At 37.1% G+C, this 124,890-nt stretch overlaps 6 protein-coding genes and 1 non-coding gene across 7 annotated transcripts; 3 read left to right on the plus strand and 4 right to left on the minus strand.

Annotated features, from left to right (window-relative positions):
- Window positions 1–5,631: 5,631 nt before the first annotated feature.
- On the minus strand, window positions 5,632–12,353 carry LOC145595333 (ribulose-phosphate 3-epimerase, cytoplasmic isoform-like). The gene is made up of 8 exons (XM_081651724.1): window positions 12,054–12,353; window positions 10,690–10,694; window positions 9,832–9,894; window positions 9,624–9,730; window positions 9,437–9,534; window positions 9,234–9,326; window positions 9,111–9,152; window positions 5,632–6,201 (listed from the first exon to the last, which is right to left on the minus strand). The coding sequence occupies exons 1-8, from the start codon at window positions 12,168–12,170 to the stop codon at window positions 6,052–6,054; spliced, it is 675 nt and encodes a 224-aa protein (XP_081507850.1). The 5' UTR covers window positions 12,171–12,353; the 3' UTR covers window positions 5,632–6,051.
- Window positions 12,354–48,704: 36,351 nt separating this feature from the next.
- LOC145596333 (small nucleolar RNA R71) lies at window positions 48,705–48,811 on the plus strand. Its single transcript, XR_014103178.1, has one exon. It is a non-coding gene; the product is annotated as a small nucleolar RNA R71 (small nucleolar RNA).
- A 12,166-nt stretch (window positions 48,812–60,977) lies between these two features.
- LOC145594292 (uncharacterized) lies at window positions 60,978–65,092 on the minus strand. The gene is made up of 2 exons (XM_081650627.1): window positions 61,901–65,092; window positions 60,978–61,859 (listed from the first exon to the last, which is right to left on the minus strand). Exons 1-2 carry the CDS (start codon window positions 65,090–65,092, stop codon window positions 60,978–60,980), a joined length of 4,074 nt encoding a protein of 1,357 aa, XP_081506753.1.
- A 3,774-nt stretch (window positions 65,093–68,866) lies between these two features.
- Window positions 68,867–88,374, plus strand: LOC145594293 (uncharacterized). The gene is made up of 5 exons (XM_081650628.1): window positions 68,867–69,443; window positions 76,501–77,024; window positions 80,090–80,337; window positions 86,545–86,611; window positions 88,126–88,374. The coding sequence occupies exons 1-5, from the start codon at window positions 68,867–68,869 to the stop codon at window positions 88,372–88,374; spliced, it is 1,665 nt and encodes a 554-aa protein (XP_081506754.1).
- A 1,269-nt stretch (window positions 88,375–89,643) lies between these two features.
- Window positions 89,644–93,127, minus strand: LOC145595335 (uncharacterized). Its single transcript, XM_081651726.1, has 3 exons — window positions 92,931–93,127; window positions 92,646–92,723; window positions 89,644–91,599 (listed from the first exon to the last, which is right to left on the minus strand). Exon 3 carries the CDS (start codon window positions 91,561–91,563, stop codon window positions 89,836–89,838), a length of 1,728 nt encoding a protein of 575 aa, XP_081507852.1. The 5' UTR covers window positions 91,564–91,599; window positions 92,646–92,723; window positions 92,931–93,127; the 3' UTR covers window positions 89,644–89,835.
- A 15,136-nt stretch (window positions 93,128–108,263) lies between these two features.
- LOC145593605 (uncharacterized) lies at window positions 108,264–114,534 on the minus strand. The gene is made up of 6 exons (XM_081649880.1): window positions 114,081–114,534; window positions 113,023–113,172; window positions 112,291–112,549; window positions 111,975–112,193; window positions 111,745–111,887; window positions 108,264–108,696 (listed from the first exon to the last, which is right to left on the minus strand). Exons 1-6 carry the CDS (start codon window positions 114,375–114,377, stop codon window positions 108,397–108,399), a joined length of 1,368 nt encoding a protein of 455 aa, XP_081506006.1. The 5' UTR covers window positions 114,378–114,534; the 3' UTR covers window positions 108,264–108,396.
- Window positions 114,535–116,211: 1,677 nt separating this feature from the next.
- Window positions 116,212–117,673, plus strand: LOC145594294 (protein FAR1-RELATED SEQUENCE 5-like). The gene is made up of 2 exons (XM_081650630.1): window positions 116,212–116,639; window positions 116,788–117,673. Exons 1-2 carry the CDS (start codon window positions 116,212–116,214, stop codon window positions 117,671–117,673), a joined length of 1,314 nt encoding a protein of 437 aa, XP_081506756.1.
- The last annotated feature ends 7,217 nt before the right edge of the window (window positions 117,674–124,890 follow it).

Below are 124,890 nucleotides of genomic sequence, written 5' to 3' on the forward strand. Positions count from 1 at the left end.
GGGTATAAAGAGGAGTACAACCTTTTTTTGTAGTGAAAATGGAACACTCCATTTCTTACTCAAATTTGCAAGTTAGGAATGCATAAAGACTTTAGCATTCAATAACATTTTATTTTATCTTTTACTTTAAAAGGCAGTATAAAGAGGAAATATTAATTATTGTGTTATGTGGCATATCGCATATGGGTGAATTATGATGACATGTGTCATATAGGTGATTGTGGTTTCGCTTTTTAAATACTAAGTATAGATATAGATTGTATAATTTAGGGCCTGTTCAAATTTACTAAACTAAGCTGAACTGAACTGAACTGATTGGAGCTGAACTGAACTGAATTGAATTGAATTGAGCTGAAATGAGTATTTTATGAGAGAGTGAAATTAAGAGCTGAACTGAACTGATTGGAGCTGAACTGAACTGAACTGAAGTTAAGTAAATATGAACAGGCCCTTAATCTGGTTTGATGGTCTAATTTAACATATACGATAATATTATAAGAAAAAATATATCAAATGGGGTCATTATTAGATTAGTATAATGTGTATTTTATGTAATTTTTTGAAAATTTTTACTTTTGTTACCACTTAAACACCCCTATTTCATTTTATTTTTATTTTTTTTTTTGGTAATTTCATTTTTTTTTTGCTACCCATTTAAAATTTTATTTTATTTTGCTACCTCCAAAATTTACAACATATAACTTTTGCTGCCACTTAACAGAAACCGTTTGGGTTCCGTTATATGGGGTCCATTATCTCATTAAATAATGATTTAATGTATTAAAAATAATTTAATAATTTTTTTAAAAAAAAAAGAAAAATTAAAAAAAATGGAAATTTTGTCAGAAAAAACCATTTATAACAACTATTTTGTTGGGAAAAACCTTATAAAAATTTTTTGGTAAGGAGAAACCAGATTGTAAAATATTTTTGTTGAAGATAACCTGATATCTCTAGTCACTCAATTAATCACTAATTTACCCTTAATTATTCTAATTAGTCATAACTTTCACTAATTATTTAATAATTAGATTGATTTATAATTTAAAAAAAAAAAAAAACACCCTTACCACCACCAGTCAACCACCCTCTCCTTCTCCCCTCCCATGGCAGCACCCCCTCCCGGCCTCCCCCATCCCAAGCCACCGCCTGGAACCCCTCACCCCCTCCGAACCGACCCCCTCCCTTTCCCCTTCACCCTCGCCAACCACACCCTCCTCCAGAACCCAATTCACCATTTTTCTAATTACTCTTTCACTTTATGTCTCTCCTCTTCTTCCCCAATTCACCATTTTCTCTCTCCTCTTCTTCCCCAATTCAATGTTGTTCAATTGTTGAAGCTGTTGTCACGATTATGTTCATCTCATTTTCTCTCTCCTTCACTTCTTCCTATCTTCCTTCCGTTATTGCATTCGGCGGCACTTTTCCGGCAGATTTTCTCTCTCCTCCGGTTGGAGTTGGGGTGGTTTCTGGGTTGTGGTTATGGAAGAAGGTGGTATTGGTGGGTGGTTTTTCGGATGAGGGTGGTTGGTGAGGGTAAAGGGTAAAGGGGGGAGGGAGGGGTCAGTTCGACAGGGGTGAGGGATTTCAGGTGGCGGCTGGGGATGGTGGAGGCTGGGAAGGAGAGGTTGCTTGTAATACCCCTCATGATTGCTTTAAAGAAGTTTGATATACTACTCATATCAACAAGATGCATCTTCCTTTTAGGAAGCTCATATGCTAAGAATACTCCATAGTTAAGCGTGCTTGGCTGGGAGTAGTCTTGGGATGGGTGACCTCCTGGGAAGTTTTCCCGGGGTGCGCATGAGGGAGGACAAAATGCGCCGGAAAGGACTTGTGTTGGTCTGTGGAAAATTTTTAAAAGGTTTTTTCAAAATAGTTGTTATAAATGGTTTTTTCTGACAAAATTTCCTAAAAAAATTGAAAAAATTAAAAGTTATTGCCTCATTGTCTGCCACCCCTCCTTATGCCGGCTGCTGGCGACCAAACGATCCCCCAACGCACCGACGGCCCCGCCCCCCTCCCTTTCTCCCGCCCACGCTGCCCATCTCCCTCCCCTTTCCCACTTTTGGCTGCCTCCACTTCTACTCCCACCTCGACACCACCCTTTCCCCCTTCCCCCAAACGGCCCTAAATAGTTTTAGGGTCCAATTTTTTTCCTCTCTCCTCAAATCATACAACAACAGCTATAGCTTCGGAAGTACTCGTGGTGGCGGTGTTGGAGGCGACCGCGATGGTCATGGCGGCTTCGATGTTCGCGGTGGTGGTTTCGGTGTACCTCTAAAAGTCGTCGGCATTCCTTCTATCTTTCTTTGTAATTACTTGATTTTTGCGTGAGGTGGCAAGGGAGAATTGATTGAGCGGACTGCTATGAAAGGTGGTGTTGTTCGGTGGCGGTTTGAGGTGTTGTGAACGGCGGTGGTTGGGGCCGCTATTGTTGGCTGTGTGAAGTTGGGGGTGTTGCTGTGCGTGGTTAATTGAGATGTTGTAGAAGGAGGGAGGTGGCCACCGTGATAGGGGAAAGGGAGGGGGTGGGGTTGCTTGCGCCGGGGGATCATTTGCCCGCTGGCAGCCGGCACGGGAAGGGAGATGGGGAGGGGTGGCTGCCAGTGAGGCAGCGGTAGGGATGGTGGTCGATTGTGGGTTGTTGTTGCTTGGGTGCTGTTGTTGGTGGTTGATTGTTGGTGTGAGCAGGGAGCAAGGATGTTGGAAGGAGGGAGGGGTTGCTAGAAAATGATTGGGCCTACTAACAGAAATAGTATCCAATTCTGTTAAGTGGTAACAAAACATATGTTTTTGGTTTTTTATGATAGTAAAATGAAATAAAATTTTAGATGGGTAGTAAAAGTGAAATAGGGGTTTTTGAGTGGTACAAAAACTGAAAATTTCTAATCACAAAACAAAAGATATATAGTGATAAAAAAAACTACACAAAAGGCCCCGTTTACTGCACCTTATATTTGTTGAACTGAAATTATATTTAGTGAGCTGAAATTATTTTTGATGAATTTAAATTATTTTTATTGAACTAAAATTAATTATACCAAACTGAAATTATTTTTGCTGAACTAAAATTCTTTTTACCTGATTTGCAATTATATTTTTTTCTTTAAGTTTACTGATTTTTTACCGAACTTAAATTTTTTTTACTGAACTAAAATTATTTTTGCTGAACTAAAATTATTTTTATTAAACTGAACTTATTTTTACTGACTTAAAATTATTTTTTACTAGACATTATTTTTCTTAAGGTGAAGTGAACAGGGCCTAAAAAGATAAACCGACCTGAACTTATTTTTTATGATCTGACTTGAACTTATTTTTTCTGAAATAAGTAAAAATAAGTTGAACTAAACACTCCATAAATAAATTACATTGAACTTAAATTAGTTTTACATATTAGGATATTTTGACTTTTACCATAAGATTTAAAGTGAATATTTTTTTTACCACCAAAACTTCTAAAAATTTTATTTACCACCAAAAAATTTTGTAAAAATTAACTTTCATCATCTATTATCAAGAGAAACGTTAGATTTAATGGTTTAGAAAAACTTTATTTGATTTTCGTGCCAAAAACATTATCATTAGAGGATTTTGGGGTTATTTTAGCTCTTAGATCCCAATTTGAAGTCAGAATCAACAAAAAATTATAGAAAATATCTCGTTTTGCGTGTGTCATGCAATCTGAGCTATTTTCTAGTAGGCAAAACAAGGCATTTGTTATAATGTTTTGTCAATATTGACCTCGGATCCAAAGGGACAAAATAACCTCCAAAACCTCTAAAGAGCATGTTTTTGGCACGAAAATTAAAAAACTAGGTTAGGTCCCATATCATGCACGGTAATTTTCAATATTCATTATTAAAATATCATTATAATTAGCTTTTAATAAACAAAAAAAAAATTCTAAAAATATAGTTGACAAATTTTAATCAAAATGAAATACTACCAAAGATATGTTAGATATAAAATGATAGAGAAAATTATCAAAATTATATTAAGAATTTTTTTATAGCTACGTAATTTTATGTTAACACACACTAAGGACACACCAGAAGATGACAAGTGTCATTTCTAGTGTATCTTCAAGTATATAATCATTGGTTGATATTTTGTTATATTTAATGGTTATTTTTACGTTAAGTGGTGAAGAACAATTGTTAGATTTTTATTTGTGGTAAAATAAAACTTTTAGAAGTTTTGGTTATGAAAAACAATTACATTTTTTTTTTCTTTGTGGTTAAATTCAATATATCCTACAGATTATTACTTATAAGTATTTGTCTTTCTAATTGTTGATTAAATTAAAATTTATCTTTTAGAAATTGATATTATTTATTATATTTTAATTGAAATGAAATTAATTTTATTTTGAATATGATTATTTTAAGGTAAAGAAAACACAAATGAGGTGATTGCCTAAATGCGTGCCCTTGATGATAGGGTGTGTAAGATAGAAACTCGGGATGATATGTATCAGATACAACGAAGTAGGCAAGATTGGCTCACTAATGGGATAAGAACACCACTTTTTCACCATAATAAAGCCAAACAAAGAAGGGAGAGAAATAACATTAGTTGTATCAAAGACTTTGTGGGGAATGAATACAAGGATGAGGATTAAATTTCTGAAATTTTTGTAGCACACTTTCAAGAATTGTTTTCCACATGGAAGCAAATTTAACCAGGATCAATCATTGGTAAAGTTGAGGTTGTAACCTAACTTCTAACAAGCCGTATGATGAGCTAGTTGCTTCGAAGCACCCTACGATGGCCCCTAACCTGATTGTATGTCTACATTTTTTCAAATATTTTATAAGATTGTTGGCAATGATGTGATTGAGAAGATTTTGGGTATTCTTTATAACGATGATGATATTGGCTCTATTAATCAGACTCATGTTGTCCTAATTCCGAAGAAAAAATTATGCAAGTGTCCTAAAGATTTTGGATAGTCTTTATAACGATCAAATTTGTGCATAATATTATGAGATGTATTATGACTGCTTCGTTTAATGTTCTTGTGAATGGGCAACCTTCTCGGAAGTTTATGCCTAGTAGGGGCTTAAAACAAGGGGATCCACTATCCACTTTTCTTTTTACTAGTAGGGCCTAGTATGATTCACGTGATTTGATGTGGTTTAGTGGTAACTAATTTTGTAACACCCCCAAAATTCGAGTCTTTTAAAATAATAAGAGTAACCTTTTTAGCTTTTAAAATCCAACCATCGAACCTTGAGAGTGTTACTGCTACACTTATTTTTCGTAGAAAATAAATACAAGCAAAATGAAATAATATTTAGTAAGCTAAGTGGTCTAAGTGGTGGCAAAATAAAAAAAATAAAAAAATAGTCATTACATCAAAACTGCAAATTATTTTGAAAACAATAGTTAAAAAGAAATAATTAAATTCAGAAATAAACTAAATTGTCTTAGTTATGTGATTATTCTAACGTCTCCTCACACGTAACCGAGTACCCTCTTACCAACCTGCAAAATAAATCAGAGACAAGAAAAGAGAAAAACTCCTAAAGATAAACTGAGTAATTCCAACTCCATCCCGTAAAATAAATAATTTTAGTTCGAAAACATTTTATACACAAAATAATCTCAATGACAATATAATACTCAACCAAAATCAACTTGTCACATAATACTTTATTTTAGTTAAGAAAAGGAAAGAGAACACCAGTAAGCCGGGATCAATCCCTGTCACCACCTACTTTACAGAGGGTCGCGCGTAACCTCAAATGGCCATGAAATAAACAGAATGTTCCTAAAAGGGTAATCCACAAATACGAGAGAGAAGCCTAGAAATAAAGCTCAAGCTACCACCTCGTAACCCAATCATACTTGAAAATACACATACATTTTGTAAGATATACAACCACTACATAGTATTGGCAATGTACAAAATTTATGTAGTCTCAAGTTTAATTTTCACGACTCACTTATGTCAATCCGAAAAGAAGTTTCAACTACGTAGTAAAATTATTCATTTATCTGGCTAGGCCTTAATGCCTTAGCATAATTGTTTCCAGATTTCACCTATTGCTGAGCTTCCTCCACGCTCTTTCTCAACAACTTGATAACTTGGGCAGGTTCTGGGGCTCCAAACACTGAACTCCCAGCAACAATACAATTTGCTCCAGCTGAAGCCGCAGCATCGATAGTAGATGGACCCAAACCACCATCAACCTGTACAAGGCAATAAAAAGGTTTTAGCAAGGCATCGTGAATCTATGATAACTAATCCACAACGAGATTATTGATAAGCAAATCAAATCATTAGCATATCGCTCTGTCCCATGACAACTATCTAAAAGGTATAGCAAAATTCGTAAGATATTTCATATTTTTCAGGTGATGTAAGTTTCATTAATTTGCCAAATAAAATAATATATAAATCAATCAAAGCCTTAATCCCATAAGCGAGATTGGCTACATGAACCAAAATTGATTATTCCATATAGTCATCCAACAAAAATCTTCTTCCTCCATCTCTTATGATCATATATATATATATACACCATTCTCATGCAAATCCGCATGCTTCATATCCTTCCTAATTCCTTCCAAAAGCCTTTGGTAGTTTTAAATTTTACAAATTGATTTCTAAGCCTTGGACTAGATGATAGAAATTCTCCCTCATCATCGTCCTCTCTAAAACATGATCTTCATACACAAATAAGTGAAAGGAGAGAAAATTAGAAAGGAATTGGAGTAAACAGTGTACAGTAAACATAAATAATAAAAACAATGAGATCAAGTTGAAAATAGAACCACTTGAGATTAGCATTCCCATGTCCCATCTACTTCAACAAAACATATTAAATTTGTGCCTTAGACCATAACTATCGCTGAATTCCCCCTTCATCATACAAGCCGTTCATGCTAGGAAAGTATATTCTCAAGTCTCAACAAGCTTCAATCTTGTCTCTAATTTCTTTTAGTTTAATCTCCTCTTCTCAGATTTGCCACCACATTCAACATAACTATCGCAAGTCAACCCATCTGTGATATGTTCACTACTAAGAGCAACTTCAATGGCAAGCCAATTGTCAAATTAGCTTGTCATGCCACATAAGCTTTCAAGCTAATTATGTTTGTAGCTAGTTTCATCCCCAATGGCTAGCTATTAGCTTACTATTTAAATTATCAATTTATTATTTTTATCTTAATTACTAATTGACTTTTAACATTTTCTTTTTGGCAAGTTTTTTTCAAGCAAATTAGCTTGGCAAAGCTAATTTGCTTGATTAAGCTAATTACATATTTTTGCTCCAATGGTCAAGCTAGTAGCTAGGGACTATTTAAAATTGCAAGCAAGTCCCTAGCTACAACCATTGGAGCTGCTCTAACAGCACTAAATCTAAACTTGTCATCTCAACAGACCCATTCCAACCAATTTTAGCTCAAAAATGAATACCTCTCTAAGAACTTTTTACATATCAAAACATAAAGGAACTTAATCAACCAATCCTCAATATTTCTTACAAAATACTACACCCATATCATCAAAACATTAACACACTCATTTTCTTAACAAATCTTAAAGGCAAAGAATTTTGGGACTAGTACTAGTCATACACCATAATAGTATTTTGCATACAAATGATTACTCTTGTCATCCCATGTTTTTTCTGCTAACTTTCCTTTCAATGATAGATATTTTTGGACAGGGAGCATTAAAAGAAATCGGGTTCATGAAAATTACTTCCCTTTCAGAGCTTACTTTCTACAGCTGGCGCAATATCACCAGGGCTATTGAGGGCATTGAACCTGCTCCACACACCTATTGCCAACATAAAAGTCAGTTCAATGAACTGGTTCTTTTTCCCCCAAAAATTTCCCTTCGCTCGTTAGTGATTGCTCACTGAACTACAACGTTCAAGCGTATGTTTCCTAGACTCAGATTTGGGTGTCGTGTCCGATAATCCATAATTTATAAAATTCATATAAGCCACTATATATTTGAGTGTCATATCGTGTCGAAGGGTTGGAGGATCCGACACACGACCTGCAGAAGGGTGTCGGAGTAACATAGGTTCAACCCTACTTGCATGTACGGTGAGACCCCCATCTCTTAACTTTAATAGTTGTTGAATTCAAATTGGAATTACCACCTAAGCTAATAAAGTAATAATACCATCAAATTGAGTAGCTGTAACTGGGAAAAATGAATCCACCACCCCTTAAAATTATTCCATTCTATCGTTGATCAAACCAAACTGATTGACAGACTCTGAGGTATGTTCATGGTTACCTTACCTGACCTTCAATTATCCTTTTAGTTTCCACTCTTACTTTATGCAACGTACAATTTTTTGTTTTCAAAGTCATGCAAGTTCAGTACACCCGACAGCCTTTGAATTAATTGTCAAGATGTGTACACACTGTAGGGCTATTGTCAAGTTAGTATTATGTCCTTACTGTCAAGTTTAGTATACCCTACAGCCCGAGGTCTGTTGATCATGCCAGGACAGGCTTTTGGTACACACACAATAATGACCAAAAAGGGATAACAGCAAAATTTCATCTACCTATTACTCGCACAATTTACATCTATCTAATACTCCAAACGTCCAAAGCACCTTTCATAAGAAGGATAACAGATTAAGAGACAAAAGGGTCCCTAAAAACAATCCAAATCAATCTGAAGATCCAAAACAATTGTATTTACCAGGTTAACTTTACTATTAGAGAATACATTGACACTACCAGGAACTTAACAGTCCATCAATTTTCAATGCATGATTACCCTTGGTTTTTATATTATGATACAAAAGAGATCATTAAGCACCATAAATCTTTCCCATCAGTCCCAACAAAAATAGTTCTTTGTGAACATCCAAAAAGCTTGGCCATCTTATCATTATCATCGGCATTACCCCAAGGTAACATCAACATCGTTTTCTTAATCTCTTTGTTCTGTTACAATTTTTTTATGGATAAATCTTTTTTTTTTTTTTTTGTAAGACTACCCAGATCCAGTATCATCAGTCATTTCATTAGGAACATGAGATGTAACAATTATATACTTGATCACTAGGTCACTCATCCAATCGTACAAACTGTCATCAGATAGAACTAGCGTGAAATGGTACCTCAATATCAAGGGACGGATACTTCCTCCTCAATGCACAAACCTAGATATCCAAACAACAAATGTAAATATAGGCTACCAAAAGTTTTCATGAAAAAATCAAAATTAACAATTTGGTCATTACCTTATCCATTGTTTCTAACATGAATTTCTGCCCACCAAATCCAGGCTCCACAGTCATAACAAGGACCATTTCAACTGGATTATTTCCTTCCAACTACAGTGCAAAGTACAAAACGATCAAAATTATATCCTTCCAGTCTTCCACCCAGCAATACTGTAAACTAGAACATATTTATAAAAGTAACTTCACCACAAAAGATATACCAGAGGGTAAACTTCTTCAATGGGTGTCCCAGGCTTCAGCGCAACACCAGGTTTCATCCCTTTTGACTTTATCTTTTCAACAAGTTCTTGCCAGTTGTCTACAAAATCAACAATAGGCATCACTGCAAGCGTCCACATATGATAATAATTAAGGAAAGCAAGTGCAGTTCAGGCGTCCAGTAAGCACCTTTAGAGACCTCAACATGAAACGTAAAGCCAGAAGCACCAGCTTTTCCTAATGGCTCCACATAATCCAGTGGATTTGTGACCATAAGATGACAGTCTAGATATGCCCTATAGACAAGTCATAAAAAATATATAAACTTTCTTGTAAACATCAGTAGCTCTAATCCAGGTTTTATAATGTAAATGAAACAGAGAATTTAGAGCATTACTGAGTGTGTTTTCTTAGACTCTCGATAACTGGAGCACCAATTGTGAGATTTGGGACAAAGTGCCTTCAAAAGACAAAGAAATATAAATGTAGAGATGAATCGACATCAAAGGGTACACTAGTATATAAACAAAAGAAAAACTTTGATGAGGCTAAAATTGAACTAACAATGCATGGAGTACTTAAACTAAAAAATTGAAAAATCATAAATAAATAATATCAGTAGTTCAACAGCAATTACTGAAGAAGAAACAGCAGCTAAAATAGACAAAAATACAAAGAATCAAAACAATTTAACCCTAAACCACAGAATCTTCTAGAACAACCTATAGAGCATTTCATAACTCCTATGCTTTATGGATAAATTAAGCAGGTGAGGTGCATATCATCTTACATCGCACAAAGTCAACAAATAGCAAAATAATTATTGATTTGTTCTTAACACTCTGAAACCATTACAAATCCCTGATTTTCCTGCTCAATATTTGACAAGTAGCTTACATAAGGCAACTCGATATGGAGATGGCACAGCTAGGCTTAATGGACATCTTATTATACATGGAGAATTCAATGCTTATTATAAACTAATTAAAAGACAAACAAAATAACCACATCAACACAAAAAAAATACAGAGTAGTCGGATGAAAAATTGCTTGTTTTTCCATACTGCACAGGTTTTTTTTCCCTCCGGGTAATATAAAATCGATTATACCGTCAAAGTATAAAATAATAATACCCTAAATACCCCGCCACCTGACAAGACCACAGGAACTTCAAAAAAGGCAATAGATAATGTCGTAATGATACAGTACAGCAATCCAATAGAGGTTTAGTCAGTAGTCTGAGAAGTTCACATACCCATCCTGTAAAGAAAAATAAATAAATCCGTCAGCTAAATTTCAAAAGGTTTTCAAGGGAAGCAGTTCATGACCAAAATCCTATAGCGGCAATGGGAAGCTGATATCCGCTTCAATAAAACAATTGCAGTGCACTAATTACTAATCCACGCACAGTTTTAGATAAGAGAAACTTTATCAATGAGACATGAACAACCACATAATGATTGAAAAGCTGGAGAGAGATCAAATCAGACTTGGGTGATGCTTCATCTGATATAAGATGACCCATCATCCATGTCAATAGAATCACTCACACATAGATTTTGTTATAAGAGAATATAAAATTTAAAAGCTATAACCCACCCCTCTCTAAGATCTACTAATGCCTACAGCCTACCCCTCACTCTCCACTTGACTTTCATTTACACCCCTTCCCCTCTAGATGAATTTCATAATTTGAAGTAAATAAAGAAACACAATCTATTTATTGACAAATTCTCGTTGTTAAAGTTTCATTTTCCTTCAAAAGGCAAGTTCTTGGTCTGACCCTTCCACCCAATCTCGTACTAAAGTATTTTTTATGAACAAAGAACCCGAAAACATGAAAGAGTACCTAACACTACCACTTTCATTTCATTTTCCTTGAAAAGGCAAGTTCTTGATCTGACCCTTCCACCCAATCTCTTACTAAAGTACTTTTTAAGAACAAAGAACCAGAAAACATGAAACCAAACACTACCACACTACCACTACCACAACTATTTTTTGAAAGTCGATAATTCTCCAAATCCTCAATTTAATACTACGGAGTACTAATTAAGCTGCTCTACCCAGTCAAAAAATGGAGAACGGATTTCCCCACCCACCATACACAAATAAACAACAACACAAGCGCGCGCGCACACAACTGAATTGAATTCATAATTCCATCTCTATTCATCTCTATCAGCTAAGCAAAAGCCTCTGAAGCAAGAAAAAAAACATGTTGGCACCTTCATAAGTTTATATCTATTAACATGTCATAATTTAACTAATGCCCCATTAAACATGCTAAAGTGACCAGAAAAAAAAAATCACAAAATTCAAGCATTGTACAAATTAACACAAGAATCATAATTAAAGCGGAATTCAGCCAACTTGGTAGTAAATTCTGATTAACCAAAGGAAACAAAAATCAAAATAGTAGAATACTTCATCCAATTCATAAATCATAATAACCAAAATTTGCAATAACTATTTAAGTAGTATAATAAAACATCAAAGAAACAGATTTTGTTAGAATCGGATCGATGTGTAATTATTCTGAAACGGAGAGAGTATGAAAAATCTACTACAAGTGCAAAAAACACTGAAAAATCAAAATTAAGCAATGAAATTCCATACCATAATATCCATATGAAGCCAATCAGCGCCAAAATCAAGCATACGTTGAGCTTCAGAAGCCAAATTGGCGAAATCTGAGGATAGCATTGATGGCGCAATTTTAGGGAGGACACCCATGATTTTTGGGTTACTTTGCTACACTTGATTTCTGGGAAGATCAAAGATTAATAGATTTATAAAGAAGACTATAAAAATTGAGAGTTTTCAGAATTGGTTCACCAAACTCAGACAATTGCTGGGATTCTGGAGTTCCTTTCACGCATGAAATGGAGGAAAGGGGGGTTGGTGTGAGGAGTAGTGATATACCACGAGTAATCTTAAGCATAGCTCCTATGTGCAAAGTTTGCATATAGGAGGGTAGGGTGGTAAATTACGATGGCTTAGTCAGCTGATGATAGCTTCTGGGTTTTTTTTTTTACTTGATGACATGTCAGTGTCCCATTTTAATTTTGGAGGAACTACGTTTGAAGGGTTGTGAGACAAAATAAAATGTCTCACAACATAAAATAATATAGCAAATGTACTAGGAAGAGGGGGAAAGGAAGAGAGAGATAGAGAGTGTTTTGGGTGTTTTTGTCCCTTGGGAGAGTTACAACTCGAAAACTGGTCCTGCTGGCTTCTGTACCTGCAAAATCAACGAAGACACCGGTTGGGTGGTGCTCCGCCTCCAACGCTCAAGTTAGTAACTTGAAGGAGAGTAAAAAGCGCGGAAATTAAGGTGGGGATCTGCTTGGATTCCAAGCTCAGGAGTTCTCTGATGAGAGAGAAAGTAGGGTGTAATAAATGATTGTGAATTTCTCCATGTCCCCCATTTTGGGGGAATATCTTCCTATTTATAGGGTCCTTGGGAAAAGTGCCCCTTCCTAGGTTATTTTAACCTAGGACTGATGGGCTGCGCCGCCAAATAGCGGATTTTTGGGGAATTGGGTCCTTGAAGGCCGCAATTCTAAGGGAGTATCTGGAGAGGCCACGTGTCAGCCGGGGATTAGTCAAGGGTGACCTGCCAGCCTCTGACACGCGGCACCTCCTCATTGGTCCACTTGTCATGGGTGAAAATACCCCAAATATTTGCCCCTCACAGGTGGCACGTGGCAGGCCACGTGGTGCCTGTGACACGTGTCAACCCATGAAGGGTGAACAGTGAAAACGGCTATTTTTTGACAGTGATGACGGGGATTCGTGCCGTTTCACCCCCTATAAATAGGGATTTACCCCCCCTCTCTCCTCTTCACTTTTACAAATCTTGACTTTTCTAGAGAGAGAAAGAGAGTTTTTTAGAGAGAGGCGCTCTGATCCCGGTTGCGTTTAAGCCAACTCAAGATTTCCGTGTGCTCTTTCGAAGTCACCCGGTCACCGGTTGCTTTTGCTGCTTTCAGATTTTCAGAACCCAAAGCAAGGTAGCTATCCGTTTCCTTCTTTAAGTTTCCTTCTTTTTCTTTTTTTTAAGCCTGTATACATCGAATTCCGGCTGTATACATTAATTTTTCAAAAATAAAATGAACTCTCCATTTGCACACACGGCACTGCCTAGGACGCTCAGCCGGTCACCAGGGACGGCTGAGTCTAGAACCGGGGGTGCCTTGTCTGGAGTTTCTGGAGTGCTTTGCTCATCTCCGGCTTCTTCCCTCTCTGTGTCTGTGCAGGACACAATGGCTAGAACTAAGCAGACGGCTACCAAGCCCAGCAGGCGGCGCACTAGGGAAGTGCCCGCAAGTGAAGTTGTGAGGGAGGAAGACTATGAGGCGGCTGAGCAAAGTAACTCAGTTGAGGACACCCCGTCTACTTCCAGCAACAGCGACTCAAGGGGAGACGGTGAGGAAACCGCCTCCTCTTCAGACCAAAATAACTCAGCTGAAGAAGCGGCTGAGGAGCAGGAAGGATCCGGGGCGGAGGGAGAGAACCTTGCTGAGGCTTATCGCCAAACAGCAAAGAAAGAAGCAAACCCGGATCCTGCTAAGACCCGGATGAAGCCTAGGGACATGGCCCTTCTTGAAAGTGGCTTTGAGGCTTTCAAACAACAACACCCCTTTGGGGAAGACTGGGACATCATTGTCCCTCCGGATGATGCTGTTTTAGCCTGGGGGGATGACATTGAAAATGCAGACAATTACTTTGTCTGCTATGAGGCGGTAATGGAAGCCGGCCTCCGCTTTCCCCTTCACAGAGGCATCCGGAAGATCCTGAAGGGATATGACTTGGGAGTGTGGCAATTAACGCCTAACTCTTGGGTCAATCTCCTGAGCTATATCGCCGCCTGCGAGCTCCAGGACATTGAGCTCAGCTTCACCGCCTTCGCCCATATGCACTACCTCAAGAGTGCCCCAGGCGGATATGGAGCGTGGTACACTATATCCACGCTCCCGGAATATTTGATGACCTTGGACAAAGTGTCCAAGTGGGGAGGTTGGAAAGATAAATGGTACTTGGTCTCCTCCCCTCAAGTGAGGATAAACAAGATTCTCTGGTGCTACAACAAGGAGCCGGCTTTGGTGGGCCAGAAGTGCGTACGCCCAGCCCTTACTGTCAAAGCCCGGGAGCAAATAATAGAGCCGGAGTTTTTCAAGACAACAATTGAGCCCTTGGGGGATGGGACTCACATAGTTGTTCCAAGAAACTGGATCCCCCACCCGGATTTCTTTGCGGATGAGAGATTCTTGTCCGCCTGCGGGTTGAGCCTTATGTTTCCAAAGGGTAGATACACTCACCCACCCGGCGGTCTTCCGTCTGCAATTTAAATTTCATTGCTTTGGACTTGCTCTTGTTCTAACACTTTTATGTTTTTCTGCAGAGGAAGCAAGGAAAATGGTCGATCCGGCTAAGACCCTCAAAAATCTGCGGCTCAGCTCCGCAAGGAAACCATCTTGGCCAAGAAGGCCAACATTGAGGCCAAGGAGGCCAAAAAAGGAGGGGTAAGATAACTCCAACTTTCCTTGAAATTTTCCAAGTTCTTCTGATTCCGGATGACTTATGTTTTCCTTGTGTTTTTGCAGGCTTCAACTGGCATTCTTCCCCGTTCTATGACAAAGGTCTTGAAAAGACCTGGGGATGAGAACCTTCAAAAACCGGCTGCTAAAACCGGGAGGAAGACCACCTCAACGTCCTCTGGCGTTAACGCCAAAGGTTTTCCTACAACCGGGGGTAAGGGCCCCGAAGCCATGGCAACTCTGAGTGAAAACTCAGAGAAGTCAAGGAAAAAGCCGGATGCTCATGAAGCATCGAAGGATGGCGAGCCATCCAAGGCTGCAGGTGGTGCTGCAGCCGCAGGAGAGGAGCCGGCGAGGGTCGACTCCAAAGGTAAGATTGAAATTCCTTGGCCGCTTGACTTTATGCGCGTCAAGACTATGACTGACCCTTCCGGGGGTTCTGTGAGTAGCCGGCAAAGAATGAATGCCAAATATGCTGCTAGCCTCTCACCAAGTCCTTCTTATGCTGCAGATGCTACTTCTGCCCCGGACCTGGCGGGGTTTGGCAAACGGATGGTGAGAACTCTCACCCAGTCGGAGAAGAACTCCATACCCAACCGCCACGAGGTCGACTTCGACCAGATTCTGGGGCAGCTGGCGGAGGTAAGTGAAACTTGCCCCTTATCTTTTTCATTTCTTTTCGTTTCATTTTTTCTTTCAATTTTGCTAAGTGTTTAGTTTCCCGGATGACCTTGCTCAGGTTATGGTCCGGGTGGATGGGCTCCGGTTGCCTTTCCGGAAGAAGCAGGAAGAGGTAACTGATGCCAAGAGAAGGGCTCAAGCCAATCTCAACTCTGCTGAATATGCCTATATAAATTTTGATGTTGAGATTAAAGCCCTCGAGTTGAAACAGGAGGAGCTGGTCAGGACTTTGACGGCTGCTAATGATGAAGCCAACAACAAGATCAGCGACTTGGAGCTTCAGCTGAAAACTGCCGGCTCCAACCTCAAGGCCTTGGAGGGGGATGATCAAGAGAACACTGCCCTAAGGGCAGACAAGTCCCGGCTGACTGCTGAGCTTGCCACTCTAAAGGGCAAGCATGCTGAGGAGCTCGAAGCTGAGCAGGCCCGGCTCATCAAAGAGAATGAGCGGGACAATGAGATCCGCCTCCGATACGCTTGGGGGCTTCTCTATCCTGAGGTAGACTTTGAAGTCTACAAGCTGAGGTAAAACTACGCCACTGAGGTGTACGATGCCAAGGTTCTCCAGGATCCTGCTCCGGCTCGCTTCAAGGAATGGGCCCTGGAAAACGGAGCTGAGGTTTCGGACACAGAGGAGCCGGAACTGGACGAGATTATAAAGGAAGTGAACAAGGACAGCCAGCCCGAAGAGGCTATGGTTCCGGATGAAGTTCCTTCAACGACTCCAGCCCAGCCGGAACAGCCAGAAGCGTAGCTCCCCTCCTTCTCTGCAGCAGTATGCCAACCTTTTGCTTTTCCGGCCTGTGCGCCGAGTAATTATGTAACTTTTATTTTTTCTTTGTCTCTGTATTCCGGATATGGATCCGGTTAACAATTATTCCTGGCCTTGAGCCAGTTTATTTAATGGAGTACACCGACCCAGTCGGTTTTCTTATACTCGCATAATTTTTCAATTTTTTAATTTTTTCACTTTTGCATATATACTCAATATATATACTTGTGGATTTGCCTATCTTATGAAAAGCATGCGGCAGATTCGAATCCGGCTGTCCTTGCCCCTGGGCGGCTGTGTGGTTGGTTTAATCTAAGAAAGGATTGATTGCCTTGGAAACTTCTCATATTGTTAAAGAGTATGGGATGTTTGTAAGGCAATCAATCACAATAGTGATTGCCCCAAACCAAGTACACAGCCGGACAAATGACAGACATACAACCTCTGCCCCAGTCGGTATCAAACCGCCTGGGTATTCTTTATAGCCATTACGCAAAAAAGGGTTTGCCCTAAAAGTGCGCAACTTGGAGAAAATTTAACTAAGTAAAAACTTATGATGGTACTCCGGCTGATACTGGTAGGCAGCCGGAGCATTTACAATCAAATATTACTTAGTAGAAATAACACGGTCAGACAGCTATGAGTTGGTTGTTTTAACCACTCAATCTTTGCCGCCTGCATGGGTATGTAGAACAAGCAAGGGGTGTCGCCGGACGCCTATATCCATATTGGAATAGACGAATTTGTGAAAATGGACAACCATCTGGCCCTTGGCCTCAGGTCTTGTTGTAGACCGGCTGATAGCCACTAAACGGTTTTGTGCTTAGCTTAAGAATCCGGCTGTTAGCCTCTTGTCTTTATGGACTTTGATTTCATATACTAAGTATCAAACTTAGTTTTTATCTGGCCATTGGCCTCAAGTTATTCACATATTAAATTTGCTACTGAGCTTTTCAACATTAGTATGGGTAAGCCCAGACGGGTAAAAAAGACAATAAATGAAACAGAAGCATTTCTCATTAATACTTCTTGTTACAAAAATTTCACAATACTCAGAAGTAGTACTTTTTTAAGTTGTCTACATTCCAAGTTCTAGGCAGGCGTCTACCGTCTAGGGTTTCCAGGCGGTATTTTCCATCCCTAACTTCTTCATAGATCCGGTAGGGGCCTTCCCAATTAGGAGTTAGCTTTCCAAGCTCATTGGCCCTACCGGTTGCCTCCATTTTCCGTAACACGGAATCGTCCACTTTCAAAGGACGTTTGTGCACTCTTTTGTTGTAGGCTCGCGTCATTCTCAAACGGTATATCTCATGTCGTAGGGCAGCATTGCCCCTGCGTTCCGGGAGGGAGTCCAATGCCAGCCGCGTGGCCTCCCAATTTGCCTCTTCATCATAGAGCATCACTCTGAGCGTAGGCTCATAGTGTTCAATGGGTAAAACGGCTTCAGCCCCGTATACCATGAGAAACGGGGTTTCTCCAGTTGACCCCTTGGCAGTTGTCTGGATGGCCCAAAGAACATGAATTAACTCTCCAGCCCAAAGACCACCGGCTCTTTCAATTTTCTTTTTAATGCCGTCTGGGATGAGTTTGTTGAGTGCCTCAACCTGACCATTTGCTTGAGGACGGCCGACTGAGGCAAAGTAACTTGAGATACCCTGATCTCCTAACCAAATCTTGAGCTGAGGCGTCTCAAACCGAGGGCCGTTGTCAAATACCATAGACATAAGTACCCCAAACCGGGTGATAATATTCTTCCATATGAAAGAGATGACATCCTTTGTCTTGATATTCTTGACTGCCTCTGCCTCCACCCATTTGGTGAAGTAATCCACAACCACCAAAATATAGCGCTTCCCGCCTGGAGCAAGCGTATAAGGACCCAATATGTCCATGCCCCACTTAGAAAACGGGACTGGGCTGTGGATTGCCGTCAGATCAGTAGCCGGTCGATGTATTAGCTTGCCAAACCTCTGGCATTTATCACATTTCTTCACAAATTCCTTGGCGTCTGCCTCAAGGGTAGGCCAAAAATAATGCCGCCTGGCTCTGACGGGTAGGGACTTGCCACCTATGTGGGAGGCGCAAAATCCCGCATGCAGCTCTTCGAGTACCTCTTTCCCCTTTTCTGGGGTAACACATTTCAACAAGGGCTTGAGAAATCCAGCCTTGAAGAGTTCTCCGTTCCTCAACTCGAAGTTGGCTGCTCTCTTTTTCATGACGGCTGCTTCCTGAGGTGAATCAGGGAGCGTGCCGTCTGCAAGATACGCCCGGATGCCATCCATCCAAGTAGAACTTCGATCCAGTATTCCAATGGGCTCTTCATAAATACTTCTTTTTTCAAGAACTTCCCAAAAGACTGACCGAGGCGTATCATGGCAGGCGGATGATGCCAATTTTGACAGTGCATCAGCCGGGTGGTTATCTGACCGGGGCACTTGATTCAATCTGAATTCCTCAAGGGTCTCGGCCTCATCTTTGACAGCCTGAAGATATTTGATCATTGCCGGATGGGTCGCTTCATAAGTGCCCTCATACTGGCTAACAACCAACTGAGAATCAGAATGAGCGTCAATCTTTGTTGCCCCTGCTGCCTTATACATGCGGATTCCGGCTAGCAGGGCTTCATACTCCGCCTCGTTATTCGAGGCCTGAAACTTGAACCGTAGTGCATACTCATATCTATCTCCTTCTGGAGATTCACAAACAATGCCTGCACCACAACCGTTCTTTGTAGAGCTCCCATCTACATACACCTTCCAAACCTGATCAACATTATCCCGGAGGACCGGACGGGTCATTTCAACAATGAAGTCGGCAAACGCCTGACCTTTCACTGCTTTCCTTGGTTCGTAAGAGATTTCAAGACTTTGCATTTCAATAGCCCATTTCAACATTCTGCCGGATGACTCCAGAGTGGACATTGGCCGCTTGAGAGGCTGGTCGGTGTAGATTACCACCGGATGTGCCAGAAAGTATGGCTTCAACTTTTTGAAGGCCATATATAGAGCAAGACCAAATTTTTCCACCATGGGGTACCGGAGTTCAACATTTTTTAACACATGGCTTATGAAATATACCGGGAGCTGCGTACCGTCTCGTTCAGCAAGGAGAACGGCACTGAGAGCATGGTCTGAGACGGCTAGGTACATGTACAACTTCTCTCTTGGCAAAGGACTAACAAGCCTTGGCAAAGAGTGCAAGTGTTCTTTCAATTTTTGGAATGCCGCCTCAGCATCATCCCCCCATTCAAATCTAGTCTTCTTCCTGATTGCTTGGAAGAAGTAAAGGCATTTGTCACCTGATCGGTTGAGGAACCTCCCCAAGGCGGCCAGGCAACCGGTGAGTCTCTAAACTTCCTTGACAGTGCGGGGTGACTTCATGTCAATTACCGCCTGTATCTTCTCAAGGTTAGCCTCTATCCCTCTTTGATCAATCAGGAATCCGAGAAACTTCCCAGACTCAACACCAAAGACGCATTTCTTAGGATTTAACATAACCTTATGCCGCCTGAGTGTGGTGAAGGTTTCTCGGAGATCAGCAAGGTGATCCGCCTGCTGCTTGGATTTGACTATCATGTCATCAATGTTCACCTCTACATTCCTCCCAATTTGATTAATGAAGACTGTATTAATCATCCGTTGGAATGTAGCCGGCGCATTCTTCAAGCCAAACGGCATCACAGTATAACAGAATAACCCCTGATCAGTGACGAAGGCCGTCTTTTCTTGATCTCTTTTCCACAGAGGTATCTGATGGAAGCCGGAATATGCATCCATAAAACTCATCAAGGCATGGCCGACTGTTGAATCGACCAGGCTGTCAATTTTTGGAAGTGGATAACTATCCTTTGGGCATGCCTTGTTGAGATCTGTGTAATCTACACACATCCGCCAAGCACCATTCGACTTCTTTACAAGCACAACGTTTGCCACCGGGCATCTAACAACTTTTTTACTTCGGCAGCTGCCGCCTGACTTCTTTCCTCACCGTGGTTTCTCTTCTTTTGCCGGATGGGCTTCATTTTGGGATCCACGGCGAGCTTGTGGACAGCGAGATCCGGGCTGATGCCTGGCATCTCTTCCACTTCAAAGGCAAACACATCTTTGAATTCTTTCAGCAGAAGGTGCAAGTCTGCACCCAGAACAGCATTAGCAACCGTCCCAACCTTAACAGTTCGCTCTGGACGGCTGTCGTCCAGAACAAGATCAATACTTTCACCAGCCGGTTGGGGACGGAGCTCCTCTGACCGTTCACCGGTCAGTGATTGCTATTTCATTTCTTTCTTCACCACCACCAGCTCTGCAGCTTTTCTCTTTTTTCCGGCTGCTGGTGGAGGTGAAGGAGCATCCTTGACGTTGTCAAGGTCTATTGGTTCCTTCCCTTGGCCTTCTGCGGCCACAGTATCTTTGACGGCTGAGAGGTAACACTCCCTGGCCGTCTTCTGATCCACGTTCAGGGAACCAACAGAACCATCACCCCTTTCATACTTGATGAGCATGAGAGAAGGGATGATTACAGCCTTGGCTTCGTTGAGGGTTGGCCTCCCAAGAATGATGTTGTAGGCAGTCAACTCCTCAACGACCAAGAATCTGACGACAATATGTCGTCCTTGGCCCTTCTCACCCAGCCGGATGGGTAAGTCAATTCTTCCGGCTGGATAGACCATCCCACCCCCAAAACCAACCAAAGGGTGGGTGACCGGATGCATGCTGCTGGAGTTGTATTTCAGCTTCTGCAAGCACCGGAGGCTGATGATGTCTGACGAGCTGCCGGTGTCAATAAGGATGCGCCCAACTAACTGGTTGGCGACCTTGCATTCAATAACAACCGGGTCGTCATGCGGGCGGCGGACGCTGCCCCTGTCCTTCTCAGTAATGAGGACATCCGGAAAAGTGGAGCTGACAGACGCCTGCTCCTCATCATCCTTATCCATCTTTCGAAGATGGCTTTTTGTGCCCCGGATGGTAGGGCCACCACAAGAAAATCCGCCTGCTATGGTGAAGACCGGATCCCTGTCGGTTTCCGAACTACTAGCAGGCTGGGGGGTAGCCTTAGAGGACTGACCCTTGTTCTTCTTCTTTGTCCCGGCTGGGGACTTAGAAATATAGGACTTCAGATGCCCTTTGTCAGCCAGACGGTCCAACGTCCGCTGTAAACTGAAGCAATCGTTGGTGTCATGGCCAACCTCCTCATGGAATTGGCAATATTTGTTTTTGTTCCGAGACTGGACGGAACTTTTCATTGGATTCGGCTTCTCAATGGACAACCGGTCCTTTACCTCCATGAGGATGGAGTTACAATCTTTGTTAAACTCGTACCGGGGAACGTACGGTTTAAACTCTTTCTTCTTCTTCTTCTGGGACGGCTGCTCAGAATCACTGACCGCCCACACTTCTTTTCTTTTCTTGCTCTCTTCTTTTTTCTTCGCCGGCTGAGCAGACCGGCTCTCTTTTTGCTTGTCAGACTTCTTGGAGTCTGACTGGCTACCAGGCGTACAGAGGTCGGTTGATTGTATATAGCTTTCCGCCTCCCTCAGGGCCGCCTGTAGCGTAAATGCCCCTTTTCTGACAAGGTCGAACTTAAAAGTCGACCCATCTCTCAGACCTTTGAAAAAGTCTGTGAATGCTACCTCATCAGACAGCCCCTGGATCTGAATTCTGACCAGTTTGAACCGTCTGACATATGAGCGTAACCCTTCTCTCTCTCCCTGCTTAATGGTGCTTAAGTCTAAACTTGTTTTCTTAGCAGGGATGTTCATTGAGAAGTTGGTGGCAAACAAGAAGGCTAGCTTCTTGAAGCAGTCAACAGATCCGGCTGGCAAGTTGCCAAACCATTGCTGGGCAATGCCCTTCAATGTAGCCGGAAAACAACGGCACCAGGTGGCATCGTCCCAACCTTGTAAACATATTAGGTTGGTGTATGCCATCAGGTGATCTTCAGGGTTGGTGGTGCCGTCATAAGCACCAACCAAAATGTTTTTAACCTTGGCCGGCTGAGCCGCCTCGGTTATATTGGCTGCAAAGGCAGACGACTGTTCGCCTAGCCTCATCAGCCGGAGCTGCCAGTCCAATGGCTGGACATTAGTATATGCCGCCTGACCTCCGAATGGAGGTGGCTGCATGAACTGGAGGCCATATTGCCCATACTGCGCCTGGGGTGCGTATGTCATAGACCCTATCATCAGCTGAGGTTCGGTGTTGACGGATTTTTCGCCTGTCCGACTCTCATGCAAGGACATAGAGTTCCTTGCAGAAGCTTCCTTGAAGCTGTCTGGAAAGCTTGAGGTAGAAGCTGACTCAGACTGCTGCTGCCTCCTTCGATTGATGACTTCTCTAGCATCGAAGGTGGACGTCTTTTTAGCCTCCGGCTGGGGTCGCCGGGGCATCAGAATCTTAGACCAGTCAAGTGTTGCGGCTGCCTTGTCCTTTGGATGGGGAGTTGGCTGCCTGTCCTTGACCGGCTTCTTCTTCTTCCCATCATTGGGAGTCTTTTTAGCCGGCTGACTCTTGGAAGAGCCTGCCTTATTGTTGATCATCTTCTTGATTTCACCCTTGAAGGAGTTCATGAATTTCATGAGCTCGTTCCGGGTGACTGGAGCTTCTCCTCTGGTCTTCCGGGTTTCCTTGTCTGACCTCCCAGTGGGCCGGCTGCTTGGGCCCGCCTGATCCAGATTTCGTTCCAGCTGGTCTCTGGAACGGATGGATTTAGAGTTGAGAGAACCATCTCTAGTCATATAGGTCTCCACATCATTGTCTTCTTCTTCTTCCTTCTCCTCTGTGAATACCTCTGGCTGAGGCTCAGGTGGAGGTTGAGGGATTTCAAACCCTACCGGCTGAATAACCGGTTGCAGGTCTTCCGGGTTACCCGTCTGAGTACCCGGACGTAGAGAGGTAGAATTGAGAATTGGTACAGAATTTTGAACCATCTTGAGGTACTCTCCCCACAGACGGCGCCAAATGTTTTGGGTGTTTTTGTCCCTTGGGAGAGTTACAACTCGAAGACTGGTCCTGCTGGCTTCTGTACCTGCAAAATCAACGAAGACACCGGTTGGGTGGTGCTCCGCCTCCAACGCTCAAGTTAGTAACTTGAAGGAGAGTAAAAAGCGCGGAAATTAAGGTGGGGATCTGCTTGGATTCCAAGCTCAGGAGTTCTCTGATGAGAGAGAAAGTAGGGTGTAATAAATGATTGTGAATTTCTCCATGTCCCCCATTTTGGGGGAATATCTCCCTATTTATAGGGTCCTTGGGAAAAGTGCCCCTTCCTAGGTTATTTTAACCTAGGACTGATGGGCTGCGCCGCCAAATAGCGGATTTTTGGGGAATTGGGCCCTTGAAGGCCGCAATTCTAAGGGAGTATCTGGAGAGGCCACGTGTCAGCTGGGGATTGGTCAAGGGTGACCTGCCAGCCTCTGACACGTGGCACCTCCTCATTGGTCCACTTGTCATGGGTGAAAATACCCCAAACAGAGAGAGTGAAAAAAGGGTGAGGTAGGGCCCACCTTTGGAGTTAGAAATGATTTCACGTGCAAAAACGACAAAAAAATTGGGACCGCAACTACTGAAAGTATATTTTGTACTACTGAGGATTTTTTTAAGTACCACTAAAACCGCATTGAGTATCACTGGGAGTGTATAATGTACCACTTAGATGTAATGGTATTATTTGACAGCCTAATTAGATATTTGAACCTTTTTTTTAAATACCACTAAAGCTATATTTTTGTACCACTGAGAGTGTATTTTGTACCACTGAATCTAAAATGACAAAATTTAAATCCCGCATGAAATGACCAACTTACCCCTATGAGACACTTTTAAATCTCTCTCAACCCTCCGTTTATATAACCTCTTAATTTTGAAATGTAACGGAGTTGTTTGTTAAGTGAAATGAAAAGGCTTTTCATTTGTTCGAGGGAAAATTTAATTGCTTCTCTCTCTCTCTCTCCTCCATTTGAGTCAAGCGCATCGTCTTCATTCCTCGTTCTTCCAAGCTTCTCTCCTTTTCCAGCTGCTTCATTGGTTTGTTGGCTAACGCTATCCGTGGTGCCATTTTCGTTCGTTCGCCTTTGTTGAGTAGTTGTTCGCTAAGTTTGAAGGTAAGGTTTTAATTCTTTAATTTTATTGTGTGTTCACTGGGCTATGGATTTATGGTATGATGTTGCAATGATGATGTGTTGTTGGTTTATTTTAGACTTGGCAATCCTAACCCAGACCCGATGACCCGACCCATGACCTGAAATCGACCCGAAACCAGTGACCCGAAATTGACCCAAACCCGAATCAACCCGACTCGAAGTGGAACTGATCCGACCTTGACCCGAAACCCGAAACGACCCGACCCGAGATAACCCGAGACCCAAAATAACCCGACTCGAAGTTGACTCGAGACCGAAGTTGACCAAACCTTTAAATTGAATTAATTAACCCAAATAGCCTCGAAACCCAAAGTGATCCGAACCAAAATTATCTAATGCCTGAAATGACCAGAATCTATTTAAGCTAAAGACTTGACCTTAGCAAACCGAAATCAAATTGACTTAATTTTTTTATTAATCTGTAATGTGTAACCCAATGCATCACCCAAAGTTGACCCGAAAATTGACCCAACCCGAATATTGACCGAACCCGAACTAACCCGACCCAAACTTGACCCGACCCGAACTCAACCCGAAGTGTTGACCCGATACCCGACCCGACCCGATTATCAGTCGACCCGAAATCAACCCGAAACCCGAAATGACCCGAACTTGACCCGATAACCTTTTGACCCAAACTTGACCCGACCCGAAATGACCCGATCCATACCTGACCCGAATGACCCATTTGTCAGGTCTAGTTTATTTGCATGCTTTAAGTTAAATTTGTTAACAAAGCTAAATTTAGAGAACCTGTTTGCGCCAAATAGGTAACCTTAAGATTGAATTAGGGTACTTTCGTATGGAATTATGGGTTGGTTTTATGATTTTGATTTGTTGTTGCTTATGTTGTTGCTCAATTTCGCTGAATTGTTTGAAATCGGTAAATTAGGGTTTGTGTGCGCGCAATTGAATTAAGAAATTTTCATAATTTATTTTCTTGTGTGAATAGTATGATGTTAGGGGGTTACTGTTGTTTGGTTAAATTATTTGAAAAAAAAACTGTTAAAAAATGAATGTGGTCTGTAGACACCCATTTGTGTCTCCCCAAAACCAAACCCAGTGATGAATTCCTTTCACGTCGAACCATTATCAAATTAGGTGAAAGTGGTTGAAAGTCAAGTGTTGCGGTTTAGTTTTGATTAAAATTCTCTTCTCTCTGTTTTTGAAAATGACTTTTTTTATTTGAAAATAGCCAAACCAGTTTAGTTTGGTTAATAATTAAGGTCCAATAATAGTGTTGATGGATGGGGCTCGAAAAGACTTTTCCAACGATATATTATAAGCCCAATTCCGATGAATAATGAGGAAGTTATGACCAAAATACTAAACTGGGCCTGGTTGATTATTTAAATACGGCACAATGATCTAGAGGAGGGCCCAATGTTAATTATTATTCCTAAAATTATTAGGATTAATTATAGTTTTCTAGAAGTTTCTAGAAAGTTCTTTTTAATTCTAATATTATTAGATTTAATAATTAATTATTTTAAAATAGACTTTTATTTGGAGTAAAATATCATTTTATATCTTAAAAATACGTATTTTATCTTCTGTACGGATTCCGTAGATCAAGTTGATTAAAGATCGGATTCCGCGTGAAGAAAACGCGCTAATACAGGTTGTCGCCAAACGACAAGTCTGTCGCCGCGCGACAGACCCTGTCGCCTCGCGACAGATATTGTCGCGTCGTGACAGAGTCGATTCCTGGCGACAGCGTGTAGTTTTATTCCTTATCAAATTCTATGATTTTCCGGACTATTTTCATTATAAATAGGGTCCGAATTCCTGTTTTCAGTAACAATCAACTTCCATCAACTCTCATCATCAATTCTAACTATCAATAACCATCAATTCTCTCTATTCTCTCTCTAAGCAATATAGCTTATTCTTTCTCCCTCTTTCTAAACTAGTTTTTACAAACAATATTCCGCATTCACAAGACTTAGAGTCACCTAGCCAAGTTCGAAGTTGCCTTCGCCCTAGACGTGCAAGGTTGATAATTTCTGAGGGTTTGGTCCAAAACTAGTCAAAACTTTATTTAATTTGTTATTGCTTGATCACACCTTTTATGATTGTTAAAGGGAATTCGTACTTGAAATCACGCTTAATAAGATAATTATTAATTTGGTTTAGGCTAATGTGATTTTAATTCAAGTGATCGCCAATAATAGTTTTATTTGTGCATTAATTTCAACCAACATAGATAAACAGGGTAGGTTCAATATAATGTTTGTATGTTATTCGAAAAGCGCACATGAATACGAGCAGAACAAAGTAGAGGCCTATTTTATAGGGCGGGTCCTTTCTTTTGTAGATTGGATTCGTACCCTCATCCCCGGACCCTGTTTGGTTCAAGACCTTATGGAGTAGTTGATGGTCCTTTTGGATTGTCTTTTGGGTTTACAAGTTCCTAAAACTTGTTGGCGACTCTTTTTGCTCTTTTTCTTTCCCTTTGGAACGCCACCGTACTTTAGTGTATGATCACAGTGGGGTTCAAGTTTGGGGTCATAATGCTTGAAATATTCCCCACAGTTTTTGGCGACTCCACTGGGGAGGATTTCTATTTATATTCCTGAAATTTATTTAATTTTGGCAATTATTTAGAATGAGCGGATGAGACTCGAAAAATTCTAAGTATTTCATGTGCGCGATTTGATTAACATTATTGTCATATGCATTAAAAGGTCCTCATGGGAGCACCCCATGAGTCAATCCATAGGAATTTTACACGTAGGAAATTTGAGAAATATCTTTCATGACTAGAATCGAAAAGATGATGCGAAATCTGAAAAATTCGAAGAACACAGAAACTTGCCAAGGCATGTAGGAACTAGCGTCTAGAAAACAGGGCTTGTCGCCCGTAAAAAGTTTCTGTCGCCTGGCGACAGGAGCTTTTTTGCGGCGACAGTCCCTGTAGTCTGGCGCCAAGTTCTTCCAATACCGAGCCAGGGGTCTGCCTTCTTGCTTTGACCATTTCTAGCATTGTTGGCTCGATTTTGCTTATTGATTGAGTCCTTTTCTCACTTTTCTGAACCCATATGTGTTCTACATATGGAAATAACCCTCCGGGGGTTCCTGCTTCACCTGCCCAATGGAATATCCCACTATCATGTGCAAAGTTCAGATTTGGGTACGTGCAAAGTTTGTGAATCCACCAAACCATGGAGTCGAGTTCGATTTCATCACGAACTCGCGGAATCCTGTCCATTCGCTCCAACCCTCCCGGTAGGCTTGTGTGCAATGCATATGGATTCATAACCATGGACCTTTTTGACTTAACCCATATCCTCGAACTTTAGAGAACTAGAGCCATGGTTAGGTTGCAAACTCATTGCATCATATTGTGACTATGTGAACTACTTGTGCATCCTTGCTTGTACATATTATATATGTGTTAACCGTTTGTTTGACTTGTGGTTAAGATTAAATAAACTAACCAATGATTAAAGGACCTTGTTTAATTAATTAATTAATTTGAAATAATGAAAAAGCCTAAAATCGAGTCATAGTTCCATTAAGTCAACCCGGATTTTTATTCCCGTATACTGCACATGCGTCAACTTGTTTTGGTCATAACCAAAGTTCTAGGAAGAACCACGAGTCGTACAACCTATGGATCTGTAGCCCCGAGTTTTATCTTTAATTTGGCGTTGGTTTCGTCCCAATCAGAGTCACAGATTAAAAGTTATGACTAAAATACTACAGCCTGTCCAGTTTAGTGCACATACGTGAAGTCTTAATTTAGTCTTTGCTCGAGTCTAGTCACATAGTCTAGCCACATGGTCATGACACAAGTCTTAACATGTTACCTAAACTCACTAGCACACACTATGTATATGTCATCATGACCATGTCTTAGGTTCATGCATGAGTCGTCTTTCCGTCATTTGAGTTGGGGGGGGGGGGGGTCCATTCTATTCCTAATTCTTCCATCTTCTTCCTACTCTCCACATACTTTCTTCCATATTTCTCCATCTCCATCATCTTCCCACTTACTACATTCTTTACCCATGCATATTATTCCTCTCACTCCTCCATAATCTTTTCCCATCTATTACATGTTGAATAAAGCTTGAGTCAAAATAATTGGTATAAAACTTATCCCTAATTTCCCTTTCTACAGTACTTGGTCAAGGAGGGAAGGGCGTTTAATCAAGGACAACACTTTTGTTCAAGTTTTACTTTTTGACAAACCAATCGGTAGGAAAAGGAAAGCTAAGAAGGCAATGGCTAGTCAAGAAGAACTTAATGAGGTCAAGGGACAGGTAGCCAACTTGGCTGAGATGTTACAAAACTTATCGCTGCAAATAAGTAATCCTGAAAAACAGAAACAAATGGACCTAATCCAGGAAAGCTTGGGCAAGCTGTCCGACGACTTCAGATTCCAAGAGATTAGCTCACAAGGGGTCTCGGTGGATAAGGACCTTCTCCCACAGAAGTTCAATTCCAATGACATCCCTAAATTTAAGGCTATGGATAACCCTTATTTTCATTTAAGAGCTTTTGAAACTATAATGAACATTAAGGGGATAGATAGAAAAACATTTCACTCTGTATTTTCATTATCTTTAGAAGCTGTATGTCAACAGTGGTACTTTTCACTTGATAAAGAAAAGACCTCTAGTTGGGAGTCTATTGTAAGTGCTTTCATTGAAAGATATAAATGCAATGTTCAAATTGAAACTGATCATAGAGAGCTTGAAATTCTAAAGCAAAAAGAGAATGAAAGTTTCACTTCCTTCTTTAATAAATGGAAGGAAACCACTGCAAAAATGGTTGAAGTACCTAGTGAAAAAAAGTCTGTCAAGATGTTCATCAAGAACCTTCAAGAAAAATATGCAAAGCACTTAAAATACCAACACAACTTGAATACTTTCCAGGCTGTGTATAATATAGGTATTGACATTGAAGATGACCTTTTGAAAGATAATAGTGCAAGAGGAAAGAAGAACGACCATCCCTCTTCTTCCTCTCCCATTAACGAAGTACATGCTACGAACACCTCTAAGCAGCGAATCCAAAGGTCAAAAAGAGTGTTCACTCCACTCGGTATGAGTTATGAAACAGCTTTCAAAAAACTACACCACAAAGGACTGGTCATGCCCATAGGACCTATCAAAGATCCAATTCCCGAAGCCAGGCCACCTAAGTGGAATCCTAGTAAACACTGCAAATATCATCAAGGAAAGGGTCACGACACTGAGGAGTGTTGGAAACTCAAAGAAGCTATTCAGGACTTGATTGATGAAAATAAAACTTTCGAGATTCTAGCCATCACAGAAGATCAAACATCCTTCGATCCTTCACTCCTTGTCACACCTGTAGGTGAGCCCATGATCGATATGACTTGTATAACTTCTATTGATGAAGTAGCCATGATTGAAGAAGACGAAGGGGCTCTCCTAGATAATATCGAGGAAAATTTGTCAAGTCTAAAAGAAGACGTTCGAAAACTACAAGAGGCCATTGCCATGCTCTTGAATGTGGTAGAAGGATTAGCAAGTCGGATAATGGTTATCGAACAAAATTCTCACCAAGGATTCAATGAAGAATTCAATGCTCCTAAGCCACGGGCAAAACGGACCATGGAAAACCTCATTAATTCAAATCACATTCATACTCCTCTTACCAACAGGAAGGCCAAAAATAGTACCAATAATAACAGTGGCTGGAAAGGAAAGAAGAACGACAATCCTTCTTCTTCCAAAACTACCCATTCAAATAACGTTAGCACATTTGACTTGGATGAGATCCTTGCCATGAACAAACGAGGACAAATGAGAAACATCACACCTATTGGTATAAGTTATGACACCGCATTTGATCGCTTACATGCAAAAGGTCTTATAACTCCCATTGGACCGTTTGGGGATCCACCTGTCGAAAGGAGGACGGCTAGCTGGAATCCCAATGCATATTGCAAGTATCACCAGGGCAGGGGTCATACTATTGAGAGCTGTTGGAAGCTAAAGGAGGCCATCCAATATTTGATTGACAATAACAAGTTCCTTATACCTCCAGTCAACGAGAAGTTTGAGTGACAAGAGGTGAGCTTCAACGACAAGATTTCGTGACCTCTTTTTTTCTACTTTTTTTATTCTTTTCCCCAATAAGTCTAGCATAGGTACCTTTCATTTTCCCCTAGTTTTTACTTTGTAGGACTTTCATTTACTTTTTTCCTTTTAATAAAATGAGCATTTTATTTTCTTGAATGTGATCATTGCATTGTCCAAAAAAAAAAAAAAAAAAAAAAACGCCGAATTAAGCACAAGGTATACCAATGATTTGAGGCACCCCTTGTAGCCATGTCATATAATCTTCACCCTTCAAATATATAATCCTTTTCTTGATAAACCACTTTGAGCCTCGTCTAACGATAGACCTTTCATTTTTTCAACCCTTATCTACTAACCTTGGGATGGGATGGTGTGTAACTTATGCAAGTTCCAAATATGAAAGCTTGAGTGATTTCAAAAAAAAAAAAAAAAAAAAAAAAAGCAAAAATGAATAAAAGTGTACAAAAGGGCAAGTGTTCCAATGTCTTGGATATAAAAATATCTTTGATAAGAACATGTCTCAGATTGCGTCTCTTATCGAGTGCTCGGTACCGTGCCTGAGAAACATGAATGCCAAGTGAGTGATAGACCGCATGATCGGGATTGCCCACACTTATAAAAATAAAAAAAATGCAAAAGCAAAATAAATAGAAGAGCAAAAAAAAAAGAAAGAGCTCAAAAATGAGAAAACTCAAGCATAAAAAATACAAAGATTCAAAAGCAAGGTTGCACACCTTGGGGGCTTATCTAGGGTCTTGAGCCTTTATCCCCTTCTTCTTTAACCTTTAGCCTAACCACGTTACAACCCTTAAAAGACCTTTTTGAGGTATACACACACTTGTGCGAGGTTCGGCTAGAGCTACGTTTGGCCTGATTCCTAACGGGTACGTAGGCAACCTCACATTGAGGTGCGGCCATAATAAAAATGCATTCATTTTCACATTCACACACTTACATCATGATCATATCAAGGGATTTCCAATGCTCATCCCTATTCACTTAGAGCTAGACTTGGGGGCTTGATCCTTACATCATTAGCCTACCTAGCCTAAGAGTCGTCATTATTTGACTCTTATCAAATAATACTTTTCCACACCGTTAGCCTTTGCAGCCTAACCTTAGTGTCACTTTCACACACATCACAGATACATGACCAAATAGACTTCCAATTAGGAACCCCTTGTCATGAAATCTTAGCATAATGTTGAAGCATGCTTTGTCATATCAACATCACTCATCACTTATAATCATCATTGTATCAAAGTATGAAGTGCTTAGCCTCCGTGCCTAAGTTACCTAAATACTTTCATAATCAAGTCAACTAAGATAGCTTAGGATGGGTTACTCCTTATACCTTGAGGAATAATATCAGATTCATATACTTGATCAATCTCATTCAACATGCACCATCAAACACTTCGATTCTTTTTCGCGTCTTTCTTTTTCGGGAGAAAGTCGGTACCCTCCACAAAAATGACGGAAAATTTTTGCTTTTTTTGCATTTTCAAGTCGCACCATACACGAGTCATGTACATTGAGTCATGTCGTGTCAATTCACCTTGAGTTAACCTCAAGTCAATCATTCACCTTAGGTCAACCCTAAGAAACACATCAAGCCTTAGGTCAACCCTAAGAAAAACACCAGCAAAGTCTTTTGGAAATTCTTTTGATTTTTACAGAATACAACCATTCAGCAAAGTTCCTGTTCGCAGCCAACCGAACGATCGCAACAAACATTCAAGTATCAAAGCTCTTTTGTTCAGAGACGCGTGGACATATCATCAAGCTCTTTTGTTCAGAGACGCGTGGACATATCATCAAAGCTATTTTGTTTAGAGACGCGTGGACATATCATCAAGCTCTTTTGTTCAGAGACGCGTGGACATATCATCAAAGCTCTTTTGTTCAGAGACGCGTGGACATATCATCAAAGCTCTTTTGTTCAGAGACGCGTGGACATATCATCAAGATCTTTTGTTCAGAGACGCGCGGACATATCATCAAAGCTCTTTTGTTCAGAGACACGTGGACATATCATCAAAGCTCTTTTGTTCAGAGACGCGTGGACATATCATCAAGCTCTTTTGTTCAGAGACGCGCGGACATATCATCAAAGCTCTTTTGTTCAAAGACGCGTGGGCATTCTATCAAGCTCTATGGTTCAGAGACGCGTGGACATCTCATTATATCAAGCTCTATTGTTCAGAGACGAGTGAACAATCCTCAAGAAAGCTCCATTGTTCAGAGACGAGTGAACAATCCTCAAAAAAGACTCCATTGTTCAGAGACGAGTGAACATCAGCAACAGCAAGATGGCGTTCTCTAGCTTGTAGAAGGTCGTCAAAATGAAGCAACAGCAAAATGGTTACGCTCAGAGACGTGTGCTCGATGGTGCAAGATACACGTTTCTTAACTCTTTTATCTGTTTAACTAACATTGTTTGCAGGTATCAGCGTTATAAGAATGATTTGGAATCGCAGAACGTTTTGAATCATTCTCCGTCCCTATCGCTACTTTGACTTTCGTTTTTCGAAAACTTAAGTTTCTTCAAACTCAGTCAAAGTGGGGGCTTCTGTAGACACCCATTTGTGTCTCCCCAAAACCAAACCCAGTGATGAATGCCTTTCACGTCGAACCATTATCGAATTAGGTGAAAGTGGTTGAAAGTCAAGTGTTGCGGTTTAGTTTTGATTAAAATTCTCTTCTCTCTGTTTTTGAAAATGACTTTTTTTATTTGAAAATAGCCAAATCAGTTTAGTTTGGTTCATAATTAAGGTCCAATAATAGTGTTGATGGATGGGGCTCGAAAAGACCTTTCCAACGATATATTATAAGCCCAATTCCGATGAATAATGAGGAAGTTATGGCCAAAATACTAAACTGGGCCTGGTTGATTATTTAAATACGGCACAATGATCTAGAGGAGGGCCCAATGTTAATTATTATTCCTAAAATTATTAGGATTAATTATAGTTTTCTAGAAGTTTCTAGAAAGTTCTTTTTAATTCTAATATTATTAGATTTAATAATTAATTATTTTAAAATAGACTTTTATTTGGAGTAAAATATCATTTTATTATCTTAAAAATACGTATTTTATCTTCTGTACGGATTCCGTAGATCAAGTTGATTAAAGATCGGATTCCGCGTGAAGAAAACGCGCTAATACAGGTTGTCGCCAAACGACAAGTCTGTCGCCGCGCGACAGACCCTGTCGCCTCGCGACAGAGTCGATTCCTGGCGACAGCGTGTAGTTTTATTCCTTATCAAATTCTATGATTTTCCGGACTATTTTCATTATAAATAGGGTCCGAATTCCTGTTTTCAGTAACAATCAACTTCCATCAACTCTCATCATCAATTCTAACTATCAATAACCATCAATTCTCTCAATTCTCTCTCTAAGCAATATAGCTTATTCTTTCTCCCTCTTTCTAAACTAGTTTTTTCAAATAATATTCCGCATTCACAAGACTTAGAGTCACCTAGCCAAGTTCGAAGTTGCCTTCGCCCTAGACGTGCAAGGTTGATAATTTCTGAGGGTTTGGTCCAAAACTAGTCAAAACTTTATTTAATTTGATTTTAATTTAACTCTTTAATTATTGTTTATTATTTTCTTTGAAGTTTACAAACTTGTGTATTTTGTTATTAGAAAGAGGTACGAGGCTTCAAAGTATGTAATCTTATTACTCTCTTTCAATGTAGAAAGCATGTTTAGATTTGCTTATTATTGTTTATAATTCCTAGTATCATGTTAGGATGTTGTTATTGCTTTCTAGTATCATGTTTAGGGTGCCTTTATCCTTTCTAATATCATGTTAGTACCATGTTAGGTTTAAAGCTTTGATCTTTATTGTTTAGTGACATGCTAGGGTTTGTTATTAACCTTGTTAGTAGCATGCCTAGGATCTTGCTATTGTATTTGAGCTTTATTATGCCTTATCATGCTATTATCATTATTATTATTGATTTATTTATCATGTTTCTTGATATTTATTTTATATTTTATATTGTTATTGCTTGATCACACCTTTTATGATTGTTAAAGGGAATTCGTACTTGAAATCACGCTTAATAAGATAATTATTAATTTGGTTTAGGCTAATGTGATTTTAATTCAAGTGATCGCCAATAATAGTTTTATTTGTGCATTAATTTCAACCAACATAGATAAACAGGGTAGGTTCAATATAATGTTTGTATGTTATTCGAAAAGCGCACATGAATACGAGCAGAACAAAGTAGAGGCCTATTTTATAGGGCGGGTCCTTTCTTTTGTAGATTGGATTCGTACCCTCATCCCCGGACCCTGTTTGGTTCAAGACCTTATGGAGTAGTTGATGGTCCTTTTGGATTGTCTTTTGGGTTTACAAGTTCCTAAAACTTGTTGGCGACTCTTTTTGCTCTTTTTCTTTCCCTTTGGAACGCCACCGTACTTTAGTGTATGATCACAGTGGGGTTCAAGTTTGGGGTCATAATGCTTGAAATATTCCCCACATGGTCCTTTTGTGAGTTTTTCTAGCAAATTGCTAGTTTTGCTAAGCTGGTTAATTTTGTTCTTTGGTTGAACTGGGATTGCTCCGGTTGTTGTAGAAAACTTGGATTGTAGACCTGCTTTGATCGCATTGACAAGTACAATGATATATTTGTGGATTATTTCTGATTTTTAATCTGTGATTACTTGGTGGTTGATTTGTGATTTATAGGATTGAGTAGTGAAGTAATAGGTTGTTCATTTGTGATTTGTTAGTTGGTGTTTTGTCAAGTGTTAGTTTACATCTATTTTAATTTGCACCACAGAGTAATGAAGAAGAAGAGTTCTGGTAGTGGTGGTAATAAGAGGGATGTGGTGAATGATGGGGGTAAAAGCAAAGAGAAGAAGAAATCCAAACCTGATCCAGTGTTTGAGGTTGAGGAGTTGGAGGATACCATGGAGGAGAGTGGTAATCCAATTACTAATGTTTCTGATGAGGATGTTTCAGAGTATGATATGATGTAAGTGAGAATGATGTAGTGGATGATTCAAATGATGATGACGAAGAGGATGTTGATGAGGAAAAAGAAGGGTGGAAGGAACTTTAAATGAAGTTGATGCAGGATCGGATGAAATCTGGAAAGAGGAAGGGAGGTAAACAAGTGAAAAGTAGAGCTAAAAAGGCTAAGGTAATTGTTTGGAATGGATTTAGTTGTGATTAAGTACTGTATTAATTAGTGACTAGATGATTAACATGGTTTTTACTCTCCAGGTTGAATTTAAGAAGACACAAGGTGATAGGGTTAAGGAGAAAGGAGTTGTTGTTAAGACCCAGTCCAGAACAACTCAGAAGGTAAATTTGTCATTTATATTGTTTATGTATTTGTTGATAAGTTATTATATTTCAATTAATATCTAGCTTGCCATGCTGAGATCCATGTGTTTGTTGTGTTTTGGGATATTTCAAATGTATAGATATAGGACTTAACTAGACTTATGTGGTATAAATAAGATATTTTGGTGTTGTGTAGGCACCAAACTTGAATGGTGTGAAGGCATTTAATATCTTGATTCATAAGTTCGATGATGGAAGGAAAAAGTTAGTTGAAGATATGGGGTTTGGAGGGCTGCTACATACACCACTGACATATCTTCTTACAAATTTGATTACTGGATTCTGTTAAGGATTGAAGTAGATGGATCCATGGTTTTTGGTGATCAGTATGTGCTACCGTTGATTGATGTCCAGGTGGAGTATGTCCTTGGTATACCAAGGGGGTCGAAGGTAGTGCCATCACCAATACCAGAAGACGATGAGGAGAAGCAAGATGAGTCAAGAAGAATAAAGTCATTGTTTGCAAAGGGTGACAACATTAGTTTGGAAAATGCAGCTGCCTCATTGGTTCGAGCAGATTCAAATGGAAACGTGTTGCCTCTTACGACGGAGAGGGAGAAGACTGACTTTAAGATTGGGTTTTTGGTTGTTGTGTGCAACAACAAACTCAACTAATCTGGCAGTAGCTTTGGCTCCAGCTCTTTTAATTTGGTGTACGATGACGCTGCCAACTATGACTGGTGCACTACTGGATGTGTACTGCATCAAGGAAGTTCCAAAAGAAATTAAATGAGAAGGGGTATGTTGCAGGATCTGGTGGCTATATTCTATTAGCTTTGGTAAGTGTTTGTCTGAATTATGTGTTGTTGTAATTTTTTTTTTTGGGAAAGTTGGAATCTGTTTGTGATGCCTATTATTTTATATATGTAGATCTTTTATCTTGATCATCTTCATCGTGTGCCTATGTCATGGGGCTTGACACCAAGGCTGAAGGCATGGTCCCAAGATGTAATTAACAAAGTTGTTGTTGATGACAAATTTGATACAGGTGACTATGGCCGTACTTCTTGATAGGGGGGAGGGGTAAATGTGTGAATATGTTTGGTGGTTGTTTCTTCTGATTATGTCGTGTTGTTCTTCTTAAGTCGTTGAATATCGCCTATGGTGAGGAGCATCTGTTGGATCCCCGTGAATTTGAGAAGTGTGGTTCAAAAAATGTTGTAGATAAGGTTGTAAGTTTGTAACAGAAGTGCCTGTTTCAAGGTCTGAATCTGTGATGGATGCTAAAGGAATTATGGATAAGGTAGTAAATTTATGTATTAAAGTTATGGATTTATTTCATGTATATCTCTATCAAGGGTTACTTGATTTATGTCAATATTGTTGGTGGAGGTGGTGGAGAAGGTGATGGAGCGCGTGACTCCACAGATAAGTTCTCCACCTATAGTGGATATTGAAGGAATCATGGAAAAGGTCTATACTTGACTGCATTTTAATTTGCTCATGGATTAGTGTAAATTTGTGTTTCTTTGGCGAGGGTTGTTTTTAATTCTCTTTACGTCTTTGGTAGGTTGTTGAGAAGGTGATGGATCGGGTGACTCCCCGGTTGAATTCCCAACCTGTTATAGATGTGGAAGGAATTACTAGAAAGGTAGTACACCTGTGAAATAGATTAGTCAAGAACTGTTTTAACCTATGTATTATCTTGTTTTTTAGGTTATGTGATTTATTTCATTATTGGTGGTTGTAGGCGGTGGAGTGCGTAATGGATCGGATTACCCCGCAGTTGATGACTGCTTTGGACATGAGAATGTCTTGTATTTATAAAGGGGTGACTGACGCACAGGGCGTCGCTTTGGCGAAAAGAAATAGAGAATTGGCTGGGACTCCTCTGCAGAATTCGGATGTGGTTGATGGAAGTGCAAGGGGGAGCCAGATTTTAGGTGTGGCTGATCCAATTGAGTCTCAGTGTGAGAAGTTAGTTGTGCCTAATCCTAAAGCAGGTGAGTGTCAGAATCAGTGTGACGTCTGAAAGGGCTAGCTAAAACAGGGCAGCTAGGCGGAAGGCAAGGAAGGCTCTTCTTTGCTGAAAACCCCGTCTAAGCGGCTGTGTTGAAGGAAGGCGATGGGTTGCAGGGCGTTTTAGCTGATGATGCTTTAGGTGAGAAACCCTCAATGGCTTTGATTCAATACACTAGAGGTGCGGATGTACTAGGTGACTAGGAGAAGGAGGGTTTGGTTGGTTTTGGGGTTGAAAAGGAGGGTTTTGTTGGTTCTGGGGTTGAGAAGGAGGAAGCAGATGTGAATGATGCTCAGGAATTAGGTGTTGTGAATCCTGACTTGTATGAGAAAGTCAGTATCAGTGGGGATGAGCTGGAGGAAAAGGATGATGTAAGGGTTAATGGTTTTGTGCTGGGTTTGTTAGGTACTGACAGGCTAAAGTCGTATCACCTAATCAAAAGTATTACCTAAATCCTCTAACTAAAGTAGATAGGGAAGTAGGGTCGAGTCCACAGGGAAACTGGTCTTTCTACTCCTAATTAATTAATATAATCTAAATTATTAAAGTAACCAATTTGTTGTTTTTATTAAGAAATTATACTACGGAGATTAAGTTTAGGGTGAAAGTCGATAATAAGAAGGCCTAGGGTCACAGGTTCACCAATAATTAATATTCCGGGATAAAACATAACAATCAATTAATCAACATTGCACAAATAACATGATTAACAGGCTCTCGCAATTTATTAACCAACATAGATCTAACAGGCTCTCGCAATTTACTAGATCTAAGTTCCTATTGAAAATAGCCTTTAATATCAAATTAACATCTGCTCGATTCATCAATTCAATATTGCTAACACATTCACAATCAAATAACATCTGCTCGATTCATAATCCAATTGCAAAGAATTAAAACAATTCAATAAGAAATTATTATGCAATATCAATAATCAATAATAACAAATTATCCCTTCATATTAATTATGGATCCCCATAAACCCTAGAATTAAACTACTCAGACATAATTAAATCTAAAGCATGCAAAGTAATAAAATAAGTCATAAGGAATTGAAAGGAAGAAATTACTGAAATTAATTAAAATAGAAATCGTACTAAGACGGCGGAATTACAAAGTAGTCAAGAACAAGGGAAAGTAGAGAGAAAAGTCTAGAGAGAGAAAATATTAAGTAGAGAGAGAAAGTAAAAGGGAAAGAGTAAGTAAAAATTATTATCCTAAAACGTACTTAAACAAAATAGTTAACAACTCCTAATTAGAAACTAAGTGTTTCGTCAAATTCAGCTCCCCAAAAACACGCACCCGATCGGGCTAAGGGCCGCCCTATCGGGCGCGCCTTTTTCCTCGTGCTCCTACGCAGCAGATCCGCCCGATCGTGCTAAGCCTCGCACGATCGGGCGCGCCTAGCACGCATGGCCTATTGATGCCGCATCCGCCCGATCGGGTCTATGCTTGCCCGATCGGGCCCGGCTTCCTCTTGAGGCTTCGGAACTTCGATTGGGCTCGACTCCTTGGCCCAATCCGGATCTCCTCTTCGGGTCTTGAATACTCGGTCCAAACCTCGGTATTCCAAATACCGAGCCCTTAACCACCGGCTTGATGGCTCTAGCCGGCCTTGGGCTTCAACGATGGTCGTGCTCCTCCAATGCTCGTAGTTGCTTCATAAAATCCCGGGAAAATGCTCCAAAGGTGCAATTCCCTACAAAACTCAACCAAAACTACGAAAACACTAGAAAACACATATTAGTAATAAAAGTGGCTCTAAAGAGCCAAAAACACTACTAATTATGACCAAGGGACGGGGGTAAAATACTATATAAAATAGACACATTAAACTCCCCCAAGCCAAACCTTTGCTTGTCCCTAAGCAAAGAGCTCATCAATGAACACATAAAACATTCCTCACCCCAATATAAAAATCAAGCACAAACGATTCAAGGCAAATCAAACGAACATGCTTCAACATCAATCAATCTTAGTCATCTAATCACCCTTCCTCCCCAACAATTGTCAAATAGAGCAAACCACAAGAGCATATAGAATTCAAGACTAGTGCTCACACACTCAACTCTCATTTATGTGGCGAGTAAAAGATGTACTCGATCGCTCTCCGTCCCAACCCCTTTATGTGAACAATGCCCTCCCAAACTCACACACTCGTGTGTTTAAAAAGATATAAACTCAACCTAATAGTCGACTCGGAATATGTCAAGTCATAACTTGCATTGATAAACAACACTTTCACATTTACACAACTCTATGCACAAGGTCGGAAGGTCTTTAAAGCTTGTAATGTAAGGCTAGGGTAAAGGGTTGGATAAATTTGGGAATATGTGAGAGAAAAGCTATGCTAAAAGGGAGCCATATCCTAAATAAACCCATGATAAAAAATAATGATCATACACATCTCCAACATAACCAACTCCAATACAAACCCACCAAATGTACTCCAATCATAAAAATCAAACCCAATACTTACAAAAATTCACTCCAAAAAATATGATAATATAAACTAGAGTGAATAAACAAACTTTGAACTCAAAACTCAAATATTTACATTGAAACTCAACTTTTTTTTTTCTTTCTTTTCTTTTGATTAACCTTTACTTAGAACATTTGAACATCAAACACTTTTTTTTCTTTTTGCTCTTTTTTTCTCTTTTTTTTTCATTAGAAGTTCACTTTTTTTTTTCTCTTCATAATTCTCTTTTTTTTTTTTTTTTCTTGAACTTCTTCTTTTTTTTCTTTTTCATCACACTTTTATTTTTTCAAGAAATATACAACTTTAAACTCATCAAAACAAAAATATGATCAAGAACAAAATACTTCTCAAACCCACCCAAATTGAGCAACTAATGTGCACACTACAAACTCCCTCACCTCACTCACTAATAGCTCCCCTAAGCCAAGCTTGGGACTAGTAACCAATGGGGCAAACATGGCTTGTAATGTGGCTATAAACAATAAAAAGTCAAGGCAACAACGTGGGTAGCAAGAAGGGAACAAATGTATCTAAATAAATCTGAAGGCTACCTAAAAGAACAAATGCCTTCGTCCTCCACATGTGCATAATAGTGAGTCATGAAACACTACTCATAGTTGCAAACCAATACTCAAATTCATTGACATACCAGGAACTAATCACACATTCCTAACCAAATCAACTAGTCAAGCACTATATTCACAAGTAGTTGGACAAGATTGACGCATATTTAGGAATCCAAGCAATCAAACTTCAAATTATGACCAACAAATCCACAATATTCATCATCAAATACCAAGAATCAAAACAAGTTTTTCTCAAGTATGGGGCACAGGGAAGCATGATTTACAATTCATTGGAACGTATTTTTTTATTTTTTTGATTTTTTAAAGTTTTTTGTGTTTTTCATATAAGGAAAGCAATAAAACTAAACTAAAAAGCAAATAAAAACTACACTAGAAAGCAAGTAAATCGAGATAAAGGAAAGAGAGTTACCAAGCGAAAGATTACCCCCCCAAGCCAAATCAAGCAATGCCCTCATTGACTTGGGAGTGTAACCTACTCCTCATCCTCATCCACCCTCGAATAGCCGCCACCACCATGGTTAGGACCGGCCCCTCCATGGCTCGAACCACCACCTCCATAACCCGAACCACCTGCAAAATAATTAGGGTCTACATTCCCCCCAAGCCCACCAAAAGGAGCATCGGTTCCATATCCATGGACCGATGAATAGTCCACATAGGTACCGTAGGCACTTGGGTCCGGGTATCCCCCTTGGGGGTATTGGAACCAATCGGGGACAAGTGATTCGGGGGGAATAGCCCCCCGACGGGCATAATCATCATACATGGGGTATAAACCCCGCCCTAGGTTCTTCTCCACAACCCCAACCCTAGCATCTAGGGCTCCTACCCTAGTGTCCAAGTTCCTAACCAAACCCTCCATCCTCCCTTGCCCACTCTCTATCCTATCCAATTAGTTCCTAAAAGCCGAAAAGTCATATGGGGCGTTAGGGTCGATGTTGTAGTTGGTTCAGGAAGTGGGAATGTCATGTGTGTAGTGTTGGGGTGATGGTTGATGGAATTGTTGTGGTGGTGAGGGAGGTGCTTGGTGATGTGCTTGGGCCTCTCCTTGGTCTCCTAATTCAAAGGTGTAAGAAGGAAGACCCTTCTCAAACTTGGTCAAAACCGGGTTAGGCAAAGTGAAAGCATTGTCTCTTCTACCTGACTCCCTATGAATCACCCACCAAGTCTCACCCCCTATTACATTAATCCAATTAAGGCCTCCTAAGTAGGGTGCGTCCATTAGGATTGGTCCGGCTACCTTACCATCACCGTTAGGGGCAAAACTAAGGTATTTGACCGCTATGTGAGTTACTAACCCACCAAAGTAAATTGGGACCCTAGACCTACCCGACTCGGCCGCATTGGCCACCCTTTGGAAGTGTTGGGCCATCCTATGAACTATGTTAAGCTTGTCACTCCTAGGAATCATGTATAACCCTAATAGCTCTAGTTCATCTCTCCTCACGTTGGCCGGCTCATGCCTCCCAAAAATGGTAAGGCCAACAAACCGTTCCCAAAGTTTTTGGCACGTGATGTTGAATCCAAGTGCCCTTGGCATGTTGGAGGTTCAAGTTGGGGTTCCCCGTGAGGGCGTGATAGACAAACGTAATGTTGTCTTGGGGTGGTTCAATAGGTCTATCAGATTTCAAATCAAACAATTTTCCAAAATCCTTTAACGACAATCTAATATCATTATTAAGCAATCGAAATTGAACATGAGAAATTAAAGCATTTGATTTTATGACATTAAAGCTAGAAATGAATTCTAAAGTCAAATAATCATAAGTATCATAATGTAATTTGAACAAGCCACTCATGCCAATTCCTTTGAACAATTTTTCAACATGTTTATCAATTCCTAGTCTAGAAAGCGTAGGATGATGAATAAAACAGGTAGGAATTACCTGCCGTGACGTGAGGTTGAGCATTCTTTGCCTTTGCTCTTGGGTGGTGATGACCACCCTCTCCCACCCCGGAGTTTGCAATTTCGGGTCGATGTTGGGCACTTGCTGCCTTGATCCTTCACCCCTTCCGGTCCTAGACCTCTTGAAAGGCATTTTCTTTGTAAATTAGTAGGAATTGAAGCTTTCTCTCTCTTAGGGTTTGAGTGAAAATTGAGAGAAAGTGATGAAATTTAGTGTAGATTGTAGAGGAAGATGAGAGGAGTTGGAATATGTAAGAATTTTTGAGTTTGGATGGAAGAATTGGAGGAGATCTTGGATTGAAGTGTAAGTTGAAGGTTTGAAAATGGAGGTTTTAGAGAGAGAAAGTGAGATGAAGAAGATGAAATAAGAAGAAAGTGAGGAAAGAAAGAAGAGAAAGGAAAATAAAGGGGGGACGGCCAAATGGCGCGCCCGATCGGGCGAAATTCCAAAATTCCAGAACCTTAATTGCGTGCCCGACCGGGCAAGCTCCGCCCGATCGGGCGCGAACACGAAGATAAATTTCGCCTAAATTCTCGCCCGACATATATTTTCTTTCACTCGATTTTCCACAAAAATGCGCCCGATTGGGCAAGCTTCACCCAATCGGGCGAAATTAGCCCCGAAATCAGCTCTGCTTGCGCGCCCGATCGGGCGAAATTAGCTCCAATTTTTGCTTCACTTGCGCGCCCGATCGGGTGAGCCTCGCCCGATCGGGCCCGTACCAAGCCCTGGAATTTCATGTTTTCTCCGATTTCTTTTCTTCTTCAAATTTTTCTAAGTCTTTTTACCTGTCAAATTCATACCTGTACAACAACACTTATAAATGGTAAAATATCACTCTCCTCACCTCTCTAAAATAAAAAATAAAAATAAGGAAAAGGGGAAACTAATCTAGAAAGCAAGAAATACGGGTTGCCTCCCGCAAAGCGCTGGTTTATCTAGGTCCCGCACGACCTTCTTACCACCTTGAAGCTCATTTTGGAAGTGGAGTTAGGAGAGTCTCCTCCACATCTCTAATGGTAGCACCTTCATGATACACCTTCAACCTTTGGCCATTTACCTTGAACTCTTTGCCTTTGTCATTCACCAACTCCACCGAACCAAACTTGTTCACCTTTGTGACAGTGAAGGGACCGGACCACCTAGACTTCAACTTTCCTGGAAAAATCTTTAATCTAGAGTTAAAGAGAAGAACCTTATCACCCGGTGCAAACTCTTTTGGTAGGATCCTCTTGTCATGCCACTTCTTGGTCTTCTGCTTGTAGTTCCGTGCACTATCATATGCCGCTAATCTAAACTCATCCAACTCATTGAGTTGGAGAAGTCTCTTCTTACCCGCGGCCTTAGAATCCATATTAAGCTCTTTGATCGTCCAAAAAGCTTTGTACTCCAACTCTACGGGAAGATGACATGCCTTACCATAAACTAGTCTATAGGGTGAAGTACCAATCGGTGTCTTAAATGCTGTTCGGTATGCCCAAAGTGTGTCATCAAGCTTCATACTCCAATCCTTCCTTGACTTGGCTACTACCTTCTCTAAGATCGCCTTGATTTCCCTATTAGAGACCTCAACTTGACCACTAGTTTGGGGATGGTAACTAAGCCCGGTTCTATGATACACACCATACTTCCTAAGTAGGTTATCCAATTGTCTTTCATGGAAGTGGGTACCCCCATCACTAATAATAGCCCGTGGAACACCAAACCTGGGAAATATGACCTTCTTAAATAGCTTGATGACCACCTTAGAATCGTTTGTTGGTGAAGCTATGGCTTCTACCCATTTGGACACATAATCTACGGCTACAAGTATGTAACAATTCCCATTGGAAGATGGGAACGGCCCCATATAATCGATACCCCAAACATTAAATATTTCAACTTCGAGAATCCCAGTTTGGGGCATCTCATGCCTCCGCGAAATGTTGCCAGTCCTCTGGCAAGAGTCACAAGCCTGCACAAAAGTGTTAACATCTTTAAACATGGTAGGCCAAAAGAAGCCTGACTCATTAATCTTAGCCACCGTTTTAGTGGGGCCATGATGTCCACCATAGGGTGAAGTATAACTGGTAAGGACGCCGTGAACCTCCCATTTGGGAACACACCTGCGAAATAATCCATCTGCACACTCACGAAACCAAAAAGGATCATCCCAAAAATAATGTTTCACATCCGAAAGGAATTTCTTTTTCTGTTGGTAGGACAAGTCAGGAGGTAGAGTACCACCCACTAAATAATTAGCAAAATCCGCATACCAAGGGTGATGCTCTACAACTGCATACAGGTTGTCATCAGGGAATGAATCATCTATAGGAAGAGAATCCTTACCCTCATCATACCTGATTCGTGACAAGTGGTCTGCCACTACGTTCTCTGCTCCCTTTTTATCCTTTATCTCAATATTGAAATCTTGGAGCAAAAGAACCCACCGGAGTAGCCTTGGCTTGGATTCCGCCTTAGCTATTAGGTATTTCAAAGCTGCATGGTCAGTAAAAACAATGACTTTAGAACCAACAAGATATGATCTAAATTTTTCTAAAGCATATATAACAGTAAGAAACTCCTTTTCCGTGGTGGCATAATTGACTTGGGCCTCATCCAAAGTTTTGCTTGCATAATAAATAGCATGCAAAACTTTGTCCTTCCTTTGTCCAAGCACGGCTCCTAGAGCAAAGTCACTTGCATCACACATGATTTCGAATGGAAGATTCCAATCGGGTGCACATATGATGGGTGCCGATATCAAAGCCTGCTTAATCCTGTCAAAAGCCTCAAGACACTCGTCAGTAAAAATAAATGGGGCATCCTTAAGCAAAAGCTGAGTTAGTGGTTTAGCAATTTTAGAAAAATCTTTGATAAAACGACGATAAAACCCCGCATGACCCAAGAAACTCCTAACTCCCTTAACATTAATTGGGGGAGGTAATTGCTCAATCACTGAAATCTTAGCTTTGTCTACCTGTATACCCTTATCAGATATAATGTGACCAAGGACTACTCCCTCTGTCACCATAAAGTGACATTTCTCCCAATTTAAAACCAAGTTGCATTCTTCACATCTTTCAAAATTTTAGCAAGGTTAATTAAGCATGCATCAAATGAAGAACCATAAACACTAAAATCATCCATAAAGACTTCCATGATAGACTCTATGAAATCAGAAAATATGCTCATCATGCAACGTTGAAAAGTAGCAGGTGCATTACATAAACCAAAAGGCATTCTACGATATGCAAAAGTGCCATAGGGGCATGTAAATGTAGTCTTTTCCTGATCGTCAGGGTGGATCGGGATTTGGAAAAGTCCCGAATACCCATCCAAATAGCAAAAGAACTTATGATTTGCTAACCTCTCAAGCATTTGATCAATAAAGGGGAGAGGGAAGTGGTCCTTTTTAGTGGCGATATTTAATCTACGATAATCAATGCACATACGCCACTCTGTAACAGTTCTAGTGGGAAATAATTCATTTTTATCATTTTTAACAACAGTCATCCCACCCTTCTTAGGAACCACCTGTACAAGACTTACCCATTTGGAGTCAGAAATAGGATATATAATACCTGCATCAAGTAATTTCATAACCTCTTTCTTAACTACCTCTTGCATATTAGGATTCAACCTCCTCTGGGGTTGAATACAGGGTTTGTAGTTGTCCTCTAAGTGTATCTTGTGCATACAAAAATCAGGGCTTATACCCTTGAGATCATCAATACTGTACCCTATTGCCCTTTTGTGGGTTCTTAGAACCTCTAGAAGTTGGGAAGTTTGTGGGTCATCAAGTGCAGTACTAATGATCACAGGGTACAATTTCTGCTCATCAAGAAAAACATATTTTAAATGAGAATGGAGAAGTTTTAGTTCAGGTTTCTTCACCTCTGCAGGTTTTGATTCCTGAACCAAATTTACTACCTTCACACAATCATTAGCATCAAATTCCTTGGTGGCAAGAGCACTTTCTATGTCATCCACTTCCTTGCTCCATATGCTTATGGCACCTACAGACAAATTTCCACAAAGAATTTCCTCCAAGGGGTCCCTTGCAAGAACCTGTGGTAAGCTTTCCTCACAAATATCATCCATTATATCAAGCACATCAATTGAATAACAATTTTCTTCAAGCATAGGACCTTTTAAAACTTTCCCTAAGTTAAATGTGATATTATCATCGCCAACAGAAAGGGTTAGTTTACCATTTTTCACATCAGTAATGACTCCTGCAGTATGGAGAAAAGGCCTACCTAATATAATGGGAAGTTGTGTATCCTCAGCCATGTCTAAAACAACAAAATCAACAGGGATGAAAAATTTACCAACTCTAACAGGGACGTCCTCTAATATAATGGGAAGTTGTGTATCCTCAGCCATTTGCAAAGTTATATTGGTAACTTTTAAATCACCCATATTTAATTTAGAACATACAGACGATGGCATGACAATAACAGAAGCACCTAGATCACATAATGCTTTATCAATGAAGACATTTCCAATATGACAAGGGATAGAAAAACTACCGGGATCCTTTAATTTAGGAGGGGATTTATTCTGTAATAATGCACTACATTCCTCAGTGAATGCTACAGTTTCTACTTCATCAAAGGCCCTTTTCCTAGTCAAAATATCTTTCATGAATTTAGCAAATGCAGGAACCTGAGTAATAAGTTCTGTGAAAGGAACTGTTACCTGCAAATTTTTCACTACCTCCAAAAACTTACCAAACTGCTTATCCAACTTAGTCTTCAAGTGACGGTTGGGGAATGGTAGCTTGATAACTGGTGGTGCCTCCCTACTCTTCTCTTGGGGTGCATCCTTCCCTGAAGTTGTACCCTGCAATACATTATCAGAATTATTAGTGTTACCCTGGAGCCCTGCACGAACATTTGGTACAATGGAATCAGGATTAGCAATATCAATTAAATCAGGTTCATCCTCTTTGGGCATTGGGGGTCCATCATAGTGTGAACCACTCCTTAGGGTAATTGCATTCGCATGTTCCGTAGGTTGAATTCCACGCGCTGGTAGGGCTCCCTGCTGACGAGCTAGTAGGGTAGAGGACAATTGGGCAATTTGGGTGTCCATGACTTTATTATGGGCTATAATAGAGTCAATTTGTTGGTCTCTACTCTCCATATGCTTTTGCATACTGGTCAGCATTGCTCTAATTTCTGATAAAGCAGGGTCAGAAGATGTAGTAGGGGTTTGTGCTGGGGCTTTCTGGTTAGCATGAGGGTGATAATATTTCTGCTGTGGAGGGGGTGCTTGTTGTGGTTGTTGTGGAGGTGGAGGGTTTTGAACATTGGTGCTACGAAAAGATAAGTAGGGATGGTTCCGGTAGCCAGGATTGTAGGTGTTGGAGTATGGGTTATTTTGCTTGTAGGTTTGGAAAGCATTAACTTGCTCCATTGAACTCCAGAAATCTTGTTCATAATGACCTACACTTCCACAATTTTCACAGAAAGCATCGTTAGCATTGTTAGTAACAGCAGAAACATTAGCAACAGAATTAGGAATAGTAGTACTAAGGTTATCTAATTTCTGGCAAATAGATGTGAGCTGGGCTTGCATAAGGGTTACTAAATCAACATGGTGCTTGCCCTTATTTGCATAGCCTCTAGTATTCCCATATTGGGAATTATGTATCGCCATATCTTCGATAACCTGACCTGCATCATCAACATTAAGATTCATAAATCTACCGCTAGCTGCGGAGTCTAAAATTGTCCTAGATGAATTCCCTAATCCATTGTAAAAGGCTTGAATCAACTGCCACTTTGCCAAGTTATGGTGGGGACACTCCCTCTGCAGATCCTTGAACCTCTCCCAAGCCTCATATAATGCTTCATCTGGCTCTTGGGCAAAGTTCTGAATGGCGCTTCTCAGTAAAGTTGTTTTCTCTGCAGGGTAATATTTGTTATAGAAATTCAAAGCAAGAGTCTCCAAGTTATTAATACCATTGCAGTTCTATTCAAACCATTAAACCACAATTTAGCTTTTCCACATAAAGAAAAGGGAAAAAGAATCTCCCTAATTTGGTCTCGCGTTACCCCAGTCTGCCTAATAGTGTTGCAGTATTGACAGAAATCTGCAATGTGAAGATTAGGATCTTCACCCTTAGCTCCACTGAATTGCTTTCTTTCTATCATCGTTATAAACTGGGGCTTGATCTCAAACTGGACTCCCTCGAGATCAGGTGTAGGAGAAAGATGTGGAAAATCCGTCAAGGATGGTTGCGAATAATCGCTGAGCTTCTTTGGTGCAGTCATCTCTAATTCTGGATTAGAATGTTCCTCTAAATCACTTAAACTAGATGGTGAATTTCTAGGAATATTATTACTCCCAGAACCTGCCAGGATTTGCCTATGAAAATTCTTCTGTCTATGATAAGAGCGCTCGATCTCAGGATCGAAAGGAATGTAACCTGATCTGGAACACCTGGGCATAAACAAAGAACTAAAAAGACAAATATTAGAACTACCTCAAAGAACTGACGTCCTTTGAGGCAAAGAAAATAATCTAGACTACAAAAACAATTAGAAATAAAAATAAAACCGTTTCCCCGGCAACGGCGCCAAATTTTGACAGGCTAAAGTCGTATCACCTAATCAAAAGTATTACCTAAATCCTCTAACTAAAGTAGATAGGGAAGTAGGGTCGAGTCCACAGGGAAGCTGGTCTTTCTACTCCTAATTAATTAATATAATCTAAATTATTAAAGTAACCAATTTGTTGTTTTTATTATGAAATTATACTACGGAGATTAAGTTTAGGGAGAAAGTCGATAATAAGAAGGCCTAGGGTCACAGGTTCACCAATAATTAATATTCCGGGATAAAACATAACAATCAATTAATCAACATTGCACAAATAACATGATTAACAGGCTCTCGCAATTTATTAACCAACATAGATCTAACAGGCTCTCGCAATTTACTAGATCTAAGTTCCTATTGAAAATAGCCTTTAATATCAAATTAACATCTGCTCGATTCATCAATTCAATATTGCTAAACATTCACAATCAAATTACATCTGCTCGATTCATAATCCAATTGCAAAGAATTAAAACAATTCAATAAGAAATTATTATGCAATATCAATAATCAATAATAACAAATTATCCCTTCATATTAATTATGGATCCCCATAAACCCTAGAATTAAACTACTCGGACATAATTAAATCTAAAGCATGCAAAGTAATAAAATAAGTCATAAGGAATTGAAAGGAAGAAATTACTGAAATTAATTAAAATAGAAATCGTACTAAGACGGCGAAATTACAAAGTAGTCAAGAACAAGGGAAAGTAGAGAGAAAAGTCTAGAGAGAGAAAATATTAAGTAGAGAGAGAAAGTAAAAGGGAAAGAGTAAGTAAAAATTATTATCCTAAAACGTACTTAAACAAAATAGTTAACAACTCCTAATTAGAAACTAAGTGTTTCGTCAAATTCAGCTCCCCAGAAACACGCGCCCGATCGGGCTAAGGGCCGCCCGATCGGGCGCGCCTTTTTCCTCGTGCTCCTACGCAGCAGATGCGCCCGATCGTGCTAAGCCTCGCACGATCGGGCGCGCCTAGCACGCATGGCCTATTGATGCCGCATCCGCCCGATCGGGTCTATGCTTGCCCGATTGGGCCCGGCTTCCTCTTGAGGCTTCGGAACTTCGATTGGGCTCGACTCCTCGGCCCAATCCGGATCTCCTCTTCGGGTCTTGAATACTCGGTCCAAACCTCGGTATTCCAAATACCGAGCCCTTAATCACCGGCTCGATGGCTCTAGCCGGCCTTGGGCTTCAACGATGGTCGTGCTCCTCCAATGCTCGTAGTTGCTTCATAAAATCCCGGGAAAATGCTCCAAAGGTGCAATTCCCTACAAAACTCAACCAAAACTACGAAAACAATAGAAAACACAAATTAGTAATAAAAGTGGCTCTAAAGAGCCAAAAACACTACTAATTATGACCAAGGGACGGGGGTAAAATACTATATAAAATAGACACATCAGGTACCAGGGGCACGTTAGTGTACGTCGATAAGGGTGTAATTGAGGATTCTTCTGATGGTGAATAAGAGGGAGTTGAAGAAGGGGGTGGTACTGCTGACAAGCGTGTGGTTAAACCAACTGAAGTTGCGTGCTCCCAATTGTACACGAAGGCGTCTGACACAAGAAGGCATACTACGTTTGAGACTCGTATGCTACACTATGTCCGTGCGTGTAAGGAGCTTTATGATCCTTTGTGGTACACTTCTTACGCAGTGTTTTATATTTTGGTGATTCTAAATTTGCAAATTTTTCCTTTTGTGGTTTTTTCCATGTATGAGTGTGTTTAATTTGCTAAATGCGTTTGCTGAACTGTGTTTTGGTTATTATGCAGTCTTGGTCTCGTATTAATATCCCGTGGTGACAACACAGCAACTTAAAGGGATGCTTTCACAGTTGTTCACCCAAGAGAAAGGGTTGGAGATCGGTATGCAAGGTTGGCTAGCAAGCTTTAGACAAAGCTTTGGGCAACCACGGAGTTTGTGAACCGCAACAAGCGTATTATGTTAGATCCGAGCTTTGCTGTGAGTAATTTTTTCACGTACTTCTATGTTGCCTGAATATGAAATGGTGTTGTTTGAGTATGACCTCCTACCTTGTGCTTTGATTCCATAGAATCAGCTGTTGTTGAAAGACAAAAATGAGGAGCATGTGGCACAAAAGTATGGGCAGTTGTTTCTAAGTTACAGAATGCGTGATGTGAAAACAGTGAGTGTGGCCTTGGAGTACTGATTTAAGATTTAATAGATAGTCTCTTTTCCCTGTGTAGTTGATGGTAATTTGTTCGAAATTAATGCAGATATTTGTCCCTGTCGTAATAATTGTCCCTTTGAAGTTGCAAGATGATGCACATTGGTTTTGCATTGCACGTGATTTAAGGGGGAGAAAGTTGTGTACTCTGATCGTTTCCAAAAGCATGCAGAAATACTTCGAGCTATGGTATGTAAACTGAATTAGTCAGTACCTTTAAGTAAGTGGTTTTGAATGTTGTTTAATTTTTCCCTTTTTCAATCTGTAACATGATTTCCAGCTCAAAGGGATTGATGTACTATTCACAATGAGTGGTCAGTCCTAGAAGGATGGCGAAATCAATGGATGGGAAAAGTGTTTGGTTGAGCCAATGAGCCCTAGTGATGCGTGAGTTTTTCTGTACAAATGTGTCTCCTTTATGAGCCTTGTCATTGATCAACATGGACTTTATGTGTCCCTCTTATTTGTTTGTAGGTTATACTGTGGGGTGTTCATGCTTGCTGCAATCAAATTTTGCGCAAGAAGATTCACAACAAAGTTTGGTGTGTCAGTGTTGCTCTTTTCTAAAGGAGTTTGTTTGTGCATTTTTTGCTTGCAAACCATTTTCATATGCTGACCTTACTACTCTGGCTTGATGCAAATGCAGGGCAAGATACACATCGCAAGAGCCAATTTGTTTATGTATGATGCACAGTGCGATGCAAATGATTTGAAGGACAAGCTTGAAGAAACAGTGCCTGCTGGTAGGAAGACTCGACAACATCAGTAGCATTGACAGAGAACTTAGTTGGTAGCTATAAGTTTGAGAAAAACAGTTTTTCTTTTTTTGGTCTTTGTCTCACCTCGGTGTGGGGGAGATGTTAAACATTACTAGTGGGCTTCAATCATCTTAGAGGTTGGCCTTTCTTCGAGGTAGCAAACACTAGTTTCCCTGTATATAGTTGGTCTCTTTGCAATGTAGCAGTGCTGCACAGGACAATTTTAACACAGGTAGGATGATGCCTACGATACGAAGGTGTGCATATTAAATCGCAGTAGTACATCTCAAGAGCTATTTGTAATGAATATTAACTAATGGTAATTAAATCAGCCACAGTTTATGCGATTATTTTTCCATACCTTAAACCATCTATCAGTGGTATTGAGTAAGTGCCAAACATAATACGTAGGCATGAGTGGTACAATGTAAGTGCCAAATATATACTTTCGCACTTACTAGGCCATCTATAGAATTGCAATGTAGCATATTGATAACAACTAGAAATTAAACAGTAACATTTGTACTTAACATTACTATAATAAGTTCAATGCAAACAGGGGCGTACCTTTGTTGAGGCGGGAGGGGGGCCCGGCCCCCCTCAATTTTCCTAAGTTATTGGTTTTAAGGAATATAACGTCTAATAATTACACTTAAAAAGTTATGACATAGTGGTTAAGTATTGTTATTTTTGAGCAAAAGGTTGGAGGATCAAACCTTTGCCCCCCAAACTTTTTGAATTATATATTGTAATCATTTATATATAAATTCTATAAGAATGAGGGAAAACTAGGGCTGTCAAAAACTGACCCGACCCGAGAACCCGGCCTTAACTGTTAATGATTTGAACCCAACCTGTACTCGAACAATGTGGTGAAATTAGTGACCTGTAACTTGATCTGAACCTGGCCTGATCTTAAATGAAAACCGATTTGATCTAATCCTATATGACTTGAACCCGAACCTGCACCCGACCTGATAGTAACCGTCAACCGATTTAATCCGACCCGAAAACAATCTGAACTAGTAACCAACCCAATTAAAACATGAATCCGAGTCATGGAAGGTTTAATAAATTTTATATACCTTTTATTCAGCTTATATACTGGTATAATTATGTAAACCCTCAATTCGATTTAATAAAATCTTTTGTTCAGCTTATATACCTTTTGTTCTCTATTACTCGTATACAAGTTTAATAAAATCTTGATGATGTTTGATCAAATTATTGAAGGCATAATTATATAGTTCAACTTGGCCACATCGATATTTATTAGAATTGAACTTGAACCAAAACCCGACTCAACACTAACCCGAACCCGAATGTACCATCTTGTTAACCCTTCCAAACCCGACTCAACACAACCCGAACCTGAAATTAAACTCGATCTGATTTTAACTCGAATTGAACCCGACCTATATTTGAAAAGGTGAACGATAACCTAACTGAAATTGACCCGACCAGAACCTGAACCTAATCTGAAGCTAGATTGACCTGACATAACTTGATCGTGATTTAACCCGAGACCTAATTTGACCCGACCCAAACCCGACTTGAATACTCGAATTGACAGCTCTAGGAATAACTCAAGTGGTTAAAGCTTTACTTCCGATTTTAGGTGACCTATAGGTATTAAACAATTTATATGTTCAAGTATTTTTTTTTTACTATTTTTGTCAAATTATAGGACGTTTGTAGTTTGTCCCCCCAATTAAAAAATCCTGGTTCCACCACTGTAAATTGTACATCAAATATTATATTATTGTGAGGTATTATAGTATTAAAAAATGATTAGTATACAACAATGACTTATTTTTTTATTTTGAGGAAAGTATGCTATAATGATTTTATGTACATGCGTAGTAATACAAAAAAAAATTACCATTACAATTCTAAAAAATGCTTCTATAGATGTCAAATTACGAAGTATTATGCCAAACAGATAGGGCATATGAGTCTAGATGCTCTCCTCAGTCCTCATGAGTCATGACATTAGCCATATTATTTATGCATTTAATTAAATGCAAGATGTATTGCTAAGCTAACTAATCATCAAATTGTGCCTAAATTATTAAATTAATTAATTATAAAGTTGAGGATTAAGTACAATCGAAGAGTTGACAAAGTCAATCGCAAACAAGAACAGGGTTGGTGAATTGGTGATTGATCTTGTACGTTGAAGAAATTTAGTAATTGACTAATACCATTAAATAAATTAGTCGTTTTAAAATATACTTTTAGATTAAATTATTACTAGTAAAGCTTGCCTTTGGACTGGCTCACTGGCATCGATCTGTTTTGCGGATTAATTATTTATTTATTTATTTTTTGAAGGAATCTTATTTGTAGATTAGATCACTGCTACTACAATTGACTTTGTCATTTCTCCGAGGTGAGATCAATTATTAAGAAAGTAAACAAATGTGGAGTAGCAGAGCCCTACGGTCTTCCCATAGCCGCAAGAAAGGGAAGCTAGTATATACTGCCTCTGTTTTTAAATATTTGCTCCACTTTTTATTTGCTGTCGTTTTTAAATACTTGTTCTATTTCCTTATTGAGAAAGCTCTTACAATATATAATTAATTTCTCTCACAAGTGGTCCCAACATATATTCTCTCTCCTTGAATAATCTCTACTACTTTTGCCTTTTACATTTTTATAATTCTTCCACCGACCCCACTACCTCCATATTTTATTACTTTCTCCAATTTCTCCTAAAACTCCGCGCATGGAGAAATGGAGTAAGTATACCATCCTTTACCTTGTGGAGATAGCTCAAGTGGTTAGTGCTTTCTTTCCCTTTCAGAAAAATTAAAATTGATCTTCATTACTTTTTTGTGGCTCTCAAAATTCCAAAAAAAAAAACCCTTATTTTTGCTTATTTGATTGTAAAAAAAATAATAATAAAAATAAAAATATCATTTCAAGAAAATAGGTTATTTTTTTTAGAAAAATTGCCAAAAATAATACGAAGTACAATCTTGATTGGCCCATTCTTAAAGGTTGTATTATTAAAGGTTGTATTATTACAAACAAAATAATCCAAAGGTTGTAAGTGTCATTTAACTAATTTTTATTAATGAAATCTTTTTTTTTTTTTTGGGAAATTCTCAATGGTACTCGTCAGGTTTTTATTATTCTCAATGGTAAACACTAAAATATCAAATTATCTTTGGTAATCTATAATTTGTAAAACTAATTCAGCGGTAACATTAGTTAAGCATTTAAGAAAATATTAACCATGGTTAATGTTTCAAAAGGAAGGGAAATGAGAAATGTCCAAAATACCCCTATTTTATAAAAAAATCCCACCTACTTCTTCCCCCTCCCCCAACCCAGCCTAGCCCAAGACCTACGGCCCTGGCTACCCACAACCCCGACGCCGGCATCGACTCAACCGTTCATTTTCTCTCTCTTTGGCAGCGCTGCCAGCTCTTTCACCACCTTAACCACCACCCATAAAACCCTAAGAAATCGCAAAGAACGACCGCTAGTACCAGAAAACGAACTCCCACCTATTCCGGTGATATTTACTAGTGTTTGAGGAGGGGATGTCGGGTTTCAAGGTAGCGAAAGGCTCAGAGCGGCACTCGAATGCCGGAAAAATCCTAGCGTAGCAACTATCAAAAACTACCATTGAAGGAGATTGAAGGTTTTAGAGGGTTTTTCTCTCTTTTTGAGTTTTATGTTGGTGTAGTTCGGTTTGGGTGAGTGGCTGGCTGAAAATCGAGGGAAGGAGAGGAATTAGGGAAGCAAAACGGAGAGGATCGAGGAAGGTCATCGGCGTCAAGGGAAGGTCATCGGCGTCAGGGGAAGCTCGCCGGCGCTAGGGGAAGGAAAGGGTATGGGGGTCGTAGGCGGCGGCGGCCGCTGGTAGGGGAGGGGGCTCTGGCATAGTGGGTTGGGATTGGGATGGTTGGGGTTTTTTTTATTTATTTTTTATTAATTTGTAGGGTTATATTAATAATTATACCTTTAATTAACTAGGGTTAGCTTATAATTGCATACTTATATTATTAATGTCACCATTGAATTATAAATGTTAATTAGTGAGTACCAAAGATAATTTCATAAAACTTTGTTCACCATTGAAAATTTTATAAAATTGGAGAGTACCATTGAGAATTTCCCATTTTTTTTTTTTTGAAAAAAATAATAAATAAAATGCGAGTTTACAATTTGGGTAATTGGCAAAACAATATGGAGCGTTTTATTAGTGTAAGAGACGTGAATAATAAAATAATACTCGTACTCCATAATGGTAAACCAAATAATAGTGCGTAGTATGTAAATGGAAATAATATAAAAGGACAATTTGTTGATAATGGGGAAGAAAAACATGCTACCTTCATCAAAACTCAAAGTCTCCTCACAGTTGAAATATCCAAATTTCTATCTCCAATCATGACATCCAAAAAAATGGATGAAGAGTTGAGAAATGCAGCCATAAGAGGAGACGTTAAGTTCCTTAAAAAATGTGATCAATCCAATAAACCCGTCGAATACTACACGACCTTCTTCTCTAAGGAGGACGACAAATCTGGAAGATTTCGTTACGGCAATATCTTCCACTTGGCTGCAATGGAAAACAGAGAAGAGTTTATCAAAGAAGCATTCGAGATTTTACCTGATAAAGATAAACAAGAGCTTCTCATCCAATCAGGGGACAATAAAAACATGTGGAACCCTTTTCATGAGGCAACCAAAGTTGGTAATGCAGAGATAATAAAGATGTTTCTAGAAGTGTATCGACGTTTAGGGGCGTTACCATCTGATCCTTCGGAACGACCCTGGTTAGTGAAGAATTCATCGGGAAATAACCCTTGTTTCGTGGCTATTACAAATAATCACGAACAATGTGCGATAGAAATTTTTAGAATAGATACCAAATTGATCTGCGATTCGCTTAGTTATCGCGGTGGCTCATTGATTTTCGAAGCCATACAAGCAAAGATGAGCAGATTAGCTTTGGAGATTTTGGACTCCCCTCATTCTGTTAACTGCGTACAAAGCGATGGATTCACGCCATTCCACTCGATTAATTATATACAAGGCTCAGGTAATTGTTCTCATTTTGTCTATTTTCATTCCATATTTATTTTTTTGCTCCACCTAAAGAAAATACTAGCATTTTGTAAAAATAATTTTATTAAATAAAAATAATATCAGCTAAATAAATATAACATCACTCTTATAAAAATAATTTGGGAAATTCTTTTTGATACTCAAAGCATTTCCAATGGTTTATTATAGGGTCTTGCTTGCAAATTTTAAATGTATTAAAGTAGTAGCTTGACCATTGGAACAACTGCTTCAATGAGCAACACTGCTCACCCAAGCAACACTGCTTGAAAATTTGAAGAAATTAATTTTTTTTTTTTTCTAATTATCTTCTTCAAATCAAATAATAATAACCAAAATGGAACTTTAAAGTTTTCCTATTCAAAATTTTATATGAATCTAATTTTTTTAAGGCAAAGAAGGGTCAGTTTTCGTTGGGTGGTGATGGGGATGGGGTTCCGGTGATGTGAATGAATATGAGGGGTTGCTCAGAGGATTAGGGGTGGTGGCGTGGGGTAAGTGTGGACAGGTTTTTTCTTTTAATTTTTTTAGTTTTTTGAACTTTTTATAAGAAATTCAACCAATCACAAAGTGACACGTAACATCTTAACCTATCAAAACAAGTTAGGGACCAATAAAAGAATATGTCCTGTAAATGTGGGATTATTAGATAATAGTCCAAAGGTGAGAGTATTAACAACAAACCGGTCAAAGGTGGGATTATTAGAATCAATTTTTTCAATAAATTATTAGCCAATAATGACACTATGACATGTGTCTTACGTAACCTATTATAGTAGTTACCAACAGATCGCGTTTCATTTTTGAAAGATGTATGTCAAAGGTTATGTTGTTTTGAAAGGTTGTTTCATTTTTGGAAAATTAACCTAAACAATAAGCAAATGATGTGTGTGCATAATTACTAGAATGAGGGGTATATAGAAGAAAGCGAATACACCTTAAAATTCGGATTATTTAAAAATAATCCAATATTATTGAGATTATTTAAAGCAAATACGTGAAAGTTGGGATTATTATTTTTAGGAAAATTTGACAATTACCACCTTCTATTATGTTCATTTTAGCAATTACCACCTTCTATTTTTAGAAACATCAAAAGTTACCACCTTCTTGCCCCTCTACTACCACGTGACGTCATTTTGGGCTCATTCTTTCCCTTTCCTCCCTATTTTCCTCACATTTCTCATTCCTAACTCGATTCTCATCCCCCCTTTCACTTCTTTTCCCCCAAACCACCAATAATTGTTCGTCAATTTTGATTTGGGAAAAAAAGTGAAAGGGGAGATGAGAATCCAAATAGGAATGAGAAATGTGAGGGAAATAGGGAGGAAAGGGAAAGAATGGGCCCAAAATGACGTCACGTGGTAGTTGGGGGGCAAGAAGGTGGTAACTTTTGATATTTTTGAAAATAGAAGGTGGTAATTTTCAAAAAAAAAAAAAAAAATAGAAGGTGGTAATTGCTAAAATGGACATAACAGAAGGTGGTAATTGTCAAAATTTCCTTATTTTTACCATTTCTTCCTATATATTATTTGAATTTCAAATTAGTATAACTTTTGCATGTTGTGTTGATAAGTGTAGATGTCAATGTTTAAAATCATGTATCGACCAACATGTTATATACAATGGACATAATTTAATCTTTGAAAGCTCATTTTTTATTACAGAGGGATCAGAAGAAATTTTTCGACGTTTACTACGAAGAGAACCAGAGCTAATTAAACAAAAAAATAAAAATGGAGATTCAGTATTCCATCTTTGGGCATTTTATGGTATTTTGTGGCCATATAAATTTCTTCTTCATTGTAAAATTATAAAAAATGTGAATAAGGTTTTCATAGACTTGGTATCTTCAACGAACAAGCATGGTGACAATCCATTACATGATCTAGCTAGATATGCAACTTCTCAACAAGCTTCTAAGATGATAGCAGAATTGCTCATATGTACTTATAAAAATGATCCATTGAGCCTTTCAAACAGTCAACATCCTTGGTTAATGGGGAACAATCAAAATGAAACACCTTTGTCACTAGCCATAGCCCATAAGAATCAATGTATGGCTAAATATTTATTGTCAGTTGATGACGATGTAATATTTAAAAGTCGGAAAAATGTTCTGTTCTTGGCCATTGAGAAAGGATGCCATAAAGTTGCCAAAGAGGTTTTGAAGATAGTGGAAAACAAAGGTTGGACTGACCTTCTTACTAACGATCAACGGCAAAATATTTTGCATCTTGCACCATTATGCAAAAGTGAGTCTACTTTTCTTTCTTTTTTCGATTTTGTTTTTATTCTATTTTAGAAAGTGATGATAATTATTATTTTTTGTTTTGTAATTTCTATTATAAATAGGAATAGAGGTGTTCAAATATCGGTTCTGACTGAAAAAATGATATGGACTAGACCGGACCAGACCGAATTAACCGGTCCGGTCTCTGTGTCTAGAAAGTTATTTCCGGTTTGGTCCAAAATCCCATAAAAACCCGTCTTGGACCAGATCGATTTTTTCCTTAAAATTATGTATAAAATCTTAGATAATGGTTAACATTATTCTTAATAACCTTTGAAAAATTTAATTATATGAGCTTTTTTGTACTTCCTCCGTTTTTTTAAGTGTTACAGTTTGACCGAAACATAATTTTAGGCAATTTAATTGACTTAAATAAAATAAGATGTAAGTAGGGTAGTTGGAGTATTAAAAAATTGTAAAAAAAGAATAGTGGGGTTAATAGTTTATTGAAAAGTAATGAATGTGAGAGGAAAGATATAATAATAAAAAACAAAGTAGTAGTGAGTTTGGGTGGGAACCATGGAAAATAAGAGATATAATATTTTAATGTAACTTTTTGCCAAAAAAGGAAGTGTAACATTTATTTAAACACGGCTGGATTTAGTAAGTGTAATACTTATTAAAACACGGAATGAGTACTTAATATACAAAAAAAAAGACGCTAAACTAGAGTTATTCCTGTACTTTTTTCGAGGTTTCCATAATTTTATTTAAAATTTAGAATTTTTTTAAAAATAAAATTCTAAAATCAGTCCAAAGCGGTACGGTTCGGGTTTTGGACCTATTTTTTCGGTTCGGTCGGATTTCGGTCTTAGCTTAATCGGTCCGGTTTTCGGTTCTAGAAATTAAAAATTTCGGCCTTCGATTTAGTCCGATCCAGTCTTGGACCGATGAACAGCTTTAAATAGGAAGATGAACCAAATACTAAAAGGGCCACATTACTCATTTCAAAATAAACAAGAACTTAAAAAAAAATTCACTAAAATCAAGTGAGAGCTTTCCATAAGAAATGCTCTAAAATATCAAAATTCCCTAATTACATCCCCTTTTAACAAAATTTCCACTATACTGTCCATATCAGCAATTCATTATAATTTTTTTTTTTTGACAATAGCAAAGGGACATACAACTTAACTAGAATAATTAAACATACTCTTACGGCAGTTCCTAGCAATGTTATTTGCCCTACTAACTTGGTCTCTTGGCACCTGTAGGATGGTGCATCTATTGAAGGAAGCACCCATCTCTTTTATCTCACTTACCGTCCATGAAATTTCCAAGTCCATACCGTTGTCATTTCTAAGGTTGTTGACGAGGGAGATTGAATCAGACAGAATAAGGATACCCTGTTTGCCTTGAGCTTGAGCCCATTTCATCCCTTCCAAGCATGCCCAGGCTTCACATTGAAGGGCTGAGTTCGCAGTTCCATGTCTACCTCCTTCCCTTGTTGTCATAGATGGCTCATTTCCTATTGCGGACCAACCAATCCCTGCCCTCTTGGTCTTTTTATCCCAGGAACCATCAACACAAACCATGAAGCTATCAAAGCCATCTTTTGTTTGCCCCAACTGGACATGATTGAAACCTGGAGGGGGAAGATTTCCAACCCGTTCCTCCTCCATAATCCCATGTTGTCGTTCTTCCCTATGTGCAAAAATCTCATGGTCTTTCATTGCTTGGTCGATGAATTCCTTAACCAAACTTCTCCCCCGATTCTTACCATTGTAGCACCTTGCATTCCTTGTTTTCCAGATTCCCCAAAGAGTAGCTATAAACAAGGTACTACGGGGGCCATTCTTACCATCCTCGCTATAAAACAGCAGGATATATGCTTGGATCCAATCTCTCAGTGAGTCGAACCCAGTAGAGTCAGAGCAAATTGCCAGAGAACTATGCCCCCAAACTTCTTTTGCTAGAATACATAATCTAAAGAGATGTTGGCTGTCTTCGGGGTTCTCCCCACAATAGCTACACGTTTCATCCACAGGAATCCCCCTATTAGCCAAATTAACCTTAACAGCAATTCCATTATGGTAGAGTTTCCACAAAAGACCTTCCATTTCGGCTGGATATTCAGCCTCCAAATCAGCTTTATAAAATCTTGGTCCTTATCAGTGTGAAGGACACTTCTTGTTGGAACCTGTTCTCTCATAAGGAAGTAATAGCCTGTTTTAACTGTATATCTTCCCGAGGGGTGGAACTTCCAGTAGATGAAGTCATCTTTGATTGTAGATGGAAGTTCCATTGCTAAGATAGACCTTGCACTTTCCCACTCAAAGCATTCCCTTATCCTTCCCGCTCTCCAGGTAGCTGTTTCCAAGTCGATGAATTCACTAACCTTCCAGTTCCTAGCAGCCCCTAGGGTTTGATTAGCTTTAACAATAGGTATATCCCCATTAACCCAAGGCATGCTTATAGCCTTAATATTATCACCGTTACCCACTTTCCAAGCGAACCCCTGTCTAAAGACCTCTTTTACCCTTTGGATGCTCGATCTTCCCATTGATGGATTCCCTTTACGAACATAGGGTGTGCCAATTGAACATAACCCACAAGCCTGCAAACCTTTGTGTACCTTTGATAGTAACAGCTGTGGATTTAAATGCATCCTAGTTGCTTGTTTGAATAGCAGGGCGTCATTAAGAGTTGAGGCCTTCCTGATTCCTAGGCCTCCCTTGCTTTTAGGGAGTCGGGTGACAATCTTACTAACCCAGTGCATACCCCTATTCTCGCAGTTTGACCACCAGAACCTAGTAATGAGAGAGTCCAGTTTGTTGGTTATACTTTGGGGAAGCTTAAGGCATTTCATAACATGGGCTGGCATGCTAACCAAAACCGTATTTATGAGGATTAGCTTTGCAGCTTGTGACAGCCTCATAGGGGCCCAAGACATGATTTTCCCCGACACCTTATCAACCAGATACTGGAAAGAATCCTTTTTCTTTCCTTGAATGTCGATTGGGGCTCCCAGGTGAATCCCAACATTATCAGTTTCTGCCATAGCCAGAATTCTTCTCATTTCTGCCTTCATACCATTATCTGCACCCGGGGAGAACTTGACAAAGGATTTCTGAAGGTTTAACTGCTGACCTGATGCTGTACCAAATCTAATAAGAATATCCCTTATGCACGTGCATGCCCTTTCATTTGCTTTAAAGAAGAGCATAGCATCATCGGCGAAGAAAAGGTGCGAGATGGAAGGAGATCTCCTAGAAATCTTCAAACCTTTAAACTGGTTGATATCCTCAGCCAGACCTAACATTCTTGACAGTATGTCCATACAGAAGATAAAAAGGTAAGGGGAGAGGGGGTCCCCTTGCCTTAGACCACACTCTGGTGAGAAGTGTTCTGTCACTTTCCTATTGATGATAGCTTTATAACTTACAGTCGAGATACACTGTGATATCATCTGAATCCAGTGCTCAGAAAACCCATAAGCTTGCAGGACCTTAAGTAGGAAAAGCCAATCTACTCTATCATATGCTTTTGACATATCAATCTTCACAGCTGCAAAGTTCGAGCCCTTTTTTGAATTAATAAGGTGGATGAGCTCGTGGCTTAGGAGGATGTTATCTTCCATGTACCTCCCTGGAATAAAAGCATGCTGATTCTCTGAAATCAAGTTTGGGAGGATAACCTTCAGCCTATTAACGAGACACTTCGAAACACACTTGTAGACCGTGTTGCAGAGACTAATTGGTCTGAATTGGCTAGCAGTTTCAGGCACCTTTACCTTTGGAATTAAAACCAATAGAGATTGGTTCCACTCCTTTAGCATATTTCCCGACCTCAGAAATTGATGTACACTCTCTGTCACTAAATGTCCCACCTCATTCCAGTAAACCTGAAAGAAATCCGCAGTGAACCCATCTGGCCCCGGGGATTTGGAGTTGTGGATCTTCAACATTGCGTTTTTGATTTCTTCATCGGTGAAGGGCTTGTCTAGCCATTCTCTATCAGTGTCCAAGAGACAAGGGATATCCAATTCCCTAAGGAGCAGATCAATGTTCTCCCCATGATTACTTTGAGTATTAGGCTTGTAAACCTCTTTGATTGAATTTAGGACCACCTCTTCCACTTCCTTTTGCCCTTCCACCCATGTATCATTTCCATCCCGCAAAGTTATAATCTCATTGTGTAATTGCCGTTGCTTCACCTTCCTATACATTGTAGGAGTCGAGCAGTCACCAAATTTTATCCAATTTGCTTTCATTTGTTGTTTCCAGAATTCAAAGCTCATTTGGTTTTCTGGAGCAAGTTGATTTATGAGGTTGATATAATCCCCCCCTTCATTGACCGTGTTAATATTCATTCCTGTGTCATGAAGATCCCTTGTGACTTTCCTCCAATTAACACCCCATAACTTCTTGTTTTCCAAACACCAAGATTGCAAGTTTGTTCTTACCCTTGAAAGTTTCCTTGCCACTTGGAACATAGGTGAACCATGAACTTCCGCCCTCCAATTCCTTTCCACAAGTTCCTTAATTTCCGTGAAGCGGAGGCACCAATTCTCTATTTGGTATGGCCTATTAGAATTGGGTTTGGGCCTCTCTATGTTGTAGGTGATAGCTGCATGATTAGAACAAATAATAGGTTCATGCACTATTATACCATCCGGTGAATGTTGGAACCACTCTTCCGTTATGTAGGCCCGATCTAATCTTTCCAAAATAAGGTCATTTCCCTCCCTTTTGTTACTCCAAGTGAACCTTGGTCCCGAGAAAGGGACCTCCGTAACATTACTACTAAATCTCCAATTTAAGAAGGAATTAATGCCTCTAATTTGATTTGTACCTCCCATTTTGTTGGATCCACTTTCTACTTGGTTGAAATCCCCAATTACTAGAACATTTTTGAACTCGTCCAATAACCATTGGAGTTGTTCCCAAACAATCATCCTATTTTCTACTTGAGGCTCACCGTAAAGAAACAAGACATACTTAAATCTTCCATTAGCTTCATAGATTTTACATAGGATAAAGTTCTTAGTAGCATACAAGCATTCAACTACATTACTAAACCATCCTAAAACTAAAAGACCTCCACTACTTCCTTTCGAGTCACAACCAAAACTCGAAGTAGGGTGCAACATACATAACTTACTAGCCGCATTCACAAAATTCGTTTTTGTTTTCGAGAGAAACAAAAACATAGGTGACTTAGTCAGATAGAGCCACACTAGATAAGGAATTGCAAGGGAGTGTGGATCATTCAAGCCCCTACAATTCCATGCCACAACTTTCATATTCCATTTGTAGGCCTCTTTGAGTCGGCCGCCTCACCATTTGAAGAAATCCTCACTGATTCAAAGATTGAAATTTGCAAGTCAATGTCCATGTCATCCACTACAACCCTTAGAGCGGAAGTCACCTCTTCACTCTTTTGCCTCTTGAATGATTCGGAAGATGAAGAAGAAAACTCTTGTTGCCTTTTGTTCCTTGCCCTCCTTAGAATATCCTCATCAATTTCGACCCCTAGCTCACGAGCCATATCCGGATCCGAGAATGCCTTTAAGGCAAATTTCCTTTTCCCTTTGCCATCCTTCTTCCATATGTTGAAATCTCCCTTTTCGGACCACCTATGGAGCCTTTTAAGTCTCTTTCGTTCCACCCAAGTTTGATCCGACTCACTATATCGAACCGAACCATCATCACAAGAGTGAGGGAGATGCTCTATTGCTTCCCTTATTCTTTCCTTGTTGTTGGCACTATCATCATAGTTAAACAAGTCAGTAAAATTGAAAGAGCTAAGATGCGATACCGGAGTGTTCGGAGGATCAAATTCCGTTAGAGGGAGGTTTGGCAACCCTCCAAGATTTTCCGGCGATAGTTGCAAGAAAGGGTGAGTAGTCCCTCTCGAAACCCGGTGCAATTCTCTTATCTCCTCCCTCTTTGCATTTCGGATCCCCAAAGCAAGAACCGTACTTGCTTCAATCACACTAGCATACTCCGCATTTGATAGATCATCATCACTATTTCTTCTCGTTGCCACAATAGATGAGTCCATATACCCATTTTGCGCAACCAACCCATGATCATTGCCGATGAGAAGCTCACCCCTATAGCCTGCCGAGCCAAACTACTGCTGCCCGGCCCACGCCGGAGCCGCGGCCCACTCTGATATCCCAAGGGTGTGGAACAAGGAACCCGGTCCACCCCCTTGGCCGTGCCTTTGCTAGGCTGACGATGATTCCCGCACCTCATAAGTCGAGCCCACAAAATTGGGCCGAGGTGGGGGGGGGTGGGCTACACGAGGGAGATGGTGGCAGCCACCCTCCAATCACTTGGTTTGGGTTTCTTGGGCCCAAATTGAGCCTTGTTTCTCCACCTTGCACATCACTGAATAATTGCCTTCGAACATTATTTGTAGAAATACCCACATTAGGGTTAGGGTTATGCTGTTGCCTCGACACCACAAACTCGGCATAGGGGTCATTTCCCAAGCCGAGTCTTCTTCCAGGGGATCTAATCAAATTAGGTTCAACCTGATTAATTTCCTCAAGCTCAACTAGCTCGGATTCATCATTAGAAAAATCTTCATTTCCGGATTAAAAGTGGTCACTTTCATTACTCTCCGGTGTCGAAGCATGCCCCTCGAATGGATGATCCGCCTCGAACACTACCTCCCTTGGCACCCTCCTAAAGATCGGGTTATCTTCGGGGTGGTTGTGATGCCTCAAGTCCACCCCCGAGTTGCGAAACCTGTGCCAGTCAGGTAAGCCGCGAATAAAATTCGAATAAAAGGGGTATTCTCTTGGACCGTAGAGAACTCTTATGCCTTCAGCTTCGACTTCATCTAACCTTCGTCTAACCCTCCTTCTCGCGGTGGTTGGATGAAGGCGGCAGCGAGAGGTGGCGTGTCCAGCGCACCCACACAGTTTATAGAATTTGTACAAGCCCTCGTACCTTAATTAGGTACACCCATATGACCCTATTCCCTTCTAGGGGTATGAAACACCCCGGAATCAAAGGGATTGATAGATCCACAAGGACCCTAGCCCGTAGCTCAGCTTGAATTGGCAACCCTTCTCCTTCGAGGTCCAACTCCTCAATATACCCCACGTGCCTAAAGATTTGTCTTGCCCAACGTTCCGTGAGATAGGCTAGGGGTAATCCATACACCCTAACCCATAGTCTTGTTAGAGAAAAACTCATTTGATGAGGCACATAGTCGATTTGATAACGTCTGAAATTAATAAATCGCCCATCTATGGTTGCTGTACTGACTCGAACTAAGGCTTGCTGGTCTTCTACCATGCTACATTCGAAGAGGAAGTAAGGCCCCGACCTATAGACTCTTATTTCCCCACTTCTTATCCATCTTGAGTTAACAATTTGTTGTACCAAATAAACAGAAGGAGGGTGAGGACCTACGAATAGGCCTATCACACTCAAGTTAAAATTAATGTTGACATTTTCAACATTAAAATCTGGAGGGTTGGGTATTAATGGTCCCCCTCTCAGATCTGAATCATCTTGCTCATTATGAGCATTAGGAGATTGGTTGGAGTTATGCATAATTTGACAGAAAGAATGAAGAGAACAGTAAGAAGAGTAGAGTTTAAGATTAGAAGAGTTAAGGAAAAGACAGAGAAGAAGAATGTTGAGTTGATAATCAATGGTGCAGCTTAGTTTGCATTTATAATCGAACAATAGTTATTGGAAGTCGAAAAATTTTGAGCGTGGGGAGCAGTGGTTTCGTGTAATTAACCACTAAATAATAGCTAGCCGTCTCTAGCTAATTCTTGCTGCACTAGTAAATAATCAGAGCAATTAATGCACTAATCTGGTTGGTTACAAGAAACGGTGGGAGGCGCTCAGCTTTCTTGGAGGTGCAACTTGGTTAAGAAAGGTTGCAGCCTTTAATTGGAAACCGAGAAGATTGTATGATAACAAGAAAATTTTTTGAACAATGGAAAAGGTGAGTTAATCCAAATTAACAGCAAAGATATTGTAAAATCTCCAACCTAAAAGGAGTTATACTTAGCCAAATCTCCTATACTGAAGCAAAGATAAGGATTAGATTTGCATGCATGCAGTAGCAGTACCTTCAAACTGGTGTTTGATGAACCCTAGCAAAGCTAGGAGGAACTCACTTGAGGTGAGAGAAGCTCTCGTTCTAGAGAGAGAAGTGATTTCTCGGTCCGTAAATGTTGATGGAATTCATTTCATTATAAGTGGAAACACACTATATTAGAGTGAGGTTAGTATATATATTACTTTACTACTCCTACAATTGTATTAAACATAAAATTATAGGCCTATTTTAATTAAATTGTATTATGGATAGGTCTATTTTATTAATTAGTTAGAATTAAGTATTATATTATTTTTTTTATATTTATAAAATTACATTATATTATTAATAAGAATTGTAGGAGTAGTAAAGTAATATATATACATACATTTATATATGGTGCTAAAACTATTTTCTATTTTAATTGAAATTAACTCAGTAGCCAAAATAATAAAACTGCGTGCTAAAAAAAGAATAATATTGGGGATAAAATTTTATTTTAATATGTTGAATTATATATATTAATATTTTTTGTTAAAAATTTAGATTCAGGGCCAAATAAGAAGGATGAGAACGATTTTATGTGCATAATTTTTGTATAGAATGTGCTATTTTTTGTACTAAATGTGCAAAAAAAAAAAAAAAAAAAAAAGACCCAAATTTGACTTGCATAAGTTTTGAACATATTGTGCACTTTTTCTGTTTTCTATAAAATTCAAATTTTTATCAGTTCAAAAAGCAATTATGCAAATTTAGTGAAAAACTATGCACATAAGTTTTGAAGTGGAGGGAATATTATGCTAAAATAATTCTAAGAAGATTTGACAAAAAAAAAGGGGGTGGGGGGAGTTTCGAGGGAAAAAAGTCGCACCAGAAAGTAACACGAGTTATGTTGTTTTTTGTATCTTTTAGTTTATGTTATTTGATTAGACTAGTCAAATAATAAAATAACGATGGTTTTTTTTTTTTTTTTTTCCTAAATGCAGAAAGCTTTTGTGAAAAAATGATTGAAAAACATCACAATTTAATCAAAGAACCTGATGAAGAAGGATTTACAATAGTTCACACTTGGGTATGTAGCGACAAAGAATGGTTATTTACATTCATACTGAACAGCAATTGGAAAGTTCCATTCGTCAAACTTATCAATACCCCAGATTACAGTTGCCAAAACAACCCTTTTCATGTTGCTGCAACTGTTAGCAATCCAGCAACGCTTCAAATTGTTCAGCTACTTGTACAAGCTTTCAAAGAAAGTTGTCTGAATTTGGGAAACCTTGAGGTTTATCAGTTGCCATGGTTTGAAAAGAATAATAATAATGAAGGACCTCTGCACTTGGCATTACAAAATAATCGTGAAGATCTTGCATTATATATATTGTCACTATATAAGGGTGAATATATTGATGATCTACTAGATTATTATGAGCCAAAGCACAGTACTTTGTTTCTAGCTATAGACAATAATTGTCGTGAAGTTACCAAACATATATTGTCAAGATTGAGTAAGGAAAGAAAGACCTCATATATGAAGAATCCCTTGGATGGCCAAAATATATTGCATAAAGCTACACATAAAGGTACGTAAGATTTCGCCCACTCTAGTATCATTCACTTTAGTTATTTTTAATTAATTATTTTTAGCAATTATCATAATTATTTTTATAACATGTGCTCCGTTTAATTTTTATGCTCCTTTTCATTTTACATTTTTTATAACATGAGCTCCTTTTAATTTATATTTCTTAACATGTGCCCCTTTTAATTATAACACTAGTGTGTATCCTCCCGGGTTGCTAGTTTGTGTACTTAATTATATTCGACTATTTTTATAGTTAGTGTGTGTAGTGTTTCGGGCATTACTACGAATGTCACCTTTTCTTTTCTTTTTTTTTTTTTTTTTTTTTTACATCGGTATTTATATTTATTCTTGTGAAAAATAAATGGATTATATTACCTCTAATTTACTTAATAATTGAAATGAATATATAAAATTATGTTAAACTTGAAACAGTAATAATAGTTGGTTGAGATGGTAAATGTATTACATATATGTATTGGAGGTTATGGGTTCAAATCTTGTTCAAAGCATATTTTATTTTGTTAAGTGAAGTGGCTAGCTTACGTGGCGCATATACTTTGGATGATGATGTGGCATTGAGACATAGCACACATACTTTGAAGAGTGCCACGTGGCACCGTTCCTTTAAAAGGAACGCCTTTTAATATATAGTATAGATATCGCCAAGTGTTACGGCACGTAGGCTACAAATACGTATTATTGTGATACATATGATGCTAAGTAAGCGAATTTTTGATAGATTTTTAAATATAAAAATGTTGTATAGAGTTTTATTATCGATATATTTCTTATATTTTATATATATACAAAATAATGATAACTTTTAAAAATATCTTATAACTCGATACAATTCCCATCATAAAATTCGTTTAAAAAAGTTCTTTAAAATAAGAAATCATAATATATTTAAGGGAAATTCTACATGGTGGCCTCAAAGTTTTAGTTTTTCTACGTGGAAGACGAAGTTTTTTCCAACTCTCTTAAGTGACCCCAAGGTTTTGAAGAATTATACATAGTGCCCTTTTTTAGGTTTTTGGCTAACCTTTACAATTAAAATGGTTAGCCTTTGTTTTTTTTTATTAAAAAATAATTAAATTATATTTAGAAATAATAATAAAAAAAAAGGAAATTTAAAAAAAAATACCCAAACCCACGACCACCCTCCCACCACCACGTCCACCATCCACAACCCCAACCCCCACTGTTGGCGCCACCTCGATCACCCTCCCTTCCCAAACCACCGTAACTCGACGACCATAAACAGGCCAAACCCGTAACCCAAAGTCCCAACCTCCACCCTTTGAAAACCCCAAAAGTTGGCCGGAAAAGTTCGGTCGCCCCTCCCCTACACCTCTAAAAGATCAACGCTAGGGTTTCGTGTGTGTGACGAGGGACAGTTGAACTTTTTTGGCTTCTTTTAGGGGTTTTCGATTGGTGGGGGTTGGGGTTACGAGATTGGTTAGGGAAGGGAAGGGAGGGAGGTCGGGGTGGCTGGCTGACGCCGAGGGAGTGGGGTTTTTGGTTCACGCCGGCGCCGTTGGGGAAGGGGGTTAGGCGCGCTGGCGTTGGGGGCAATGGGGAAGGGGGTTAGGCGCGCCGGCTACTGTGGGTGGCTGGCTGGTGGTTTTCTTTTTTTTTTTTTCTTTTAAATTTTTTTTTAATTTTTAATTTTTTTTTTTTTTTTTTACTTATGGCTAACCAAAAGCTAAAAAAGTTAGCCAAAAAATCAAAAAATGGGCACTATGCATAATTCTTCAAAACCTTAGGGCCACTTTAGAGAGTTGGAAAAAATTTCGTCTTCCACGTAGAAAAATGAAAACCTTGAGGCCACCATGTAGAATTTCCCTATATTTAATTTTGAAAAAGTTGCCACCATTAATGCCAACTCCGCCCCCATCCACAGATATTAATCCCAACTTCAGTTTATTCACTATCACTGCCAACATTGCACCGTATTAATTTTTATCACCCCCAACCGGTCACCTAACTTGGTATTGCAAGTTACCAGACACGTGTCAACACATGATATGTCCAGAAAAAATCAAAAAAAAAAAAAAAAAAAAAAAACAACCCTTACCCAGCAGTAGGAGGCAATCCTGCTACCTCCGGCAGGTGGCACTCAAGGAAGCTCCTGCCGGAAGGAAAGGCATCTCCAGCCTTCATTTTTGCCCCCATTGTCGGAGGGTTATCATACACTATAAATACCCCCGCATATGCCACATTAAGGGGGTTGATTAATCTCTCTCTCTCTCTCTAAGCATATTAAGCTTTATACCCTCCCTAAAGGCAAACACTTACTTAGCCATCGGAAGGAGGTTCCTCGAAACCACCCCTGAGGGCAGTTAACGTTCTCTCTCTTGTAGGTCCTCCAGAGGCGCTGACGGAGTTTTTCAAGGTTTAGCCCGAGACCCCAGCAGGTAGCCCGAGACTCCAGCAGTGCAGTCAGTGGTTCGGATATTCCCATCGGAGTACACCCGAAACACCGTCCCTTCGCTTGTGCCAGCGAACACATGCACAAACAGCCAGCGACCCACCACCGCACAATTAACCCTAACCCTAAGCTTAGACCCACCACCACCAAGAACAACCACAATAAACACGAAAACAGACCTTAAATTAGAAAGTAGCTTTGAACTTCACCTTATATCTAGTTAATTAGGCAAAATACAACCATGAAAATTCTAAATCTAAGTTTCATGGTCAAAATTGACCTTAAAAACCATACAAAATCAAAAGCAAATTCAAGGTGGGGCATTAGCAGGCGTTGAAGGGCGGCGGGGGGTTTGGCGGGGCTACAGCGGCTTCCGGGAAATGAGTAGTGATAGTAGATAGGGAGGACGAGAAAAGAGAAGGAGGACGAAGAGGGTGAAGAAGGAGATGACAAGAGAATGAGGACGGAGAAGGAGAAGAAGACCGAGAAAGAGAAGATGGAGGACAAGAGAAGGAGGATGGAGAAGGAAAAGGAGAAAAAGTGAGGCGGCGGCCAGCGCTTCAGGGGGAAGGGGTTGGGTTGCCGTGGTAGCGGGCTGGCCATGTGGCTAAGGGAAAGGAAGGCTGAGAGGATGGGGATTTTATTTTTTGTATTTAACTTTTTATATTTCTTTTTTAACCTATCATGTTGCTACACATGTGTAAATATCATAAATCATCAACGTTTACCTCTTCAACCGGTTCCAAGTCACTTGGAGATTATAAAAATTAATAGGGTGCAGATTTGGGAGTGATAGTGAATAAACTGATGTTCGGATCAATATCCGCGGATGGATAGGGATGTCAGTTGGGCGGATCAAGTAGGAGACCCGCCCCACTGGGCGGGGATGGGTCCCAGTTTGGCGTGTTGTAGGGCGGGGATGGGAGATAAAAACTATACTCGCCATGGGTGATGGGGCGGGGTGGATTTTAGGTTGTACCTGCCCCATACCCACTTCATACCCACCCCGTCTCACCCGCCCCATACCCACAGCCATGTATGTTATTACGTATAAATGTCTCTACATTTTTTACTATTTTAAACATAAATTAAATAAAAATAATACTAGTAGTTTAGTAAAAGTATATAACAAAAATGTGTAACTTAACAATGATTTTTTTAATCATTATGATGCAATATAGATGTATATGGAAGGTGGGGATTATGTGGAGGTGGATATTCAAGTGGGTGTGGGGCGGAGATGGTTTTGGATTGTTTCCGCTAGGGCGAGGATGGGGAAGAATTTTGGACCTGTCGCGGGCCAGGGATGGGGATGAGAATTTTAGGCGGGGATGGGGATGGAAAAAGCAACATCCGCACCACCCCATCCCATTGACATCCATAGGATGGAGCAAAGTAAGGATTAATTGTGGCATTTTTTTCTTTAATTTATTTACAAAAATAATAGGGAATTAGTGAAAATATGTTTTAATCAGGATCATTTCATTATGTTTAAATATCCTGCATTATCAAAATGAACTAGTGTGTGTCCCGGGCGATGCCCCAAATTGCTAGTTTGTACTTTGTACTTCTTAAATTTGATAATTATGTTCAACTGTTTGTATAGCTAGTGTGTGATCCGAGCGTTGCCTCATATGTTACGATTTTTTTTTACCTCATATGTATTTATTTTCTAATCTTGTGAAGAATAAATAAATAACCTCTAATTTTACAAGAATATATAATGTTAATTGTGTGAAATTTAAAACACAAATTATACAATAAAAGTTGGTTGAGAAGGTAAGTATATAAGTTTTATTTGTTGGAGGTTGCAGGTTCGAATCTAGATCAAATCATAAATTATTTATTTATTTTGTTAAATGAAGTTGCAAACGCACGTCACATGTACTTTGAATATTGACATGGCATAGTGACATGGTGTCATATACGTTGAAGAGTGCTACATGACACCGTTCTTATAAAAGGAACATCTTTTAATATATAGTATACTAGGTTAAACCCCGTGCAATGCACACGGATTTTGTATAATTATAATAAAAAATATATAATATGCGGAGTAATAATTATATAAAAGAAGTGAATCAATTAACGAGGTGTTAAAACGCATGAAATACACTTCGTATTAATAATCTTCAAACATGTGATAAAAAAATATTTAAATATGTAATAGTTATAAAGAGCAAGTTGATATTTTAGGAAGTTTATATAAAATAAAAGTCATAATGTATTTTTAGAAAATTATTTTGACGGGAATTTTTTTTAATAATATATTGTCAAGTATAAAGACTAGAATAGACCCAGTCTACAATAACTTATTGTAGACCCAACCTTCTAGTATACCATATGAATGTGATTATATCATACGAAATGTTATTATATTACTACAAAAGTGATTATATCATCCTGAAATTGTTACGTAAATGTATCACTCAAAAAGTGAATTTATCATTATAAAAAGTATCAAATAGTAAGTTACATCATTCAAAAAAAGATGATTTTTAAACTTTATCATCCTAAAGATAATTATATAATCTCATTAAATGGTTTAAAATGAGATTACATAATTCAAAATATAACTCACAAAAAGATAATTATATCATCTAAAAAAGTGATTATATCATCCAGAATGTGATTACATTATTTGAAAGTATCAAATTTTGAGTCTACAATGACCGGATCCATACAAGACCAAATGATTGTCAAGTGTCCTTTTAGATATTGTAGGACCGTATTTAAAATTCAATCCAAAAGTTTATCTTAAACTTTTATCAACAATTTGGACATCACTCGTACAAAAAACATTATTGTTGACCAACCTAGTTTGTAAAGTACACCTTCTTAGCATTTGGAGTTTTGGGCCTCTAACATTGGGCCATTTAATGACCAGCCTAGTTTAAGCTATTTTGGACCCAAATAGAAATTAATGTTATTTTACTACCAACCATGTATAAAGTGATTATCATGCTTGTCAAAAAAAAAAGGGTAATTATGAGGAAAAATTGTTTTTTATTTTTTGTTATTTAGTCTCATTTAGACATGTTCACATTTACTGAACTAAGCTGAACTGAACTCAACTGCTTGGAGCTGAATTGAACTGAACTGAGCTGAAATAAATTTTTATGAGAGAAGAAAATTACGAGTTGAACTGAACTGATTAGAGCTTAACTGAACTAAACTAAACTGATTGGACCTGAATTGAACTGAAATTAAGCTGAAGTGAACAGCCCTAAAGTTTCAAATTATTTTAAATTTTTACTAGAAACCAACTTGATTGAAAAACGATACTTTAACTTTAAAAAAAAAAAATTAACTTTTATTTAAGGAAATCAATTGGTAAAAATAATCCCAATTTTTGTCTATTCGTTTAAAATAATCCTAACTTTGAATTTTTTTTAAATAATCCTAACTTTAAGGGTTATTTGCTTAAAATGATCTCAACTTGTTATAACAAGTTAAGGTGACATGTGTCACTATGTGATTATTTGAAAAAAATATATAGAAAATATTATAAAAAAAAATAAAAACATAATTTTTTTTAAAAAAATCCAACTCCGGTCACCGACCACTCTCCCTCCCTACCACCACCCACATCCCTTTCCCCATCTCGGAACCTGCCACCACTAGATTCCCCTCCCCAATGTTAAATTCCAATACAATATGAAATGGGCCTAGCTAACCCTAACAAGAAGGAGGAGAGTTTAATTTGGTCCACAAACTAGGCTTAGGAGCTTCTATATATACTAAAACTAATTGGCAATAGTAGGATTAAACTCTACCTTATAAAGTGGAACCACCTCTCATCTTTCTCCAATGTGGGACACTCACAAGTGGCTGCAATGGATTTCAACACCCACGCCAATAAAATGTGGTTAGGAGGAAGGCCGACAAAACCGGAGCGCCTGCTTCATCAGAATGAGCACTCGCTCTGAATTAAATATGAATTTGGGTCTGATTTAAGGTACTTTGCAGCTGTTATTAATGACGTGAGGTGGAGGTAATTGCAGTGTGGTTGTGCCACTGCTGCTGTTGGTGGCAGACAGAGATGCGTGGGAGTTGGCGTGTTAGCTGTGGTGGAGCAGAGGTTTGTTTAGGTTGTGATGGGGTTTTGCGGCGGTGGTTTAGGAATGATCGAGGGTAGGGGGTGTCTTTGATGGCATGGGGATTGGAGGTGGTGCGTCGTAGGGTGGGGGTAGGGGACTTGGCTATTAGGCTGTTGGGGAGGGCTTCTAAAACGTGGGTGGGGTTGCGTGGGTGATCTGTTTTTTTTTTAAAAAAAAAAATTTAATTATTTTTTTTATTCTTAAGGTTTCTTTTTTATTTTATTTTTTTTAATATTTCAACTAATCTCTTGGTGACACGTGTTATTGAAAGCCTAAAAAAGAAATTTTCTTATTAACAAGTTGACGATCAATTGGGACCATTTTGAGTGAATGACTCCAAAGTTAAGATTATTTAAAAATAATCCAATATTTGAGAATATTTTGAGTGAATGATCAATCATTGAGATTATTTTTACCAATTTTTTTCTTTATATAAAGCAAAATATTTATAGAGAAAATGAGATTTTTATTAGAGACAGAATAAAGTGAATATGATGTATAATTTTTTGCTATTATGAAAACAGATGAAGTGTTTGGGACTTTCCTAGTTAATGAAGCATCAGAATTCATCATGGATCGAGACAACAATAAAAAATCACCTTGGGATACAGCATATGATATTGGTCCAGCATGGTTTATAAATGCTGTACTAAGAAAGAATGAATCTGTGTTCAAAACAGAACCATTGGCTTGGATTAGCGCATGTGAGAAAGGTCATGTTGCAGCTCTTTGTGCTTACATCAACCATAATCCTGGTGCATTTCGAGATCTCTGTATTTTAAATGAGGATTCTCCTTTGCATCATATAAAACTCTTAAGCTTAGCAGAGTATGAAGAGTTTCTTAAAATTCCACGCATGATAGATCTAATCAATCTTCAAAATTCCGATGGAGAAACACCTTTACACAGAGCAATACGGAAAAAGGACATCTTTTTAACAGAAACGTTGCTCGGCATCAAGAAGATATTATGTAATATCAACGACAGCCAAACTGTAACTGCCATGGACCTGCTTGCACACGCTTGCAAGAATAATGGTAAAGAGTGGGTACGTTTCCATCCATAACTTTTCTCAATTTACAACATTTGTTGATGATATTTTATTTCCTACTTATTAACCTAAGATTAACACATGCATATATATATATATGTATGTACTTTCTCTGTTCTTTTTTACTTGACCTGTTTCTTTTATCACGCTTGCCAATGCAAAACTTTAACGATCAATATCTTTAATTCTCCATAAGTAAAAAATTATAAAAGTCATATATTATGATAGTACTTATTGAGACGAATTCAAAAAGATCTCACATGAATTTTTTTTTCCTTACATATTATTCACAAAAGACGGTCAAAGGAGGGGTGGTGAATAGTGTAAAAGTCAAAGCGGGTCAAGTAAAAAAGAACGGAGGAAGTATGTATTAATCTATATGTACTTAGAGTGACAAATTCAAATAATTAGTAAATTTGAATCCTTAAATAACGTAGTCACAAATTAATTTAAATTCTTGATTGAGGGGGTGTTACTCTTAATACTTTAACTAGATTAATCTTGTGTGTTGCATTATTTAAAGGTTAACGCTATATGTAGCCTAAGGGTTATGAATAAGCATTTAATAGTTTTTCTAATTAAGTATTAATTTAGGAATGCATGACTAAGGGCCTGTTCACATTTACTTAATTTCAGTTCAGTTCAGTTCAGTTCAGTTCAGTTCAGTTCAGTTCCAATCAGTTCAGTTCAGTTCAGCTCTTAATTTCCCTCTCACATAAAATATTCATTTCAGCTCAATTCAGCTCAATTCAGTTCAGTTCAGTTCAGTTCAGTTCCAATCAGTTCAGTTCAGTTCAGTTCAGCTCCAATCAGTTCAGTTCAGCTCAATTCAGTAAATATGAACAGGCCCTAACTCACACGTAAATCAGTGTAATTAATGTTATTTTTTCAGTTGTTTTTTTCATTTTTAGTTCCTTATATGTAGCTTTTAGGACTATATATATAACATTTTCCTTAATTATTTAAATAGTATTATTACTTCTTAAAATAAAGTAGTATTGAGTTTTTTCGAAATTGTGTAGTCATACTCTCATTATTTTTTTTTTAATGATTATTAATTAGTTTTGGAACTTGGGATGATAAAAATAAGGTAAAGTTGGTAGCACTCAAACTATAAGATTTGTACTAGTAATTAAAGGGTTATTGTTGGTACGCATTGCACCCAAATCAATAATTAGTGGTACGTAGCACTGTCAAAACGGTTTGACAGTTCGGTTTCGGTTCGGTTTGAAATCGGTTCGGTATTCAATCGGGTCGGTTTGGAATCGGTTTAATTGTCTCACGGGTTGGTTTTGGTTCGGTTTAAATAGTTATCGGTTCGATTCGGTTTCGGTTTATTCTTAAGCGGTTTTAATTCGGTTCGGGTTGTAAACAGTCCGGGTAGTAAACGGTTCGGTGCAGACGGGTTGCAGTTTGCTAACGGTGCGGTGTAAACGGTTTTTATCCCGGTTCAAACAGTTTCGGTTGGAAACGGTTTCGGGTTAGAAACAGTTCGGTTCTTTTTTGGTTCAGTTTATAACTGGTTCGGTCCTTTTTCGGTTCAGTTTATAACTGGTTCGGTTCTTTTCGGTTCAGTTTATAACTGGTTTGGTTCTTCGATGGTTTAACCACTTTAACGTTATTCATATCGGTTCCATTTCAAGTTTACTAAATTACGGTCCGGGTCGGTTTTCGGTTTCAAAAAATAAAATGTTTATCGAGTTGTTTGGATTCGGGCAGTTAAATGGTTTTGGTTTGAAATTTGATAGTACTTGCTAACCTTTTTCGTTCACAAGTTTTATATAAAGTCGCGAATCATTTCATATTTACTATTTAGGCATCATATTATAAACAAATTCTCATTGATTTTATAAATACATATTATGTTCTGTTTCAAGTTTAGTCATACTGATTTTACTAGTTTATTACGAAGTAGATTATAAGAGTTAGTGTATTAATGTATTACTGTGTTTACAATTAGGTTATTATATACTTCTTATTTAATCATTTATATACATGACTAGAGGCAATAGTGTTGCTAATAGTTTGAGGCAGGGCCTGAGCCTGCTTGTTTTGCTCTTGTTTGTGAACACTGATTATCATTAATGAATGATTTGCCTTGCTATTTTAAAAAAAAAATATTCTAAGATTTCTAATATTTAATCCATTTAATTATATTCCCGTCAAAAAAAAAATCCATTTAATTATATACAAAAGGTTGTAAACGGTTCGATTTAGAAGCGGTTTGGTTCATAAACGGTTCGGTTTATAACCAGTTTGGTTTACAAACAGTTCGGTTTTTAAATGGTTCGGTGCAAACGAGTAGCAGTTTGCTAACGGTTCGGTGTAAGCGGTTTTTTTGCCAGTTTAAACGGTTTCGGGTTGGAACCGGTTTCGGGTTAGATACAGTTCGGTTCTTTTTCGGTTCGGTTTTCTTTCAGTTCGGTTTATTTTTGGTTCGGTTTGTTAACGGGTTCGATCCTTATACGGTTTAACATTATTCGGGTGGATTCGGTTTCGGGTTTACTAAAATACGGTTCGGGTCGGTTTTCGGTTTCAAAAAAATCGGTTTTTAATCGGTTCGGTTCTCATTTGGGTCGGTCGGTTTCGGACAGTTAAACGGTTTCGGTTTGAAATTTGACAGCACTAGTGGTACGCATTGCATCCAAATTAATAGTCAAAGTTTTGGGTGTTGAGTGTACACCTATAGTTTAGGGGGTTAAGGTCAATTTTGTCTATAAAAAAAAGGATGATGTCATAAACAGTTTAGTCGGGAAAATTTTTCGTAAAACATATGTCAATCTATGATGTCAACATGACTTTTTTTAGATTTTTAGTTGTTGTTAGTAGATGAGAGAATGAATAAGGTTCTTTTACAGCTTTAGAATGCCTAGGGTTTGTCAAGAAACCATATGGATGAATTTCATGACAACAACCTCTTTAATTAGCCCAAAATGATTTTTTAGAGTGTTTCTCTTGGCCTTTAATACTTGATAGTTTGATACCATCACCTTGTTGAAAACTCATTTATTTGTATAATAGATAAAATATCGATCTCTTTCAAATTGTACAAATTATTACAGGATCTCATGTGCAAAAGAATTGGACTTGATCCAAAGATAAAGACAGCATACTTCCAACATAGGACAAATTTGTTAGATGTGCGAGCATCACTATTTGTGGTAGCAGCTCTATTGGCCACCATTACATTCACTGCCGGATTCACTCTTCCAGGTGGATTTGATCAAGATACCGGTGATGCACTTTTGGGGAAGAAGGCATCTTTTTTAGTGTTTTTGGTGTCTAATACAATGGCCTTATTTTCTTCAATGTTAGTGTTGATTTGTCTCACATGGTCCATGGTTTTCGAACCTAGTAAATCGTTAATATTGGTTGATCGAAGCATGGTACTGCTCAGGGTGTCACTCAACTGCACCTTACTAGCATTTATGAGTGGAGTATACACTGTCATGGCCGCAAAGTCCTTTTGGGTAGCCATCACTATTATTGTCATCATAAGTTCACTCTTAATAATTTCATTCCACAAGGATTTCTTGTATTATATCATGGACAAGTTCCCAGCTGCAAAAAAGGAGTGCAAAGATCCACTACGATATATCGAACTGGTAAGTTTTGATTACTTTTTAAAATTTGTCTTATCAATAATCAATCAATCAATCAATAACTATATACTAAAGGCGAATAAAAAATGACACGTGGCAAAATCTAATTAAATAATTTCCCTCCAATTTTTTTTTTCCTTTTTTTGTCAAATTATCTTAGGCAATTTTAATACACTATAATATTTTCTTTCCTACTTAAACGCAATCTTTCCGTCCCAAATTCAATAAAACATTTTTGTAACAACTTATAGAAAATTTAAGCATAATAATATTATTTAAAAAGATATGCATAATTTTTAATATAATAAGCTCAATAATGAATTTTTTCATACTTATTATAAAAAAAAAAAAATCATAAAAAAGTTCTTGAAATAAAAATATTTATAAATTTTGGTAAATCCGTGCATTGCACGGGACCATAAGCTAGTATTCTAATACGAGTAAATCAGTTCCTCTATATCAGTATAATGTCCTTCAGTTTTGACCTATTTTTTTTTTTTTTGCTATTATAAATAATTAATGTTAATAAGTACAAGTTGTTATTGGTTTTGTATTACCCAAATTTCTCTATGTGGCTGGTCATATCATATGACCAGCTATCATGGGGTGAATTTTTCAGTATTATATGGCTTATTTCATCAATGTTACATAAATTACTCGTTCACACTGATAGGGGTTGCTCAGTCAGTCTGATGGGAGTTACTTAAAGCTCTTTTACAAACAGACATACGGTGTGTCTAGCAGTCTAGTCACATAAAAAACGCATTGCTTGTCTTAATTTAGTGGATACTAAATTTTTGATTAAAATTTTATTTATATAATATCAATAAAAGATTATCAAAGTTGATAAAAAAAAACATCAAGTTTGTCAATTATTCTGGATTGGAAGGAGTATATTTTAAATTTCCTATATAGTTCCTCTGTTTTTACTAAATTTTATTCCTTTTGTTGTTTTTAATCAACAATTTGACTTTTCTATTCTTTTATTCGGTAATTTTAATAAATACACACGATTACAGAATTATGTTGTCATGCAAATATGCAATATATAATTAATATATTATTTACAATTTAAATTTTCATAATATCAGTTTATAATTTATACTAATTCAAAATTATACTTCCTCCGATCCGTATTTAAAAGAGTATTCCACTTTCCTTTTAAGATCATAGAAAAATAAGTGTTCTAATTTGATCTGATTTTATTTATTTATTTTAACTTATAAAGATAATTTATTAATTTCTCCCTTACTAGTGGCCCCCCACACCATGTTTTAAAAATCAAAATCACGATCAAATGTGTGCATCGGTATGTGTGCGGTGTGCCTAGTCAAACTGTTGTAATTACAAAATTAGAGAGAGTTTTTTCTTTTCCATTTACAAATATTTTTCTAAGTAGTTTTACACACTTATACTTCCCGTTCTATTAATATTGCAACAATGGACTTTTTACACTATTCATCACTCTTGTTTGACCATATAATATGATTTATACGTTAAACAAAATATAGTCATGTGGGATCTTGTTGGATTCGTCTCGTAAAATACTTTCACAATATCAACTTTTTATAATTTTTACTCTTACACAATTACAGATATTTAGCATATAAAATGTGCTTTGGAATGCGTAATTTCATCATTGTTGCAATATTAATAGAACAGAGGAAGTATTTTATTTCATATATCCGTTTTTTTAAAGTATTAAACTTTAACTAGTTAAATTTTAGTCAATTTTATTTGCTTTTATAAATTAAGAGGTAAGTGGAGTCAGGGGCGGAGCCACGAGAGGGGGGGGTGGTGGTGGAGGCCCGGCCCCCCGTGGCCCAACTGGTGATGTATAAAATTATCAGCTCCCCTGAAGTGACTAATAAATAGCAAGTATTTAACCTACATATCATGTTGTTAGTGATAGCCCAGTCGGTTGTTGGAGCTTTACATGCTGAGGGAGGTCTCAAGTTTGACTCCCCATTATTAGCGTTTAGTTTTTTTTTTTTTTTCTTTTCTTTTGGGTTAACTGTATTGTTCTTAGCTCCCTTAGATTTTTATTCCTAGATTTGCCCCTAAGTGGAATACTAAAAAATTTGAAAGTTAACAAAATTTTGAGTAAAAAATTAGTAATAGGTTTGAGTAGATGAAACAACAAAAAGCGAGATAAATACGTGAAATATTAAATTGTAACACTTTAAAAAAAAAAAATTACTTTTAATAAGAATAACCCTTAAAAAAAATAAAATAAAATAAAAAATTAAAACCATTGGAAGTATTCATATTTTCTTATCTCTCATCCTACTTTTTAACTTCACAGTTCACACATGAGTAGTCCCCGTTTGAATTATCCTTGATTTATATTGCTACATTTAAGGAGTAGAACCCGAGCAAATGTAGTATGAAGCCATGAAGGTGGTATATATTGACTACTTATTTATGTGTGAGTACTTTGTATGTGATTTTAATATTTAAAATTTCCAAGTGACAGCAGTTTTTTTTTTTTTCATTAGTTCCTTAGTATGATAGAAAAATTAGCCAAAAACGGAAAATTGACATATAGATGGAAAAGAAAATCATAGAAGGTATAATAAAGGACGGAAAATGTAATCTAACGATGTACCATCTTGATTGTAGGGGTACAAATCAATGGATGAGTTGGATTCATGTGAACATAATGAGCATAATTCAATACAAAGCGGTAGAGTTTCAAGCCAGCCCTCGACTTCAAGGTTTTATCGTAAAATTTTAAATTTTACATTCCGTTTTAAGAATGAGTAACAATGTAACCTCCATTCCTTTAGTTTTGTGCATTCATGTAATCCATCGTAAACAAACGTTTCAAATTGAAATTTGTAAGATATAATGTCTTGAGTATGTTTATAAATTTAGCAACTACTCCCTTCGTCTCTTTATAGTTTATACAAAGCTTCTTTCGAGCATTTATTACTCATATAATAACGAGAAATAGGCTTTTAGTTTAAGGACGGAGGGAGTACTGTTTTAAAAAAAAAAAAAATTAAATAAATAAATTAAATAAATAAATAAATAATTAATTAAATAAATAATTTAATTTAGCTACTATTTAAAAAGTTGATCCATCATACTTTCCTTTTTTATTTTTATTATTTTTTTTCCATTGGTACCATTGTAGTTTAGGCTTTTTCATTTAGTACCAATTTTTATTTTTATTTCAAAAAATGGTACCACTATCCAATTTATTCTCTACCATAGCATTCCGTCACATAATTTATGTAATATTTGATTTGAGTGTCAAAAAATTGACCGGTTAAGATTTTAATAGGATATTTTAGCCCCTAGCGGCCTAAAGATTCAAGTTTAAGGTCGAAAATACCAAAAAAAAAAAAAAAAAAAAAAAGCTTAAAATTGTCACGATTTATGCGCAAAAGAAAGTCTTGTTTTGTATATTTCAATTTGTTTAGCACAAAAAAAAAATCCGGTTAAAGTGTTGGGGTAATTATGATCCTAAAAAAAATTGCAGTCGGAATTAGAAAAATAAGGACCACAATCGTACAGAACCAATGTTTTATTTACGAGATGCTATAGTGAAAAATAAATCAAAATTACAATGGCATCATATGGAATAAAAATAATAATTGGGGTTAATCGGATATGGTCTTCTAGGCACGTAGCCAAATGTCGCTTTCCTAATAGTAATTTACTGACCCCACTTAGAACAACAGAGTTAACACGGTAATGCTATATATTGAGATACAAAGAAGACTAACTAGGCCAGTCTAACAATGGTTTATGTTTTGTGTTTATCACAAATCTCTAAGAAGAAAACTCAAGAATAACTTCCACTTTTCACAAATATAGCATTCTTTTTTTTTTTTTTTTGAATTAAATATACTTGAATTGAACATACGTTTTTCCAAGATAATTGTCTTTAACATGCACCTAAACATTTAATATCCATTAAAAGACATGTTTAAAAGAAACATAACATAACTTTGAATCCACAAATGTTTAACACCCAAAAGACTCCAAAATTTATTAAGTTACGTAACTTTTATAATTTATCAAGAAATGTTAGCTAATTAACTATGTCATATAACTACACAACTCCAATTCAAGTGACAAAAACATGAGAAACTTTTTTTTTTTTTTTTTTTTTTTTGGACAAAAAATAAAACAAGAGGAAAAATTACATGCCTCTTCTTGCAGCAACTGCAAGTTTATGGGCTTCATATACTATATTTCTGCTTACTTTCCTAATTTCAAAACACTTGAAAACTTGAGAATGCTGCTCTATCTCCTTCACAATTTGCTTAATCTCCCTCTTGCTTTAGGCTCTTCTCTGAAGGCCTAAGTATTACATAAATGTTCCAAAAACATGAGAAACTTATAAGCACATTTATTACATATTTGTTAGGAAAATTTGTGTAAAACTACCCTAAAGATAGGGTCATTTGTGAACAACTACCCATTTTTTTTTTACTAGGGCAGCTAACGCGCGCGATGCGCGCGTCATAGCTAGCCATATCTTGAAGGTTTTTTTGGCTTGGCTATTAAATCACAAAATTAGTTAAATTAACAATAAGAGAAATTTTTCCTAAAAAAAAACAATAAGAGAAAATATGTAATCAACTATATTTAGGTGGTATAAATGTTCAAGACAACTAACATTTATGAAAGCATAAAAGTACATAAATATTTTAGAGGGTATAGTTGTCTAAACACTATTCATTAAAATAGCATCTACATATTAATGGGGATATGTATGTAAATACACATTTTGAAGGGTATAATTGGCATTACACTATTCACTATTCATAAGAGTATGTTTCTACTTTTTATAAGGTAGGGATTTGTTTAGAACTACCCGTAAGTTTGGAAACGTTTGGGTAGCACTACCCACTAACGTTCTCCGTCCAATTAAAATGGTATTTTGGCCCAAATTTTCACTTTTATCAATTACAATGGCCAATTAATGCTAAAATAAGCAAAAACTCCAGTTCAATTAAACCCCCAAACCTTAGAAATCAAAATCCCCAAATAATTTTACACTCATGAACCCTAAAATGAATTCTAATTAAAACCCTAATTAGGTTAATTAAGGTGAATTAAAACCTTTAAACAAACTCGGAGAGTTAATTGGGTGGCAAAAGTGAATAAAGTGGGCTCCGATAACGTCTTAATTGGACAGAAAATGTTCATGGGTAGTGCTACCCAAACGTTTTCAAAGTTGTGGGTATTTCTAAACAAATAAAAAAATGGATAGTTGTTCACAAATGACCCTATCTTTAGGTTAGTTCTACACAAAATTTCCTATTTGTTACAACACGATATGAGACTGTTTAGTGGTATAAAGTGTAGAAGATAATATTAAGAGTATCACTTGATATTATCTTCTCAATATTATCTCTGCATATATCTTTGATTATATTGTTAGGAAATATTATTATTCTTTGTAATCTCCTACTTATGTACATAGTATCTTTTTGTCTAGGATATTATCTTATTTTCCTTTGATAGCTACCGTAGGTATATTCTTAGTTTTCCCTTTGTACTATATTAAGCTTTGTAATTCTATTAATCAATACAACATTATTCATCTTCACATAAAGCAGGGGCTAAGGGGCCTTCTGTATCTCATCTTTTTTTCGTAGTTGATGTTGTCATGTTATTTTTCAGAGTGGGTTTACATTACAGTATCCGCAATCCTCGCAAGGTTTTGTTCGGTTTCAGGGCAACAACTGAACTTAGCTAGGGAAATCACATTTCAAGGTAAGTCTGAAAACTCCTTCGTCAATTCGGCTTTCTTTTCGTTTAATATGAGGAATGCATCAGGTGTTTCCTTATGGGAAAGAAAGGTGTTTCCTTCTTGTTTAGTGTTGACAACATCACAAAACGAATGTCGGATTTGTTGTGCCTAAAATTTTATCCCAAGTTCTTATGTTCTACAGGAAGCTAGGTTACAGGTTGCAGGTTGGCATAACACAGGTCGAAGATAGCTGCACAGCTAGCATTCAGGTACCAAGCATGCCAAAGATATTTTCAGGGAATATTCCTAATAATCTCCGAATGGAAAAGGGTCCAAGATTCCTTCCAAGGAAATAGGAACCACTTCAAGTAGCCTAGCCGTTGAAGAAGACCACTTCAAACGTAGAAGGTGAAGACCTGGAGACGTGGAGAATAAATAGGAACAACCTTGGCCCTCAACTTCGGATTCTAGTAGATTGATGGAGAGAGCCGTTGAGGGCTCCTTGGATACCCCATAGGCTATAGAGGAAATTCTTGTTCATCAGACTGATTTGCGAAATCAGTAAATCAGGGGGCAAAAATGTCTTTTTCCAATTAAAGTTGGGGGCAATATGGTCGCATCGCTTGTTAAAGGGGAAAACGTCTGAATGACATGGCAGACGTTCTTCATAGTCAAACTAACGCTTGACTAGTCATGTTCTAACGTCCGTCCTCAAGCCAATTGTTCTAACGTTCCTGGATACTTTCCCAATTTCTGAAACCCTAAGGTCTACATTCTCACCGATTGTTTTATCAGTGGCCGGAACTATGACATTCCATCGTCGGTGATCAATTGTATGTGAAATTGAGGTTCTTAAGGGTTAAGCGGTAGTCGGAATACAACCAAAAGCTGCAACAGCTTCCGGTCGAAATCAATTAGAACAGGTTAGTGGAAGTACTGAATTTGGTATTTTGTCGAATAGTAAGTAAATTTGCGACATTGTGCTCATGCTATGGTTTCAATGAATACTATTTATGTGTATGGTTGTAATTGGGAATTAATTTTGGCTGTTAGTATGGATTGGTTTGAATTCAATACTGATTGTGTTTTGTAAATTCTTGTTTTACCTATTGTTTTGGCTTTATGTTTATGAAAATTAAAGGGGAAAAGCAATAAATTAACTTACCAAGGTAACTGATTGTGTTGAGTACATAGGTCAGAGGAGGAAGAAGATGCAGATCCACAATATTTTTTTGTTTTCCTTTATTTTTTGGAGAAGGGGGAAGGCCATTAGCTTATCACCAAACGATGTAACGGACTTTGTAACGTTGAAAACTTCAACCGTCAACATAGCCATGTCACCATCAGCAGAACTCAATATAAAAATATTACTTTTGCTGAGGAGGGCCCACAAATGCCGCTGATTAACAACATTTCGTTAATCAGGCTGATCAACCGGGTCGGCCTCTAGGCTATAAATAGGAGTATTATCATTGTAAAAGGCATCACAAAATACTTAAGCCTAATTATAAAATACAATCATAGTGTTCTAGTTGTAGTATTATCTTTCTAATATCAATCTGTAACCTACATTGTAACCAATTCAACCGATACACTTAGTGGATTGGTGGACTCATAGCCACCCGCACTTTTTACCCTTATTCTTGGGGTTTTCTGCGTCATCATCTCGTGTGCCTTCTTCCCTTCCCATTTAGCTCTATCTATGATCCCCTTTTGTTCGTTTCTTGGAATCTGTTTCAGCAATTTTTGCCTTCTTAATCTAGCTGTTATTATTGCGAACCAGGTCGACCCGGTATTCAATTTTTTGATCAAAATAGGATTGAAATGCAATCTTCCTTTCACAGCTGTAGAAAATAGTTGTGAGCAACTCTGTGCTAATTGCAGTGGCATCCCATATTCCAAATGCCCGGCTAATGTTTTTAACAAAGTTTTGAGAGCCAGTTGGTTCATTTCAGGGAATGAGTGGGATCAGACGTGTTTGCTCTCTGCTTTTGAGTTTATGAATATCGCGTCTCTGATTGCTAGCATATAATTACCAGACCAGGAGAAGGAAGACTATATGTACTGGCGTTTTCATAAATCTGGTTGTTTTTAGGTTAAAACAGGGTATGATTTTCTCCAACAATTGGTCATGGAACCCCTTTTCGTTTCTACGAGTATGTACTAAACTTTTCGTGTGGAAACTATTGCTGAATAGAATATCTACAAAAGAAAATTTAGGGAGGCGAGGCCATGATATCGACATACTCCGTACATTATGATCTCTGTAGTACTCAAGAGGACGAGAGAGGATCTCCACCACTTGTTTCATTTTTGCGCTACTGCTCAATTGCTCATGTAGCATGGAGGGGTGGAATTCTACAAATCTACTCAAAAGCTAATGCAAACCTTTCATTTAATTATTAGATTATGTACTATATCCGACTTTACATTAGTCAGGATGGTTACAGGGGTCGTAGGACCACCTTTTTTTTATTTCATCCCTTTGGGGCTTGTGGGTTACGAGAAACATCATGGTTTTCCTTAGCAACAATTGTTTGTTAGAAAGTAAGAGGACAATCTGAGATTGTTGCATCCTCCAAGGAGCATAGCGGATTAACCACCTGGGTTTCTACGAGTGGTGGTCTAATTGGTGGCTAGATTCCTTACCCCCCTCTTATTAGTTTCCTTTCCACTCTATTTTCATTTTCCGAACCAAACACCCCCTTATTTCATGTGCATGTGCTACTTCTATATCCTACATTAATTTTCTTGGTTTAATGTTTGTTGTGTGTAGAAGAGCTATTCAAGGTCCAATCACGAGTGACTCAAAGTCTAGTTTGGTCAAGGAAGTATGTAAACATAGGCTACGAAAAAAAGCTTCGATTTGTTGCTTGTGGGTTTCGAACCTTTGCCTTGCTGCCATCTCTTTCACAACAAGCACCATCCACCAGCAACACTAAGCTACTGCAGTAGTGCAGCACTGCATCTCTTAGCTGCACTCTAGTCATTAACACGGCAGCCTTTCCTGTACCAATACAACTTGCTTCCAGCCAAAATTCCAGCCCAGGCCACATCATCACAAAATTCACAACGCACCACTGGCTCTTCCTTCTCCCTTACCAACGAGCCCCACAAATCCCCTTACAACAACATTGAACCACCTCATTAGCAATGCATCATCATCTCGAATCACACATCTCACACATTGCCTAGCAACAGGAAGAATATCAGAACAGTAACAATTACATAGTTCACCAACCATACCATATTATTTATTTATTTAAGAAATCAGTTCATATACAATTTTCATTCCTAAAAGTCATCGGCTCTTCCAAACTGAGTCCATAAGGGACTTTTTTTTAAAAAAAAGTCAGAATTACATTTTTCAACCTATCAAAGTTTGTAGAGGCTGCAACCTGCTAGCTTTCCCATTGAAAGTGTTGCCAGTTACTCGCATCAATCAGTCTCTCAGTAACACAAATTTAACTAGACATGGTCAAGTTGTCAAGTGTCATCTATCAGCTGCAACGGATGGTTTGCGTTCCTGGAGAGATATGACCGTTTCAAAAGCACCCACCAAAGCCTTTACTTTACTCTTCCTCTTCTCAACAAGCTTACTAGCAGTTTCTTCAATCACATTATTATACGAAACTTGCTCATCTTTCTTAGTCTCCATTTCTTGGTGCTTCAAAACAACCTTTGCCACACCAGTTTCTGCCTCCTTTTTGTTACTTTCAGCAGCCCTTTCCTTGTAGCTGTTCCGGTGGGCCCCACCATAAGTGTCTTGGTTATCACCCAAGGTCCTGCCTTTCCTAAATCGTAGCCTTCTCGGAATGCTGATTTCAGATTGATGTTCAACCACCTTTCCCTTCCGAAACTTCAGCTTTAAAGATGCAGGGTCCCGACCCTCAGAATCATGAATCAGTTCTCTTCCTTCTTTTAAGCTATCAGCTGCTTTTGAATCACCAGAGCTATTGTAGTTAGAGACTGAGCCCTCAGCCTCGCTATCAGTATACTCTGAATCCAACTCACACTGGTCATCAACCTCGCGAGAAGTGAAAGACAGAGAATTTCCTTGGGAGGATGAATTGAGCGATTCTGGTGACAAAGGAGAAGGAGATTGAATCAAGAGGCCTGTATCGAGAGCAGTTGAAGGATGATCCTCCTTAGTCTCAATCATATGCACTGTTTTCTCCTCAATTTTCTCATCAGCCAGCTCCTTGGGCTCAGCTACATTAGCTAACATCTGATTCTTGACAAAAGCTTGACTTCTCCGATTCTGTTCTTTAGGGCCTCTGCCAGCTGTTGTTGGATGCAAGAGGTTTTTCACCTCCACTTTCGAAGTCCTTAGAGACAATGAGGCAGCTGAAGGAGCCAGAGTCTTCACAACAGCAACTCTAGAGGTTCTTATATTATCACCAACCTTAGTCTCACTAGTGTGCTTGCTCCTTAATCTTAAGGAGCCTAAGGAAGATGATGGCTTCTCACCCTTACTGTTCGGCTTCAGAAGATCTACAGAACCATTCCTTTCCTCAAAATTTATAGAAGTCCGTTTTGATGAAACACTCTTTTTTGCAGCTGAGGCAACTTCGGGATTTGAGATTTTCATGGTATTGGATGAAGGTGATGGCTTCTTAGCCCAACTGTTCGGTTTCAAAGGACCCTCAGAAAAATTCCTTTCCCTAGGATTTAAAGGTATCCGATTTAATGAAGCTGGCTTTTTAGCAGTTGAAGCAACTTCATGTTTTGAGATTTTCAAGGTATTGGGCAAAGATGACTTTCCAAGGGATGGAACTACCTTCTTAACCACTTTGGGAGCATCAGGTGAAGAAGATTTGGTGAATGATCTCGCTTCTAGCTTAACTACTTTTGACGAATCATGGACAGGGGATTTCCTAGATGACTGTAAATTTCTTATCAATTTACTGTTAGCAGGAGCAGACTCTTTGGCTGATGGAAGCGCAAGGTCGTTAGACTGAACTGCTTTTTGAACCTTTTTATCAACATATATTTCAATCTTTACTGTCTTTTTTCCATGCGGAAGTGGTGCTGACAATCTCCTTCTTTCAGGGCGAGGTGGCTTATTGTGAGTAATCCCATGCTTGCAGGCGTCATGGCAGGAACCAGTAGACACTCTAAGATAATGAGGAACTTTCTTAGTGGTCTTAGGCTTTCGAGTAGAGCGATCTAGTGATTTTTCTTCATTGCTAGCTGGAACATCGTCATTTTCCACTGTCATTATAAAGGAAGGCGAGACAACTGCACAGTCTATGATCTGAAAAACAAGTGTAAACAAAATGAAAATTCACAAGTCACACTCGTAACTGCTAGCAAATATCACAATGAAGATCCATTGACTACATAGACAAAGGATTCAGAAAATTTACCGAAAGCAATAGTCAGGAAGTGAAAAGGAAAGAGCAAAATATCACTAAAAAAATACAATAAGAATGTAACACGGAAAATTATTGACATTCAAACATGTGAAGATCATTAATCATTCTGTTAAACCCGAGCATTATAATCACCCCTGCCTGTTAATTTAACTCCAGGAATTGAAATAAAACAAATTTAACAGAACTGAAAATGATTTCAAGGTTGATGCTTACAACATTCTTTACCCCTCTAGACAACATACATTCAATTATCCAATCACAAATCAAACAACGGGTTTACCACCTCAACTAGATAACCTGTACTCAAGTATCTGATCCCGAATCTAACTATGGGTTTAGCGCCTCAACTAGACAACCTGTATACAAGTATTCAATCCCGAATCAAACAATTGGTTTACCACCTCAACTTAGACAAATGTATTCAATATATCCAATCCTGAATCAATCAATGTGTTTACCACCTCAAACTAGACAACCTGTATACGAAATCTTTGCTTAACACCTCAACACCGTCCAAGAAAAAACAAACATAAAAATTAGACTCCTTCCACATTATGATTCAGCAAAGTCATACACGCAATGCGAATTGAATCAGAAATCTTATCATGATTCAATGTGCATTCAAGCTTAAATTTTTACTGTAAAAAATACAACTTCTGTTAATTTGAAGTTAATGATAACTTTTCACTTCATGTAACCAAATTACTCTATAAAACATTAAACATAAAAACACATTGCTGATACAAACATAGAAATAAACTAATCAAATCAAAATGAGCTTAAAGAAGCAAATAAACATTCCCAATTATTGTTAATCAATCATATTTTTCATTTCATTCTCATTTTCAGCATCATTGCTCAACACATAGTAATAATTACAATTATATTCAATCAAAAATCATCATTAAAAAAAGAGAGATCTCACCTTTATATTATAATAAAAAACACTTCACCAGTTCACTTTTTCTGATGTAAGAAAATCAGCCTTCTTCAACTCCACAAACTAAAAAATTAGCAAAATTAGAAATATCAGTCAACAAATAGAAAAAAAATCAAATTTTATCATAAACCCAGAAAATATATACGCAAATTAAAAACAATCCATCAATTGTAACTTAGAAAACCCAACTTTATATTAATAAACCAGATATTTATATATAACCCCACCAAAATATTTTTGCAAAAATTAAAAAGAAAGAAAGCTACCAACCGATTTTCTTCAGAATCTATTGAAAACCCTTAATACATTTTTTTTTAATTTAAAATTTTTTTGAGGGTCGGCGAAGAAACGGTGGGTATAAAAATTAGTAGAAAGAAAGGAAGAATGCGTTCAAAAGGCTTAAAGGCTTAAATTTTTTTTTGTGTATGAAAAATATAGAAGTAGTATATTTGGAGTAAAAAGTGCAAGTTTTGATGGATTCTAAGCAGAGGAAAGAGATCGTGGAAGCAACCTTTTGTACAGTTGCTGGGTCAATTCCAACTATGGAGGAGGAATACAGAATTTGAGGGACCGACACGACAAGACGTCCGATGATGATATACCGTATATACCCGATAATCCAAAGCCTATTAGATTACGACTAATCGAGATTGAATGCAAAGCCTATTAGATTACGGCTAATTGAGATTGTGATTTGATGGGTTCTTGTGTTTTTGAACTCTTTTTAAGATTTGAATCTGGTTGTTTGTTTGTTTGTTGCTACTGAATTTGCGCATATACGGCTCCGTATTGAACGGGGGAAGGTGGGAATGAGTCGAATGACAGTGTTTGTGACTTTTGAGTGTGAAAGATTTGAGGGGTTTTTATTTATTTTTGGGGTGCAATGTAAATCTATTGTGATACATTTTGGGTGCAATCTAGTGTGATACTTTTGAGGGGGTAAGGGGGGCTTAACAATGAGTCTGTGGGTCCAATTGATTATGACTAGCTTCTATAAAAGTTTGGAGGAAGTAAAAAGGGAGTGTTGTGAGACAAAACAAAATGTCTCACAACTATTAAAAAATTAAAAAGGTACAATGAAGAGAGAGAAATGTGGAGAGAGATAGGAAGAGTGAAAAAGGTAGTGTGGGCTCCACTTCACGTGTAAAACGGACAAAAATTTGACAGGACCACTACCACTGAGTCTATATTTTGTTCAACTGAAACTCTAGTTGAATCTTTTTGAGTACCACTAAGACTATATTTTATACCACTGGGTGTGTATTTTGTACCACTGAAGTTCCAGTGGTATGATTTAAGAGCTCAATAAGACATCTCTAAAATGACGTCTGGAATGCCTATATTGCCCTTGTGAGACATAATTTATTTGTCTCACAACCCTCCGTTTGGAACACCTCAAAAGTTTGTGGCAATTGGCAAATGACAATCTCAAAATTTCATGCTTTCTAAGGAGGTGTTCCAAACGGAGGGTTGTGAGACTATAAAATTTTGTCTCGCAAGGGTAATATAAGTATTTTAGACGTCATTTTAGAGATGTCTCATTGAGCTGTTAAATAATACCACTGGAACTTTAGTAGTACAAAATACACTCTTAGTGGTATAAAATGTAGTCTCAGTGGTACTCAAAAAAATTCAACTAGAGTTTTAGTGGAACAATATATAGACTCAGTGGTAGTGGTTTTGTGAAATTTTTGTCCGAGTTGCACGTGAAATGAGGCCCACACTACCTTTTTCACTCTTCCCATCTCTCCCTTCATTTCTCTCTCTTCATTGTACCTTTTTATTTTTTTAATAGTTGTGACTTGTGAGACACTTTACTATGTCTCACAACACTCCCTTTATACTTCCTCTTTACTAAGTTACTAAACTTTCAACTTTTGAGGACATAGGAGATGGAGCCCTAAGTGGTTGGGGATTCGATCCTCATCCCCCCATTCTGTAATAGGGTGGGGACTCCCTCGGTAGCTTATCATATACTTCCTCCGTTCTTTATTACTTGACATGTATTCTTTTTTAGCAAGTTTCTTTTTACTTGACCTGTTTCTTTTTTTGGCAATTTAATACTACACTTTTACTTATTTACCCTCACATTTTCAACATACTACCTTTGTTACCTTACCCCTTTTTCTCTCACCTCAACCATACCCCTTAGTTCTGCATAGTTCCACCACCATATCCTCCCTCCATCCTCCAAGTAACCATGGCAGCCAGTCAGCCACCCATGTCCACCACCCTAAAAATATTTTTGAAACACCACCATCCTTCGTTCATCATCACCGCTATCTCCCTCTTCACCGTCGATGGTCTCCAAACTCCTCCCCTCACACCCTCTCTCATCGCCTCCACGGCTCTACCGTGCGCCACCTCCTTAATTTGTAAAATTGCTTAATGTTCACCAAAATCGAGGCCATGGTGGTCGAATTTGGCCAGAAATTCTAGATCTGAAACCACCATAACCAAATTCGACCACCAAGCTCTCAATTTCTGAAAAAATTGAAACAAGGACGGTGGTTGGTGGAGTGTGGGTATTTTCTGTTTCCTCTCATTTATTTAATTATGGTGGTGGTATATTCTCTTTTCTCTTATTACTTACTTAATATGAAGCAAGAACGTAACAGTATGTTGGCCTCTTCGCCATTAATGGTTGTTGACGACATTAATTTGTGGTGGTCAAATGTGGTGATGAAAGATGGTTTGAGGGGAGTGGACGCGTAGAGGAGAGATAAGGCTTGGCCGGTGTTGTTGCGGTAGTGAAGGGGTTGCGTTTGTGGTGGAGGTTGCAGAGTTGTAGTGATAAGGTGGGGGGCAGGGGAGGGTTTGGTCAGGAGAGGGTTATCCGGTTTGGTAAGTGACTCATGGAACAGGGGTAGTGGGTAAGGGCAATATTGTCTTTTAGCTTTCTTTCTTACTCTTCCTTGATATGTGTGCCTAAAAGAAGTAGGTCATGTAATAAAAAACAGAGGAAGTATTCCCTCCATTTTTAAATATTTGTTCCACTTTTCATTTGCGGTCGTTTTTAAATACTTGCTCCATGTCCTTATTTAGAAATCTTTTACAATATTTAATGAATTTCTATCACCTAGTGGTCTCAACATATTTTATCTCTCATCCAATTATCTCCACTACTTTTACTTTTTACAATATTTAATTCTTATACCAACTTCACTACCGCCATATTTTATTATTTTCTCCTAAACTCTGCGCATGGAGATATAGAGCAAGTATTTAAAAACGGAGGGAGTACTCCCTCTGTTTTTTTTTTTTTTTTTTTTTTTTTGCATCTGTGAATGGATGAATAGTTTATTACTAAATAAAGTCAATGCGATGCACGGTTTGTTTAAATTTTTTTAAAATATTTTTTTATATGCTAAAATTTGTTAAACATTTAGATAAAATTCATAATATCAAAAGATAATATTTTATATTTAATTAATTTAAACTTAAAAATATCATTCGCTAATTTTGCTTGCGTGGCATTTGAATTAAGTAATTCTAAGGAAATTAATAATTTCTTATTTAATTGGCTACAACCAAAATTTATAATCTTATATGGCGCGCTAAGAATATTAAATCCTACGTGGTTCTCTAAAACCTCGGGAAAAAACTCCCCTTTATATATAGAAAAATACACTTTAATAATCCCAACTATTGTCGATTACCTACAACAATTCCAACTAGGGTTTATTTTTTAACAATCCTAACTATGCACCCAGTTTTCCTCCAACAGACCCAAAAACCGGTTACCTATTGAAAGGGTAAACCTTTTCTAAAGAAACTTTTAAGCTCCACTTGTCAGCACATGATTGGCTGCATAATATTAAAAAAATTAAAAAAAAAAAGAAAAAAACAAATTATCAAAAACCATCTCAGCCACCCTCCTCCTCCCTTCACCCACCATGAAACCTTAAGCCAACCACCTGCCACCCCAAAACCACCAGTCAACGAGCCCTCCCAACCCCCAAAACCACCGGCCACGCGAAAACCTCCCAACCCACAAAACCACTGGCCACGACACAACAGTTACTCCTCCAGATCGTCAACCATGACCCTCCTAACCCTTAAAACCACCAACCACGATCCAACCCACTCTAACCTCTAATCGCCGCCTGGTTGCCGCAACAACAATAACAACTACAACACCAACACAGCTTGCCATCAACGTCGTCAACACATAAGCAGCCACTAACAATTCAACCGGCCTCCAATAATCGGCGCAGGGGGGGTTGGGGAGTTTCGCCAACACGCGGATCTAGGCGGAGAAGGAGATAAGGAGGGAGGTTTAGGTGGTTTCACGAACAAAGCTAGGCGGAAAAGGAGGGAGGTTGGGGTGGTTTCGCGATCGGGTAAACAAGTGGGAGGTTACGGTGGTTTTGCGATCGAGTAAACAGGTGGAAGGGGTGGTGGTTTCGCTGATGGCTAGGGGTTAAGGGTGGTTTAATTTCACGGATGGCCGACAAGTTGATGGTTGGGGGTTTACGGTGGCTTCGCGAATGGACGATGAGTTGATGGCGAAATTCGGTTAGGCTACGGGGGATGGGGGTGGCTGTGAGGGAGGAGATTTTTTTTGTTTTTTTTTTAATTATTATTATTTTTTAATTTTTTTTAATTTTTTAACCACTGAAGTGATGCCACTTGTCAAAGAAACCTGTTATATTAGGTTGATGACCGGCTGGGTCTGCTCTAGGAAAATTGGGTGCATAGTTAGGATTGTTAAAAGATAAACCTTAGTTGGGATTTTTGTATGTAAATCGGCAATAGTTGGGATTATTAAAGTACATTTTTCCTTATATATATATATTAGATTGTGACACATAGGATGATAAATAAGTGAATTTTGGATGGATTTTTTTTTTAAGATGAAAATTTTGTATATTGTTTTTATTATTCATACTAGATTAGTACCTGTGCGTTACACGGTGATGAAAACTAATTTATATGAAATAAGTAATTTATAAACTTTAATCCTGATTATATGTTTTTCATTTAGTTGTATTACACATTTTTATTGTTCTTTTCTTTCTCTTAATTTGTTTATTCCATTATCAAATGAGTATTTTGAAGAAATCAAAGATTGATATTATCCATAATCAGATAAACAATGATTGAGCTTATCCATACATTTTAGAGTTTTTTTTAAAAAAAATAAAATAAAAAATCAATAATGACATCATACATTAAACTGGAGGAATTTTTTTTTTAGAGGAAGCGACACATAAAATAGGGAGGGGGCTAATGTTGTCAGCAACGTTTTGTTTTAGTATTAGTTGATAGATTAGTGTGTTTTTTTTTTTTTAATTTTTTATTTACACTTATAATCCATTTTGGCATTGTGGCCAAAAGTAAGTCACTTTTCATCATTGGTACTTTGGTAGTTTCCAGATTCATAGGTTTTTCTTTTTTTTTTTTTTTTTTTTTTTTTGAACAAAGCTTATGTTTTGAATGGATATATATAGATTATGTTATGCAATTTGATAGTTCCGTATTTATAAGCAAACAACAACCGTAGTATGCATATATTATCTAATATTTTAACTAATACAATACTTGTAGTTTTTTTAAATAGTTTTTTTTTAAAAAAAAAAAAAGAATTGATGACATCATACAACAAAATGGCAGAATTTTTTTTAATATGTAAGCGACACATAGGATAGGAAGGGGGATGTATGATATCAGTAAACTTTTGTTTTAGTAATAATTAATATAGGTATTGAAAGTAAGATGGGGACCATGTAAGAGAAAGTATGTGAGCATGAGTATATTTTCTCTGTTTATTTATAGTTGCAATAGTTTGACTTTTACACTATTCATGTGTTTTACTTTGATTAGCTTTGACAATTTATACTTAAGTAAAAATATAGTCATGTGGGATCTTGTTAGATTCGTCTCGATTTATACAATTTTAATATTTAAGGTTTATAATTTTTACATATTGGTAATTAAAGATATGAGCGATTGAAAACATGCATTGGCAAGCGTGAAAAGAGAAGTGTCGCAACTATAAAAAAAACAGAGGAAGTATATTTCCCTACCTTATAAAAAGTGGGAAAATACTCTTATGAATAGTGTCAAGACTATTATACCCTTAAAAAGTTAATTGACATATTTACCCCCAATGAAAATTAATTTTGATGCATTTAAGTATTTAACCTTTCGTATTTTTGTCCTCTATTTCTTTTGTTTATCTTCCTTCTTATCATTCTAACGAAAAGGCCAAAACTCCTCATTTCTCAATTTCCTCTTTTCTCACGAACTCCTTTTCTGGTTGCTGAAAAATACTATTAACATGTCAGTTTCCATTCCGGTACCCCCGGTCACCACCCACCGCCGCGATAATTCTATAAGGATGATGACCCTACTGGTTGTTTTTTTATACTAAAGGAAATGTAAAGTTTGTGCAATCTTTTTTTTTTTTTTTTTTTTGACAAAGGGCAACTCAAAACAAACAGAACCTAATACAAATAACTAAGTAACTGACGTCTTCTAGCTGAAGCAGCCAGCTGGTGAGCAGGGAGTATATCATCTATTTGTTTTATACGAAGAGGTGAATAAGCATACTATTCGGAGACGCCCGTATCTGGTTAGAGTTGGGGACAACTCAAGATTGGTGGAGTTGACGGATGAATGAAATAATGGTACCTTCATAGTGGTGGACTGTAATTGCTTGGATACCATTAAAATGATAAACCAAAAAAAAAAAAAAAAAAAAAAAAAAAAACATAAGAGTAATACTTTTGATGTAATCTCTTTTAGTTGTGTTTATAGGGGAATCAAACAAAGCAACTCATTTGATGAGTCTTTTACGGAATGTAGCAGTTATGTCTTACATATGAGGTACTATAGTCTTATGCTTTTGATTAAGAGGTTGTTTGAAGATGTATTTTGCTTTAGTTACTGTGTCATTGGCTCGATTTTTATCCTGGGAAAAGCTTATAGTTTATGATTATAGGAAAGAGTTAAGACGTACTCATACATCATCAGTTAAATACTCGTAGCTCATAAATATTATCTCCTCCATTATATGGTCCAAAGACTATCTAATTGCAGGGAAATATATTACGTAGCCTTTGTGCCAGGGTGTTCAATGAGGGTTTTGTCCTCTCCATAACACTCCTATTGTAGTTATAGAATGATGCAATAGCTTTGATTGTCTTTTTTTATATAGTAATGCGTACATTGGCGAGTTATAATATATATGATCATTTTTAAAATAAATAATCATATCACAAATCATTTTTCAACAATTAAATAAATTAAGATAAAATCTTTTATTGATCGTCCTAAGACAAGTATAATTCAACAGCAACTCAAAGTACGTAAACTTTGAGGTTCGAATTTATAACTCCCTACGATGGCTAGCTGTATCGCACGCATCGCGCGCGTAGGCTTCCCTAGTTATTATATAAGTGGGGATCATGGAGAGAGAAATGGTAATTTAAGTGGGGTTTAAAGTAGAAAACATAAATGATAAATATAGAAATTTAAGTGGAGTATAAAGTTATCAAATAAAGAAATGATGCATTTAAAAAAAACACTCATAAAAGGGAAGTGATACATTTAGAAAAACGGAGGAGTAAAAAAATAATAAGAGTAACTCCAATGGTGTAGCTAGGGACTTGCTTGCAATTTTTAAAAGTCTATAGCTACTAGATCGAACCATTGGAGCAAAAAAATACAATTAGCTTGGTCGCCCAAACTAATTTGCTTGAAAAAAAGTTTCCAAAATTTTGGAGATTAATATTAAAATAATTAAATTTCTGGGCTAATTGAGAAAGTTAAGCTTATTTAATTAGCAAGCTCTGAGTTAACAAGGCACAAAATAACTATGAAGAAAGTTAGCTTGAAATCATATGTGGCATGAGAAGCTAATTTAACAATTAGCTTACCATAGCTTACCATTTAAGTTACTCAAATAATTTTTGACTTCTAATTTTTAAATGGTACAGAATATATTTTATCCATTTCGAATTAAATGTGACAAAAGATTAATGTGATGTTAAAATATATTAAACTAAACTTATTAAAACAATCATAAAATCCAAAATTTTTAACCTTGATAAGGGCAGCGTTGGATATTCACACAATAGTTAAAGTGTACATCTGCACTTTGATAGTATAGGCGTTAACTAAGGGTGTGATAGGAAAAAAAAAACAATGTTATAGATGGTATTTCTCTGTTAACAATTAATTCACATTTTCTCTTTCTTTGCCTGTCTTCTACAGTCCGTTTATACTACTCTATATCACTAGGTGCATTTGCTTTCTTTCCCTTTGTTTGGGCTCATCAGTTGTGGGCTCAGTTCCAAATAAGGATGAATTACCAAAATACCCTGGCATAAACCCAAGAACGAGAATATTTTGGAATTGACCAAGGCACACATCTCGAGAAACCCTAATGTGGCCCAATAGTGTGATCGACTAAATTTGAGACCTGCAAAACAAAGAGAGTTAATGGCCTCAGGTAAGGGTGAAAGTAATACGGATTAAAACTGAACCAAACCGAATTCAGTTTGGATTTCTTTTAAAATCGGTTTGGATTGGATTTAAAATATTAATATTTGAATTTGGTTTCTCGGTTTGGATTCGGTTTTGAGTTTCTCAAAATCGAAAAACCGAGCAAAACTGAAATATCCTGCATGTATCATACTCATCTACAAACTTGGCCCAATTTAAAAGCCCATAATTAAATCTTCCCTTATATTTTTTTTATAAAAAAAAAAAACCTAAAAGGCTTTAAACCCTTTTCCCTTCATCCGCCCCTTTCTACGTTCTACCTCTTTACCCTTTGTCTCTCATCTCATCATTGTCCTTTAATTTTCTCTCTCATCTTGCCCTCTCTCATGGTTAAAATCTTCAATCTCTTGCTTTCATCTTTCATCTCCTTTCTACATGCAATTCAACCTTCAATCTCTTAATAATTTCATTTATCTACAAAAGGTACCAATATTTCTGTTATCGATATACAAAAGCTAGGGTACCAATTTTTCTATAATTTTGAAGATAGATTTGAAGATTGAATTTCTTCATAGTTGTATGCGAGCAATTGAGGAAGCACAAGAGAATGACATACAATGATACAAGATGATCAAATTGAATTTGTATAATATTTTCGACACTCTATTTAATTAGATCTTGTTATTTTGTCAAAAATACTATAATTTTTTTTTGTAAGTTATTTCGTTTCATAATCATACTAGATTAGACCCGTGCGATGCACAAATTGCAAAAATTATCGAAATGAAATAGCTTATTTCTATTATTATTTCCCATATATACTTATAAATTAGATCATAAAAACATATCTATCATAAAAAATTACATGAGTAGTAATAAAATATAAAATTGAATGCCAATTTGATCTAATAAAACCATATGCATACGAATTTATTATATACTCCATCTAAGAGTTCGAAATACAAAATAAAAATAATTGTAATCTAAAAATCCTTGTTAAATGACCAACTCAACCAAAAGCTTAAGCCAATGGTTGAAGCCCATGGTTATGTTTTTATACTCTATCAATTATAATTTAAATAAATAGAAGCAGTGATGCACCTTGGAAATACGAAACAATGATAACACTTACCCACAACATTAGTTCATTTCTGTAAAACAAACATCCATATTATTAGTACATGACTTCATAGCTAGGTTGCTTGCACAATTAGTATATATATATATATATATATATATATTTTTTATATATATATATATATAAACTAAAACAAAAACACGCATATATAGCATTAAAACCTTTTTTTTTACAAAAAAAAAAACTTCGTAGTTACCAGTTACCTAAAAAGTTTAAGTTATAAGTCTATTATTTATTTATTGACACAGTCAAAAGATTAAAAGAAAGAAAATATATATAAAAAATAACCAATTCTTAAATTAAAAATTAAAAATTAAAAAAAAAACCAAAAATATATATGACATGATAAGTGCAATTGGAGGGATTTTTTTTTTTTGACAGAGCGACACATATACAATTTGGAGAGATGATGAGGACGTCAACAATTTTCCGTTTTTAGTAATAGTTAATAGATTTATTTATTTATTAAGTTTTTTCCTTTTCTTAAATAAACAATTATTATAGTAGAATAAAGGGGGTGTTTGGTTAGTGAAAATAGATGGGAATGGGAATTCAAATCCCATTTATCATAAAATCCCATGTTTGTTTGATGGGAATGAAGCTGTGAGGAGGGAATGAGATTGAGAATAAAAGGCTTGAATTCTCATCAAAATAATACTTGGTAGGGGTGGTATTACGGGATGAGAATTGAAAATGGATAAAAATGGCAATATTGCCATTACTGAAAGGGGTGTGAAAGAAATATTTGTAAGACTATTTTAGTAAATTTGTTATTTATTCCCTACATATTCTCACTTTGCTACCAAACAAGGTAATTGACATATTTTACCAATTCCCAACCACAAATTCTCAATCTCGTTCCCACTCTTTATTATCTCATCTAATCTCATCTCATTCCTAAATACCAAACGCCCCGAAAAAGTATTAAATAAGTTATCTATAATTCTCTATTTTTTATTTTAAATTAGTCCGTGACTATATAAACTTTAATAAAATATAAGCAGAATGAGTATTTTATCGATACACATAATGTGGAAATATAATATACATATATAGTTTATGTAATTTGTTAATATTTAAATAATTTTTATATAAAAAAAATCATGTTGATTGAACCCATTAATAAATAGATTCACATTATTAAATTGGTTAATTTTAGTTAAATATAATTTTATGCCTCAACACCTGTTTAATAAGGTCCTTTGTTGTTTCTAAAATTTTAAATTTTGTCTAATTTGGTTATGTACTATTGTTCATTTTGCTGGTAATACCATCAATACACTTATATTTTCAACACCTGTTAATTTCAATGCATGAAGTGAATTGTCCCAAACGTTATGGATGCCCGATGAAGTTTGTTACATGCCCATTTGCTAATAAATCATCGGATGATATTGTGCAACTTTTAAAAATTGAATTGTGTGCAACTTTCAAATCCATTAGTTTTATGAAAAAATTGTGTAAATAATAAAGGATATGAAAACATAGTTTGAATTGTATCCCTCGTTTGTGTAGTATGCTGCTTTTTTTGTATTTCATCTATTCATAATGAGAAGTTACTTTTGCAGCTTAAATCATCTCAAAATTAGGGTTTGAAATTCAACTCATTCACTAATTTTCATTAAATTTTCATAAAATTTGTTAAGTTTTTAATGAATAAATAAAGAGATAATTTTGAAAAAAAAAAACCCATTAATTTCAGTTATTTACAGCTATTGCTGTCAGGGTGAAAGTTTGGTGTGGATTTTGGGCCAATCCAAACCGAATTATTTCGGTTTTTAAATGAAAATATGAAAGTGTACTAGTAAAGTATATAAAAAAATGGTACGTAATACTACATAATACTACTTAATTGAGAATAAGATTAAGCTTTAATATTACGAATATTAAAAATCTTATTAATCCGTATTTATTCCTTTTCACATTACTTGTATACCACGATATAATGTTTATTATAAATGTTTTATGTTTTTCTTATAGACAATTATTTCGATTCACACGTTTTTAAATAAACGAATAATTTAAAACCGTGCATAGCACAGGTTCTAACTAGTTATAAAATCTAATTCGGTTCCAAACCGAAAAATCGAATTATTGACTTTTTATTTTTTAACTATCGAAATTTTTAATTTTTATTTGCCCGGATCTATAATTATAAATCTAATATATATTTTTGGTAAAAAAAATTAAAACTATATTTATATTGTTTACAAATTACAATTGATCTACAAAATAAAGTAGATAAAGGAGTAATACGGCTACAATATTTGATAAAATTGCATAAATTATGACACTAAATCTACAAGAATGCTAAAATTATAGTTTTGTTGTTAAAATAACAAGATCTAATCAAATAAAGTGTCGGATATATTATAAAAATACAATTTGATCATGCTTGTATCATTGTATGTCATTTTCTTGTGCTTCCTCAATTGCTTGCATATGACTATGAAGAAATTCAATCTTCACATCTATCTTCAAAATTAAAGAAAAATTGGTACCCTAGCTTTTGTATATCGATGACTGAAAAATTGGTACCTTTTGTAAATAAATGTGTTTCTGGAAAACAGAAGTGCTCCTGGGAGTCTTAGGGTAATGAGATCAAGATGTCCTAGAGCTTGGCCCAATGAATGTCCGAATTTCCCTCAGCTTTGTCTTGCTGTTCGAGAGCTCCGCTTGCACGCCTGAGAGCTAGGCCTGCAAAAACAAAGAGGGTTAGCTGCCTGGGGGGTGTGACCCGGGAACGCCCCTCTGATGCTAAAGTCAGCGAACATCTCTTAGAGAGAAAAAGTAGTGAGAGAAAGAGTAATTAGAGAGAGAAAGTAGAGAGAGAGAGAGAAAAGTCCCTTTCATTAATGATTGGAGAACTATTTATAGTTGTACTTTCAGGTGGCATGAGTTGTACTTAATTGGACAGATTAAGGGTAAATCTGTACTTTCAACCATTATGATGGGCTGGACCGCTGAGGGTATTTTCATAATTTCAGGGCATTAGGCTTAGGACAATGGACCTGGCCCAAACAAAATGAAATCATTAAGAGATTGAAAGTTGAAGTGCATGTAGAAAAGGAGATGAAAGATGAAAGCAAGAGATTGGAGATTTTAACCATGAGAGAGGACAAGATGAGATGAGAGAGAAAGGGTGAAGAGGTAGAACGTAGAAAGGGGCAGATGAAGAAAAAAAGGGTTTGAAGCCTCTTTTTTTTTTTTTTTTTTTTTTAAAAAAATTTAAGGGAAGATTTAGTTATGGACTTTTACATTGAGCCTAGTTTGTGGATGAGTATGATACATGCAGGATATTTTGGTTTTGTTCTGTTTCTCGGTTTTGAGAAACCCAAAACGAATCCAAACCGAGAAACTGAAATATTAATATTTTGAATCCAATCAAAACCAATTTTACAAAAATCCAAAGGTTTTGTTCGGTTTTAATCTGTATTACTTTCACCCCTAACTGAGCCCATTGACGCTCTTTGTTTGCAGGTTTCGAATTTACCAGGCGAGGAAGCTAAGCTCCTCTACACTCAGACCTCGGAATTCACTTACAGAAACACCTCATTTAAATCTCAGAATTAAATCACGGAAGTACCTCATTTTCTTCCATTCTCATTTTGTTATATCTGTGGAGTTTGCTATTCATAATGAACGATGGTCATAGCTAAAAGTGATCGAATTATACCATTTTAGCTATAACCACTCTTCGTTATGAATAAAAAATGATCAAATTTGATAGACTCAATTCTTGTTATTTTTGTTTACTTATAACAAATCTATATTATTATTAAAACTCCAAGATAAGGAGTGTCATTCCGCCATGTGTCAATTTTTTTGTTTTATTTCACCACATCATTTTTTGTAACATATAAACTTGCCACATAAGCAATTCATTGTGTCAATTTTTTTGTTTTATTTCGCCACATCATTTTTTGTAACATATAAACTTGCCACATAAGCAATTCATGTTACTGATGTTTCGATTATTAGTAAAAATAAAAAATAAAAAAAAATTCTTCCAATTCAAAGTTTGTAACCGACATTATTATTTATAATGGTCTTAATTATTTGTCTTAATGAATAATCATATTATATCATTATTGAATTGCTTGAATTGGAGCAATTTGTAAAGATTGTACTCGATGATCAATTGTGAATCAATTGGAATTCTACAACTGAATAATGAATGGTGAGTAATTAATGAGTAATTAGCCACAAATTATAATCGTTGGAAACGATTCACTTACCCTGGCCTCTTGGAACAAGTTTTGTAGGTGAGTATTTTGATATTTTATTTGTACTAGGGTATCTTACGCGCGCGATGCGCGCGAAAGAGTTATCTCTTGCATAGAAGTTGTGTTAACGCGTAGTTACACCTTTGGTTTGGGTGGTAGATCTGGTAGTTTTAATACGTACTATTTGGTTATGTGCCTCTATAGTGGTTTTGTAGAAATATAAAAAAGCCACCAAAATCTTAAATGATAATTATTTTTTAAAACCCTCAAAAGTTTGACAGTGTAATTTCAAAATTATTACAGTATTAAATAATATTTAAATGATTTGCATCCCTTCATATCTTAAGCTAGTTTAGAACTCTTAATTGATTTGCATGATTCAATAATACTTAACATGTTTTTCTTCAAACGAATTTTTTGCGAGCTTGGTCATACGGAGTAATAATATGTGAAATGTTCGTTGTAGCTAAAAACTTAATAATGTAAGTTCAATGTTCTACGGCCATCTAATATCTATATCTAATCTAATAATAAAGCAATAACCACTTAGTTATATTTTTCCTCTTAAACTCTCTCCATATTTAATACATTTTTTTTTCTCTATCATCGATTTCCTTCGATTTTAGGATTTTAAAGTTATTTATACCTCTTGATAACATCTGCTCAAATATCATTATTTAATACGAATGTCATTGAAACTCCACGTTGTTTATGTGTGTACCATCAAATAATGTACAATTAAAAAGCTAATAAATCTTAACAATATTTGTAATAATTAAAGGACAACAAAATTGTAAATAAGAAGAGCAACCACGAAGGAGTAAAAATAAATCATCTCGTGGTAATAAACAAATTCTTCGTACATACAAATTTTTTTTTTCCTTTTTAAATAACAATAATAACATACGAAGTACAAAACATTATAATTTTTTTATTTAAAAAAAGGCATTACAAGTTTTTGTTAAAAAAAACTTTGTATTAATTGATGGTATGTTAATATGTTTAATGAAAAAAAAAAACCTAAAAAAACCTAATTAATTATATTAATGAGGGTAAAAAAGTAAATATACATTTTTGTACACAATTTTGTACATATTTTTGAGGGTATATTTGGTAGCACACGATTTCTAAGAGTTATTTTCTACTTTTTATAAGGTAGGGATACAACATAAAAATTTGATATATCCTATGTATATCAATGCAATTAAATAGTTATTATTTTATATTCATTCACTTAGAAGTCTGTTCACATTTACTGAACTGAACTGATAGAACTGAATTGAACTGAACTGAACTTGGAGCTAAACTGAACTGAACTAAACTAAACTGAATATTTTATGAGCTGAGTGAAGGAAATTATGAGCTGAACTGAACTGAAAATAAGCTGAAGTGAACAGGCCCTTAATTATAAAGATTGTTGAATATTAACCTTATAAATTTAGTTTGTATCAAACTTATAAAATTATAATGAACCGGGGCATCGCCCGGGCCAATAACTAGTTATTTTTAATTTCGTAAGTAAGAAAATTATAAAAGTATCATACTAGAAAAGTATACATTAATATAAATTTAATGACATCTCACCTGATTATTTTTTTTATCTTAAGAATTAGCATACAAATAAGGCGACTAGATAGATTGAATTGGTGCAATTAATTTGAAGCGAGTGATAATGTCATACGTTTAAACCTTTTTCCTTGCTTATAATGTAGAGTTTCAAAAAATCAAGATTTGATATATAACTTTGGTAAGACTCACCCACAATTTAAACAAGAAAACCTTGGGAGGTTAGAAAAGAGAAAACTCATTTATATAGAAGAAAAGAAAGAATGTTTAAGAGATTCCACGGATATGAAAGGGATATGTACTACATACTTCGTATATTTTTACATATTAAGCAGCTGCGATTAGAAGTTGCTTATCATCTCTTCCGGCCTGATACTGTTTTCTTTACAGCTCCCACAGAAACTAAGAACTGATCAAGGGAAGATAATGTTATCATATCATCCGGGGGGAAGTAACTGGCAGCCTTTCCCATGAATGAAGCGAATAGGAGGGATAGTGAAGGCCTAGTAACATATCGCTCACCCAAGAGGTCGTCCAGAAAAGAAAAAGCAGCTAGAAATTCTGATCTGCTTGCCTTTATTGGAGCTGCAAAATGTGCAGGAATTATCCTCTGGAATTTCCAGTCTCGAGCTATCCGATCAATCCAGTCCCTCACCTAAATGTTTATTACATGTTATAAATATAAGTAAAATGAGCATTAGCAAGGGTCCGGAAAAAAATTATTACAAGTTTCACACATTATTAAACACTACTTGAAGCTTGTGTACAAAGAAAATTGAGAAAAGCTTTCTAATTTTCCTTCTTTGAAGAGAAAGCAATGCCCTCAGAGACTGTTTAGTAGGGAGGAAAACAATTTCAAGGAAAAGCTTTGTAAAGATGGAAAAGTAATTTTTCCTTAGGTGAAAAAGAATTCTTCCCAATGACAGAAAACATTTTCTTCTCTAACAGGAGGAAGACACATTCTCCTCCTGTTTTCTCCGATACATTCTTCTCCCATTCATCCTCTCCCTCCTACTTTCATTTTTCCTTGTTCTCTCTAAAGTTTCCTACAAGGTACAAACAAAGGAAACTAATACACATACTATTGAATTTTTTTCCCAAAAAACCTATGTTACTCCGACACCCTGTTGTACGTCCAGTGTCCAGTGTCGGATCCTCTGACACTTTGACAAGACACGACACCCAAATATATGTGGCCTTATATGAAATTTTATAAAATCTGGAGTGTCAAAGGTTCCGACATCGTGTCGGACATGACACTCAAATCCGAGTCTGTGCTACATCGCAAAAAACTAATCGCCTTCAAAAATGTTCTGTCCAAATCAAACAGGGCCTTCCTGAAAGTGGTTTAAGTTACAATTCTTGCAGCTACATTAACTTGCATCACTTCCAAGAGATTGAACTACCCAATAAGTACTCTATGAATCTGAGCAAAAATGAACTGAGCAAAAATGAAGTCATTCTTGCTCAGAATAAACTGAATAAAAGGGGTTTGCATTACGTTCTTGCTCAGAATAAACTGAATCACCAAGTACTTTCCAGTCTATAAGTTTTTTCCGTACTCCCACTTTCCATTAGAGGGTTATTCATGTACCAACTTCTACATTAATCAATTTTTGGCAAAAACACATTTTACTGTCTTAACCTTTTTTTTTCCGAAAAATATTTAAACCTTTCCATTCATTTTCTTCCTACTTTATCCACATTTTTCTAATACCCACCACCTTTGTATCTCTCTCCAACTTTGTCCACATTTTCTTACACCTGCTAGCCTCTCCTAGAAATATCCCGTCAAGAGTGAGTTGGTACATCAAAAAAAGGAAAGGGAGTATTTGGTTTTGTTGGTGATAACCAAAACTCAAAATTTTCCCCGTTGCTCTCTCAATTTGATAACCTATTGTCTAAGATGATCGAATAGTTACCCATGATTCAATCCAAATACCCTCTTAGCAGGATACAGAATACAAAGACTATCATGAAACCCATCCAACAGTAGATTCTGCTTTTCTCCTAATCACTAAGATCTCATGCTTGCTACTCAGTGAGCTTTCAATTAAATCATGTCTACCCTTCAATTTTAAGCTGACTGCAATTTGACTCATACTCTCCCTTACTATATGTCATAGTTGGTCTCTACATCAACTAGACATCAATAATGCCTTCCTACAAGGAATTATTGATCGCATCCTACTGAAGTTGTAGTAAAATTAAATCTCATTCGTATTGGAAACCTGCTAAGGCTATCTATGGTATAAGACAAGCCCCGAGGCCCAAAGGCTAGGCACACTGGACTTTAAAAAAAAAAAAAAAATATCTTGGCTTCTGCAATTTTATCCTGATTCTTCTCTTTTAATATCAGCATGGCACACATCAGCTCTATCTATTGGTCTGCATAGACGAGAATCACAAGATCATGGTCAAGGAATCTCTCACCTACTTAAATACCTTTAATCATCTTATGACAAGGTAGTCTCTTAAGTCTCAACCATCCATAAAAAACCTTTTCAAACGACATAGGATGCTTTGCCACACCTATGGCACCCACCTCTCACCCAAATAGAACTCATCAATTCCCAACCATTTCACAAGAGGTGCACCACTGGTGCGCCTCTTGAATGTCTCTCGCCTAGATAATAAAGAGTGATCTAACCCTGAGGCCCTGATCACCTTGCGCCTCAGCGAGTCAGCGCACTTTGTTATGCATTGCCTAAAGTCGCCTATTCTATAACTCCATCATTTCGTGCAATGTTTTATTGGTATGCACTCATAAGAATTCTAATCTAGATTAAATGCGTTACATCTCCTAATCGCGTTAGTATCTTCATCGTGGTGAAGTGGTGAATCTTATGCCATGGCATGTAAATAGTAGTTTTCTTAAGCAAATTAGGCTTTTATCCACAATAGGAAGCCAACTACATTCAAGAGATGTTACAGATCTACATTATCTCCTAAAGTTTATGTACCTCCTACTACTGCATACTAACATTTAGGTAGCAATCCAATTTCTTGAATGTTGAAGTAAATACAGCTAGTCTTGAAGGTTGAAGTAAATACAGCTGACTAGCTGAGACCTTTTCGCTCCATTCTCTTCTCACTGAGCTTGGAGTTTAATCAAGTCTACAACTAACTATTTACTGTGATAAGTTGGAGGCACATATTGTCTGCAAAGAATGATTTAGCTGTCACAAGATGATCAGTTGGCGGATGCACTCTTTAAGCCATCATTCAAGGCTCATATTCCCCTTCTTATTGACGAGATTCGACTTGCTCATTTGCTCAACATCATCATGTGGAGGCATGATAAAAATAATAAATCCTAGAAGCAACTCATGATAATATTACTTCACTTTTATATATATTCCTTTTGTATCGAGTAATACTATCATAATAACAAGTAACATTACAATCTTTTGTTTCTAAGGATAGATTATCCTCAACACAGAGATGGTTTAGCCAGAATCAAGGGTCTCAATGCAAGATCGATCGGTCGATCCCCATGTGAGGGGATTTAAGGTTTTCCCTCCCAAGTATACCTTACCCCCAATCCTCACGACCTCAACAATAGCAACTAGATCCAGCCACCTTACCACCAATCAATATCTTTCCCCTCTCCCCTTTTAAAAAAAGGAGGGAAAAAAAAAACACACACACACACATACACACACACAGAATGTAACACCTCAGTAAAAGGGTTCTGTCATACCTTTTCAGGAACTTTGCTGAAGACCAATGTTTTCACTATAGGAGAGACAATCAGCTTCTGGGACATCTGAGTAAATGTGGCATTTGGTTCTAACAAATTTGATGGACCAAGAAACAGGATCTGAAGAACCATTCTTTCCCATCCTGCAGCAGAAATAAACAATTATCTATCAATATATCCAACACCAGAAAAAGTTTGGTTTATAGACAAGGAGAAAAACAAAGGCTAACCTTTCTGACGATTCATTGGATTGTCAACAACCGGTTCATTGGGGACTTCTTTTCCTTTGCTAAGAATCTTTACAGCTAAACCATTCTTTGCAGATGCCAATAAAGACTCTTTACTGATACAGTCTGGAGGCTGCCTCGGGACAAAAATCACGGCATCAGTCACCAAAAGGGATCTTGAACGCTTGTGATAGAAGGCCACCTCCACATATGGCCCAATCCCTTAAGGTATGGAGCAGTAAAATAGAACTCCAAGTTTAAAAATCTGCTAGTAACTGTAGTATATAAATTCGAATATTGTCAACAGAAATTATATTACCAACTTCCGGTGAACTCAGAACTTTCTGTTCAATTTCATCAGACCATGGAGTTGACAAATCTTCATCCTGCAAGGTTTTGGAGCGAAAGATACCAAAAAATTCAAGTGGTAGATTCAAGGGCCAACTCCATTGCCTTGGGGCCACCCATACTTGAGCACGGGGAAACTTTCTTGAAAATGGCCCCACAAATATTTTATGTTCATAAGCAAATGTTGGCAATACAATGAATTCAACTGGAGCCCCAAGTTCCTTCACAAGCTGCGACAGAGGAACATATAATCATGATCAGCTCACATGTTCTTTGATAAAGTAAGCAGATGAAGCAACTACAAGAATATATACTGATGTTGGCAAAGTATAACCTTTTGTCATATATTCTATACTGTATTTGACGTTTACAAGGATTACAATGAACAAAGAAATTTTGAACAGAGATGCTGAACATGCATTAAGTAGACTAATGAAGTCATGAGATTACAGTTACACAAAACTACCAAGAACAAGTCAGGCTTCAACTTTTTCAGTCTAATTTTGACAAATAGAATTTGTGTTCTGCCTAAGTTTAATTAAATTAAACAGTCCAATATGAAATGAAAACATAAATAAAGAATATAGTCGTGATTAATAGAAGTCAATTAGAAGAGAAGATTATTTAATTTAAGCATCTACTCAAAAACAGAGAAATTCACATGCTATCATAATAATCAACATAATATTTTGAGTGACTGAACCTGGATGCACTCTTTAGTTGGAGCAATGGGTGCATGGACCCATAATCCTCCAGACTTGAGCTTGATGACAGTCATGCGAATATTTGTGGAGACACTGCTGAAGCCTAGAGCTTGTTCTTGTTCAAATGACCATATGCTATCCTTTACAATCTGAATGATCAAAGAAACAATGGGTTTGAGTTAGATTAGCAAAAGGAATGTATCGGTTACCAGCTATGTTGCTCTTGGGTACTAAGTAGAGTCAGTACCCAACACAGGTACGTGCCCAAGACTTGGCTATTTTGTCAAAGTCTCCATGAATTTGGCACAAAAAGAAGGGTTAAAGTGTCTTGAGGATTCAACACGGGAGGTGAAATGAAAAGTCCGTGTAACATAGATTACAAGAGCATTAAACACTAGTGAGTTAGCTTCTTCAGCATCTTGTGCATTACAAACTTGTGAAGTCACATACATCAATTATACCTAGTACCTCTACTCATCAACCCCTTTGACAGTGTGAAGTCACATACATGAATTATACCTAGTACCCTCTACTCATCAACCCCTTTGACAGTGTGAAGTCACATACATCGATTATGCCTAGTACCCTCTATTTCGGGTTGTTATAAAGATGAAGAATTGTAGGCACCATCGCGATCTTTTTGTTTGGAATGATTGCTAATACCATTATTCCTACAGCTCAGAATGCACATAGCATCAACAATCACCAGCATCTTTTATACACAAGCTCATGCAAGCAATACAAGGCCAACTGAATAAAAATTTCTAGAAACTTCAGTTTAATTCTGTTATAACAGAATTGTAGAAATAAGAGTTGCATCTGTAAACAGCTTGTAATAATCATCATAAATATTAGATGCTATTGAAGTTCACAATAACAAAAATTCTTTCCCTCTTTTTCTCTCTAAATTCTTCTAAATAATGAAGTTCATAATACCATGAAATTCAACACTTTTTTTGGGGGATGATATAAATAATCAAACAAGAACTGAAAGTTGAAACTATCTAATTAATTAATAATTAAAATATAAAAGAAGAATTTAGATAAAACGGGTTACCTCAGTTCGAATAGTGCGTCTATTAAGAAAAGGACCCAAAGGAAATGGAAACCCAGTAAAATTCAGATAAAATCTTCCACCATTACTTGTATTACTACCAGTTTTGGTTGAAATTGAAGCCACCACCAAACTAATTATATTATCATTTCTCCTCTTCTTTTTACTGGAATTTTGCTGCAAATATGGTAGATTTAAAGGAACCCCACTTACAAAATTAGTACTTGAATCTCTTAAATTTATTGGGTTTTGCAGAAATATTGATTTTGGGCATGAAACACCACTTATGGTTGCCACCATTTTTGGTCTTTCAAGGTGTTTTCTGGTTCAATTTTGAGCAATTTTGTGTTTCAGAGAAAATATGGCACTGTTACTTGACTCGGGGTTGGTTTTACGCCACGTGGAGATGTAATGTGATGGACCTTAATAGGAATTTCATTGGGATTGCTTTGGTTACATTTTGTGTATTGTGCGAAAATTTTTAGCTACACCCTCCTTTAGCTACTGTTGTCTACTCCCCCCCTTGAAGCTACGCCGTTTTGATCATTTCTGGCTTTTTTTTTTTTCTTCTTTCTTTCATTCTTTTTTTTTTTCCTTTTTTTTTTCCTGACTTTCCTTCCTTTTTCCCCTCTTTCCTTTTTTTTCTAATTTTCCTTACTTATTGTTCAAGCTACGTATATATTTCAATTTCAACCTAATTTTTGCATTTTTGTCTCTTTTTTTTGTTCATTTTCTCTCTCTAGATCGTTCCTTTTTCTCTCAAATATGGATGATCGTGATTTCGAACTTCCGCATTCTTCCATTTCTGAGTTTGATCGTTATTGTGAAGTTGTTTTTCCGTCTTCTACTGGATTGCTGAATTCATTTGTTGATCAATGTAAGTTGATTTGATCATTTTTGTTTTTGATTCTGTTGTTTTATGAATGTAATTTGTTCGATTATGATGAATGTGAGTTGTTTTGATTAATTTTGTATTTTGATTTTGTTGTTCATACGTGTAATTAGTTTGATTGTGATGAATGTAAGTTGTTTTGATCATTTTTGATTTTGATTTTGTTTGTTTTATGAATGTAATTTGTTTGATTATGATGAATGTAATTTTGCTTCTGTTTTAGTTGTTTAATGAATTTGATTTGTTTGATTATGATTAATGCTAGTTTTTGAACTGATTTTGCTTTTATTTTAGTTGTTTTATGTTTTTGATTTGTTTGATTAAATTGTTTTTGATTTAGTTTTATTTGTGAATTTTGATTTTGATTTTTGATTACGCTACTGTGTACTATTATTTTTAACAGTTGTATAATTTAAATGATCATTATCAATTACACAAATATTCTGTAATTTATTTTATTTAAATATTTTGATCATTTTTATTATGCTAAATTTATATATGTACTGTTTTGTATTTGTACATATCTGTTATTCATTATGTTCATTTTTAAAAACTTATGCAGTGGGTACTAGTGATGAAATTTTATTTGAAGAGGCAAATAAATCAGAGTTACTTTATAAAGATTTTAATTCTGAAGAAGAAGCTTATGATACTTATAATGAATATGCTTTTAAGCATGGATTTGGGATTAGAATTGATAAAAGTAAAAGTCGAAATGATGGCTCTTTGAAGATGAAAAGATTTGTTTGTTGCAATGAAGGTTGGAAGGATGAGAAGGCAAAGAATAAAAGAGCTTATGAGAGACTTAATATAAGAACTGGTTGTTTGGCTTTTATTCAGTTTAAGATTGATCGTTTAGGTTTATGGACATGTACAAAGCATTATATGAAACATAATCATCATATGATTCCTCTTGAAAAGAGACATTTGTTAAGGTCTCAAAGGAAAGTCTCTAAAGAAAATTTGCAATTCATGTCTACATTGAGGTGTAGTGGAGTTAAAATTTCTGCAGCCTTGAGGGCAATGAAGAAGGATGTTGGTGGCTCTCCTAATTTAGGATTTACAGCACCGGATGCCTATAATGCTTTATCTACTGAAAAACGAGCTTTACTTGATGGTTGTGACAGTCATTAATTGATCAAATACTTTGCTAAAAGACAACTTGATGAAGCTGAATTTTACTATGACTTTGAACAAGATGAGGATGGGTGTTTAGTTAACTTTTTTTGGCGTGATGGTCGAATGAAGAGAGATTATGAGTATTTTGGAGATTTACTAGTTTTTGATACCACATATAGGACAAATAAATATGGAATGATTTGTGCTCCTTTTGTTGGTATGAATCATCATGCTAATAACCTCATGTTTGGTATGGGTTTTATTTTCAATGAGAGAACCGAATCTTTTGTGTGGCTTTTTGATACATTCTTGAAATCTATGGGAAACAAAAGTCCTATCACTATTATGACAGATCAAGCTCAAGCTATTGCAGCTGGTATTCGGAATGTATTTCCTCCAAGTGTGCATCATCGTCTTTGTGTTTGGCACATTGAGCAAAATTCAAATAAGCATATTGGGGCTTTGAGAGCTTTGGATGGATTTACAGATTTGTTTGGTTATTTGCTCAAGTATTGTGAAACCCCTGCTGAATTTGAACATTTTTGGAAAAGGTATTGACAATTTTTTTAATTATAATATGTATTTTGAAGTTTGTTTATATTAGTTATATAATATGATCAGTTAGTTTTGTATATATGTACATTTTTTAATATAATTTGTTCAATTATACAATATCTAATGATCATATGTTTTATGCAGAATGTTACTGAAATATAAATGTGACAAAGATGATTGGTTGTGTGATTTGTACAAGATTAAAGAGATGTGGTGTCCAGCCTATTCTAAGAAGCATTGGTCTGGTGGTGTTTTATCATCTCAACGAAGTGAAACTACAAATAAATCTGTTTCGGAAAGGCTTAATAAGACCCAAGGTTTGTGTGACTTCTATCATGTTTTTCATGATGTTATCTCTGAGTGGAGGAGCAAAGAGAATGGAAATGATTTTAATACATTGAGGGGTAATCGTCATCTTGCTTTTGCTCATATTAGCATTTTAGTTCATGCTAAGTCTTTGTACACCACTCAAGCATATATTATTTTTGAAGAGGAGTTCATTAAGGGTACTGCTTATGAACATTCTGATGCTGGTCTTCATTTTCCTGAATATTCATACCATTTATGGAGATCTGGTAAAGATAAGATTAGGCATGAAGTTGTTTTCAACAAGGAAACTCATTCTATATGTTGCACATGCATGTACTTTAGTGAAATGGGATTGTTATGTTCTCATTCTCTTCGTGTATATCATTTACATTGTGTACCTAAGATTCCGGATGAGTATATTATGAAGCGTTGGACCAAGGTTGCAATGTGTACTCATACTACTGTTGATAAACCTTCTTCAAGAACTAATTTGGTGTCCTCTACTGTTTGGAGGTCGCAAACATTAAGGAAGTTTGTGAAGTTGGTAACTAGTTGTCAAAATTCTTTGCCTTCAAGAGCTGAAGTTGACCTCTATTTTGATATTTTAAAAGACAAAGTTGAGAGTGTTAGGGGCACAATTGATTTCAATGAGGCTGCTGAAGGTGTTGAAATTGTTGATCATGAAATTAATGATCCTCCCAAAAAAACGACCTGTTGGTGAGAGGGCATCAATGAAAATAGAAAATGAACATAATCATAAAATGAATGATCATTTTTACATATTATAAATGAACATTTTATAAAACCATATATTACCATCAGAAATTGCAGAGGGCCTTTGTAGAACCCCTTTCCATTCTGCTTTCTCCAACCAACATGACTCTTTATTAGTGAATCAAAGACATACTGACACCAATTCAAGTTTCTTATTCTTTCTTTGTCCATCATTGAAAAAAGAAACTTGAAATGACATTGATTGTTTGCTATGCACTTGATCATGCAGTTCACAGCAACTGCTAAAAAATTGGTTATGAAATGTTTACTAGGTGGTCTGTTGTTCTTGAATTTGTCATGTATGTATCCATTCACAATCTGTAAAGCAAATGAATAAGACAATTACTATTAATGATCATTTAGTGTATTATAAAAGAACATTTAAAGAAAGAAAGTGATTATACCTGGCTCACTGATGGAGTCTTTCCTCCCCATGACTTTCTCCATTTCTTCAGAAATTCTGCATATTCTTCACTAGCTTTATCAGACTTTGCCTCAACAATAGGAATTTCTCCCATAGGCAATCCATAAACCACCCTCACATCCTCTACCTCAACTTGAATTTTTTCATTCTTTGGCAATTCAAAATTCTGACTATTCTCTTCAAAACTATCCAATATCCAGTTACAGAACTTTTGATCAAGTTGTGGTAACTTGATTTCTAGCAGTGATCCTAAACCTATATCAACAATTTCTTGTTTTTCGGTGTTTGTCATCTGATCTACCCAAGCTATGAACTTGACATGTCCTCCCCTTTTGGATGATTTTTCTTCCTCAAACTCCTCTTCTTGAATTTCCTCAACCTCATCAGTTTCACCTGCCAAAACTATTTCTGTTTTCATCTTCTTTCTCCCTCTTCCTTCACTCTTCTCTTGATCATACAAGACTAACTTTTTCTCCTCCTTTTCAGTTTCTGCCTTCACTTTCTTTTTCCCCTTTTTTATTGCCTTTTTCTTCTTTTGTTTTACTTCAACTTCCTGCTCCTCCTCCAATTCATCATCTTCATCATCTTCATCATCAATAGGCTCTGTTTCAGCTTTGTAGACAGAATCCTCACTGTCATCTCCACTGTCAGTGGAATCTTCAACAGAAGGATCCTGAGATGGTTCATCAGATGGAACTTCATCTATTTTTTTTCCTTTTTCCAGCAATCTTCTTTGCAGGGCTGACAACTGAAATGAATATAAAAGTGATTAACTATGAACATTTAAATTATTGAAAATGAACATTAATAAATTAAATTTATCTATATAAAAAAACATGAACTTTTAATATATGATCATTTAGTTTTTTTGCAAATGAACATTAATAAAAATCATGATTGTACCAGATTTCTTAGCAATTTTCTTTGTTCCTCCTGCTAGTGTGGGAGCAGACCTCTTTTTTCCTGATTGAACAGCTTTTTCAGCAGGAGCACCTGGTATCTTTTGAATAGGACTAATATCTGCAGCAGTTGTCTTTTTTCCTCCTACATAAAAATAACATAAATGATCATTTTTTTAAAACAAAATGTTCATTTTCAAAAAGAAAAATGTTTTATTCCTTAGATATTAAAATGTTCATTTTCAAAAAGTAAATTATTCTGATATAAAAAACATATTGAATATTTACCTTTTTTAACTATTTTTTCAACAGGAGCACCTGGCATCTGTTGAATGGGACTAATTTGTTTTGCTTGCCCTTTTTTTTGACCTTTTGTAGGAGTTCCAGATTGTTGTGCTTCCTTGACAGCAGGTGTCTGTTTTTGTGAAGCTTCCTTGACAGCAGGTTCCGATTGTGAAGCTTGAGATAGGACTTTTGCAAAATTTAGATAATGTCAATTAGATAATGACATTTCTAAAACATTTTATGTATACAAACTTATATAAAATATATATACCTTTGCTTCTTGTAACTCTACTAGTTGACAGCTCCTCTGCCAAAGGGGAATTCTTTTTTCCCACTCTTCTTGCAACCATTTTAAAATTTTTTTTCTTCTGTGTTGACCCTTCACTAGGATCAATTAAAGCATCAAGACTATCTGTTTCCTTTTCTTTATCAATGAGGTTAGTCTCATCCTCAATAATGACCTCACTCAATTTTCTCTTTGCTGCATTTATTTTAGCATGTAATTTAATATTTATGTAAAATGATCACATACAGAATATAAAATGAACATTTATGTAAAAACAGATAATATGATCATTTTATGTGATACCATTGAGCATTTTACCTTGAGTATCTTTAACATTTTCCTTTGGAGGGCTTTTTTCCTTTTCATCACTCTGGCTCTTTGGAATATTTTCTGAATCCTTTGGTTCATCTCCTACAATACATACATGTTCACACATTAAAAATTGATAAGTAAACAGTCCTATACAAATGTTCAATTTACTTTTTATGATTGAACATTTACCTTCAATAGGTTTTTTTCCTTCACCTTCCTCTTTTGACAGCTTCTCTACAGGTTTACCTTCCTCAATTGATTTCTTTTCATCACCAACTTTTTCTTTTTTCAGTTTTGTTAATTTTAACTTCAAATTCTTCTTCTGCAGCTTTTGAAGAATTTTCTGAGTTCTTTTTGCAAACTTTGGATTTTTTCTTGCATCATGTTGCATTTCTTCCATTTTCCTGTATTATTTTCAAATAATACTAAATATATTAGATAACAAACAGCATAAAAATTGAAACAGTTGATTATGATTATATAGTGATAATGAACATATCTTTATATTATATAGTGATAATGAACATTAATTATTCTATGCATACTTACTCCTTGTTCATTGGTTTTTCTACATCATGAGCCATAGGAGTTGGTTCTTTCTTTTCTTCATCACTGAAAGGCAAAAATTGTAACAGTATAAAATTAATCATTTGTACATATGTAAATGATTATTTAATAATTTCAAAATGAACATTTACCTTTTTTGTGATTTATCAACAGCAGTTGACATCTCTTGATTTGTTTCTCTGCATTGTTTTTAAGTTCAATTGTTTTAATTAAAATTGTTTGAAATAAAAAGTGTAATTGAAAACCATGGTTATATTTTACATTGTTATATTAAATTAAAAATGTAATTGAAATAAACAATGGTCATATTAAAATTTGATACCTTATTGGTTGATTTGTCTCTGGCCTTGATTTTGACATTATAAAAGTTATCTTGAACTTTTTTTTCTCACTGGAATTTTAAGAATTATTTCAGAAAACTGACATGCATATAATTAGTTATGGAAATAAGTAAATTACATAAATTAACTTACTTGGGGTCTAACATGTTTCTATCAATATATGGTTCCCACCAACTACTATGGTCTTCTTTTATTTCATTGGAAATAATTGGCTGCACAATCTCTTGTTCAATTTTAGGTTCAGAATTTCCATATCTAAATTTCATCATGTGTTTCACTTTATACGGTTCAACACTACAATATCAAAAGTTACCATCAATATATCAGTTTGCATGCAACTTCATATATAGCATCCACAAACAAGGCACTGAATTAGCCTAGAAATGATAGTTTTATAACACGAATTGTAATTGATCATTTTATAAAATATAAATGTTCATTTTTCTTAATTACAGTGATTTGCATTTTAATAGGAAAAAAGTATCATATATTATATTTGTTCATAAGTTTACAATAAAATGTACAATTGTATAAATGAATATGTACATATTCATAATTTTGCAGTAAAATGAACATTTATATATGTATAAATGTGCAAGTACAAACATGTATATTTATGTAATTAAAAATCAACATTCAAATGTACAACTTCAAATAGGTATATGAACATTTAGTAATTCATAATTGATCATTATACCGTGGAACTGAAGACATTTCTTTTTCAGGAGTACCACTAGACGTTATTATGTCTTTCAAAAGTTTAGGATCAACTAGAGGATCTTTGTTTTCTGGTTGCTCCTTCTCCTTTTGTTTTCTGCAAAACACATTATACAAATTAGTAGTTTTCTTACTCGTTTTTGAACAAAATCTTAAAAAATTAAGTGTTTAATTCTTAAAATTGTTCACTTACAAAGCTTCAGGATCTTCTTTGTCGTCCTTTGGATCTTCTTTGTCGTCCTTTGGATCTTCCTTTTGTGTTCTACCAAAGAATTAAACAAAATTAAACTTGCGATTGAACAAAATTTCAAAAAATTAGGGTTTAATTGGAAAAAATTGCTCAAATACTTACGATTCTGATTTTTCAGCAGATTTTTGCAATGCATGTTCTTCTTGTAGAGTACTCATTGTTGATCGATTTTAAGAAATTGCAGAAATTAGTATGAATTTTGCTTGTTCATACGCTTGATGAGAGAGAAAATGGAGAGAGAAATTATGAATGAAGAAGAGTGTAGAATTGGATCAATTTTTTGAATTTTTTTTTTTAATTCGTATATATATGGGTTTTTTGGGTGGGAAGTTGCATTTACTGCAGTTACCGTGGAAAGTGGATGGTAACTGCACAGTAACTGCTTGGGTAAGGTTAAATGTTTTACTGCAGTTAGTGGGGTGTGGTTAGTGGGGTGTGGTTAGTGGTGGAAGGGTTTTTCAGTAATTTCAAGGGGGGGAGTAGGTAATACTAGCCAAAGGGGGGTGTAGTGAATAGGAATTAGTGTATTGTGTGGCTATTGACATGTTCTACAATAGTCTAGCAAAATGTCAATCCCAATTCCCTAGTTTTTTTTTTTTACAAAGATCACTAAAAAAACAAACAAAACTAAGACTACTAAGAGAAAGACTAGCAAAGGAAGTGGCGATCGCGAACCCGGGTAGCTAACCAATGCGCAGGAGCAACCTAATCCCTAGGCACCTTACAGAGTTGACAAGCAGAGAAACGAGTCAGAAGCTCCTAATCTCCTGAAATAACCACAGATAGGAAATAGATGTAGAGTCGGGATACCGAAACAGAGAAACCATCTTTACACAATCCGTATAGATTAGGAGACGGAAACATTGTTGTCAAATCGCCATACGAAGAGCCAACACACAAGCATGTGATTCAGCCTGAAAAGAAGATCCCACCCGACTAGCTCTTGCCCCTCCGGCAAGAACCGAATTCGAAGAGACTCGGCGAAGAATCCAACCAGCACCCGCACTATTATCGTGACTGAACCAAGCACCATAAAAAATCAGACAGAAGTCAAGTTGATCCCAGAGTTCCCTCGCAAGGTTAAGCAAGCCGGATCCTGCTTGTGAATAGGAAAGCACCTACGAGAAGATAAAATTTTTCTTTGAAAAGTCATGGGCCTGAGTTGCTCGTGAAGTCCAATCCTGTGAAAGATAAGGATCAAGGAAGGAGACCACACATCTTGCCTAAAAACACAGCCATTTCGAACAGCCCAAACTGCCTAAAGAAAGGAAACAAAAGAGACCAAGCCAACTAAATCCTTAGACTCCCTGAAGTACGAAAACACCTCCACTGCACGATCTTAGTTGAAAACGAATTGGAAACTGGCGATGTACTGGCAAGAGATAAAAGATCTGAGGGCCAAAGGTGGTGGATGCAAAGACATTCCCAAAACAGGTTAGAGATCGTCAGACGACAAAAGATACATAGCGGATCAACCGGAATACCCTTGGAGAGTAAAGTTTCCAGTACAGGCAAAGCAATATGAAGGATCTTCCAGCAAAAAATCTTGAACCTGGGAAGGAGAGGGAGACCCCAGAAGCGTTTCCACCACCAATCAAAAGCCGAGTTACTAGCCATGGAGATCACCGACTGTTGCACTAAGAAGGAGTATGCTGATTTGGTAGAAAAATGGCCATCTTTAGAAAATTTCCAATAAAAAAAATCATCCATAGGACGATGAGGCCTCTCCAGAGCTAAAATACGCTAAGCCGACTGACTCTCAACGAGGCGATGGATCTGTAACGTGTCCCACGCACCAGAACGCGGAATAATAATAAAAGAAACGTGAGTTGGCACTTCCGACTCAGACACAGAAGCTTTCAAAGACAAATTTCCGGGAACCCAATTCAATCATCATCACAAATCCTAACTTGGGATCCCGAACCAACTTTCCACGCCAAGCTACTACTCAGAAAAAATTGGCCTTCCATCAAGCCACGACAGCCCCAAGAGGCTCTGGGGTTGATCGCAGATCTAAGAGAACGAACGAAAGGATACTTGGCACTTAAGACCTTGGACAAGAGAAGCTGAGGATGCTGGAAAATGCGCCATCATTGACGAGCATGCAACGCCTGATTAACCATAGTCATGCTGCAAAGACCCAAACCCCCCCCCCCCAATCCTTTGGGGAGATGCAGAAGGGAGGAGGATCGAATTAACTCAACCTGAATTGGTATGAACTCGAACCTTTCATGACCAAGCTTTTTTTTTTTTTTTTTTTTTGAAAGATCCTTTCATAACCAAGCTAAATCCGTTTAAAACTCTTTATGTTTAATCCAAAATTGTTAAGAGCCAAACTTCAAAAGTTTCAATTAGGGAATTGGGCATTTTGATCCCCAATTCCCTAGTTGAAACTTTTGAAGTTTGGCTCTTAACAATTTTGGATTAAACATAAAGAGTTTTAAACGGATTTATCTTGGTTATGAAAGGATCTTTCAAAAAAAAAAAAAGCTTGGTTATGAAAGGTTCGAGTTCATACCAATTCAGGTTGAGTTAACTGTCTAGCGAGTTGACATAAGCTTACTTATTTGGCTATCAACTATTATAAATTGAGTCAATAGTAGGTTGACACAAGCTGAGCTGGTTATGTTTTCGGGGAAAAAAAAAGCACAAGCACCACCGGAAATCAATCCCCTCGCCATTCTCGCTCCGGTAACCGTCCCCCTCCCTATTCCTCACCCCAAAACACCCTCATCCCCTAACCCACACACCGAATAAACCCACCCTCCCCTTCCTTAGCCCTCAAACCACCCACCCTCCCTATCCCTAGCCCTAAAACCACCCTCTCTCTTCTCTGACGTTGAAACTAACATATCGTCCACCGACATCACGTCACCATGCGTCCCTTTTTTCTTTCTCATTTCAGCATAAGGGTAGGGAAGGGAAGGGAGAATCCAGTGAAGGATAAAGGAGGGGGGTTTTTCTGGCTATTTCGTGGGTAAGGTGGAGGAAGAGGCAACTGCCATTTCATGGGTAAGGTGGGGGAAGAGGCGTCTGCCATTTCGTGGGTAGAGCGGATTGTCGTTCGTAGGTAGGGTAAGGTG

Source organism: Chenopodium album, chromosome 19, assembly GCF_948465745.1.
Source record: "Chenopodium album chromosome 19, dcCheAlbu1.1, whole genome shotgun sequence".
NCBI lineage: Eukaryota > Viridiplantae > Streptophyta > Magnoliopsida > Caryophyllales > Amaranthaceae > Chenopodium > Chenopodium album.

Bases quoted from the DNA above. Each gene is read 5' to 3' on its own strand.
- LOC145594294 (XM_081650630.1), top strand. From the start codon at position 116,212: ATGAAGAGAGATTATGAGTATTTTGGAGATTTACTAGTTTTTGATACC. The intron at 116,640-116,787 runs GTATTGACAATT...TGTTTTATGCAG, and splicing joins TTTGAACATTTTTGGAAAAG to AATGTTACTGAAATATAAAT.
- LOC145594292 (XM_081650627.1), bottom strand. From the start codon at position 65,092: ATGAAAGTTGTGGCATGGAATTGTAGGGGCTTGAATGATCCACACTCC. The intron at 61,860-61,900 runs GTCTTTTGTGGA...ATTGCTGTTAAG, and splicing joins ATATCCAGCCGAAATGGAAG to GTTAATTTGGCTAATAGGGG.
- LOC145595335 (XM_081651726.1), bottom strand. From the start codon at position 91,563: ATGACAGTGGAAAATGACGATGTTCCAGCTAGCAATGAAGAAAAATCA.
- LOC145595333 (XM_081651724.1), bottom strand. From the start codon at position 12,170: ATGGGTGTCCTCCCTAAAATTGCGCCATCAATGCTATCCTCAGATTTC. The intron at 9,731-9,831 runs GTAATGCTCTAA...ACTTGTCTATAG, and splicing joins AGTCTAAGAAAACACACTCA to GGCATATCTAGACTGTCATC. The intron at 6,202-9,110 runs GTACCATTTCAC...TGCCTTGTACAG, and splicing joins ATCCGTCCCTTGATATTGAG to GTTGATGGTGGTTTGGGTCC.
- LOC145593605 (XM_081649880.1), bottom strand. From the start codon at position 114,377: ATGGTGGCAACCATAAGTGGTGTTTCATGCCCAAAATCAATATTTCTG. The intron at 112,194-112,290 runs GTAATATAATTT...CCATACCTTAAG, and splicing joins TCTGAGTTCACCGGAAGTTG to GGATTGGGCCATATGTGGAG. The intron at 111,888-111,974 runs GTTAGCCTTTGT...TTTCTGCTGCAG, and splicing joins TCCAATGAATCGTCAGAAAG to GATGGGAAAGAATGGTTCTT.
- LOC145594293 (XM_081650628.1), top strand. From the start codon at position 68,867: ATGATTGAAAAACATCACAATTTAATCAAAGAACCTGATGAAGAAGGA. The intron at 77,025-80,089 runs GTACGTTTCCAT...AAATTATTACAG, and splicing joins AGAATAATGGTAAAGAGTGG to GATCTCATGTGCAAAAGAAT. The intron at 80,338-86,544 runs GTTAGTGTTGAT...TATGTTCTACAG, and splicing joins ATGGCCTTATTTTCTTCAAT to GAAGCTAGGTTACAGGTTGC.